The sequence below is a fragment of the Halichoerus grypus genome, chromosome 9 (assembly GCF_964656455.1).
Source record: "Halichoerus grypus chromosome 9, mHalGry1.hap1.1, whole genome shotgun sequence".
Classification (NCBI taxonomy): Eukaryota; Metazoa; Chordata; class Mammalia; order Carnivora; family Phocidae; genus Halichoerus; species Halichoerus grypus.
The window spans coordinates 111,084,574-111,213,350 of record NC_135720.1 but is presented as its reverse complement, the minus strand read 5'-3'; the positions used below and the strand labels follow the sequence as shown (position 1 = coordinate 111,213,350).

The following is a 128,777-nucleotide window of genomic DNA, read 5'->3' as shown; positions in this document are numbered from 1 at the left end:
ATGTTGTTGCCTATGTCAATAGCTCTTTTTTATTGCTTCTGTGGCATTCTATTATATAGGTATACCATAGTTTGTTTACCCATCCTCCTATTGAAGAACACTTCCGTTCTTTCCAGATTTTGACACTTATGAATAGAGCTACTCACTATATAAACATTTGTATTTGGTTTTTGTGTGAACATAAGATTCTTTATACAGGGGCGCCTGGCTGGCTCAGTCAGAAGAGCATGCAACTCTTGATCTTGGGGTTATGAGCTCAGGTCCCACGTTGGGTGTAGAGATTACTTAAACATAAAATCTTAAAATGAAAGATTCATTTATATGGGGTAAATAGATAAGTGTGACTGCTGGGTAATAAGATGTGTATATATATTAAGTTTATAAGACACTGCCAAATTGCCAAATAAAGTGTATCGAGATTGCTTGTGCCATTTTGTACACCCACCAGCAACATATAAGAGTTTCGATTGCTTTGTATTTCACCACACTTAGTATTATCAGATTTTTAAAAAATTGTAGCCATTCTAATATGTGTGTATCTAACTGTGGTTTTAATCTGCATTTCCCTAATGATGTTGAATATCTTTTTAGGTGCTTATTCGTCATCCACATATTTTATTTGGTAAGCTATCTGCTTAATCTTTTGCCCATTTGAAAAATGGGGTTGTTTGTTTGTTGAATATTGAGAGTTCTTTGTATATTCTGGATACAAGTCCATAGTGAGTTATATGATTTGCAAATCTTTTCTCCCAGACTATAGCTTCTCTTTTCATTTTCTTAATAGTCTTTTACAGAGCAGTTTTCAGTTTTGATGCAGTCCAATTTGTCAATGTTTTCTTTTATGGATCATCATGATTTGGTGCCATATCTATGAACTTGTTGCCTAAACCAACATTATGAAGATTTCCTCCTATTTTTTTTTTCTTAAAGTTTATAGCTTTAGAGTTTATGTTTAGATCAATGATCCATTTGGGTTTAATTTTTGTATAAAGTTGCAGTTTATTTCAAGATGATGATGATGATGATTTTGCATATGGATATTTAATTGGTGTTCTAACACCCTCTGTTGAAAAGACAACCTTCTCTCCATTGAGCTGCCTTTGTCAAAAAGCAATTGGCCATGTTTGTATGAGTCCATTTATGACCTTTATATTCTGTTCCATTGATTATGTGTCTATTTCTTTACCATCACTACACTGCCTTGATCACTGAAGCTTTATAGTAAGTCTTAAAATCATGGAGTATGAACTCTCCACGTTTCTTCTTCTTTTTTGAGATTGTTTTTGGCTATCCAAATTTCTTTGCTTTTCCACGTAAATTTTAAAATCAATGTCTCTCTCTCTCTCTCTCTCTCTATATATATATATATACACACACTCCTGCTGGAATTTTTATTGGAATTCCTCTAAATCAATAGATCATTTAAGAATAATTGACATCTTAATTATACAGAGTCATCCAGTCCATGAATGTAGCATTTCCCTTTACATAGGTTGTCTTTGATTTATTGCATCAGTACCTTATAGCTGTTGTTTTTTTTTAAAGACATACCTTGAACAAGTTTTATTAGAATATTTAATTTTCTTGAAGCTTTTGTAGATGGTGTTTTTAAAAATTTGATGTCCAATTGTTAATTGCTAGCACATAGGAATGCCAATTTATATCTGTTGACATTGAATTCTGCAAACTTAAAAAACTCACTTATTAATTCTAGGAACTTTTTTGTAGCTTCTTTGGGATTATCTTTTAGATATTGTGTTGTGTGTGAATAAGATCCTCTTCTTCCTTCCTTTCCAATCATATGTCTTTTTTCTCCTGCCTTATTACATTGGCTAGGACTTCCAGTATGATTTGAATATGTCTGGTGAGACAGTTTATCCTTGCCTTGTTTTTGACCTCAGATTAAAAAATTCAGATTTTTACTATTAATTAGGATAAATAATATATAATTACATATCACTACATTATATTATGATAATTAATATATGTATATATATCTTTTTTTAAAAAGATTTTATTTATTTATTTGACACATAGAGAGATAAGAGAACACTAGAAGGGGGGAGCGGCAGGCAGAGGAGAGGGAGAAGCAGGCTCCCTGCCGAACAGGGAGCCTATGAGAGACTCGATCCCAGGACCCTGGAATCATGGCCTGAGCCAAAGGCAGACGCTTAACCAACTGAGCCACCCAGGTGTCCCTATAATCCTTTTTAAATTAATTTTTTAAAAAGATTTTATTTATTTATTTGACAGAGAGAGACACAGCAAGAGAGGGAACACAAGCAGGGGGAGTGGGAGAGGGAGAAGCAGGCTTCCCGAGGAACAAGGAGCCCGATGCGGGGTTCCATCCCAGGACCCTGGGATCATGACCTGAGCCGAAGGCAGATGCTTAATGACTGAGCCACCCAGGCGCCCCTAAATTAATTTTTAATAATAAGTGAGTGCTGAATTTTGTTAAATATTTTTTGTATCAATTACTATCATGAGGTTTGATTTTTAAGTCTGTTAATATGATGGGTTACATTGACTGACTTCTAAATATTTAATTAGTGTTGCATTCCTGGGATAAACCCTACTTGGGCATGGTGTAGAATTTTTGTTATATACTTTGCTGGATTTGAGTTGCTAGTGTTTTGGTTAGGACGTTTGTTTCTAATTTTCATGAGGGATTTGATCTGCAATTTTCTTTTCTTCTATTGTCTTTAGCTCATTTTGGTATCAGGAAGTGTTCTTTCTTCTTTTATTTTCTGGAAGAGATTGTGTAGAACTGATGTAATTTCTTCTTTATATGCTTCGAAGAACTCAACAGTGAAGCCATCTGGACCTCAATTTTACTTTGAAGTTTTTTTTTTAAATAAAACTATGAAGTCAATTTCTTTAACAGATATAGAACTATTTAGGTATCTATTTCTTCTTGGATAAGTTTTGGTAGTTTGTAGTTTTTAAGGAATTGGTTGATATCAATTGGTCCATTTATATGTGTAGAGATGTTCTTACTATTTCCTTATGTTTCTAATGTCTGCAAGGTCTATAAAGATACTCCCTTTCTCATTTCTGGTAAAATAAATTTATACCTTTTTTTTCTTGGTCAGTATGGCAAAAATATTATTAATTTTACTGATCTTTTCAAAGAACCAGCTTTTAGGCTTAAGGGTTTTTTGTTGTTGTTCTTGCTCTTTTTTTTTTTTTTTTTGAGAGAGAGGGTGGGAGGGGCAGAGAAAATCTTAAGCAGGATCCCTGCTGAGCACAGAGCCTATGACACAGGGCTTGATATCATGACCCTGAAATCATGACCTGAGCCCAAATGAAGAGTAGGATGCTTAACTGACAGCCACCCAGGTGCCCCTCAAAGAAACAGCTTTTAATTTCTTTTTTTTTCTGTTTTGAATTCATTGATTTTTGCTTTTATTTTTATTATTTCCTTCTTCTGCTTACTTTGGGTTTATTTGCTCTTCCTTTTCTATTTTCTTGAAGTGGAAGCTTTGATTTTTGATTGCAGTTTTTCTTCTTTTCTGATATGTGCATTAAATGCATTATTTGCAATTTACCTGGATGCATGGTTTATCTGCATCCTGGAAGTTATTTTATGTTTTATTTTTATTTTGTTCAAAATATTCTTTAATTCCACTTGAGATTTCTTTTTGACCCATAGGTCATTTAGAATAATTAAAATAACTACCAAGTATTTGGAGATTTTTCAGTTGTCTTTCTGTTATCGATTTCTACTTTAATGTTACATAGAGAACTTACTTTTTATGACTTCAATTATTTTAACTTTATTCAGTTTTGTTTAATGATACAGAATATGGTCTATCTTGGTGTACATGTGTACTTGAAAGTGTATTCCGCTGTCATTGGATGAAGTATTCTCTAAGTGTTTGTTAGATCCAGTTGGTTGATGAAGTTGTTCAGTTTTTCTATATTTTTGCTGATTTTTGTCTCCTGTCCCACTGATTACTGAGAAATCAAGTCACCAACCATAATTGTGGAGTTGTTCATTTTTCCTTTCATTTCCATCTGTCTTCACTTTTATTTTGAAGCTCTGTTATATACATACATATTTAAGATTTTTATGTCTTCTTGATGAATTTACCCCTTTATCATTGTGCAATGTCTTTATTTATTTATTTATTTATTTACTTATTGAGACAGAGTGTGTGTGTGTGTGTGTGTGTGTGTGAGTGTGATGCGCGTGCAGGGGAGGGGCAGAGGGAAAGGGAAAGGCAGAGAATCTCAAGCACTTCACACTCAGCACAGAGCCTGATGTGGGCCTCAATCTCAGGACGCTGAGATAATGACCTGAGCCAAAATCAAGAGTTGGATCCTTAACCAACTGAGCCACCCAGGTGCCCCATGCAATGTCTCTCTTTATTCCCGATAATTTTCCTCACTCTGAAGTCCACTTTGACTGATATTATTATAGATCTTTCAGCTTTCTTTTGGTCAGTGTTTGCTTGGTATATCATTTCTCGATTCTTTTAATTTTAACTGACCCTTATATTTAGTGAATTTTTATAGATAGTGTATAAGTTGGTTCTTGATTCTTTTATCCTTTATGACAATCATTGTCTTCTAATTGATGTGTTTAGACCATTGAGACTAAATACAATTATTGATATATTTGGCTATAGGTCTGCCATTTTATTATTTATATCTGTTTGTTCTGTTTTCCATACCTCTGTCTCCCTTCTCTTGACTTTTTTGGATTATTTGAAATTTTAAAAGATTCCATTTTATGAGCGAAATAAGTCAATCGGAGAAAGACAATTATCATATGGTTTCATTCATATGTGGAATTTAAGAAACAAAACAGATGATCATAGGGGAAGAGAGGGAAAAATAAAATAAGATGAAATCAGAGAGGGAGACAAATCATAAGAGACTTTTAACTATAGGAAACAAACAGGGTTGCTGGAGGGGAGAGGGTGGAGGGATGGGGTAACTGGGTGACGGATATTAAGGAGGGCATGTGATGTACTTAGCACTTGGTGTTATGCAATGGATGAATAATTGAACTCTACATCTGAAACTAATGATACATTATGTTAACTAATTGAATTTAAACAAAATAAGTTATAAAAGTAAAAAAATTCCATTTTAATTGATATAGTGAGTTTTTGACTTTATCTCTGTGTATACTTTAAAAAATTCATATTATTTATTAAGTAAGAAATAAAAATACATCCTCTCAAGATACTTCTGACTTTGTTTTCTGATTAAGTGACAGTTATGAATATGGCAGGGACTATAAGACAGAGAACTCTGAATGTAATTTATTTACTGTTTTTCATTTGCCTATTCCCAAAATGGATTTGAGGCAACCTTTACTGGTGCTATACATTTCTTTGCGTGGATTCAATTTACTGTCTAGTGTCCTTTCCTTCAGCTTGAAGGATTCATTTCAGTATTTCTTGTAAGGCAAGTTTGATAATAACAAATTCTGCTTTTGTTTATCTGGGAATGTCTCAATTTCTTCTTTATGACCCCCCCCCAGTTTGTTTTTGTTGCTATTTTTTTTAAGTTTTGCTGGATATAGAATTCTTGGTTGACTGTCTTTTTCTTTAAGCATTTTGAATATGTCATCCTATTGCCCTTTGGCCTCCATGATTTCTGATGCGAAGTCAGCTGTTAATCTTATTGAGGCGCCCTTATGATCCCATTTAACCTTAGTTGCCTCCTAAAAGCCCTATCTCCAGATGCAGTCACATTGGGAGTTAGGGCTTCAACATATGAATTTTATGGAGGACACAATTCGGTCCATAATAAGCACCAACAGTGAAATTTTCATGTCAGTTATTGTACTTTTCAATGCTGGAATTTCTACTTTGTTCTTTTTAAAACATAATTTCTATCTCTTTATTGATGTTCTCTATTTGGTGAGACACTTCCCTCATACTTTCTTTTAATTCTTTGGACATCGTTTCCTTTAATTCTTTGAACATATTATAATAGATAATTTAAAGTCATTGTCTACTAGGTTCAACTTTTGGGCATTCACTGGTAGAGTTTCTACTGGCTACTTCTTCCTCCCCGCCTTGAATGAGTCATACTTTACCATTTCTTTGTGTGTTGAAAACTGAAGGTTTAAAATAATGTGATGCCACCCCCCCCAACTAGTTTGGTTTTGTTGCTATTTTTTAGTGATTTTCTTGAATTAATTCTGTAAAGTTTGCATTCATTGTCATGGATGGCCACTGAAGTCTCTGCCTGGTTAGTTTAATGATCAGCTAATGACTGGACAGATTTCTTTAAATGCCTTGAACAAATAAATCTCCGAGCCTTTGTCAAGGTTGGTGTGTGCATGTTGGGGTATGGCCTCAATGCTCTGACAGGCAGTTTACAACTAACTCTGCCTTTATCTTCACTCCCTGCTTGTGCAGAACCTCACAGTAGGTCAGAGGTGAGAGATTAGGGCCTTCTCAGGTCTTTCCTAGGCACATGAACAGCCCTGCATATTCCTGTAGCCTTCTAGATACCTAGGAATATCCTAGGGCTTTTTAGAGACCCCTTTGGGCAACTCATTCTCAGATATTTTATTTTCAGTTTTTGTTAGCTCCAACTGGTAATGCTGCCTCAGGTAATGCTTGTCACTGATTATTTTTGATAGTGCTTTGCAAATAGAACTGTTTGCACAAAGTAACCTCTGAGTCAGATAAAATAAAGACATGTTCTGAGAATGGAATTTTTCAGCAAGCCACCAGATAGTTAAAATAGAGATAATTCTCTGGGAGGTGGGGCTTTGGAGGAGCTCCAAACCTGTTTGGTCCTGTCAGTTGCTGCTAGATTGCTGGTTTTCATAGCTATCATAGTTGCGATGTGGTTGGTTTTCAAGTCTAGCACTTGATAGTGGTAGATGAGCCGGTGATAAGGGGATAGGATTGGGACAAGTTAAAATGCCACAAAGTTCATTGTTCTTACTGAAATCGTTTTTCCTGAGGAAACCCTCCTTTGACTGTTGCAAGTCTTTGGTTAATTTCCAAAGTTCTAAAAAAAATTGATTTTGACAAATTTGCCTGTGTTTTCTTTGCTTTCAGGAAGACTATTTTTAGAGGTCCTTACGATGCCATTCCAGAAGTTGGAATTCCTAAATCTTTTTTAAGGGGTTGCTCTAGGGATTACAATATGTGTACTTAACTTTTCACAGTCTATTTAGAATTAATATATTACAACCTTTGGTGGAATATAGCAACCTTGCCACCTTATAGGTTATTTTGCCCTCCCCCATTTATGTTATAATTGCCATACATAGAGTACATCCACATCCATTGGAAATCCATCAGACAATGTAATATTTTTTGCTTTCAACTCTCATGTGAATTTTAAAGAACTTAAAAGAAGAAAAACGTTTATGGTATTTACCTAAATATTTGCCATTTTATCATTCTTACTCCATTCCTGACATTTCTGATGTGAAATTCACAGTTGCTCTAATTGTTGTTTCTCTATATGTGAGACTGTTTTTCTCTGACTGTTTTCAAGATATTTTCTTAGCCTTTAGTTTTCAGCAGTTTGATTATGATGCATTTGGGAATAGATTTTTTTGAGTTTTTCTTGTTTGGAGAGTGAGCTTCTGGAATCTATAAATTTATGGTTTTTTCCCCAATCATTTGGAAGTTTTCAGCCATTATTTCTCCAAATATTTTTTCTGCACCAAATATATTTTTTAAAGATTTTATTTAATTAATTGAGAGAGAGAGAAGGAGTGTGCGCTCGCGCTCACGTGCACATGTGGAGGGGAGGGGCAGAGGGAGAGGGAGAAGTAGGCTCCCCACTGAGTAAGGAGCCTGTAGTGGGGTTTGGTCACAGGACCCAGGATCATGACCTGAGCCGAAGGTAGACACTTAACTGACTGAGCCACCCAGGTGCCCCTGTTTTTCTTTTTATATTGAGTGTTATATATTTTTGGGGTATAAGTCATTTGTCAGATATACGTATTGTGAATGTTTTTCTCTCAGTCTGTGGTTTGTCTATTCAATTTCTTAATGGTGTCTTCTGATGATGAGCAAAGCCTTTTATTTTGATGAAGTCTATTTTAACAATTTTTTCTTCTGATTAATGCTCTTTGGGTCTTTTGTGAAAAACTCTTTGTCTACTCCAAGTCTGCAAGGATATTCTCCTATGTTTTCTTTTTTTTAACTTCCTTTTTTCCCCTGTAGAGATATAATTGACATATAGTATCAGTTTAAGGTGTATAACATAATGACTTGATATATGTATATATTGTGAAATGATTACCACAAATACATTAATATCATCACCTCACACAGTTCTAATTTTTTCTTGTGATGAGAACTTTTAAGATTTACTCTGTTAGTGACTTTCAAATATACAATACATTATTGTTCACTATAGTTGCCTAATGTTTTCTATTACAAACTTTATCATTTTTGCTCTTATATTTAGGTCTGATCCATTTGATTTAATTTTGCATATGGTATAAGGTAGAAATCAACATTCATCTTTTCTCTATATATTTATCTAAGTGTTCCAGCACTATTCATTGATTTTACTCATATATATTAAAAACTAATTTTATCTTTAATTTTCCTATTTTTAAATGCATTGTTTAATGCTTTACTCTAAAATTACAAAAAAAATCACAAAATTTGTTAAATAATTATATTTCAATATAATTGATATCCTTAGTAATTCTATATATTGTATTTTATGCCCTTCAATTTATTATTTTGAGAATGGGTCCATAAGCTTTAAGATTACCAAAGGTGTCCAAAACACACATATGTTAAGAACCCCTGGTGAGGTAGAAAAACATTTAGCTTTAGAATCAAAGAGACCTAGGTTTAAATGCTCATTTGCTGCTTCCTAGCTCTGTGACCTTGGGCACATCACTTAACCTTAATTCATCTTCCATACTTCCGCAGATTCAATAAATATCTACTGAGCACCTACTACCAGCCACTGTATTAAATCTTGTGGATTTTATGGATTTAATACAGACAGACGGAGATAACCTTTCCTATACAAAGTTTACAACTGAGTGGGGGAGGCAAGTGAGTCAAGGGGTCATTACACAACACACTGAGATAAGTGCTTTGATAGCAGAAGGACAAAGCTATGGGAACTCGGGGGTGGGATTCCCAACCCAGACTTGTAGAGTCAGGAAAGATTTCCAGATAAGGATGCTGAACACATCTCAGGGATAAGTGGACATTAGCCAAGCAAAGGGGGAGAAGAGCTATCCAGGTAGGGGGGTGAACCCTTAAGAGACATGGGGATGGGGAGAAAGGACCAGTAACATAAGGCAGGACTGCAGACTGGGTCAGACTGACATTTTGTAGCCATCTTAAAGACATTAACTTCACCCTAAGAGAAATGGGAAGTCATTGATGAGTTTTAATCATTGATAGGTTGTGACAGAATCAGAATAAATTTTTTAAAATTCTACACTACAGGCATCACCACTGGAGACAGGAACAATGATTTGGAGATTATTGGAGAAATCCTGTCCAGAGAAGGTGAGTGCATGGGTTGTGGCAATGGGGTGGAGAAGAATGTATAGATTTGGGAGGCAATTAGGTGGTAAACTCGGTGAAGCCTCATATTGGAGGCTCTGGGAAATGAGGGAGATGGGGCCATCTCAGATTTCCAGTTGGACCAACAGGATGAATGGTGATGCCATTCACTGGAAAAAGAGCAGGCTTACAGGAAAACATAAAGTCAGATTTGAATTTATGGGTGTGAAGTGACTGACTGAGGATGTTCCGCAGACTTTTGGCCATATTGGCCAGAAAACTGGAAGAGGGGTTTGGGATGGGAAACCATCTGTTTCCATATGGTAAGATGCCATAGGCAGCATTCCTTCTCTCCTCCCGACCTTCGTTCAACATCTGTTGAAGATGTATTATACGCAGGATGTTGCGGATACAGCAGTGAACAAGAACACTAGGTTTCTGCGCTGAGCCAGTTCACCGCACCGTTTACCTCTCTCAACTTGCTCTTAATCTTTAAAAATGAAAATAATAATGAGAACAAGTGAAATGAGGTGATGTGACGACACCTGCTCTTTTAATTTTTATATTTGTTTCTCGTCCCTAGAGCGAGAAGAGAAGATAACTCTGTTACTTTTGCTTTGTATCCTTCCCCGTAGGCTCTTCCGCGCAGGCGCCCTGGACGGCCCTGGTGGGGGTGGGGCGGGCCCGAACCTGTGTCTTCTACCCCGGGGCCAGGACCCGGCCGCGCGGAGGGCGCGGGCTGCCCGTGACGTCATCAAGCTGCGCAGCCCGCAGGGCGGGACCCGAGCGCGACAGCGCGGCCGGCGGACCAGGCTGGCTGGTGGGGAAACGAAACTGAGGGAGGAGGCGGCGGCTCTGGCAGCGGCAGGGCCAGGCCTGGTGGCGGCGGCGGCGGCGGCAACGGCGGCCTGAGCCCCCCCTCTCCGCTCCCAGGCAGCTCACCCTCTCCCCTCAGCGTGAGTGCCGACGCGCGGCCTGGGGGGAGCGAGCGGGCGGGCGGGCGCGCGGGCTCAGCATCCCTCTCCCCTCCACCGCCGCCTTGGCCGCGCACCGGCGGTGGTGACCCTCGCCGCCCCTTCTCTCTCCCCCACTTCCTTCAATCCTCCCCTGCCCCCCACCTGCCCCTCCAGCTCCCGGCAGCCCGAGTTGCCGCCGACAAACGTCTCTGCGCACACATTCACACACTCACGTTGTTTCCAAATGAAAAGAGTGGCCGGGAGAGATAGGAGCTCATCTCCTCTCTCAGTGAATAAGGGTGGCAGTGCGAAACCGACACCCTGGGAGAGAAGGCTGGAGAGGGGATTTGAACCCCATTTTTGGGAGAGCAGCAGGTAGAACCAGGCCTTTTGCCTTCCACGTAGAAGTTCCCTGCCTGGGCACATTCTCCTGGCCTGTGTCGGTCACTTGAGCGGGGCACTGGTTAAGGTGTGCGGCCTTCCCTCTCGGGCCTCAGTTCTTTCCAGTGGAAAACGGGAGGGTTGGAGTAGGTGATTTGCAAGGCCCGCATCTAAGGTGGTTTGGGGAGGAGCATCAGTATCTCCTGCCTTTCACACAACAATTTACTCTCCTTTTTTTGCACCCACCCCAACGCAGTCCACATTGAGTTTCCCGTGCTTGCAGTCTCCCAGAGTCGCTAAGAATCAGATGGGCCTTTTTGCTTTTGTTATGGGCCTTTTGGGGGGCATTTAAGACGGTAGTTTAAAGTGAAACGTCGTTTTGCTTTCTCTTTGTTCAAGGCCCCCCGTTCTTCCCCAAGATAAATAACCCCTGCCTGTGGCTAGTAAGAGGCTGCCTCCTTAGTATAAGATTATGCATTGGGTTGACTGCTCATCCTTGAGCTGTAGAGAAGTGAAACATGTGATTCAGGGTTTTGTGAGGTTGAGGGGATCAGTGGTATCTTTGCATTTCATTGCTCTCTTGCTGCTGTGATCCATGTTAAAAGTCTGTTTTGTGCCCCTGCACCTCCCCTTCCTCAAGGAATTGCAGCCCAGCTGGTCACCCACCTGTTTGCTCCTATGTTTTGAGTTCTTTCTCTTTTCTGAGTCTCCTTATAGCCCATCAGTTGTGTGTAAACCACACTGTATTCACTACTACTCTTTAACTTGATCATTCCTTAAGGTTTCAGGATGTCATAATCACTTCATTCCATCTCATTTTTCCCCCCGCCATGCTTACCTCTCATGTACCTACCGATGGGCGTGGATGATGGTGACATGGTGCCTGATCGTCTCCATTCTTTTTTCATGGAGGTGTGTTGGTGTTAAAATTATTTTTACACCAGAGTCCTATGATGTGGCTACCTCCAGTTTGAATAATTTTCCCACCCTTCTGTTTTCTCAGTCCTAAGTCAACCAGTTCCATTCCTTACTCTCATCAAAAACTTTCCCAATTCTTTCATGTTTTTAAACATCTGAAATAAACCAGAACCAGTATTTGTATCATATTATGTAATCTCTTAATTGGTAAAATAATAATGGTGATGGGGCTATCATTCTGGGATTGTCCCTTCACCTTGGAAATATTGGTTGATACTCATTAGGTTTCATAATTAATGTCCAGTGTACGTTGTTGTCACACATGGCCAGTGTTGCATGATAAGTATAGAATAATAAGTACCCAAGGCTTTTTCCTCCTGCTGTGGCTTGTAGAGTTGATCCATGACTTTTGGTATCTGACGTCAAGGCTCTTAGGCCTCTGGTCTGTGAGCACCACACATTTTCCAGTAAAACTAACAGCTATTATTGAAGACTAGAGCTTGGCTAGCACCCTTCCTGGACCTCAATTTGAGGAAGAGGCTATTCAAGTGCCGACACTGGAAGCTGTTTGGAATTGCCAAATCCCATCCCACTGATGATTTATATTTTGGAATCCCTGCTCTGACAAGGGCAGCTGACTATCTGGATTTATGGTTGCAGTAACAATGAGGAGGAGAAATGATCCAGAATGCACTGCCCCTATCAAGAAACAGAAGAAAAGAGTTGCAGAGCTTGCCCTGAACCTCAGTTCTACGTCTGATGACGAACCTCCCTCTTCCGTCAATCACGCAGCAAAAGGTATGCTTGCCCATGTGATGTGAGGCCGCTGGCCATCTGGTTATTTGAATCCCTGGTGCCTGAATTGGGCAGAACACAGTCTGCTGCCCCTTCAGGGAAATCAGGCAACTTCTACAAACCTAATGAGAGATGTTGACTATAGGCTCTCTTCCTTTCTGCCCATTCTACTAGGAATGGACAACTTGTTTTAAATAAAGAATTGGAATTTTTACAGTAGTGCCTTAGTTCTGTGGCTGGTCTTTCAGTAGGTGGCACTCTTTTGCTGCCTTAAACCAGTTGGAAGTAGTGGTGAGCCCTGAGTGCCCTGTGCTCTTAATTGGTGTTAATGATCCTGGGGCTCTTTCACAGGGGATGGGCTCTTTGCTGCAGTGTTCTGGCCTAATTCCCCTCAGGTTTTTGCAACCTGTTTTCTCAATTCCCTCAACTGTTGTGATCAGAAACACCCAAATGAATTGGAGCATCCCTGTGTTCACTGTTGACATTAAGCTCAAAAGATTTCACTGATCTGGTTGAAACTAACATTTTGCTTTGCCTGTTTTTTAGGGTTATGGACATACACAGTGTCCATAGGTGCCTTTCTGTGAAAGAAATTGTAAGTGCCTAGGGGCTTGCTTCAAATACCAAACAATTAGAAGCAGCTTCATTTGCATTTACCTTGACGTGCCAGCTGTATTTATTTCCTAGGGCTGCTGGGGCAAAGTACCACAAACTGGGTGGCTTAAAACAACAGAAATTTATTCTCCATAGCTCTGGAGCCTACATGTCTGAAGTCCAGGTGTCAGCAGGGCCATGCTCCCTCTGAAGGCTCTTGGGAAGAATCCTTCCTTGCCTCTTCTAGCTTCTGGTGGTTGCTGGCAATCCTTGGTGTTCTTGGTTTATAACAGCATAACTCCAGTCTTTGCCTCTGTCTTCCCTCTGTGTGTCGTCTGTTGCAAATTTTCCTTTTCTTAAAAGGGCATCAGTCATTGAATCAGGGCTCACCCTAATCTAGTATTACATGATTTTAATTTGATTACATCTGCAAAAAGACCATATTTCCAAACATCATGTTCCCTGGTGCTGAGTGGACATAGCTTTTTGGAGGGACAGTATTCAACCCAGTACACCAGCATGCATTTTGGAGCCTTTGCTGGATCACTGGTCAATTAGAATGAAATTTGGCAACAGATGGGTGACTGAAAGGGTGCGAAGCATCCTTTGAGAGTGGTAGGAAATACAGTTTACAAGTGGTAGGCTAACTGAAGGGCAGTTACTCATCAGTTGTACTGAGAAGCTGGTTCAGAAAGAGAAGCTTGACAGGCAGTACAGCTGAAGCATTTGGTGCAGCTGTGGTCCCGGTTGAATGAGACTCTTACAACCTTGTGTGTGGAGATGTGAGTGCCTTTAAAGTTGTCACAGTGGATTCCAGGATAGCTGAGAAAGGCTGTATGTAATTGAGTTTCCTAAGTAGGAAGGCAAAAACATAGTGGCTGGTTCTAGGGACTGTTAAAGAAAGGGAGTTTTGCTTTTCAGCTGGGATTTGAGCAGCTTGGTGAAGGTAGAGTCTCCTTAGGTAGAGCTCTGGTTTATTGGGAGAGATGGCCTATAAGGGAAAAAGGGAGAGCATGTCTGGGAGAATAAATATACTCAGGTGCTGGAGGTATCTAGTTCTAAGTGGATCTCAGGGGGCATCTTCTTGGGATAAAGAGAGGGTAACTGACAGGTAGAGGGAGGCATATGGTTAAGGATCTTTTAAGGGAACCAGTCTGATTTAAATTTCAAGCTTTTAAAATTGACTGAATTGAGATTGTCCACCCCCCCCCCCCACATTTCCCTTAATTGTACCTAATAGCGTTAACCTTTTCTGGAGGTAGCACCATGTGAGTCAGTTAGGATTGACTATGCTGTTGTGTGTACAGAATGGAAATCTAAATGGCCAGTACCTTGCATGCATTTGGCAATATATGCCATTTGGTACTTTTCTTTTTTTTTAGAGGGAATGAAAGAAAGAGAGGGAGGGAGGGGCAGAGGGAGAGAGAGACTCTTTTTTTTAAAATTTTTTTTATTGTTATGTTAATCCCCATACATTACATCATTAGTTTTAGATGTAGTGTTCCTTGATTCATTGTTTGTGCATAACACCCAGTGCTCCATGCAGAAGTGCCCTCTTTAATACCCATCACCAGGCTAACCCATCCTCCTCCCCACCCCAGAACCCTCAGTTTGTTTTTCAGAGTCCATCGTCTCTCATGGTTCATCTACCCCTCCGATTTCCCCCCTTCATTCTTCCCCTCCTGCTATCCTCTTCTTTTTTTTTTCTTAACATATATTGCATTATTTGTTTCATAGGTACAGATCTGAGATTCAACAGTCTTGCACAATTCCCAGCGCTTACCAGAGCACATACCCTCCCCAGTATCTATCACCCAGTCACCCCATCCCTCCCACCCCACCCCCCACTCCAGCAACCCTCAGTTTGTTTCCTGAGATTAAGAATTCCTCATATCAGTGAGGTCATATGATACATGTCTTTCTCTGATTGACTTATTTCACTCAGCGTAATACCCTCCAGTTCTATCCACGTCATTGCAAATGGCAAGCTCTCATTCCTTTTGATGGCTGCATAATATTCCATTGTATATATATACCACATCTTCTTTATCCATTCATCTGTCGATGGACATCTTGGCTCTTTCCACAGTTTGGCTATTGTGGACATTGCTGCTATAAACATCGGGGTGCACGTACCCTTTCTGATCCCTACTTTTGTATCTTTGGGGTAAATACCCAGTAGTGCAATTGCTGGATCGTATGGTAGCTCTATTTTCAGCTTTTTGAGGAACCTCCATACTGTTTTCCAGAGTGGCTGCACCGGCTTGCATTCCCACCAACAGTGTAGGAGGGTTCCCCTTTCTCCGCATCCCCGCCAACATCTGTCATTTCCTGACTTGTTAATTTTAGCCATTCTGACTGGTGTGAGGTGGTATCTCATTGAGGTTTTGATTTGGATTTCCCTGATGCCAAGCGTTGTTGAGCACTTTTTCATGTGTCTGTTGGCCATTTGGATGTCGTCTTTGGAAAAATGTCTGTTCGTGTCTTCCGCCCATTTCTTGATTGGATTATTTGTTCTTTGGGTGTTGAGTTTGATAAGTTCTTTATAGATTTTGGATACTAGCCCTTTATCTGATATGTCGTTTGCAAATATCTTCTCCCATTCTGTCGGTTGTCTTTTGGTTTTGTTGACTGTTTCTTTTGCTGTGCAAAAGCTTTTTATCTTGATGAAGTCCCAGTAGTTCATTTTTGCCCTTGCTTCCCTTGCCTTTGGCGCTGTTTCTAGGAAGAAGTTGCTGCGGCTGAGGTCGAAGAGGTTGCTGCCTATGTTCTCCTTTAGGATTTTGATGGACTCCTGCCTCACATTTAGGTCTTTCAACCATTTTGAGTCTATTTTTGTGTGTGGTGTAAGGAAATGGTCCAGTTTCATTCTTCTGCATGTGGCTGTCCAGTTTTCCCAACACCATTTGTTGAAGAGACTGTCTTTTTTCCATTGGATATTCTTTCCTGCTTCGTCAAAGATGAGTTGACCATAGAATTGAGGGTCCATTTCTGGGCTCTCTATTCTGTTCCATTGATCTATGTGTCTGTTTTTGTGCCAGTACCATACTGTCTTGATGATGACAGCTTTGTAATAGAGCTGGAAGTCCGGAATTGTGATGCCGCCAGCTTTGCTTTTCTTTTTCAACATTCCTCTGGCTATTCGGGGTCTTTTCTGGTTCCATACAAATTTTAGGATTATTTGTTCCATTTCTTTGAAAAAAATGGATGGTATTTTGATGGGGATTGCATTGAATGTGTAGATTGCTCTGGGTAGCATTGACATCTTCACAATATTTGTTCTTCCAATCCATGAGCATGGAACGTTTTTCCATTTCTTTGTGTCTTCCTCAATTTCTTTCATGAGTATTTTATAGTTTTCTGAGTACAGATCCTTTGCCCCTTTGGTTAGATTTATTCCTAGGTATCTTATGGTTTTGGATGCAATTGTAAATGGGATTGACTCCTTAATTTGAGAGAGAGACTCTTAAGCAGGCTCCACGGAGAGCCCGACATGGGGCTCGATCTCATGACCCTGAGATCATGACCTGAGCTGAAATCAAGAGTTGGACACTAAACCCACTGAGCCACCCAGGCCCCCTGGTCCTTTTTCTTTTTCTGAAAATGAGGCAGGAGGCAATGGCAAATAAACACTGCTAGATTTCCCTGTTTTAGCTTATTTTAGCTTTTTTGTTGTCATAAAAACTGAGGGTTGGAGTCTGGTGTCTTCATCAGCAAGATTGCTCTCTGTGCCACTCCCCCTCATCCCATACTTGGCGTGGAATAAATGCTCAATAAATATTTACTGAATTGAATTGATAGAAGGCAATAGTAGGGGGCGCCTCAGTGGCTCAGTCGTTAAGCGTCTGCCTTCAGCTCAGGTCATGATCCCAGGGTCCTGGGATCGAGCCCCGCATCAGGCTCCCTGCTCAGCGGGAAGCTTGGCTCTCCCTCTCCCACTCCCCGCTTGTATTCCCTCTCTCGTTCGTTGTCTCTCTCTCTGTCAAATAAATAAAAAATCTTTACAAAAAAAAAAAAGGCAATAGTAGTATCTTTTCCAAGAAGCTTAAAATGCTTCACTTCTTTCATTTTGCCTATCCCTCCTCCATTCTACAGAAGATCATTTCATTAAGTACTTAGCATTTATATCATCTCTGTTCTGAATTGGCTTTTCTTTCTTTTTTTTCTTTTAAGATTTTATTTATTTGGGAGAGGAGCACACGAGCTGGCGAGCTGGTGGGGAGGGGTAGAGGGGCGGAGGGAGAGAGAAAAGCAGACTCCCCGCTGAGCAGGGAGCCCGACTCAGGGCTGGATCCCAGGACCCTGGGATCCTGACCTGAGCTGAAGGCAGACGCTTAACCGACTGAGCCACCCAGGTGCCCCCTGAATTGGCTTTTCTTAGGCATCCCCTGGATAGTGTGCCCTGGTAGTTTACTGTCTCACCAGAAGCTGTGTATCTGCTGAGATTTATATGCAGCTTTCCTAGTCCAGTCATTGCATTAAAGCAAATGTGTTTCCTTTTGCTTCAACCACTTCTACCTGGACATACTGTTGAACAGATGATTGAAAAATGCTCTTTAGGGTACACATAGAAAAACAAAAAAATAGTAGTTACTATTTCTGTCTTTCTGGGCCTTATTTGTGCTTTCTCTACTAGATCAGTGTGATGACTCATTAATAGATCTGTTTAATCAGTTTGTTTATTTTACTTTATTGACAAGTTAAGTGCATTGCCAGGTCAGAGATTGACATGTGACCAGAGTAAAGAAAAAAAGAGATGTTGTTGTAATGGCCGCTGTGGCATCATGTGTTCTTTTGAGTATTTTAAGAGTAGTTTGAAGGCGTTTTTAAGCCTAAATCAACTCTTGGAAATTTGCTGCTAAATAACAACCTTTTGAAGTAAAAAGGGGCAGATAGAGGTCATTTTGTTCTTTCTGGTTGTTTCTCTCAGGGAAACTGTAGTCTAGACTCCAAGACCATTTCCTTTTGTCCTTAGCTGTGTATCCAGTGTGGGCTCCTGGCCCTCCCACAGCATGTTGCTTTGGAAGTTGCCAGGCCCTTTTGCAGGCACCACACTAGTAGCGCCTTCCCCTCCACCAGGTTTAATTCTTCCCTAAATAGGCTATTCTCCCTGAAACACCATCGCTTTCCTGTCAGCCCAGATTCATGACCTTAATCAAAAACTTCCTTTATCGGTATCTGTTTAAATTGCTCTAACGAATTACCATTTGTCTGGCATGAAGGAGAAATTGAGTCTTTAAACAGGAATGAGTATATTCCACAGCAGTTGTTAAGCAGGATGTGTGGTATTTATTAAAATCCATAATTTATTCCTCTCTATCTGTGTGCTGCTCACCTTGGCCATTAGTGGTTGGAGCTGCCTCTCTGTATGTGCTGTCACTGTCATTTTTAATCTTGGCATGTTTGCCCTACTGTTCTGTTGCCATGTAAAAAATTTTGCCCTGCTGTTCTGTTGCTATGTGAAAAATTTTGAACTTTTCATCTTTAAAAATGACTTAAGAGTAATGATTTCTATCAGGTGGAGAAGAAATCTTAAATGAAAACTCTAAATAATGTTTATTATTTAGGTTTTAGAAGGGGAGCTCCTGGGGAGGTAAATGGGAATGCCACCCAGCTTTGGCAAGTTCTTAATGAAATGAATCATTTTAATAGACTGACCTTATTACTCCTGTTAATTTATATCTTCATTACAAAATTGTCTGCTCAGTGTTTGCTGAATTCTTATCAGTCTTGGGAGACGAAATCTCCCCTTTAGTTACTGCTGCAGCCATGACAGTTGTGTCCTTTCCATCTGAAAAGTGTGGCCCCAAAGGCCCAGGCGTGAAAATGGGCAGTGGCTGTGGCTGGCTGTGGGCATCAGGACTAGTCTAGGCAACTTTGTTTTAAATCATGTCAGGCTAAGAATTGGCTTCAAATACCACATGAAATAAAAGGGAAATGAGGCTTATCCAGCACACTTCTTGATCTCACAAAGAAATGCTTAGTAGGATGGTATTTTAGCTTCCGTTGACCTCACTCTCAGACCTCACTGGGTACACACATGTACACTGGGTAGCACCTAGGGAAGGGGAATGAAGTGGAACGATCTCTGTCCCAGAGCCTGGTGCTGATATTTTGCACCAGAGTCACCACTGATTTGCCTAATGAGCCCTCCACCCAAATTTGGTTCCCCCTGTCATTTTGGTCCAAGAATGGTATGAAGACAAAGAAAACAAAAGATTTCTCTTTGAGATCTGAGGGTGGTTTGTACCCTGCATGCCGAGGAATGATGTTCATACCATTGATGAGTGCCCACAGCTGGGTCCTCAAGCAAACTTGACAGCCTGGCAACTCCACCTAGAGCTGGACCAAGGGCACACTCTCCTTTGATAAGGATACCAGGTTTTCCTAACCTTTTCGTAGGTTGACTTATGAATCCCCAGAAAGCCGGTGAAAGGAATAATAACTGATCTAACATTGTAGCTTCTGGTTAGTCAGGACCCCAGATCCCTGGGTTACACAGAAAGAAACTTTAGGGCTGTGCTCAGGGAGCCACCCACATTCCTGGTACCTCCTCTTTCTGTACCAGTCAGTACAGATTGAAGGCATGGAAGCGACTGAGTGAAGAGAAGCTTCACCTTTGGAAGCACGGTTCTTTAGCATGTGGGCCCTCTCTTGTAGAGTGTGTCTCTTTCCCCTGCATGGGAGATAATAGATGAGAGACCCACGGTTAGACTTGAGCCACTCGAGAAGTCTTTCCCCTTAGATCTGCTGTCCTCTCAAGCTTGGTCTGGAAAGGAACCAAATTCTTCTCAAGGAATGGTACTTTATTTCTTTATAGCTTTATTTTTTTACTCTAATTTTCAAATGAATTTTATTTCAAATGAATCTTATTTCTCACACAGAAAATGCAGAAAAGTGCAAAACAGAAAATAAATATAACCTCACCTCACAGTTTCCATGGTTACTCTTATGTTAATGTTCTGGGTCTTTCCTTCTGAGTGGCACTCTCTGGCACTCTGTGACGTGTGCTGCGTTGGTCTGTGTAAGCAAGTCAGCTCCTTATTGAGGGAATTGGATAGCTTCCTAAGAGGAAGGGGTACAGTTGCCTGGGTGGCTCAGTCAGTTAAGCGTCTGTCTTCTGCTCAGGTCATGATCCCAGGGTCCTGGGATAGAGCCCCACATCGGGCTCCTTGCTCAGTGGGGAGTCTGCTTGTCTGCACCCCCCTCCCCCATGCTGCTCGTGCTCTCTGTCTCTCAAATAAATAAAGTCTAAAAAAAAAAAGAGGTAGGGGTAGATTTGGTGTCTCTCATATAGGGATATTCTCAACCAACATTTCTTGCTAACTGCTTAGGAGCCAGAATGTTGGTTTTAAGTTTATTCTAATTTTTTCAAACATGTCATAGGCCTTTTCTTTCTTCTGCAAAATGTTATATTTCTAAAAGAAAAAAACCGCATATTTATTTTAGCTATCTGATTTTTGTTTTTTAAAATTTTTATTATTTTAATTTTTTTTTTCATTGACCAATCTAAGTTATTTATTTAAGCCATCTCCTGCCATAAACACAAGATGGAAGATCAGTATACTGGTCATCATTTGACGCAAGTAAAGAAGGTGAGCTTGAGGTCCCATATACTTTTCTGGTCCTCGTGCAGAGTCATGGTCCAAACCAGTGCTGTGGTCCCCACTGGGTAGTGGTCCAGGTTCTCTCTATTCATTTTCATAGGTGGTTGGAAGTGGATTCATGTGAGACTTATGGAATACAGTGTGACTACCATCTCCCCAGGGAAAGGGCTTGGACCTGTTGCAGAGATGGGGGTAGGCGACAAACTCAGGGTTCTCTGTGCTCTCCGTGATGTGACTTCAGGATGACATTCATCATACTCACTCCCACACCAGGATGTGCTATGAAGTAGGAGAGGGCCTTCCACATCTGAGCTGAGCCCTCCTCATTGCCGTGGGTGCCACTCAACATGGACTGCCCCAGCTGTGCCCCAGACCGACCTAGCAGCCCAGAAACCCAGGACCCAGCTGCCACCACCATTTTCAACCTGGACCTTAGTTATCTGATTTTTAAACTCTTTGAGGGTAGGATTATTTCTTTAGGAGAGTGCCCCATTGTATATAGCATGGACCTTTTATAGAACATGTCCTGAGCCAAAGTGTTGTCTGATCAATTAATACCAGTGTTTTGTTCTCTTGACAGGTCTGATAGATATCCTATTTCAGCCTACTGGCCGGAGGGGTGGGGGAATGGGAGTTCTTTTTTTTTAAGATTTTATTTATTTATTCATGAGAGACAGAGAGAGAGAGAGAGAGAGAGAGAGAGAGAGAGGCAGAGGGAGAAGCAGACTTCCCGCGGAGCAGGGACCCTGATGCGGGACTCGATCCCAGGACTCTGGGATCATGACCTGAGCCGAAGGCAGACGCTTAACGACTGAGCCACCCAGGCGCCCGGGAATGGGAGTTCTTAAATAATAGTCCTAGGAAGGCCCAGTTCTCTATTAAGATATAGGCATTTCATACTCATGCTTAAACTCTTTGTTGTTGTTTAACCTTTTTTTAAAGTGTAAAGACTTAATTTTTTTTTTTTTAAATGGCGCCAGGTTATAAAGCAGCTTTATTTAAAACCGTCTTCGTCGGGGCGCCTGGGTGGCTCAGTCGTTAAGCGTCTGCCTTGGGCTCAGGTCATGGTCCCAGGGTCTTGGGATCGAGCCCCACATTGGGCTCCCCGCTCGGCGGGAAGCCTGCTTCTCCCTCTCCCACTCCCCCTGCTTGTGTTCCCTCTCTTGCTGTGTCTCTCTCTGTCAAATAAATAAATGAAATCTTAAAAAAAAAAAAAATCATCTTTGTCAAAGTTTTAACACTGGAACAAAGTTAAATGTACCTAAATGAGACTTGAAGCTATTTTTGGTAATAGTACAAATTTTGTCCTATGGGTATTACTATTTTCAAGTTTTCTCTTCTATATGAAACTGTTGAAAGGAAAATTTAAGTATGTTACAACTCATAGATTACTTTGTACTTGCCTCATTCTATAAACAAATGTATTAGTAATTAGTATATTGAGGCCATCAATCAAGACTTAAATTTTTTTAAAAATTCATTCTAGTGAATACTTAAGTTTTATTAAATGGGAAGACTCAATCCAGGTGTTGGAGATGGAAAGTTGAGTGGGACACAGTTCCCGCTCTCCAGGAGGGACCCTGGCCAGTGGGATGGCGTCTGTGATGGGTGCTGTGCTGGTGGTGCTGCTGCCCCTGGAGCACAGTGCGAGGGAGAGCTGGGCCTGGGGGGCTAGGGAAGAGCATTTGGTTTTTCTCAAATGTTAACCCTGAACAAGTTTGTGTTCTCATGGGGAAGTGGACGGATCAGTGCAGATAGACTTTAGAATTATGATGTCATTGCAAGTTCTGAATACTTGAATTGTGACCATCATGATCTCTGAAGAATTGTTTTACACGGCTGCCTTTCCTCAACACCTCCCACAAGCAGCCAGGCTTTGACTCATCAACGCAGATAGTTTAGTGTGTGTAGGGCAGGGTGGTGATGGAAAGAGAACAGTTACTCCTCTAAAATGTCACAGCTTGGGGCGCCTGGGTGGCTCAGTCGTTAAGCGTCTGCCTTCGGCTTAGGTCATGATCCCAGGGTCCTGGGATCGAGCCCTGCATCGGGCTCTCTGCTCGGTGGGAAGCCTGCTTCTCCCTCTCCCACTCCCCCTGCTTGTGTTCCCTCTCTCGCTGTTGCTTTCTCTGTGTCAAATAAATGAAATCTTAAAAAAAAAAAAAGTCACAGCTCATCTGTGAGCCAGCTCTTCTTTGGGGCAGTGCTATAAATCCTCTTACCTGTAAGTTTAAAGGACTGTGAAAACAAAGGAAACTAGGAGATTAAACAATCAGAAACTGTTAGTCCCATGATAGAATTGTTGAAAATAGGGGCGCCTGGGTGGCTCAGTCGTTAAGCGTCTGCCTTCGGCTCAGGTCGTGGTCCCAGGGTCCTGGGATCAAGCCCTGCATCGGGTTCCCTGCTCTGTGGGAAGCCTGCTTCTCCCTCTCCCACTCCCCCGGCTTGTGTTCCCTCTCTTGCTGTGTCTCTCTCTGTCAAATAAATAAAATCTTAAAAAAAAAAAAAAAAGAATTGTTGAAAATGGAGCTAGGTATCCATGTTTGGAAGTTGATGTTCAAATAATAAGCAGCAGAAATAACAATCGTATCTTCAATAAATACATTTTATATTTGACGGTGTACTTTCAAACACATTATTTCATTTTCATACAAACCCATGAGGTAGGTATTACCATCTCAGTTTTATAGGAGAAAAATTGAAAGGGTGGGACAGGACACCTGATATTTTGAGCTCCCATCGTGTGTCAGGTACCATTAGGAACTTTTAGTGACTTGCCCAAGATAACATAGTAAGAGGTAGAGAATACAGTTAACCCTGGGTCATTTTATGAAGTTGATGTATGGAATGCATATACTGAACACTAGTTGAATAAATGAAACTTGGACTTCTTGAGGATACTTGGTGCCCTAAACTCACCTGAGCATTTTCTTTTTTTTTCTTTTCCAGCATCTACCACGAGCCTAAGTGGGTCTGACAGTGAGACTGAGGGGAAGCAACATAGCTCTGACTCTTTTGACGATGCATTCAAAGCAGACTCCCTTGTGGAGGGAACTTCTTCTCGCTATTCCATGTATAATAGTGTCTCCCAGAAGCTTATGGTATGTCAGTGCTTGGGTTGGGTTTCTAAAGCTCCACCAGCAGAATAAGAGAAGGGAAATTGTATTGGTGTGAAAAGAAAAGCTATGGCATGAGTTTTTCCTCTGCTTTCCAGCTACTGAAATTTAGTAGAGTGTGTGGCCCCCTTAATAGAAATATCTGTCACATCTGAATCATCCATGGGAAGTGGCTGTGCAGGCCTACTTGTCCTGTCTTGTCCAGAGCTGGATCACCCTTTGGTCTCCTTAGTAATGAAAGCTTACCATGAGTACACGTGAACGTACTTCCCTGCACATGGACATGTGTGGTTGGGTAAAGATGCTTCATGATGTGAGTTTTTGCTCTAGTGAATGATCTCAAGAGAAATGACTAAAATCCTGCTCACTCCTGAGTGCCCAAAATAAATGAGAGTAGTACAATCTTTTATATGACTTTGAAAAGAAGATCCAGTTTTCCTTCCCAAATTCTATACCCCATTGATATACCAGAAGAAGGAAAGTGACTAGGAAGACCTGCTCACTTTCCTGATCAAACTTCAGTGTAAGTGCACAAAGGTTAGGGAAATCCAAGTTTGCTTTCTGGCTAGCTTTAATATTATAGGTATTTAACTCCTCCATTTTCTTTTGGATTCATTTAAGAATGAGAACTGCCACTTCTGAGGTCATAGGATTCTAGTTTGGGGGCCACAAATTTTGGGGAAGTGGACAATGGGGAGGTTTGTGACTTTTGTTTTTGTTTTTAAAGATTTATTTATTTATTTGAGAGAGAGAGTGGGAGGGCGGGGGCAAAGAAAGAGAGGGTACCCCTCAGTCAGCCTTTTTGACCTGGGGAGAGATTTGTGGCTACTATAGAAATTCTGTCCAACTCTTGAGTTGGTAATGCCCCTTCCAAAGGGAATATAGACCTTCAAGGGGGGATTACATTTTCTTAGGATTGGAGTTATTTTATCAGACAAGGATCCTTGGGGTTTGGGATTTGGGTCTCTGATTTTGGGGGTATATAACTGGGCCCAGTGACTCTAGAGTTTAGTATGAGCTTATGGACAGTTGTGACATTTAAAAAAATGTTCCCAGGGCGCCTGGGTGGCTCAATCAGTTAAGTGTCTGACTCTTGGTTTCAGCTCAGGTCATGATCTCAGGGTCGTGAGACTGAGCCCCGCATTGGGCTCTGTGCTGGGCGTGGAGCCTGCTTGGGATTCTCTCTTTCCCTCTCCCCCACCCCCCCGCCTCAAAAAAGAAAAAAAAGAAAGTTCCTGTCCAGTATCTTATGGTACTTATGGTACTTATGGTACTTATGGTCCATACCTCAATTTTACATGAAGTGAGTTTTCAGTTAATATCTTGATTAAGTGGGCTCCTGCAAGCCCTCATTGTCTTTACCTAATAAGGTTATTTGAGTGGCTGAGGATAAGGTAGAGTTGCTGCTTGAAGCAGTTCCATTGTAAATTATGTTCTCTTTATCAACTCAACTCTAGATCTACTTTTCACTTAATCAGACAAATTAATTGGAAGGGTAGTTGTGCAGATGTCCAATGAGATTCATTAAGTGCTCTTGGTGCTTTTAATTACAGCTATGAGGTGCCTTCTCATTTATCCAACTTCTGGTTGCCCTAGACTTTCACCTCCAGAGTAGATAGCCACTGGGCCCACAGTTAAACTGCAGTTACTTATTTATGCTTATTTTCTTCATTAGGCTAGATGGAAAACTTCCAGCCTTACTCCTCTGTTTCTCAGACTTTAGCATAATATCTGACACATGGCAGGGGCTGAGTAAATGTTTGTTTATATAAGTGCTCCATTATTATCTGTTTATTTATATAAATGCTCTATTTTGTCTCTTTTTCAGGCCAAGATGGGCTTCAGGGAAGGTGAAGGATTGGGTAAATACAGCCAGGGTCGGAAGGACATCGTTGAGGCCTCTAATCAGAAAGGTCGAAGAGGCTTGGGTCTGACACTGCAAGGCTTTGATCAAGAGCTGAATGTGGACTGGCGAGATGAGCCAGAGGTAACTGGTGAGGGGAGGAGGAGACAGGAAAGCCAACTTGTGTTTTCATATGCATGGTTTAAGTAGCCATGTTAACAAACTAGAAGTCTCCAGAGGCAGTGGGAATTAGAACTGAGTTTTTACATGGAAAGTACTGCAGATGTCTGGAATGGAAACAGGAGAAAGATACTGGGGGAGATATGCTAGGGTGTGGATTTGTTTTCTATTAAAGACCAGTGGGTAGAAGATGCTGGACGGCAGAGTTTGGCTCCAGAAAGGACTTTAATAAATAGATACACCTTTCCACTAGTGGCTAAGGTACCTCACAAGGTAATGAGTTCCCTCTGCTGAAAGGCTTCAAAGGGGTTGAATGAGGACCCGCTCTCCCATTGGGTGAATGACTGGATTAGGTGCCCTCTAATGTCCTGCACCTCTATAGGTTTATGGCACCCCAGCTCTATGTAGGTGTGTGTTTGTACTGCATAGCTTTCCTCTTTTGGGTTTAGTCTGCTTATCTGCTTGGATACCAGTTTGTTTTAACCCCAACTACCAAAAGAGACTCCTATCCTTTTTCATGGCACAGATGATGTTGAGATTTTATTTTTATTCATTTATATATGTCCTATCTTATTTCACAGAGGATTCAAAGTGGGTATAATGAAACAATTAAAAATAATGATGAAATATTGCCGTTATAGAGTTGAAACTAGAGAAAATAGAACACAAATGTCTCGTCTTCTACGTAGCTGGTGTAGTTGAGCTTCACATGTGCTCTGAACTCTGGAGAATTGATATTTTATTTGTCTCTCTGATGTTCCAGTTCAGGAAAGAACTCCCATGAATTGCACATGATAAAAGCCTAATAAGGCTTCAGAGTAAGATGCTGACAAGCCAGGAGCTAATGGCTTCTGGTGGTGGTCCTGCTGTGTTGCCTTGTAGTTGTGGGGAGTCGAGACCAGCAGAATAGCAGATGAGACAGTGCAGAATAGGGTAAATATTTGTGATTGGTTTTTACCTCAGAAATTCATGGTGCTTTTCGTGTCCTCATTTGTATGAAAACCAGTAAAGAATCCTGATCCTCATAGTGGGGCAGAATTAGAATTAACTTAGCTAAACTCAGAATCTCAAATTCACCCATAAAATCTCTACTTTTAATGGAGACAGGCTATTGAAATCCCTTTTTGAGGCAGGGCTCTCCTAATTATCATTTACCGTGAATCAGTTTTTCTCCTACAAAAGATGCCCTATTTCTTGGTTACGAGTTTGGCTTAACTATTAGTTGGTATCCACTTCTTTAAGGGAGATGAGTCTGGGTCGCCTCAGGTGACTGTCCAGTCCTGGAGTCACTGCAGAGGAAGTGCCTGGTGGCTTCTGCAGCGCAGGATTTTAGAGTGCAAGGTTTGACCCTTCAGACAGAGTCCACTTTGCAGTCCATTTTTGCTCTTGATGTTCACGCTTCTATGGGGAGATTGAGTCTGGCTTATTCTCTCCAAAGGGACATCCCAAGTGTACATGCGCTTTCTTCCCCATAGAGTTTATAACTTATAACCATTTATAAGTGGTTAAAGGTGATGGATTTGATTGAGGGTGGGGGGTGGGGGGAGCCATGATTCACTGCCAGATTCATGGACAAAAGGGCTTCCGTAAATTTTTAAACTTTTTCTCTGTTGTTGATGGTTGGCTTGCCCTCAAGACCTTGCATTGTGTTACCATTTTATGCCTTTCAGAGCATGTAATATTACCTTTGATCACATTGCTTCAATTTGCAATGGTGAATCTCTTCTCCACACTTGCTTGGGAGGCAGGGTGTAGAGCTGCCATGCAGGTTAGTCACCTGTTTAGGTTTTATAATCCATGTCTCTAGCTCAGTGAACATAGTCCTGGCTGCACCTTAGAATCATCTGGGGTCTTCTAAAAAATGTGATTATACCCAGTTTCTGCCTCAGACTGACAGAGTCATATACTCTGAGGGTGAGGCCTTGTTATCAGTACTTTTTAAAAGAACAGCAGAGGGATGCTTGGCTAGCTAAGTTGATGGAGCATGCAACTCTTGATCTCAGGGTTGTGAGTTTGAGCTCCATGTTGGGTGTAGAGATTACTTAACAATAAATAAAGTCTTTAAAAAAAAAAAAAGACTGCAGATATTTCTAATGTGTAATGTAATTCAAAAATTAAGAGAAAGCACCATTGAGATGCCAGTTTCTGCCCTGGGAATAAATAGGCAAGGAATCCTATTTGTGAATAACACTTTGAAAGGCATCAGGAGGTGAGACTCATTGCCATTGGGTCTTCCTGGTATAATTACCTTTTCATAGACTTATATCCTGTGTGTACTTCTGTGTGTCCCCAGTGCTATGATTGTAGGCCCCTGGGTCAAGGACCATGTCTTTTTAACTGCATTCTGAGTACTTAGCCCACAGTACGTATTTATGAAATAATATTGGAATAAATGAAAGAAACTTTGAAGTTTGGGAAGTTGCTGAAGATTCAAACTAAAACTGTATCTGGCCTTCCAAAGTTAACCTTCAGTGTCCTGGCTCAGTTCTCATGTCTGACCAGCACATTTGGCCTCAGCTTCCCAGGCCCTTCCATCTGTCTGAGTCCCTTTTGATTGTTTTGGGGAAGCCCTGGCAAGTTGGGGCATAGCCCTGAGGGGCCATCTTCCCTGACTGACTTGCCTCTTTTTTGTTTGTAGCCCAGTGCCTGTGAGCAGGTGTCATGGTTTCCAGAATGTACCACTGAAATTCCTGACACTCAGGAAATGAGCGATTGGATGGTTGTGGGAAAGGTAGGATTTCAGGAAAATGTACCCTGAATTCTTGGCACTTACCTCCTGACTTTTCTTCTTGAGTCCAGTGTGTATGTATGTATACTCATAGTTTAAGAAAAATGTGAATCTGACCATTCTGGCAAGAATAAAGTTTTGTCAAGGTGGTGTGTCAAGGGCTTTACAGATATGCCCCTGGGAGATGTGACAGGGTTTTTTTCTCCTAGTCATTTAACTTGCAAGGCAGCACAAAATGCATAACTTCTGTCTTCCTCATGGATGCTTTTTAGAGTAGATTATACATTTGTGTATATTCTCGTCACTGCTGGGCACTGTTCCAGGTAGATGAAAAGACACTGTCCCTGTCCTCTGAAAATAATGAGGGAGTTTTTACAGAGGGAATTTGTTTAATCTCCTTCTGGAAAACTAAGAATAAAGTACATAGCTACCAAATCAGTATGGTCTAGAGAGCAGTTCTCAAAGTGTAGGGCCCCCTGGGGATCTCCCAGGACCCTTTCAAGGGCTCTACAGGGTCAAAGTTATTTTCATAATGGTACTGGAAAGTTACTTGCTTTTTTTCACTCATTCTGTCACAAGTGTCCAGTGGAGTCTTCCAGAGGCTATATCACTACCAGTTGAATGCAAATGCAGAGAGGAGATTCTAGCCATCTTATATTAAGCCAGATAGTAAGAGATTTGTAAAAATGAAAAACAGTGCCACTCTTCTCATTAAAAGTCTTTTGGGGAAATATAGTTATTTTTCATAAAAATATGTTATTTATGTTAACATAATGCATTCTTTTACACTGAATAAATAAGAATGGTCTCAGTTTCTAATAATAAATGTTGATATGTATATATCCCCCACATAAACAAAAGCTCTTTGGGGTCCTCAGTCGTTTTGAAATATGTAAAACTTGAGAACTCCCAAGTTTGAACATCATTTGTTTAGAGATAGCCTCACTCAGCCATGAGGTTGGATTTGACACCCCTGTGAGGGTCTCTTGGGCCCTTGTTATCTCTGATGCTACCAGGTCAGTGCCTGGTGCCCTACAGTTGTAGCCCTCACAGATCAGGAGGCTTCCTGGTTGAAGGACCGGTTTCTGTCATTTAGGGCAGTTTCCATCCTTCTGCCTCCATGCTCTGGGGGCAGACAGCTTGAATGTTTCCTTCCTGTTTGCTTTTCTCAGCCTCAGCATTCATGAGTCTTGTATCCATATGGTGCTCTAGTCAGAGCACCCAGGGGGCTGCTTCATCTCACAGCCATCTGGAGCATAGCCAGAGGGATTTAGGATTTTCTCTTTCCCGCCCCTCAGGGATTGATGTTCTTGGCAGAGACTCAAGCCCCTTCTTGCTCTACTCACTTAGAACCCTCGTTTCTCTATTCATTCCCCCCAACTGCAATCATACGTGGTCATTATCGATTATTTTCTTCTTTCTGTAGAGAAAGATGGTTATTGAAGACGAGACAGAGTTTTGTGGGGAAGAGCTGCTTCACAGTGTGTTGCAGTGTAAGGTAAGGCCTGTGGCTAGAGCTGGGCTGGAAAACCTTGTGTGAGGGCATGTGCTGGGCTCTTCTAGTTCTTTTAAATTGGTTGGGGGTTGGGGGGGCTGAAGTTTAGCTAAGATTTTTCTCCGAAATGTGAGATGTGTGGCTTGCTACATTTCTCCAATGTATCCTTTTTCCTGGGGCCTTGTAGTGTTGTGCTGTCCCTGTGGTCAGTAGCCAGGAAAGGCTCCACTTAACCTCAGTGGGTCGGTTCATCACGGTCCTGAGGGGGCCTGGCTTAGTGAAAGGTTTGGAATCATTCTTTACTGCCAGATAGACCTGAATTCACATCCTTGTTTTGTAACTTTCTTGCTGTGTGACCTTGGGCCAGTTGCTTTAGCTGCTCTGAATTTGAGTTCCTCATCTGTAAAATGGGGAGAAAATACTTCCCGGGATTGTTGTGAGAATTAAATGGGATAGTCAGTGTGAAGCTCCTAACACACTGGGCAAATGTTAGTCTCTCCTTGATAGCTTTTGGTGTGAGTTTGTGTCAGGAAGTACATTGCCCAGGGCAGGATGAGCCAGGGAAACTCTGAGGAAGAAATGGGTTGGAGAAGAAGCCTCAGCCCAGCCTCACCAAATTAATTTTTTTTGCAGGCAGAGGGTTGGGAATATCCTTAAGGTGACTGGAACTCAGGTGAAGTGAGGCTTTTTTTTTTCTCAGGGAGAAAATTGGAGAAGGGAAAAGGGATCCCTACTGTGTGGGTAGGTGCCATCACAAAACACTGGTCTTGGTTTGCTTTGCCCTCTGAGTGAGCCTTAATATCAGTACTCTGGTCCCTTGGAAAGTTGCTGCTGGAGTGGAGAGAGATTTGCTCTGAGGATTTGTGATGCCAACAGGTGACTCTGTGCCTACCCACAGGTGCCATTTATTAACCACTTTGCAGGGACATGCTTACATTTTATTTATTTATTTATTTATTACCACTTCACAGGTGAGGTAGTTGAGGGTCAGAGAGATTGAGCAATTTGTCTAGGGTCACACAACTGGTCACTTCAGAGCTGGGATGCAGCAGTATTGTAGCTCTTCCAGGGCTAAGTTGGGCTCCTCAAGCTCTTAAGTCCCCTGTCCCATCCTGGAGGGTGATGCTCACCTCGAGGTTCTGATTCTCTTTGGGCAGAGTGTGTTTGATGTCCTGGATGGGGAGGAGATGCGGCGAGCTCGGACCCGGGCCAATCCCTACGAGATGATCCGAGGAGTCTTCTTCTTAAACAGGTTTGCTGACATTCCCCACCTCTGCCCTCCCCTGACATGCACTGTTCTACCTTTTCGTCTCAGCCTCAGCTTTCCATACATCTGGTGTATTGAATTGTGTTTTTCCATCTTTATTTCAGGGCAGCGATGAAGATGGCTAACATGGATTTTGTGTTTGATCGCATGTTTACAAATCCACGGGACTCTTGTGGGGTGAGAACAAGATTCTTTGTCTGAATTCATAGTGCTAAATGGGCTTACGCTTCAGTGGCCCAGAAATTGCCATTTGTGCAATGCTAGGAGGATATTCCTGCTCTATGAGAGAGACTTTGCTTTGAGCTTCTCAAATTAGGTCCCATGGTGCTTCCTGTGGTCCCAGGGATGCTCCAGTGAGCAGTTGTCTCTAGGGCTTCAGGCCCAGAATTGTAGCCCCCAACTCTGCAGATCCTGCTGCTCACCCCAGGTGGAGGAGGGTAGGGCTTGCAGCAGTGGAAAGGGACATTTCTGGGCAAAATCAGCAGTTGTGACATCTGTAGGCCTAGGGAGCAGGGAGGGGGAGGGTATGAGATAGAGCGTGGGCCCTCCTCCTGCATCCATTCAACTTGTATTTATCCAGCTCCTACCATGTGCCAGGCACCAGGAATATAATTTTGAATGAGATAGATGTGATCCCTTCCCCCGTGGCACTTAGGTTCTGGACGTTCTGGTGGATTCGGGAACTGGCAAGGGTGCAGGGTGGGGATGTTTGTAAAGCCTTTCTGTGGAGCCTTTCAGTTGCTGCCAGGGTGAGTATGTGGACATTACAGTGAACCTGTTTTCCAAATTCAAACTTGTGACATCATCTGATTGGGTGTTGTGGCTGGTATGAGAAGGGAGTGCTTGGGGAAATGTGATATGAGTATTGAATGAAATGTGGGCACCTGGGTCCTTTCACTGGTCTATTTAAAATCAGTATCCTGTCTGAAAATCTAGGCTGTGTTGTTCAGTGAGGGGTTGTGGGGCAGGAAGTACAGCACTCACATCGCAGGTGATGTCACTTAAGTTCATCCCTTCTTTGGGCCTCATCTGCCTCATCCCTGAAATGAGCCCTACTAACGTGTCAGAGGGTTGGGGGAGGACCAGAGGCCCTTAAGATCTGTTCCAGTTCTAAGATCTGTGATTTCAGATGTGGCCACTTCCCTTTCTGCCTTTCTGAACCAGCTTTGTGTGGGATCATAATTACTAGATTTTGGCCCTTCTCAAGAAGTGGTAGAGCAAAATGATTTTCTACTCTGCTACATCTCATTCCTCTGAACACAGACACACCATAATGATAGAGAAAGAAAAAAGGAAATTTCATTCTAGCATTCCCTTCAGGGTTTCAAAGCACTTTTACTCAGTCCCAGAAAGTTAGTTCTCTTTGACAGTGAAGGGTCAGGAGCCAGCTGTACCCAGACCTGTTTCTGCTTCACTCACTCTCCTTCCACTAGGCCCCCTGATTATCTACCCGCTGAAGGAACTTATTTTCCAAATTCTTTAATGTTTCAGTTCCACCTGCCTAACTGCTTCCCTCCATGCTGGCAAAACTGGCATTGGACCCCTCCAGCCTGTACTCATTTCTCTCTCCCAGGTCTCCCTCCCTGTTTTCCAGGACCAGCAGGCAGCACAAAAGGGCTCTTGGAATTAGCATCTTGAGAAAATTAGGTTGATACAATGTTGGTTTAATTTTCTGAGCTCCAAATGATTTCCTTTAAACCCCTGCCTGGCAGAGGAGCTCTGTCAAGCTGCTGGGAAGTCACAGGATCATTTTGGGCTCTTGAATGTAAACGCCTCCAGCAGCTGGGATCTGGTTATTGTCTTTTGCTGTCAGGAAAGTGAAGGAGGCACCAGGGTTGTACCATTCAGGTCAAGGGTGGAGATGTTAGTTACATAGGAAAAGGTAGCTGTGTTTGTAACGCTTCAGGCACCTTCTTGACCTGAACTGATTGTTAGTGGCCATGGAGAATTGCCCTTTCAGAGATATTTCTCTGCACTCCACTATAAAAAGTGATTTCTCTCCATCCCTAGTGTTTTCTTCTCTCTTTTCCCCTGAGGACCAGAGTGACAGCCAAGCCCAGCAGGCTTGGTGTGTTTTTTAGGTGAGCAGAGATGCTCTAGAGCAGTTACCAGCAGAGATGGGAGTGGCTGAAGGCCCAGACACACACCCGAGTTTGCTAGGGTCTCAGTGGTTCTTGGATCAGGCAAATTTTAGAATAAGAGCATGGAGAATTTGAAGCTTGGGTAGGTGTGGGGAGATTGGAGGTGGGTGGCAGAGGGGATTATGAGGATTTTCACTGGCATTCTGGTTTTTTGGGTTGTGGTGAAAGGAGAAAAGAGACTAGGTGGGGAAACAAATTGTAAACAAGAATTGGAAGAGACAAGGGAAAAAAGGGAGTTTAGATTCTTTGGGTATATGCTAGCATATAATAAACCGTAACATTATGTGCGGGCTTTGTGTGCCTGGGGATATTGCTGAGGTAAGTAAATGTTGTCTGTGAAGCCTTACAGGAGACAAAAACTGAATGTGGATCTTTGAGTTGCGATGGTATCTTAGAGGAAATTAGACAGCACTTAAAAAGTGCCCACTGAGCTTGGAGTACTGCATGAGGCGATGGAAAAGGACAAGAGTTTTGACTCCAAGGAAGTTGATCCAGTTGGATGTTGTATCATCTTATGTTTGTTTAGTATTTATAGTTTTTAAGCGTCTTTGACATATGGTACTTCAATCCCACAACAGCCTTGAGAACCTACATTAGTCCCAGTTTACAGTTGAGGGAGCTCAAGCTTACAGGTGTAAATTATATGCTGCCTTTAACTGCACAGCCGATAAGTGGCAGAGGTGAGAACTCTAGCTGTCCGTTCTATGAAAAGACCTTCTGGCCGTGACCTGTGAGGGCCACATGTCTAAAATCAAAGAATGAGATCATACTTACGCCCTCTTTTTGGAGGTGAGATTCTTTCATTGATTCATTTTCCTTCCTTCACCCAGTCTTCCTCTGGGCCAGTGTCTCGCTGGGAAAGCCTAGAGCCTGGGGCTAGGCATGGCCAGTGGTAAAGAACGTTATTTTTCCTCTTTTCCAGTGTGTGCAGGCCTTAAACTTGTGACCCTTGCCTCATTACCACTGTGCTGCCTAGAAAACGCTACATAATGTTCTCAGCAAATGCCATTAGGTCTTTTTTTGTGTGCAAATGAATATAATCCAAAAATGTGAATAATTGATGGCTCAGGAACAAAGAATACTGGGCTAGATTGGTGGAGAAGAAGAGAAAGAACTGATATATCTCAGCATGCCTGGGTGGGCTTGTCAGAGGATGATGAAGTTTATTTTTAGCTAAAGTCAGTTTCTCCAGAGAGTTCTTCACTGTTTTGGTAAAGCTGGATAGCTATCAGCAGAGGCAGGGCCCTTTTCACCCAGAAAGTGACTAGATTGTGAACATTAGTATTTTCCATTTCTTTCTTAAAACTATTTCCCCTGAAGCTTTCTGATCTTTATCTAGCAGTTACAGAACTCTGGACAAGTACTCAGCCATGACAAACCTATGGAGAGGGAAGGCCGAGCTGCCTAAGCTCCTTCTCGCTGGATATTCCTCAGGGTCCTCTGTAGTCACCTGTTCTAGAGCTCAACCTCTTGTCACCAGTGCAGATGGTATATCCCCTCTGCCTTGGAGCCAGGTTGGGACAAGTAGAATTCACCCTTTATGACCAGGTGTATAAAAGAGAAACTATGGGCCAGTGCTGGGTTCAGCGTAAATTTCAGATTAAGAGTTAAAAGGTACCGGAGTGACCAAACCTATAATCCAGTAAAAATTCAAATGATTATTGTAATTTAGTTATTTCTGAGGTGGGCGGGTACTCTGGGGTTGCCCGGAGGCTGCACACCAGGGTCTCCTTCTCCCTCTCCTTGTCAGCCTCTAGCCCTCCACTGCCGCCCCATGCACCTGGCTAAGGGAGGGGCAAAGGCAGGGGAAGGGAGTGCAAAAGAGGAGGAGACTCAGTGCACTGTGATATCTTGGATTGGATTCTAGAACAGAACAAAAACTAACGAAACCTGAATCAAGTTGAATTTAGTTCATAGCAGTGTACCAATGTTGGTTTCTTAGTTTTGACAAATGGCCATGTAAGATGTTAACAAAATTGGAATCTGGATGAGGAACATATGAGAACTCAGTCTTTGCGGGTTTTCTGTAAATCTAAAATTATTCCAAAATAAAAAGTTAATTGGAAAAAAATAGGGAGAGCCAAGAAGGAAGGGGAGAAGGGGAGCAAAAGGCTGCGGTTTGGAAAGGTAGGCCCTGTGCCTGGGAGGGAGGTGTTAGAGCCCCTCAGGCTTTGGACAGGAAGACCTGAGTCTGGCAGTCGGGCTGACTGGATTCCGATTTAGCTTTGCACACAGGCTGTGAACAGGTTGCTTTGTGTCTTGGTGTCTTTTTGTCCCTGTCTGTAAGTGGGGGATGCAGCATCTATTCTGCTCAGTGGGACTCTTGTAAGGCAGGATATGGTAAGGAAAAGACTCTGAGAAATAAAAATGCATACTCAGATTCCTAGTAAGATGCTTTTATTAGGAGTCTGAGCCGGGCCCTATGGTTGAAGGCAGCAGGGGTGTTTTGAGGTGGGGATGGGCAACTCCAGAGGGCGGGGACCACGGAGGATACATATCCTGGGTGTTGTGGCCCCGGCGGGAGCTCTGCACTGTGCTTGCTGAAAGGCTCATTTTACTCCCCCTGCATTCTCCTTCCTGTTCCCCATTGAGCCAGACTTTTTCCCTTCCTCCCTTGTCCTCCACTTGCCTTTGCAGAAACCACTGGTAAAGGACCGGGAAGCTGAGCTTCTGTACTTTGCTGACGTCTGCGCAGGCCCAGGCGGTTTCTCAGAGTACGTGCTGTGGAGGAAGAAGTGGCACGCGAAGGGCTTCGGAATGACTCTGAAGGGCCCTAATGACTTCAAACTGGAGGACTTCTACTCGGCCTCCAGTGAGCTCTTCGAACCCTACTATGGTAGGGACATAGAGGAGGAGGGTACTGGGGGCGATGAGAGACCATCCTCTGTGGGGACTCTAGGTCAGAGGCAGTTATCCACTGGGCATGTTTGCTTTACTGGGTCTCTCAGCCTGGGGTTTCCAGTCCATGTCGTGAAGGTCTTGGTTCCCTCTAGACTGTCCCTTTTTACCCCCACACTTGTAGGATGCAGGTTAAACACTGCACTAGGCAAAACTCTCATCAAAACCATATTAAATCCTCTTTTCTTCTCTTGTGGTGACAGGAGATAATGAAACTGCCTGGTCTCTGGCTGAGAATGGCAGTTATTAACAAATACAAACCCCATGCCCATCTCCGGCACCATGCACCGGGGGTGGGATGCACTGGGTAACAGCTCAGCAGCCCCACAGCAGTCCCCTCCACTCTTTCTTGATTGCTGTGATTTGGCAGCAAATCCCAAGTTCTTTCGTAACAGTTCTTATTTAAAAATTGATACTGGTTTCTAAATGTAGGTGCTTTGAACACAACTTCAGTCTTGAAGAGGAAGGCCCTCTGTTTCATTTGATGACTCTTAGCTGGACAACTCATTTTGAATTCTGCTTTATTACAACAGGGCCCTGTTTTTGCCTCTTGGTCCATCACTGCAAGGCAGCTTTGCAGGATAGATCCTGCAGTGAATTGCTCCTCACAGGGCCTTTTCTCCTGGTCCTCGAGGAAAACCTGTGTTCACAGCCCCCAGAGAGCTTGTGTCCCAGCTCCTGGGATGCACAGGGTGGATGAGCTAAATGTGACTCTTGTGTCCTGCCAGGTGAGGGTGGGATTGATGGAGATGGAGATATTACCCGCCCAGAGAACATCACTGCTTTTCGGAATTTCGTCCTGGATAACACAGATCGCAAGGGTGTCCACTTTCTGATGGCTGATGGGGTAGGTGATATTCTCTCCATAGGGTGATGCTTTAGGGATTTAGCATGTTAAAGGTTTGTTTTGTTTTATTTGGTCTTTTGCTGCCCCAGACTGTGGTGGTTCACTATTCAGATAGTAGGGATGTATGATGTATGTTTTTATTCTTTTTGCACATATTTTCAATGATTCCTTTGTCAATGTTGTAATGTTGTGGACATCTTTGCTTGGAGCAAGTGGATTCTTGGCTCACTTCCTCAGAGGCCTTGGTTGGCTGTAAGAGATGGTAGGGGAGAACCATGACCAAGATGGACCAGGCAAAACTGATTGGAAAGAACATTTCCATCATTTGTCACCTGGGTGCAGCTCCTGGTAGAGGCTGTCCTTACACCCCTCAGCCTCTGGATGGCTGACAGATGACTACATAACCAAAGGCAGCAGCTTGGGGGAACCCACAGGAGGCTTTGTCAGTGGTTGGGCTGAAGTGAATATTCAGGGAGCCTTGTTCTTTGGGCAGCTGCTTGAGGTACAGAGGGCATTCCACTGTAGCTTCTTCACCTAGAAATCTGGTGCTGCAGGTAGTCTTTTCTGTAGTAAGCCACCACTTACTCTAAGAGGAATGACAGAGAATGTGGCAGTTGCTCCAGGGTCACATGGCTAGAATTGAGAAGAGCCTCAGAGCTCCTTGGGTGGCCTCTCAAGCAGTAACCACGTGGAAAGGTGAAGGAACGGGCAGGATGCCAGCATAGGATCTGAAGATGCCCTGGCTCACCAAAGCATTGTGCACGGCAGGGAACAGCAGAGACACAGGCTTGGGGGATAAAGAGGGAGGGGCTGCTCCCGCTGAGCAGATGTGGGGGCCTGCTAGTGCTTGGGAGGCAGTTGGTGCCATGTGGCAGCCAGAGTGCAGACTTGAGGGTTGTCTTTCTGCTTAGGCGATGTAGACAGGTGACTTGGGCTTTTTTTTTTTTTTTTTGATTGACTCTACAAATAGACCTGCATTTTGAGAAACATCATAAATCTGGAGGGCATTGCTAAACAATTTTGGATTCTGAGTCGTTTAGCTATTACCTTTGTAGGACTGAGTGAGGGAGACCTGGTCTGGCTGGAGCCAGCTGAACAGAGGTCAGCCTCCTTTACTTTTTAAAAAAATTATTGTGATAAAAAACACAGTGTACCATCTCAGCCATTTTTAAGTGTACAGTTCAGTAGTGCTAAGTATGTTCACGTTTTTGTGAAACAGATTTCCCTGCTTTTTTCCTTTTTGTGAAATTGAAACTCTATAGCCAGTAAACAACAACTCTCCTCTCCTCCTTCCTCCAGCCGCTGGCCTCCTTTACTTCTGTGTGAGCTTGGCTCTCTGCTCCCTGCTGGCATCTCACAAGGAGGGAGACCACTCCAGGAATAGCAAGGCACATTCTTTGAACAAACACCCTGGCTAGAGACCCTGACAGCTGGAGGGAGAGGCTCCATGGTCTTGAGACAGGAAGGGGGTTTTGGTCAGCAGAGAAAGATTACTGTGAGTGTCAGAGTAGTGCTAAGTTTTCTCCTGTCACCATACTGGGGCCTGTTCAGTGATCAGCATAGTGGCTGAGTAAGCCCAAGCAGAGTAGTCACACCACTCCCTGGCTCTTGGACTGACCAGGGCATTCTGTTTCCTATCTTGTAGTTGGCCTGTGACCAGCCAGTATTTTGCCTCTGTCCTCCCTTACTCTTCCCCTGGATTCCCACACGGGTTTTACAATTTTTTGGACCATCTCCTTGGAAAAATAGACTTGGTTCTGTCCCCTGGGAGCGATGAAGCAGCAGAAAGGCACTGTTCTACTCACCACGCCTGGGTCCTAGTGCTAGCTTCACCCAGGAGGCTACATGCCACCATGCCAAAGTAATTTAAACGCTGAGCTGTGTGTTTATCAGTCAGATGGTGGAAGTCAGTGAAAACACTTGAAGACGTCTCAGTGAAGATGGGGTAGGGATGAATGAAGTCCTCATCGTGTCTCTTTCCCGCTCTGATTCGTATCCTCTCATTTCAGGGTTTCTCAGTGGAGGGGCAGGAGAACCTGCAGGAGATCCTCAGCAAGCAGCTTCTGCTCTGTCAGTTCCTCATGGCGCTGTCTGTTGTCCGAACAGGTGACACTTCCTCAGCTGTCTCCCCAGCCTAGGACTCATTAGAGGCCCTATTGGGCAAGAGCATGTACAGGGCTTGGGAGTAAAACAAACAAAAAAACTGCTTATATCAGGTGACTCAATGAGGCTAAATGAGGAATTGAGGGAAGTAAGTGCTGTAGAATCCCCAAAGTCCCCTCTAAAGCTGAGTCTCCCCATTAAATTGCCTCTTTCAGCGGGCCCCGGTGGTGGGTTCTTGGCTTTGTCACACTTACTCCCTGAGATTACCTTACTGCCTCCTGGGGTAGAACCCACTGACTGCTCTTGGTGTTTTTGCTCTAATCTAGGAGGCCACTTCATCTGTAAAACCTTTGACCTATTCACCCCGTTTAGTGTGGGGCTCGTCTACCTGCTCTACTGCTGCTTCGAACGAGTGTGTCTCTTTAAGCCGGTCACCAGCCGTCCTGCCAACTCAGAGAGGTGAGGCCTTCCTCTCCAGTTTAATCAGACTAGTCGACTGCATGCTAGAACAGCACATCCTGATGCACCTCTCTGGCATAACTACTCAAGCTACATTAAAACCCTGATTTTAAGGATACAGTTAGAGCCAGTAGAAGGCAGGATTCGGATCCTAATGGTTCTGTGGTGTGCCACTTCAGCCTCTGCCTCCTTCTCCACAAGCCTTATTCCTCACACTTAGGTGGGGGATCCTTGGCTTGGTCCAGGAAGGAGAAGATGACCAGAAGAAGGGGCACCTTGAGGGACATGGACTGGGCAAGGGCGAGGGGGCCGCCACCCAGAGGGCACTGTTGGCTTCCCAGTTGGGACACAGTACACAGTGCTCCTGCATAATGTGAGAGAAGATGTGGCCAGTCTGAATTGCTTAGGTGGCTTGTTAAAAACACAGGTTTCTGGGCCCCATTCCTGGAGAGTCTATTAATTAAGTCTGTAATTTAACAGACTCCCTAGTGATGGTAATGCAGCCAGCCTGGCACAGGGCGGTTGGGAACCACTGCTACAGAGGGTAGAAATACAGCCCAACATCAAAAGGAAAGAATTGAATTGAACTTTTGCAGCAGAGTCTGTGTGTGCTGTTCTTTGTGCATGGACTTAAGACTGTTTAGCTTTATGACTCAGCAAAGAGTTTGGGGAGGAGGAATGTGGGGGAGAAGCCCTTGCTCAGTGCACTGACAGGGTGTCTTCTGCCAGGTATGTGGTGTGCAAGGGCCTGAAGGTGGGCATAGATGATGTGCGGGATTACCTCTTCTCAGTCAATATTAAACTCAACCAGCTGCAGAACACTGATTCTGACGTCAACCTTGTGGTCCCCTTGGAGGTGATCAAGGGAGACCATGAATTTACTGACTACATGATACGATCCAACGAGAGGTAAGCAAACCGGGTGTTTTTTGCTGATGCCACTGGGGTATCAAGGAAGACCAGAGAACGAAGGACTGAATGACTAGCTCTTAGTATCACTTTGTCAATCCTAAAAAATTGGTAACTAGGATTGGTCTGCTTGTTCCAGGGCTCCTTGGACTTTGGGGACTTTGGGGACTCTCGTCCTACCCCCATGCCCTTCTCGAGGGTGGCCAGTGGGAACCTGGTTGGTACAGCCCTGCCCATGGGAGCCTGAGGATGATAGTGAAAACTAATAGATAGCAGCCTTGTCCTGTGTCCCTGGAGGCAGGAGTAACTGCTCTTTAATTGCTTCTGTGAAAGGCTGTCATGGTTGTTGCCTTGTGAAGCTCCCTGTCGGAGACAGGAGATGGCCAGGAAGCAAGGATGCAGCATGCTTTGGAAATTTCTGGTATTAAAGCTTTTTTTGCCAGTTCATGAATTCCCCAGACAGGTGATCTGAATGCTGTTTTGTTTTGTTTTGTTTTGTTTTGTTTTGTTTTAAACCTTCTTTGATCCCCTCCTTCCCCCTTGCTGTTACTGGTAATAATTTAAAAGTAGTGACAGTGGTTCCGTTTTCTAAGTGGGCAGGCCTGAGAGAAAAGTTTTCTGAGGTACGTTGGAGAGTTGTATAGTAGCAGTGAGTCAGTAGAAGTGCTTTCTCACAGGGCAAAACAGGCGTTGGAAAGGTCATTTCTAAGTCACAGTCCCGACTCCTAGAGAAGTTTGAAGGTATAGGCCCTGGAGAATCACAGAAGAGGAAGTCTTTACCCATTTATCCATCATCCTACAGTATTTTAACTTTGCACAGTACTGCCACATAAGTGCTCTCATCTTGATGGGAGATACCAAGGTGGAGCAGATACTGAGCTTCAGCATGCTGTCCCGAACCGGTCTAGAGTCAGCAAAACCATGGCTTTGTAACGTTTTTGGACTTCTTTTGCTGAACTGTGTTGCCATCTGCTATGAGCGTGTATGGATGCATGGCAGAGCTGGACTTCTCAGGGGAGCCTGGGTGGCTCAGTCAGTTAAGCGTCTGCCTTCGGCTCAGGTCCTGGGATCGGGCCCTACGTCGGGCTCCCTGCTCAGTGGGGAGTCTGCTTCTCTCTCTCCCCCTGCCCCTCCACCCCACTCATGTTCTCTCTCTCGCTCACTCTCTCTCAAATAAATAAATAATCTTAAAAAAAAAAACCAAAAAACAAAAAACTGGACTCTCAGTGTTCCCAATAGTGCAGTGTTTAAGCAATCCTATATCAAATCCATTTTCTTTCTTTGCTTAAAAAGATTGATATGTAATTCCATAATTGAAATGCAGATCTTATGTGTCACTTCAATCATTTTTGACAAATGCATGTATCCACGTAACCTACATTTCTATTAAGATTAAAAAAAAAAAACATTAACCTCAGAAAATTTCTTTGTGTCCATCCAGTCAATCCTGAAGTAACCACTTTTACTTTTATCATCCTGGATTAGTTTTACCTGTTCTAGAACTTTGTATAAGTGGAATCATACATAGACACTTTTGTGTCAGTTTTTTTTCTCCTTACCATAGTGTTTTTGAGATTCTTTCATGTGGTGTTTGTTCCTTTTTATTGCTGAGTAGTATTCCATTGTATGGACATACCAAATTTATTCTTCTGTTGATGGACACTTATGATATTTCTGGTTTAGGGCTGTTATGAGTAAAGCTGCTAAAACATTTTGTGCAGGGCTTTTGATGGACAAATGTTTTCATTTCTCTTAGATGAATGGCCAAGAACAGAAATTCTAGGTCATAAGTTAGATGTGTTATTTAACTTGTTAATAATGCCATACAGTTTTCTAAAGTGCTTGTACCAGTTTATACACCCTCCAGCAGAGTGTGAGAATTTTGATTGTTGTACATCTTTGCCAGCATTTGGTATTGCTAGTCTTTTTCATTTTAGCCATTCTGGTGGGGGTATAGTGTTCTACTATTGTGATTTTATTTATATATATATATATATATATTTTTTTTTTAAATTGAATATTGTATTAGTTTCATGTGTATAACATAGTGATTCAGTATTTATATACATATATGAAATGGTCACTACAATAAGTCTAGTTACCATCTGTCACCATACAAAGTTGTTACAGTATTATTAACTATATTCCTTATGCTGTACATTATATTCCCATGTCTTATTTATTTAACTGGAAGATTGTACCTCTTAATTCCCTTCACCTATTTTGTCCATCCCCCCACTCCTTCCCTTCTGGCAACCATCAGTTTGTTCTCTATATCTGTAAGTCTTTTTCTGTTTTGTTTTTATTTGTTCATTTGTTTTTTCGATTCCACATATAAGTGAAGTCACATGGTTTTTGTCCTTCTGTGTCTGATTTATTTCGCATAGCGTAATAGCCTCTAAGTCCATCCATATTGTTACAGATGGTAAGATTTCATTCCTTTTTCATGGTCAAGTAATATTCCATTGTATATATTCATCTTCTTTATCCATTCATCTATTGATGGACATTTAGCTTGCTTCCATATTTTGGCTATTATAAATAATAGTGTGATGAACCTAGGGGCACATAGGTCTTTTCAAATTGGTGTTTTGTTTTCTTTGAATAAATACCTAGAAGTAGAATTGCTGGACTGTTAGTAGTTCTATATTTTTAATTTTTTGAGAAAACTCTATACTGTTTTCCATAGTGGGTGCACCAATTTATATTCCTACCAACACTGCACAAGTATTCCCTTTTCTTCACATCCTCACTAGCACGTGTTACTACTTTTCTTTTTGATAATAGTCCTTCTGTGAGGTGGTATCTTTCGTGGTTTGATTTGCATTTCTGTGGTAACTAATGATGTTGAACCTCTTTTCATGTGTTTATTGGCTGTTTGTATGTTTCTTTTATGATGTGTCTCTTCAAGTCTTTAGATCATTTAAAAATTGATTTGTCTTTTTATTAAATTGTAGGAACTCTTTTATGTTGAATACAAGTCTGGTTTCAAATATGTGTGTTGTGAATATTTTGTCCTAATGTGTGACATACCTATTCATTTTCTTAATGGTATCTTTTGATAAGCAGAAGTTTAAAAATTTTTCATCATTTTTTATTGTGGTTAAATATACATAAAATAAAGTTTACCATTTTGACCCTTTTTAAAATGTATAGTTCAGTGGCATTAAATATAGTCATTCACATTGTTGTGGATTCATCATCACTGTATATTTCCAGAATGTTTTAATCATCCAAAACAGAAACTCTGTAGCCATTAAACAATAACTCCTCATTTCCCCCACCCCAAGCCCCTGGTAATCTCTATTATACTTTCTAGTTCTATGAATTTGCCTATTCTAGGTACCTCATATAAGTGGACTCATACAATATTTCTTCTTTTTTGTCTGGCTTATTTCACTTAGCATGTTTTCAAGATTCATCATGTTGTAGCATGTGTCAGAATTTCAGTCCTTTCAGGGCTAAATAATATATTCCATCTGTATATACCACATTTTGTTTATCCAGTCATCTGTTTTTGGACATTTGGATTGTCCCCACACTTTAGCTGTTGTGAATAATACTTCTCTGAATATTGGTGTGCAGGTAATTGAGCCCCTGCTTTCAGTTCTTTTCTGTATATACCAAAAAGTGGAATTGTTGGATCATGTAATAATTGTGCTTAAATGGTGCCACTACTGAAGAACTGCCATACTATTTTTTATAGCACCAGCCCCATTTCATATTCCCACCAGTAATGATCCAGGGTTCCAATTTCTCCACATCCTCATCAGCACCTGTTATTGTCTCTTTCTCTCTCTCTCTCTTTTTTGTTTTTTGGATAATAGCCATCCTAATGGGTGTGAAATGGTATCTCACTATAGTTTTGAATTGCATTTCCCTAATGACTAATGATATTGTACATATATTTTTTTAAAGATTTTATTTATTTATTTGGTAAGAGAGAGAGCACAAGTAGGCAGAGCTGGCAGGCAGAGGGAGAGGAGAAGCAGGCTCCCCGCTGAGCAGGGAGCCTGATGCGTGGGGCTCGATCACAGGACCCTGGGATCATGACCTGAGGCAAAGGCAGATGCTTAACTGACTGAGCCACCAGGCACCCCGTACATATTTTTATATTGGGCTGTTTGTGTATCTTCTTTGGAGGAATGCCTATTCTAGTCCTTTGCCTATTTTTAAATTGGTTTGTTTTTCATTGTTGAATTGTAAGAGTTCTTTATATATTCTGGATATTAATCCTCATCAGATACATGATTTGAAAGTATTTTCTCTCATTCTTTGCTCTTTTTTCCCCTATATTGATTATGTCCTTCAGTATACAGTTTTTTATTTGATTAGTTCAATTTATTTTTTCTTTTATTGCTCATGCTTTTGGTGTAATATTCAGTAAATCATTATTGAATCCAACATCATGAAGCTTTTTGCTATGTTTTCTTCTAAGAGTTTTATAGTTTTAGCTTTTATGTTTAGGTCTTTGATCCATTTTGAGTTAATTTTTGTAGATATAAGGTAAGGGTCCAACTTCATTCTTTTGCATGTAGCTATCCAGTTCCCCAACCCACTTGTTGAAATGACTGTTCTTTCCTCTTGGAATGGTCTTGGTACCCTTGTTGAAAATCATTTGATCATATATTTCTGGGCTCTTTATTCTGTTCCATTGGTCTCTATGTCTTTATGCCAGTACCACAGTTTTGATTACTCTAGCTTTGTAGTAAGTTTTGAAATGAGGAGGTGTGAGACCTTCAATTTGTTTTTCTTTTTCAAGATTGTTTTGGCTGTGGGGTCCCTTGAAATTCTGTAAGAATTTTAGGATGGGTTTTTCTGTTTTTGCAAAAATTGCCACTGGGATTTTGATAGGGATTGCATTGCATCTGTAGATTGCTTTGGGTAGTATTGTCATGTTAACAATATTGAGTCTTCCAGTCCATGATCAGAGGATGTCTTTCCATTCATTTATGTCTTTTTCCATTTTTGTCAGCAGCATTTTGTGGCTTTTAATGTACAAGTCTTACACTTCTTTGATTTAACTTATTCCTAAGTATTTTATTCTTTTTGACACTATTGTAAATGGAGTTGTTTTCTTAATCCTTTTCAGATTGTTCATTATTAGTGTATAGAAATGACTGGTTTTTGTGTGTTGATTTTTGTATCCTGCAAGTTAGTCAAATCTGCCTATTAGTTATGATAGTTTTTGGTGGAATCTTAGGGTTTTTTGCATAAAAAACTGTGAACTGAGATAATTTTACTTATTTTTCTTTCAGTTTGGATGCCTAGAATTTTTAAATTTTGATGACGAAATCTAATTTATCAGTTTTTTCTTTTGTTTGTGATTTGATTTTTTTTCCCTAAACAGTCTTGGCCTAAAGTCATGAAAATATTTTCCTGTTTTCATCTAGAAGTTTCATTCATTTAGGTCTGTAGTCCACCTGAAATTAATTTTTGCATGTGGTATTATGATGGTAGGGGTCGAAGTTCTTTTTTTTCCTTAAAGATACTCCGTTCTAGCACCATTTGTTAAAAATACCTTCCTTTTTCCATTTAATTGCTTTGGCACTCTTGTTGAAAATTATTTGACTATATATGTGTGATTGATTATATCTAGAGCACTCTGTTCTGTTCTATCAATGTTGTTTTTTTTTTTTTTTAATTTTTTATTTATTTGCGAGAGAGAGAATGAGAGACAGAGAGCATGAGAGGGAGGAGGGTCAGAGGGAGAAGCAGACTCCCTGCTGAGCAGGGAGCCTGATGTGGGACTCGATCCCAGGACTCCAGGATCATGACCTGAGCTGAAGGCAGTCGCTTAACCAGCTGAGCCACCCAGGCGCCCATGTTCTATCAATCTGTTTGTCTGTCCTTTGCCATATTCTCTTGATGACTGTACCTTGAAACAAGTTACCTTGAGGTCAGGTAGTGTATGTTCTCCAGCACTGATCTTCTTTTTCAAGACTGTTAGCTAGTCTAGGTTTTTTTTTTGGAAGTTCTATGTAATTTTAGAATCAGTTTGTCAGTTCCTACAAAAAGCCTGCTGGAGTTTTGATGGAGATTACATTGAATTTATGAATCAATTTGGTGAGAATTGTGACATCTTAACAAAATTGAACCTTCCCATCCATAAATAAAAAAATGGCCATTTATTTAGTTTCTTTAATGTCTCTCAGCAGAGTTTTATAGTTTTCAGTATAGAAGTCTTACACATCTTTTGCTAAATTTATCCCTAAGAATTTTGTGCATTTGGATGTAATGTAAGTAGTATGTTTAAAATTTCATTTTCTAGTTCATTGCTAGTATGTGGAAATACAATTGATTTTTCTATACTGACTGTGTATCCTGTGAGAATGTTTAATTTACTTATTGGTTCTATGAATTTGACTATTTCAGATACCTTACATAATTGGAATCATGCAGTATTTGTCTTTCTTTGTCTGGTTTATTTCACTTAGCATGATGTCCCCAGTGTTCATTCATGTTGTCTCATGTTGCTTAATTTCTTTTTTTTTAAAGTCAGGATAATATTCCATTGTATGTAAAGGAGTGCCTTGTTGGTTCAGTCGGTAGAGTATGTAACTCTTGATCTTGGAGTTGTGAGTTTGAGCCCTACATGTGGTGTGGAGTTTACTTAAGATAAAAAATTTGAAAAAATACTCCATCGTATGTATATTACCACATTTTCTTTATTCATCTGTCAGTGGACATTTAGTTTGTTTCTACATCTTGACTGTTTTTTTTTTTTTTTTTTTTTTTAAAGATTTTGTTTGTTTATTTATTTATTTGACAGAGAGAGAGAAACAGCATGAGAGGGGATAGGGTCAGAGGGAGAAGCAGGCTCCCCGCTGAGCCGGGAGCCCGATGTGGGACTCGATCCCAGGACTCCGGGATCATGACCTGAGCCGAAGGCAGTTGCTTAACCAACTGAGCCACCCAGGCGCCCTACATCTTGACTGTTGTGCATAGTGCTGCAGTGAACATGGGGATGTGATATCTTTTCAAGATCCTGATTTCAGTTTTTTTGGATAAATACCCACAAGTGGAATTGCTTGATCATATAGTAGCTCTGTTTTTTTTTTTTCTTTGTCTTATTGCACTAATTCCTCCAGTTTGATGTTGAATTGAAGTGATAAAAGCAGACAGCCTTGCCTTATTGTTGATTTTAAGTGTAAATTGTTTAATAAGTATGGTGTTGGTAGGTTTTTTTTTTTAGAGTCCTTTATCAGGTTGGCAGAGTTTTATTCTATTTTGAGTTTGTTTAGAGTTTTTATCATGAATGGATGTTTAATTCTGTCAAATACTTTTTCTGTATCTATAGAAATTATTATGTTATTTTTCTTTATTCCATTACAGTGAGTTACATTGAGTGATTTTCAAATGGTAAACAAATCTTGCGTTTTTGGATATGGTTTGATTATGTGTATCACTCTTATATATTGCTGTATTGATTTACTAATATTTTATTAAGTTGAGTCTGTGTTCATGAGGTATATTAGTCTCTAAATCTGTATTCTCTGTTATTCTTAATGAATTGAACTTTTATCATTATGAAATACTCTTCTTTATCTCTAGTAATACTCTTTGTCTTGAAATCTACCTTGTCTGGTATTAATATAGCCACATCAGCTTTCTTTTGCTTAGTATTTGTTTGGTTTGTCTTTTTATGTTACTTTATTTTCAACCTGTCTTTGTCTTTGTAAATAACGTATGCTTGGGTCTTACCTTCTTATCCAGTGTGACAGTCTCTGCCTTTTAATTAGAGTGTTTAGTACAGTTACATAGAATGTAATTATTGATATGTTTGGATTTAAATCCTCTATCTTGGTGGTTTGATTTCTGTTTATCCTGTCTTCTTTTTGTTTCTCTGTTCCTTCCTTTTTTGGGGGGAAAGTTTGTGTTTTTTTTTAATAGTCTTTTATATCTCCTTGGGTTTTTTCTTTTTTATACCTTTTGTGTTATGTTTTCGCTGTTTCGGAAGATTACAGTATGCATCTTTAATTTATCATGGTTTACCTTCAAAAAGTATTCTACTTCATGAACAATGTAAGAACCTTACCAGAGTAAATATGCATTTACTTGTATATGCATGTTCTTATTTCATATAAACCCTACTTTACCTTGCTGTTATTTTAATTTTAAACTATAAAGTCCGTATTGTCTTTTAAAGAGACTTAAAGGTACAGGCATGTCTCGGAGATACTGTGGGTTTGGTTCTAGACCACTGCCGTAAGGTGAGTATTGCAATACAGCAAGACAGATTAATTTTTTTGTTTCTCAGTGCATATAAATTTATGTTTACATTATACTGTAGTCTGTTAAGTGTGCAATAGCATGTACAAAAAGCAATATAGAAATCTTAATTTAAAAATACGTTATTGCTAAATATGATAAGCATTGTCTGCACTTTCAGCGAGTTGTAATCTTTTTGCTGGTACAGGGTCTTGCCTCAGTGCTGATAGCTGCTGACTGATCAGGGTGGTGGTTACTGAAGGTTGGGGTGGCTGTGGCAATTTCTTAAAATAAGACATTTGCCACATTGAATGACTCTTCTTTCGTGAACAGTTTCTCTGTGGCATGCAGTGTTGTTTGATAACATTTTACCAACAGAGCTTCTTCCAAAATTGGGAGTCAGTCCTCTCAAACCCTACCACTGCCTTATCAACTAAGTTTATGTAATATCCCAAATCCTTTGTTGTCATCTCAACAGTCTTCACAACCTCTTCACCGGGAGTAGATTCCTGCTCAAGAACTACTTTCTTTGCTTATCCATAAGAAGCAGCTCCTCATCTTTTAAAGTTTTATAGCAATTCAGTCTGATCTTCAGGCTCCAACGTTCGCTGATCGCACATCACCATAACAAATACAAAAATAATAATAAAAAGTTTGAAATATTGTGAGAATTACCAAAATGTGACATGGAGACATGACATGAGCAAATGCCGTTGGGAAAATGGCACCAGTAGGTCCGCTTGACACAGGGTTGCCACAGACCTGCCATTTGTAAAAAAAACATGCATTATCTGTGAAGTACAGTCATGTGAAGCGCAATAAAATGAGGCATGCCTGTATTTGTCCATTTAATTTTTTTTTTAAAGGTCCTGATATTGACTAACCTATTTACCTGTTCTGTTGTTCTTCATTCCTTCTTGCAGAGCCAGGTTTCCATTTGGAATCATTTCCCTCTTGCCCAAAGAATTTCTTTTAGCCTATTTTTGTTGGGCAAGTGTTGCTGGAATAATTCCTTCAGCTTTTGTCTTTTGAAAATGTATTTATTTCCCTTTCATCTTTGAAGGATATTTTCATTGGATATAGAATTTGAGGTTGACTATGTTTCTATTTCAGGACTTGAAAGATAACGTTCTATTGTTCTCTGCCTTCCTTGTTTCTGATGAGAAGTCAGTCATTATTCTTACTGTTTTTATGCATGTTGTGTGTCCTGTTTCCTGACTGCTTTAAGATTTTCCCTTTATCTTTGTTTTCAGCATGTTGACTGTGATGTGTTTATATATGGTTTTCTTTGTATTGATTCTGCTTGGGATTCTCTTGACATTGGATCTGTGGATTGATTTCATTTATCAGTTCGGGAAAATTCTTGGCTATTATCTTGTCAGTATTTTGTCTGAGTCTTTTTTCTGCTTCTGAGACTCTACTTATTTATGTTAAACTGTTTGCTATTGTCCTGTAGAGCTTCAGTGCTGGTGTGTTTTTTCACTTTTTTGTCTTGTGTTTCAGTCCCCAGGTTCACGGATTCTTTCCTCTACTGTTTTCAGTCTGCTGTTAAGCCCATCAAAGTGATTCTTCATCTCTAATATTATATATTTCTAGAATCTTTGTTTTTTAGAAGTGTGGTTTCTTCATCTCTGCTGAAATTCTCTATTTTGCGTGCACATTGTACATCTTTTCTGGTAGATCCTTTAACATGTTTTTCAGTTAGGGGTCCCGTCTGATAATTCTAACATTTGGACCATTTTCTGGATCTTGTGCTGTCGGATTGTTTTCCCTCTTGCTAGTTGCTCATATTTTCTTGCTTTATCACATGTCACGTACTTTTTTATTTAATGCCAGGCATTGTGTGTAAAAGAACATTGGGGATTAAAGTAGAAAGGGCAGCTATTAGTATAGGGTTTAGTCTGCAGTTGAACTGGGTCTGGATTTTGTTGTTGCTTTATTTAGAATTAGTTCACTACTGTTTTCAAATTTTTAAGGATGGGATCAGAACCTTCCTTTTAGCAGGACCTGGGAGCTGAGTGTCTGGAGGGTTTGACTCAATTCTGCTTTATTGTAAGCAGGCCCCATGTAACTGTACCTTGGGGTGTGGTCAAGGGAGTTCTCTTTCAGGGCTCCAGCCCTTCTCCCCCAAATATAGATAGCACTGCTCTGGCTGAACTCTTTTTTGATGTCTTTTGGCTGTCTTTTGTGGTAATCCTGAAATTAAATCTTTTTTTTTCCCCCCTCTCTAGCCACTGTAGTCTGCAGATCAAAGCTCTGGCCAAAATCCATGCGTTTGTTCAAGACACGTAAGTGTTGCCCACTCCCCAGAATTCATCTACTTCAAGGAAAGATCTTTTTATTTTGCTCTAAGCTCTTTGTTTATTTCATTTCAACAAACGTTTTAAAACATCTACTCTTTTATCTTCTACTCTGCTGTGGTCTGTGAAGCATGCCAGAAAAGTATATGGCATGAACCTTGCCTTCAAAGACGTTGTGTTTGTGTTTGGGCAGAGAAGAGTAACCCAGGAGAAGGATACAGGAAGAGTTAGTAGTAGTGCATCAGAGGATGTAGAGTGGCATAGTATGAATAGAATACATAATGTTGAGGGGACATGGAGTAAAGAGTGATCAAGAGAGGGGAGATAGGACTGGTCAAAGAAAACCAACCCTCTGGTAGGGGGTGAACATAAACTGAGTCAGCTTTCTGGGACATAGTGACATCCACTGGGATGGACTTAATGTGGCCTCTCTCAGCAGAGGAGGAGCCAGAACATGCTGATGGGTAATTGAGAGAAGGCTGTGTGGGGAATTCTGGCATCCAGGGTGATCAGGAGGGTAGTCTCCCTTCCCTTTGTGGTGGGAAGGGGAGGTCACCCCATTTTGTGTACCTCTGAGCTCCCATCTTTAAGGGGCAGAGCCGTGTGAGTGTTGTTAGCATCCTGAGCTGATGGCAGTGCGGCCTCAGTGTGTGCACACACGTTTACTCATGTGGGCTTCCTCTCTCTGGGGTTCTGAGGGGTTCACCTCTTGGAGGTTTTAATCACTGTTGGCTTCATTTTCTCAGGACCCTGAGTGAGCCTCGGCAGGCAGAGATCCGGAAAGAGTGCCTTCGACTTTGGGGGGTGAGCATCTCCCCAGCCCCTTGTTGCTCCAGGGCAGGGAGGCTGTAGAGAAGAATGGATTGACCAACCCTGTCACCTTAGGGTCTCCCCTCGTGTGAACACGTCTGCCTGTCCTTATGGTGTTCCAGAGCCGGCCGGCTCAGCATCATCAGGAGTTACCTTCTTGGCCCTTTCACTGTCCGTGTGGTCCCGCAATTGGGTCAGAAAGGGCAAGGGTGGTGGGTGCCCAGGCCTCATTTTGCTGCTGGGGCTCTGTACAGCAACACTGCCCACAGAGAGCCCCAGAGAGAGGGAAGTGGCCTTTGTGGTGTGCACCGCAGGGCCCGAAGTGGGGCAGTGGCTGGATTACCCACCTCCATCTCCTGCTCTCCAGCCCCCCGTGTCAGGTGCCATGGCCTGTTCCCCCGTCTGGACCTATCCCCTCGCCTGCATGTGCTCACAGACAGCCTTCGTGGAAAGTGCATTTGAAAATCAAAGCTCGTTGCTGTCTCCTTTCAGATCCCAGACCAGGCTCGAGTTGCTCCTTCTTCCTCAGACCCCAAATCTAAGTTCTTTGAGCTAATCCAGGTAAGTTTGGTATCTGGGGAAAATAAAAAGTTAGAGAGGCCTAACTTTAGATGTGGAAGGTATTGCTGAGATCCCCAGATGCCTGGCCTCCAGAGGGCTTGTGTAGGCACCTCCTGGGCTCTGAGGGACTAGGCTAAGGCCACCATAGGTGGGAGCCTTTGGTGTAGGGTGTTGAGTTCCCCAAAAGCCCATCGGGTTGCCTGAAGATTCTTGTCCTGAGATGTGATGTGCTCAGCATTCCCACTTGCCCGAAGGGTGGGGTTGGCTACCACTCCCTGGCAAGTTCAGGGTCGCATGAAATTTGCCTGCAGGGGAGACAGTGAAGTGTGGGATGATCTTAGGCAGGGGAGCTGGGCAGAGGGCCAAGAGGGGCTATCGGGAGCTCCACAGTGGGGCTGGCCTAACCCTAGAATCCCTGTTCTGTTTTTGGTGAGCTGGTCCCTGGAATTCTTCTGCCCTGTTTTTTTCTACCACCTGACTTCCAGCTTTTCTGTGCGCTTATTTAAATCTGGCTCAGATCATGGGCCATTGTGCTGGTTTTGTGGGGTCAAGGACTGGAGAATGTGGTTCAAGATGACCTCAAAAGAGTAGCACATGTACATTTTTCTAAATGGGGTGGAGAGGTCACTTAACTGCTCTCAGACCAACTCCTGATGAGTCCTCGCCTTCAGTTTTATTGAAGGGGTGGCTTTTATATTCAGGTGACATTTCCTTATGGCTCTGGTAAATTGATCTGTACTCAGGGACTCTGTGTTCTTTCCCTTCTCAGCCTGTCCTAATAGGTCCTAAAGGAACACTCCAAGCAGATGGAATTAGATCCCAGTTAGCACATGGTTAGGTAGAGCAGGGGTGCAGGGGGGCATGCTTCAGAGAGCCAGTGCCTCCTGTCCCTCGCTTCTCCCAGCCGCCCCCACCCCCATACAGGCACCTCTCCTGAGCACCTGTCCATTCCCCCAACCCAGCCGTGTTTTCTCTGACCCGGGGCTGCAGGGCACTGAGATTGACATCTTCAGTTATAAGCCCACACTGCTCACCTCCAAAACCCTGGAGAAGATCCGCCCAGTGCTCGACTACCGCTGCATGGTGTCTGGCAGCGAGCAGAAGTTCCTCATTGGCCTGGGGGTAAGTCTGCCGCTGGCTTCCCATCTAGTAGTTGGGGTGTAGAACCTTGGTCTAGGTCTGTGGGAGTCTGGACAGCTGCCTGCCACACTTGGTGCATGTTCTCTTGGCACCAAGGAGCTGGGGCTTTGACCCCAGGGAAGGTATTTCTTAAAGCTTCGCTTCCTTTCTTCCTCTGAGTTAGCCAAGTGTCATTCATCCATTCAGTTTTTAATTTATTCACACATTTGCTTACTCATCTCTGTGCACTGCTAAAGGGAACACTGCTTCTTTTCTTGTGATATTAAGCTTCCTAGGCTAGCAGGATGGTCAGCAGGCTAATGTGGCTTGAATCCATGCAGCCATTTCTTTGCAACACCATCCCTCGTCATCCTGTCTTGCTCTGGAGCCCTTGGAGTCTAAGATAAGGGAAAGCCTTGTCAATTTTTTTTTTCGTTTTCTTTGCGAGAGAGAGGGTGTGTGTGCCAGCGAAGGGGGAGGAGGGGGAGGGAGAGAGAGAATCCTAAGCAGGCTCCACACCCAGGACTGAGCCCAGCGATCTCACGGCCCTGAGATCATGACCTGAGCCGAAACTGAGAGTTGGATGCTTAACTGACTGAGCCCCCCAGGCGCCCCGAGCCTTGGCAATTCTTTATCTTAATTGGGTAAAGTCATCATTACTCTTTCTTTCCACTCTGCTTTGTATCTCTGTGTAACTTTATCTCTGCTCCCTCACTTACTTTGTGTTCTCTCACACTTGATCTTTTTCTCTTTTTACTTTCTGCCCCCACCCCCACCCCCACCAACTCACTGGACCCTTCTGTAAGCTCACCTCAGAGATACATACACCAAGCTTGATCTTTCCTGACGGCCACTCATCGTGGACTTAGGCCTTTTGAGTGGTGCCCTGGGCCTGCTCCCTCCCCCCAGGACCACCAGATCCCTGTTGCTGAAGCATAATTGGCTAATCTCTCCTGGACATTTTCTTCTGACATTTCCCAGCCCCATCAGCTTTTAGCTGCCAACTAAAAGCCCTTTTGAGAACTGAGGCTCTCACCGCTCGATCTCCATACCTGCCTGATGGGGCCCTTTCTCTCTGCCCATAGAAGTCTCAGATTTACACATGGGATGGCCGCCAGTCAGACCGCTGGGTCAAGCTGGACCTGAAGACAGAGCTACCCCGGGATACTCTGCTGTCTGTGGAGATCGTCCATGAGCTGAAAGGGGAGGTCAGAGGTGGTTCTGCTCACGTGTTCTGGCCCTGCCGGCTAAGCTTTATAGCTAAGCTCCCCCCTCAGTTAACTGGGTTATGTTGTATGTGGTGCTTCACAGGGCCCAGAGCTGGGGAAAGGCTTTGTAATGATTCCTCCTCCTCGAGTAGTTGCTCTAAACCATGATATGTTCAGGTAGGAAGGACCATAGTCCGCATGTGTGTAAGAGGGGATCTCGATCATCTCCGGGCAGCGAGGGCCCTAGTGGGCCTGCTGGGTCGTTTTTAGCTGCTGGTGATGTTTTTACCGGGATCCCTTGCGCATTGGCCATTACAGCCATACACGTGACTTTCAGAACGCTTAGTGGGGACAGTTGACAAGATTGGGAAGCTAGGCTCCGGCTGGAGCGCCATGGCGGCCGCCTCTCCCTGGGTTCCAGGGGGCTTGTCACCCAAAGCTTCAGATCTCTGCCTGCTCAGAAGTCTGGGCCAGTGTGGTGCTGAGGATGAGCTGGGGAGGTGGGGCAAGAGAGATATCCTGTGTTTGGAGTCCTTCCCTTCTCCGGCTATAGGTAGAATGGAGGCCAGCACGCCATGGTGGGCAGTGTGGGCCCCAGGCCAGTGCCTGGCAGGGTGGGCAGTGTACTTGTCCTTCTAGGGGAAGGCCCAGCGGAAGATTAGTGCCATCCACATCCTCGATGTCCTCGTGCTGAACGGCAGTGACGTGCGGGAGCAGCACTTTAACCAGCGGTTTGACCTGGGCCCTGGGTAGGGAGGGCGGGGTAGGCCAGGGCAACTCTGGCAGCAGCCTCTGGGGCTTGGCCCCTCACCTAGGCCTTCCTTGCCTAAGATAGGCTTAGTTTCCCTTTCCCACCCATTGGCTGGTTCCAGGGGCAGGGAGAGGAATTAATATCGGCACTGCAGAGTGTGCTAGGGCGTGGGCCTTGATGGCCATGGATACCAGCACATTCCATTGTGCCACAGCTGTTCAGATCAGAAGTGATGTTTGTGTTAAGGTTGAGCAAGACAATAACCTTATAGAGAGAGGAAGGGCCTCTAAAGAACATGCCTTAAGCATGGGTAGTCCCGTTTCTCTCAGTTCATCTGGATCCCTCTTGTTTGTGGATGGATGCCTGATCAGTTGTTGGGGGGGAGGGGACAAAAAGGAGGGACATCTGACACTGCTGTGTTGCTGCCATCACTCCTAAGGCGGTTCTGTGGGGTGTGCTGTGGTATCAGTGGTTGGGGTGTGCGGACACCTACACTAAAGACGATACTTGAGGTTGTAGTGGAGGGGACTGGACACACCTCGACGCACACTTCGGGAAAGCCTCCCAGGACAGAGCGAACAGGGTGTCAGAACCCAGAGAGAGGGCAGGCCTGCAAAGGATGGCCGTGGAGAAGGGAGGGGTGGGCTGCCTGCGGGTGCTGGGGTGCTGGGGGTGGGAGCTGCGCGCTTGCCAGTGCTCCTTCACGGCTACCGTGGAAAGGCCCTGGGGGCAGGGGTGCTAGTCGAGGCGCCTTTGCTTGCCTCTGAGAGCCTCTGTTTGAACTGTAGAATTCAGCTTGCTGAGAAATTTGTGAAAGCTGTTTCCAAGCCCAGTCGGCCTGACATGAATCCCATCAGGTGAGCACATGGTCTCCGCCTTCCAAACCCCCGTTCCCCATTGCTGCTCTGTGGCCAGCACCGGCTTCCCCGTCCTGTGGGGGATGGGAGAGCTCAGTAGAGGGGACCAGGCAAGGCTGGCTTTAGATAAGACTACCCTTGGTGAGTGTGAATTGTTGGGGAGGGGGGGTTGCTAGGATAGGGGTCTCCGCCCCAGTCTCTCTCCCCATCCTGCTTGTCCCAGTGGGCCAACCTCCAGAGGAGAGATTCATTCCTAGCGGTTAAGGTGTCCCCGTTTAAGATGCACGTGCTCCTGAGGGTGCTCACACACCTTGTGAATCGCACGCTTTCGCTCCAATGTCATTAGCATATCACCTGGCCTTTTCATTTTTTTTCAGGTAAGAAAAGGGTGCTAAGGGAATGGGAGTTTCTGAACGTGAAAAAGAGAAAGTTTGTTGCCATGTTAGGTAGTGTGAAAGTTCTAGGCCCCCGAGGGAGGAGAGGAGGATGAGGACAGTCAGGGAGCCGACAGATGGAGAACAGACTTTCCAGGCTGCGCCCAGGTCAGAGGTTGTTACCTTTGGGGCTTCATATGACTAGAGACTGAGGTGTCTGTTTACACTTTATGTAAAATCCCCTGTCTGCCAGGTCCTGAGGGCCACCTTCCAGGGACCCTCCCTGTGTTCCTGGTGGTCTGGTTGCTGGGGTCCCTGGGGACCTTACCCAGTAGCAGTTCCAAAGACGTATTCAAGGGCCCCCAGAGGTGGGGGAGCCCTGCGCCCTGGGTAGGGGTTCCCCTGCCCCCTATGGTAAAAGGCTTGTTAGAACTGCTTCGAAGTAACTCTGCTGCAGGAAGCCCTAAAATCCACGGCGACAGACCTGGGCATGAGCGTTGACCTTGGTGCTTCTGCTCATGGCGATGGGGGAGGTGACCTGGGGTGGGAATGCTGGCAGAGACAGCTTCGTCTGCCTGACCTTGCCCCCTCACCCTTCTTCCATAACCATGGTTGTGCTCCCCAGTTGCCCTGGGGCAGGCCCAGGTGGTGTTTGGTAGCTCTGAGCTCAGGGCATGTGTGTGAGGGACAGCGGTGAGCCAGGCTGGGTGCCCTCGGAGGTATAGGGGCCCGAAGCAGAGGACGGGCACCGCCTCCTGCCTCCCAGCTGCTGCCGGACAAGACCGTCCACCCCCGCCCCCAGCCCCCAGGAAGCCTTTGTCCTCTCTCTGTCCCTCTGCACACAGGGTGAAGGAGGTGTACAGGCTGGAGGAGATGGAGAAGATTTTTGTTAGGTGAGTGACTCTGCCTTAGCTCAGGATTTGGGAGGAGTCAGGGTGGGGGGTTTAGCAGTGTTTTTTTCAGCGATGGGTTGTGGGGAGGCCCTGGCAGGCTGCCTCTGAGCCACTGCTGCAGCCAAGAGCCCCCCGGCTGAGAGCTGATTCAGCAGCCTGGCAGGAGGGGAGCAGGGCGGGTGTGCAGCAGGCAGAAGCACGGGCTCATCGATGCTGTAAGAGTTCGACTGTCCCTGTGAGGGGCAAAGCAGCAAGCCACTCGAGATGCTGTAAATCCCAGCTCCCGGTGCTGACGGAGAGATTGAGCCTGGAGGGGCGCAGGGGGCAGAACTGCTTCCTCGTAGCCTTAGTGCTGTGCGGGGTGCTGCAGTCCGTCGGTCTCGTCCTGGGTTTGCGCCCACCGTGGCCGGAGCTGGGCCAGGTCTGCGGGGGCTCGTGTTAACTCTTTAGTGGCCACTGCAATGCCTTTGGTGGTGGACTGAAGGCCCAGTGGCACCTCTGGTCTCAGACTGTACCCTTGCTGGTGTCACCCTGAAACCCCCGACAGCAGCAGCAGAGCAGGGCCGTCTGTCACTTTCCTGCCTCCACTGCTTGGTGGAGAGTTCAGAGCCTGAGTCCTACATCCAGCTCGGCACAGGCTCCCTTGCCGTGTGGCCCCGAACAGCTCCCGTCTCTGCCTGTTTCTTCCATTGAGCGGAGATAAAACGCTGTGGGTGGTGAGATTTTGATATTAGCCAGCGACTAACGTGAGGGCGTGCTTGCCCTCTCGCTCGCTCTCTCACGTACGTACTCCCACTTCGTGTTTACTCCTCTCGGGGCAATCAGGTTGGAAATGAAGATCATCAAGGGCTCCAGTGGCACCCCGAAGCTCAGCTACACAGGGCGGGATGACCGGCACTTTGTGCCCACGGGCCTCTACATCGTCAGGACGGTGAATGGTAAGTGATGAGGGATGGTTCCCTGCCCTTTCCCGCAGCCGGGATGCCTGGCCCAGAGCCAAAAGCTGCCTGCTGAGGGGCAGAGCGGCCAGCCTGGCATTTCTTGGAGGTGTATTTTGGAGGGGCGGGGACTGCGTTTCCCCCTGGGGATTGGGTTGGGGCTGGGGAGAGAGGAGCCCAATTGGTCTGTGCACAGATGGTGTCCTCATGGCAGGAAAAGGGCCTTCTCAGGGGGGCAGCAGCAGTTCCAGAGTCAAGCTTGGCCATTTCTTCCTTGGTCCCGTTCCTTTTTCTTCAGTGCCCTCTGGTTAACAGAGCCCTTGCTTTGCCGGGCTCCCAGAGTTGTCACCCTGATGGCAGGTTGGCAGGACTGGGGTGGGGTTGCTGAGAAGTAATTATCTTAGTTGTCCTCCTTGAGCCTCTTTGGGCTGGTGATCGAGCCTGCATCCTCACAGGCTTTTTGGGAGAGGGGAATGGAAGAACAGGAGTGCAGGAAGACACACCCCTTTGTTGGTCTGCCCCTGTCCCCCATGAATGATGGATATCCTTTATGACCTTTCCCTCTTCTTTCTGTCAGAGCCGTGGACTATGGGATTCAGCAAAAGCTTCAAGAGGAAGTTCTTCTACAACAAGAAAACCAAGATCTCTACTTTTGACCTCCCTGCAGACTCCATTGCCCCATTTCAGTAAGTGGCCCTCCTCCGTGCCTTCCCCCTTTGCAGCATCAGGTGCTCCTGCCAGGATACCAGCCTTCTTGGGGCACACCCCAAGTCCTGAGAAAGATGGCTGCTCAAGCAGGGGCTCCCCTGAGCATGGGCCGGGCTCCTCCCAAGGGTGGGGATGCGGCCCCCTTCTGGATAGAGTCTCAGTGAGAGGCAAGGGATGCCAGGACCTGCTCTGATGGTTGGCGATCCTCAGTGGGCAGGGCCTCATCCAGGCAGGGCGTCTGCCCCTTGGAGCAGCCACTGCTTATGTGACTTTCCGGTACTGGCCTGATGGTGGGAACATAATGAGGGCCTGCAGCCCTGCCCCTTGGGACTCAAGGTCCTAGTCATTCCTCATGAGGACCCAGTGTCCATTTGCCAGATTGTTAGTCCTAGGTTTTGACAGTAGCCAGCAGCTCTGATGTGCCTATAATTTAGCCACTGACACTAGTTTCTGTCGCCACACTAATACTGTTTTACTCAAGCAGCACAGACAGATAAACCAGGAGTATCAGTAATTGTAGGAATTCAGTTGGACACAATTAGCAGCAGCAGCTCTTTGTTGGGAGAAGCTGGTTCCGGAAGTCAGGAAAGAGGAGCTGGGGCCTACTGGGTACCTTTCGGCCACCAGAGGGAAGACCCTCACCTGGAGTCAGATGTTCCCCCCCTCCAACACCCCCACACGACCCGACTCTGAAGAACCAACCCTCTAAATCACGGTCGCCGGGGCTGGGGTGGTGATCTCTTGGTCCTGCTCCACCTGGGTACAGCCCTCTGACCTCCTTTCTCTTCCTTCTCCCCAGCATCTGCTACTATGGCAGGCTCTTCTGGGAGTGGGGGGATGGCATCCGTGTGCATGACTCCCAGAAGCCCCAGGACCCAGACAAGCTGTCCAAGGAAGATGTCCTCTCGTTCATCCAGACACACAGCGCCTGAGGGCGTGGGGATGCCCACCCCTGCCGAATGACCTGTCGTTCTCTGAGTCAGGGCGCTCTGCCTGGGGCTCACAGTACTGGTTTTTTCCCCTTCAAGGAGAGGGACTGGGGAGCGCAGTCACTGCAGCCTGGCCATAAGGGGTGGGTGGTCTCTCCATTCTCCCTGAAGAACTCAGTCAGGGGCCTTCAGAGGACTCTCACGTTCCTTCTGGGACACCTTTTGAACTTCCCTCCCCGGAGACCTGCCTGCCAGGGCTCAGCCTGATGTTGCTCCTACAGCGGTTTGAGGTCAGGGCCCAGGGAGCGTGCGGCCAGTGGAGGACGTGTCAGAGAACAGCAGGGCCTTGGCTCTGCCCTTCTCTCTTGTATCCTGTAGACTCACTTTTCTGAGTTCCGTGCACTGGCCCGAGGGCGGCCATGCTCCTGCTCTGCCCAGCTTTTTATTGGGCCGACCCTAAGTGGGTGTAGGCCGGGGCAGCTGCTGTACAAATCAAGGTTTTGTTTCTTTGAACTTGCTCTGTTTTGATGTCAAGTTGGAGAAGATTTTTGTCTCCTGCCCTGACCCCTGTCCTGGTCTTCCCTGGAGTTCTTCTCAGCCGGACCTCTGACAGTCCCGCAGGCCGGGAAGGGAGGCATGTGGGCCACACGTCCCTGACACTGCATCATGACACAGGTAGTGTCTTGGCAGTGGGTGTGACTGCCTCCTGGGGTTGTAGAGCCTTCCTGGGCCCCATCCCCTTTTGATCTGAACCTTGGGCAGCTCTAGAGGAGGAAGCAGCCTTGAAGACCTGCCCTTTTCTATGCCCCAGAGCAGTGGCCCCCTGGCAACACAGGGTACCTCTGGGGTTGGGTCACAGCTGGGCCTTTGGCAATCATGGCTCCCCCATTTGCCACAGCTACCTTGCTAACCCCTCCCTTCGTTTTTCTTGCCCAATAGGAAGTACAGTCACTTTGTTTGTCCTTCTGTGGTCACTCCATTTCCTCTGTCTTGGCAGAGGGGGAAGAGGGGAAGCTGGGCAATAGCTTTGGGTGGGGGAGGGCAGCTGTGGTTGTTTTTAATGGGAAATACCTCTCAGAGATGCTCCTAGGGGCTCCCTAGAGCCCCATCCCAGTGCTGGGCTGGTTTCCATGGAGATAGGGCACTGAGACTCCCTGTGAGGTTGGAACTGTACCTGGGGGGAGGGTCTCCAGCCAGCATCCAGCCCCTCCCTCCCCCCAGGTTGGCGGCAGCACCGCTGAGAAAGCTGTATTTCCACCCAATTCTGGGTATATCAGTGTGTCTTGCAGAATCTTGGATCATTAAAGATAAACATATTTTTAATGCCTGTGTGGCTCTGTGCTGGGGCTATTGCTATTTGTCCTTGGTGCTGTGTGGCCTGGGATTGGCTTGGATGAAACCGCTTGGGCTGGAGAAGTGGGGGAAGCTGTGCTTAAGAAGAGGGGGAAAAGCAGGTTGGTTTACTCAGAACCTGTGCAAGTTCCTGGGCCCCGCAGGCCCTGCTGCTTGCTTCCGGAGAGGGGCCCTGGAAGAGTCCAGAAATTACGCAGCTCCTGTTGGAAGCAGGGACTGGAGAATGAATGAACCTACAGCCCAGCGGGGCAGGGAGGCACCTTCCCCCCTCCACATAAATCACACGGCTCACTCCATGGTGGCACTGTGACAATCCAGGATCAGTCTGTGTGACTAAAATAACAGAGGCGTCAGACCAATTAGTGTCACTAGACCGGAGGAAGAGAGGGAGGGAGAGGTGGTTTCACTGACCCGTGCTGGGTCTGCACAGGGGTGCTGGGGGCTGTGCTTGGGTGAGGTGTGCAGGTGCCAATAGCACCTCCCTCTCGGCTCAGGGCTGGAGCCTCTCCAGCAGCTCCCCAGCTCTGGTGCTGGTCTCCCGCAGCCTGCCTCCACTTGGCTCCTTCCTTCGCCCTGGCCCCGAGGGTCCTTCCTTGATGGCTCACAGCCTCAGCTTCCGGGGTAACTCCTTTCCTCGTTGCCACTTTAATTGGTATAGTCTCCATGCCCAGCCCTACTGTGCTCTGCCTTGCTCCAGCCTCCCACTCCTGACCGTCCTGGTCCCGGTGCTGGGAGCAGAGCTGGTGGGAGGGTACGTGTTTGCTGCTCTGGGCCCCCGCTCCGGTCGGCCCTGCCCCTACCGCTTCTCCCAGCGAGCCCTGCCTGATTTACTGGCCACTGTCACCGTAAGTCTGTCTGCTCATTACCGTGGTTCTTGCTGCCCACTCCCTCTGCCAGGCCTCACCAGCCCTGTTTGCCTCTTGAAGATGGGTTAACTCTGTGCTCCCGTGGGACCTCCACATGACCACAAGTCCCCAGTCACCCTCTGCGCGCAGGCAGTGGTACGGACTGGAGGGCAAGACAGCATGTTTGGGGGGCGGTGGACAGGTGGGGCCACGCCTAAGCCCTGGAAATGGCTCCCAGAATCGTTTTGGCTTTAAAAATGCTTTCTGTTCTCTAACTCTCCACTTAAGCTGGGACCTCACCTTCGCAGTGCCCTGTCCCCCATCCTGAGTTCTAAGCCAAGCATTTCCCCTTGAACATCTTCCTTGATTCCTGAGTGCCACCCCCACTGCCCTCCAGCTGCAGTCAGACCATGACATTTACTCAGCAGACGGGAGCAGCCTGGCTGTTCTTTATTGCCTTTCCCTTGGGCTGAGGGAGGAAGCAGCACACAGTCCTTCTGGAGACCCCGGCCCCACAGCAGGACCGGGAGGCGAGAGGGGCTGGGCTGACAGGAGGCCCTGCTCCAGTGTCTGGGTTGGGGAGAAATGCTCCTGTACCTTGGCTGTCTTGAGGCTTATGGCCTGGTTGGTGACCAGGGGGCCAAGGGGAAGCCTGTGCAGACTGGAGAAATCTCAGGCTCACATGGTCCAGTAGGTGTAGATGAGGGTCAGGAGAATGAAGATGGCCACAGAGAGCAGCATGTTTTTCCGGTTCTCCTGCCGAAGCAACTTTAGCTCCTTCTCTGGGAGAAAACAGGGTGGTGAACAGGTAGTTGGGGCCCATCTGCTACTCTCCTCTGCCTCGCCTCTCTGGCAAATGGGTGTACATGCTGTTGAGAGCAGAGGTGTTCCCGCCCAGCTTCTCTACTTCCTTATCCACAAAAATGACTGTCCTCCTTGATCTGCCCAGATTCTCACCACCTTTTGGCTACAGATCCTGGCCCAAAGGAATCCCATCACCCAATGCTGCTCAACCATTTTTCTTCAAACGCAGTGGAAGCTGAGGATGGAGTTTGTGAGGGGGTCATCAAAAAGGCCACACCTGATAGCCAAGCTAGGTGTTGGCATGGCATCACCAGGTGAGTCCTCTGGCCTGTCACTGCCGGTGGGGGTGGGCGTGGGGTGCTTCATGGTACTCATCCTTGCAGGGGGTCTCATCTGGCCAACTAGAAACTCAGGGCAGCTGGGACTTTTTAGGCCCGACACTGGAGTAGGTACAGGGTGGGGCCACGCCATCGGTGCTTCCGGTCTTGCCCCCTGCTGGACACCCAGCTAAGCAGGAACCAGCGACGCTAGAAGGCAGGGAGTGCCCACAAGGTGGTTGGGCTCACCTCTAGAGAAAGCCAGTCCTATTCTATGGCCACAGGGCATCCATTCATCCCCTGTGTGACATGCAGGTGGGCGGTACTGCTACCTCTCAGGTAAACTGAGGGCTGGTGCTGCGATTGTAAAAATTGCTAGCCTTGAGACAGAACAGATATCCCTTCCCTACTTGTGTGGACGGGCAGGTACCTGTAAATCAGCTCTAGGCAGGCCAGACTGAGACTGGGGCCCAGGTAGAGGTGTGTGTGCACACATGTGCTGTGCTTACAGTGTTGATTCAAACTCGTCCCTCTGGGACATTCCCCATCATGTGGACTGTTCTGGGGCTGATTCTTAGCAAGTCTGCTGTCTCAGCGGGAGAACAAAACCGAGAAGTCTGAGGAACCCCTGCAGACCATCTTCCTCTCAGGCTGGCTGGGGCAGGGTTGGGGTAGGGCTGGTAGTAGCCGCCCTCCGGCTCTGCCCCCAGCGCCCAGAAGGTGGCAGCATTGCTCCACCCACATAGCCCCTCCTTCACCTCTAGGGTTTTCCTGGAATGGAGTGTGAGGTGGGAGGGGAGAGGGGGGCGGGGGAGGACAGATCTCCCAAGTCTGGGTGGATGTGACAGTCTCTTCTGGACCTGACTACAACCGTTCCCCTTCATCCCACAGAGGAAGAACAGACTCATAGGCCTCTCCATCTCCCCTGGAACAAAGGAACAAACCTGCTCTTCCAGGCTTACAGTGGGTTCCTATAGTCTTGGCAGAGGAGTAGCGGGGGCAGAGGAGTTGGGGGGGGGGCAGAGGGGATGGGAGTGGGTTGTGGGGTGGGGGGGCGGCTCCCTCCCAAAGAACCCTCTTGATCCCCATGACCTGGTGGGCTCCCTGGGCTGTCTGTCCCCTCCTGACCCTGGGACTGGAGGATGGGGCTGGTAAAGGAAGGGAACTTTCTTACCGTAGTTGGAGGCTTTGCTCATCAGGTGGTTTTTCTCCTTCTCCAGAGACTTCCTGTGAGGGGAGGAGGAGTATTATGGCTCAAGCCCTTTTCCGTCCTGAGGGGCAGCTGACACACGGGGGCAGGATGGACGAAGGGAACAAGGGATCTCCCGTGGCAAGGGGCAGGGTGATGGAAGCTCAGGGCCAGGGCCCCAGGATAAATATGAGGGGCTGGGGGAAGGCGGGAGTCCCGGGCAGACACATTACCTGGCCTCTGGGCTCAGCTCCGCCCCATAGAGCCTGGAGTTTACAGCCTCCAGGTCTCTGCGACACTGCGACAGCTTCTCCTCCAGCCCATCGATCTGAAACACACGGCACAGCCGGCAGATAAAGATGGGTGACAGAGCCTTAAAACTTCCAAAACAGTTGGGATCCTGGGATGGGGAGGAAGGAGCCTCTAGGAGTCTTCTTGGACAGCGCCCTGCCTCCCCTGGCCCTGGCCCCCCAGCCGCTTTGTTTTGCACAGTGGAAACAGCTCGCTCGGCGGCCCCGCCCCTCTGGACCAAGCCTGGGTTGGGGGCAGACAGGAGCAGTCCCTCAGGCAGCCCTGTCTCCCCAGCACACGCCCCAGCTGCGCCGGCTACACAGGCCTAGCCTAGGATGCAGTGAGGGGCTGCCTTTCCTCAGCGCTCCACACACGTGGGGGATGGGGGGATTAGACGTCTAGGGGACAAAAAGCAGAGGTATTTTTTGCATTGACACACTTCTTAAGGTAGTCTTAAGTTGCTAAGAAGATATGTATTTTCCCATGAGAATCAATAAAAATCACTGAGTGTAAAAAAAAAAAAAAAACCACAGCTCAAAAGCTTGTTTCTTTCTGACTTGGTTCTTGTGCAAAAACATTATCAAGGCAGCTGTAACTTGTAGGGCAAAATAGCTAAGCTCCTCAAAGGCTGGCTGCCAAAGGTATCAGTTTTCCCATTTGTTTTGATTATAGTTTCAGAGCTGTGTTCTTGGGCAAACAATGAGTTGTGAGAAAATATTTTGTAAAATACTGGACTGGATCGTCCAAACCTGGTTCCTGGTATCATACATGTGGCTTTGAAAGTTCCTCTGTCTCCAGGTGTCTGTCTCATCGGCCACCTCTCTGGGCCTGGGTCTGTTCCAGTATCTCTGCCCTGCTGGCAGAAGCCCAGATTTCGGTGGGTGGGAAGGTTCAGAGGGCCTTGTGTCCCTCATGGCAGCTGAGTGAATAGTGCTTCAGGTCCTGGGGATGCTTGATTCTCCATCTGACTTCACTTACTCTCACCACATCCCTGGGAGGAATAGCAAATATGACCTCTACTTCACAAATGGGAGCCTGGGATCCCCAAAGGGAATGACTTTTCTGAGACAGACTGGAGTACCTCTCTCCTCATTGGCCTCAGCCAGTTCTTTATCCAGTCCCTTCCAGAAAGGCCCCTGCGGAGACGGTAATCAATGATTTCAAGTGCGGATCCCAGAGTCCCAGGCGGCTGTTCTGGGGCCCGTGTCAGGAGAGATGCACTTGAAGCCTTCTGCCCCTCTCCCTGGCCAGCACCTCCCCAGCCACTTCTGGGTCAGCCACTGTGCCTTGTCCCATGCCTGCCCCAAATGACACACCATCTAGTCCCTTCCCTACAGCCTCAGCTGGCTGCCAACTCCAGGTGCAGAAGCAGGGCCCTGTGGGAGGGAGCAACTGAGGAGCCCTGAGTTGACTGCCTGGTTAATTGTACCGTTTCTCTGCTAACTGGCACCAAAGATAGGACTGTGCTGGGGAACAGCCTCAGCAAGGAGCTGGGGCCTGTGCCTGGGGATAGTAACAGCCTGATGTGATGGTCAGTGGGGTGGGATGAGAAGAGCAGGTGCTTCAGGCCACCATATGGCCCACTTGTCACAGCAGCACGCTCAGCCCAGCCCCTGCGGACTGTGCCACCCCATGGTGTAGAAACCACAGGCAGGGCACCAAATTCCACACTAGGTCCCAAAGCTTAATTCTTGAAGTGCTACCTCCTCCACAAGGCCTTCTCTGCTGCCCTCGGCTGGAGAGGTACTACATCCTCCCCTTGGCAGATGAACCAGGCCTTCTCTCATAAGGCTGACAGCACACTAGGTCATCCCAGCTAGGAGCGTCCTACCTCACCTTCCTAGACTCTGGGACCCCTAGGGCCTATGGTGTAAACTTGTAGCCCAGGGATCGAGTGTCACCCAGATTGGCCCATTCCACTTGTGTATGTGACTGCCTGGCTCCTAAGGATGCCTGACTTCGTAGCTCCTATCCTAGAATGGTGGCCATCAGTCTTTCCTTTGTGGTCACCGCAAGGCCTGGCCTGCTGCATCTGTGTGTGTAGCCATGGAGGAATGACTCAGGTTGGACATGGATGGGGCTGAGGAGCTAGGGACAGATCTAGACCTCACGTGTGAAGCAACTCGAGCCTGAAACCCTCCCTTAGTGCCCAAAGCTCGAAGAAGCTAGAAGGAGAAACAACTATACTTGCACACAGATTATGTGCTTTGTGGATAACCCAGTGCAACTCGAGCCTGAAACCCTCCCTTAGTGCCCAAAGCTCGAAGAAGCTAGAAGGAGAAACAACTATACTTGCACACAGATTATGTGCTTTGTGGATAACCCAGTGCAAATCTTTAGTCCTAGGTTAGATTTCTTCCTGCAGCCCCTTGGGCCAAGTCCTAGTTCGTATGTCATTCTGGGGAGAAGCAGCTTGGGGATTTCCATCCCTAAACACCTCTGGAACGCTACCAGGTGCCCAGACAAGTGGTAATTGGCCCAGAACAAGGCTGGGAACTCATGCTAAGCAAAATCTTTAAATTGAGGTTGGCAAACCACAAGTGGCCAAGCCAATCTGCCTTCGTGCTCTGGGCAGGGCCTGCGGAGCTGGCAGTCGGAGGCCTTTATCTGAACAAGCCCAATTTATCTGCAGTTCCACTGAATATCCCCACTTTCATTTACCACTTTTTAATGAGGCTTAAACGGACGAACACAAATCAAGGTTTTAGGGACTCAAGTTCTAACCTCCCTCTATGAATATTTATGTCCTGCTGACAGCTCTCTCTGATTCCCTTCTAAATAGCAAGTTCCCCTTTTTGTAACCCAGCTGCTTGATGTGGGCTGAGTGAGGGGAGGCTGAGACTGTCAAGAAGCTCTTCAATAGGCCACAAACTCGTCCTCAGAAGGTGACCCCGCTGGCAGTCAAACACCCTGCAGCAGAAGCTGGCTCTCGAGCAGCTATAATAATGGGTGCAAAGATTCAGAGTGACCTGGCTGCGGCACGGAGGGAAGGTCAGGATGCATCTTTTAGTTGTGACTGGGGTCAGGAGTGGTGCCTACAGAGTGGGGCTGACTCAAGATGGGCCAGAAATGGGGGAGAGGACCCAGAAAGTGGGCCTTAAAGGCAGTCCCTCCGTGGGTTTTCAGTCAACTCTCGATGGCATGCATGTGGATTATGCACTTTGCAGATTCCTCAGTGCAAATCTATAGTCCTTGGGTAGCTTTCTCTCAGCCGCCACGCTAAAGGCAATAGAGGACAATATAGCCAGGACAGGAGAGAGGGCACAGGGTTAGGACCAGAATAAGACGACAAATGTCAGAAAGATTCTAAAAACATAGGTTCAGAGCTGGGCAAGCAGTTCGGAGCCCAGTGCCCAGACGCCTGAAATTGTGGGTCCTGAGAAGTGTGGTAGTGAGAGGATGGGCTGTAATCGGGTGCCTCAGCTTGCTGCTCACTTGCCCTCTAAAGGACTTCCTTAATTCTATGCCTCATTTTATTCATGTGTAAAATGAAGTTAATGTTTCATATTTCAAAAAGTTGTGAGGATGCTATGAGGCAGTATGTGTAAGGTGCTTAGAACAGTGCTGAACACACACATAGTAATTATGAGTTAACTAAGTGTGTGCTGTCATTATTAGCAAAGGATGGTTTTCACTGGTTCTTTGGGGAACAGAAAGAAAAGTGAGTTAATGTGAGGTTAGAGTAAGAGAAGGAGACAGAAGTGGGGGTGTGTGATGGAGAGGAATCGCCACTCATCACTGGCTGGCAGCAGCGGCAAGGGGAGACCATCTAGCTGGGATATGGCCATCCTGAGTCTATGGAGGGCTTCAGCAGTGGGGTTGGGGGGGTAGGGGGCCCGCAGGGTAGCCTATCAGAACAGCACTGCCTCTGAAGTTAGCTGGCTCAGAACACAGCATGCTGGGAACCTCATGTTCCTGCCTGGGGATGAAGCTGGGCTGGGCTCGGCTCCGGAGCCAGCACCAACTTGCTGAGGCTGGGCCTGGTGGCACCCGACGATGAGGTCCGGAGCAGTGTCTAAGGGCAGACAGACTCAGTGCAGTCTGCGTGTGAATGGGCATCTGAGGAGACACGGAATGGCAGGCGGGGCCTGGCAGATGGAGACCATGTTTACCCACACCGTGGCTCTGCAGGGCGCAGGAATGTGAAGCCCCAGGACTAAGGCAGAAAGGCCCCACCAAAGAGACTAGACCAACTCTAGCAGGAAGAGAAGGTTACACTCTGGAGGCCACAGAGGCTCCCAGGACTCCTGCCCAACAGGCTGGATACAGGGTCAACAGGCAGAAGAGTGTGGCTGGCCCAAGAGTGGCTCAGGTGCGGAGACTTTCCTGGAGCCATCGGGGGCAGCACTGCCGGCTGGGACCATCCGCGGCAAAGCGCTAACAGCCGGGGTGGGGACCGAGCCGAGGCACTCATTCAGGCACAGTGTGGGAGCGAGAGTGGCGACCCCCAATGTAAAGTTACAGTATAACATAGCCGCGCATTACATGTGTATTCAGGAGACCAAGTGTCCCGTTTTTATACAGGGACAAAGGACACCGCGTCTCTTGGAGACGATGGTGAGCAGGTGAAGCATGGCTGCAAAGGGACACAAGAAGTCAGAAAGGTGGTGGTGTGAGCTCTCTACCAGTTAGCAAACTGTGCCTTCTGGCACTTCACACACAGTTGAGGGCTTGGTAGGTGTGAAAACGCACGTGCCGTGGTTCAGGGGACCGAGAGGTAGGTGGTGAGTGTGCAGGGTGTCCTGGTAGGACAGCTGGTTCTTCACCCCGAGCCCAGACCATGGGGACTGCTGGTCTGAGCCCAGAAAGGAAGACGCGGAGTGGGAGGGAAAAAGTATATAAGGCAGAGAGTGGGAAGGAGCTGAAGGTCCCAGAGGAGGCCCTGGATCGGGGATCCAGGAAGTCTGCATTCGATCAGGACAGGCCCACGAGTGATTCTACCGCAGACAGGATGAGACCCGCTGCCTTTCTGCCCCACGCACGGACTGGGCAATCAGAGCCTGGAGCCTGGTGGGCGGCTTCGAGAGTGGGCAGAAGAGCAGGCTCAGTGAGAAATTTAGGACCAAGGATTCTCCACGGGGTGGGGGTGGGGGGGGAGGCATTTCCTGCATAAGAATGTGAGGTTCTGAAGTCAGCCCAGCAGGCAGCAGGCAGTCGAGGTCCACAGAGGCCCCACTCCAGCCAAGTGGGGCCGCCGATCCTGTGGGCAGGTGCCAGGGGAAGCGAGGGCTTCTCCATTTCCAGTCACCAGGGGCAGAGACTTCCTGCAGCCCTCCTCAAGTGCCCTTCGGATGCGGCTCCGAGTGCCGCGTGCTTCCCGTGCTGTACCTGCCGGTCAGGAGCCCTGAGCTAGCTAAGCAAAATCCCCTCTGCCACCTGACTTGGGGAATAACACCTTATTCTCAGAGCTTTAGGGAAGTCTCCCTGGGGTCCCATAACGCCATAAAACCACTGTGTTAAGAGAAACTGTAAAATTCGTCTGAAATCCCCGTGAGGCATCTTTTCAGGAGTGTGGAGCCTCCTGGAATCGAAACCCCGAGTGAGGCCTCTTTGGCGATGGTGAACCCGAGTGCCAGCTCACGCACGGATAACTGCCCAGCACACTGGTCAGGTCAGGCCCCATGGGGGTTTGGGGGCCCGCTCCAGGTCTGGCCGCTGCCGGGCCCTCGTGCACAGCTCATATCCTGCTGACAGGCACGAGCCACGCTCCCTGCTGCAGGTGCTCCTACTGAGGGTGGCTGAATGGTGCTCCCGTGAGCATCTTGACAGCCTGGGAGGTGGCTCCCACCCACCCCAAGCCACTGTCTAGGGCCAGGCTTTCTTCTGGGAAAGTGCAGAAAGCACCCTCAGGACTTAGAGCTCTGGGTTACGCAGGCCACTCTGCTTTCTGGTTTAGGAAGTTATTTCTGGTTTTCCCAGCCTTGCTCTCAAGAGCTTCTGGCCAGTGACTGCCAGAAGTTGCTGGAACAGGTTAACTCAGGAGTCAGGCAGTGGTCATGGGGCATATCCTACAGCTGCCTGGCCAGGTACTTGCTAATAAAGAGCATGGTGTGGGGCTAGCTAGATGGCACAGCACAAGTCAAAGCAACTTCCAGAAGCCAAAAGTCCACGCAAAACTAAACCACACTACCAGCAGCAGCCAGCACTTCTATAGCGTGCACTGTATGCCAGGCACTGTTCTCAGCACCTCACTCACAGAATGCTCACAATAACCCTGTGAGGGGGCAGGAGGAGCATCAGTCAGCGGTCCCCCCATCTGCTGGGAACACGCTCCAAGACCCCAGTGGATGTCTGAAACCACAGACAGTACTGAACCCTATATATATATATATATATATATATATATATATATATATATATATATAAAATGTTTTTTCCTATACACATACCTATGATAGTTTATGTATTAGATACAGTAAGAGATTAACAATAGCTAATAATAAAACAATTATGACAAAAGGCCATATATAAAAGTTATATGAATGCAGTCTCTCAAAATATCTTACTGTACTGTATTGTATTTGTACCCTTCCTGTGCTGATACGAGGTGAAAAATGCCTACGTGATGAGGTGATATGAGGTGAAGGACGTAGGCACTGTGACACAGCGTTAGGCTGCCATCCACCTCTGACAATATGTCAGAAGGGGGATCATCTGCTTCCAGGCTGAGCTGACTGCGGGTAACTGAAACCTCGGAAGGTAAAACCATGGATAAGGGGGAACTCCTGTATTCACCTTTTGCAGATGAGGAAGCTCGGGCCATGGAGATGAAGTCATTTGTCCGGGGTCACAGTGGGTACATGGGGGGGGCTGGGCAGTCCGAGTCTGTGCTGTTAGCTGCCACCCCACATACTGGCCCTAAGCCACTCAGCTCCTGGGAGTAACCACCACTCCTCGTACCCCAGGCCAGGCGTGTTGTGGCAGCTTCGTGTAGGCTACCGATGTCTGCGTCAACTCTGCAAAGAAGGGACGGTTTCCATTTTAGAGAGAAGCAAACTCCCAGTGCAGATTTTAAGCAAGGTCATGTAACTGGGAAGTGGCAGAATTGAGGGTCTGAGTCTGAGGTTTTCCTGCGTCAGAGCTTATGTTCTTTCCAACACTTCAAGCTCTTTCTCCAAAATCCCTCATGAAAACAGTCATGACCAAGAAGGGTTCTGCAGAACAAAGCCATTCCACATCTCAGTCGAAGCCAATCTAAGCTTGCTGATCTGCTTTCAACAGATTCTCTACTCTGAATAATCTGTACAAGGGCTCTGCCTGCTCTCTGTCCAGGTAACAGATACTCTCTGTGAGGGAAGAACCCGACGGAAATCTGCTTGGAGACAGTGAAACAGGAGCAGAGCGCCTGTCCTCATGTTGAAGGCAATTACCGCCCCCCTCAACTTCCGGCTTCTCGAACATCCCTGGCACCCTCCCCCAGATTGCCTAAACTGCCACAGCACCCTCCAAAATTCACACAAAACAGACCGTTTTGAGAAGGAGAAAGGTGAGCTAGGTAGGCTGGAGAAGCCCTTCTTTCCCCAGTGGGTAGCAAGGCCTTTCTTTTCACGTGCCAACTCAGCTGTTTTATCTCCAGCCCCAGCAGCCTGGGAACTGGATTTCTGGAAATTTTCACATGTCAGGGAGGCCCCAGGACATTATGGGTCAAGAGGCCAGAACACCTGCCCAGATGGTCTGTGGCAAGAGCACTGGGGCTTTCCATCTGAGGCCATCAGGCCACATAGCCAAGTCACATGAGGGCCATGGGCCTTGATTTGCCAAGTGACCAGCCTCAAACCCCAAAGGGCCGATTGCCCTGACGCTGCTGAAGGGATGTTTTGCTGTGGAGGAGGCTCAGGGCTCTGTGGGGACAGAAGACAAAAACCTCCATCCATGTCTCCACCAATCATCAGAAGTTTGTCTTCCAGGCTGAGCAGATGAAGACCGTAAACCTTCCCAGTTTTTAATCAAGGAACAATTTTTAGGAAAAGCAGAGAGCCAAAGGGCTTGTCATTTCTCTGGAGACTCACCGCCCCCTCCTCCACCGCCCGAGGTCAGGCACATGAGGGGCCCTGCTGAAACGCTTGCAATGCAAGCTCTGGGACCTTGTGAGACCTTCTGGCGTGCTGAGCAGCTCTACAAGGAGAGCCATGTCAGTCCTTGCCTGAAGCCTTCAGCTGTCCCTGGGCCAGAACGTTGTTTGGGATTTGTTTTCTCCTCTTTCCCCCAATATAAATTTTTTTGATAAATTAGCAAAAGCTTCTTCATCACTGAAAGGCTCAAAGCACTATTCAAGAACTGGCATCCACCCCATGCCTTATGAATTCATTAATTAAGATGCTGGCAAACAGCCACTCCACACATGCTGACATCCAGCCGTGTTAGGTAATGAGGTTTTAGTCTCCTGACCCCCGTCAAGTGGAATGGAGCCAGACACAGGCTGCCGAGAGAAATTACCTGCCCGATGGCAACCTGTCGCTTGCGCGTGGCAGCAGGTGAGGCTCATTTAATGGTCAGCAGCCCTTGCGGTGTCTGCATGCCATGAGCCCTCCTCCCAGTCCCTGGACGGGTGGCTCCCCCGCAAGGTGGTGTCCAACTGTCTGCCCCACGGTGGCCTCCTAACCTCTGACCAGTGAACCACTCAACAGGGCCCAGACGGCAGGGGCGAGGGTTCAAGTGCTTCCTCCAGCCACTCAAGCCAATTCAGTAAATATTTATTGATGGTCCACTAAGCTGCTTCTGCCCCTTGTCTTAGAAAATTGCTAGATGCCCCCCAGCCTTGTGCACAGCCTGTTCCAGAACTGTGACTCTCTTCACCTTTGCGTTGGAGGAGGTAACGAAGAGGACGAAGAGGACGTGACCACCGGTTAACCTGAGCGCGGGACTAGGGCAATCGGAGGCTCCTCATCCCTCCGCTGACCTTGGAATGTACGTTCTGCCCACTGTTCCCACAGTGGGAGCTGTTCCAAGGACACAGCCTTGAGAGACCATGTGTTATGGAGACCATCTGGACAGTATACGTGACTGAACCCAGTTAAGGCCTCTACACAAACTTTGAAGATTTGGCGGGCGGATGCGGAGGTCTATTCCTCTTACTCATTGCCCAAGACGAGCCTCACCTGTAAGTTCCCTTGCTTATTAAACCTGCCTCTGGAGTCACTTGCCTCTTTCTTGGGTCTCTCTCTGTCCTCCATGGAAGGGGGCCAGTTTGCAAACCAACAACTTGGTGCTTCTGCCTCCCTATGCAGAGAGCTTACAGCGGTGGCTTATACTGAACAAATAATTACAACATCAAGGTTCTTTCCTCTTGTGCTCATCCTGCCTAGGTAATTTTCTCCCCTCAATTTACCACCTCTTTTTCTGGTTAGGATTCTGGTGAATTTAAATGACTCCCATTCACTTTATTCCCTATAGCAGATACTATTATTTGGCCAACACAACACTGATTCCTAACCCCTCTTCCTTTGCCCACCTTCACTACAGAGGTTAGAAAAGCTCAAGAGATGCTTTCCCATACTCATTGCAGCCAGAGATGGTCATGATCCAGTTCTGGCCAATGAGATGTTCCAGAAGTCAGCTGGAAGACTCCTGGGACAGCTTATGCTTTTCTGATAAAAGGGACAGTGTTGTGGGGCTCCTGGGTGGCTCAGTCAGTTAAGCGTCTGCCTTCAGCTCAGGTCATAATTCCAGGGTCCTGGAATTGAGCCCCACATCGGGCTCTCTGCTCAGCAACCAGTCTGCTTCTCCCTCTCCCTCTGTGAGCTCTCTTTCTCAAATAAATAAAAAATCTAAAAAAAAAAAAGGAGGGGGACAGTGTTGTAATCCCTTTATCCTTCTTCCTGACTTAAAGTTGGATATGATGACTGGAGCTGTGGCAGCTATCTTGTGAATATGAGGAAACAGCTAAGAGAATGCAGAAATACCAGCCTTGAATTAGCTGAGCTTTTGAACCAATGCCAGTGGCCATTTACCTCCAAATTTGTTATGGGGAAGAAGGTATATTCCTATTTACTTAGGTCAGCTTTCTGTACCTTGTAAAGTTTCCAAACTGACAGATTTTTGTACTAGGGACCAGATCTAACCCAGTTATCCCTCTTAAGAGGTCAGCTAAGACACCACACACCTGTTAAGACCCACTGGCTGTTGAAGCATCTGAAAACACCAAGCTGAATGGTCTAGCTGTGAAAGAAAAGTACAATGACCAAGTAACAGCTCATTACTATCAGAGGTTACAAAAACAGAAACAGGGTTTACATCAGCCAAAATCCTATCAGTTAAGACCGAAATGCAGCCTTTCCCTCCTTCCACACATTAAAATCAGCAAAGCTGGTGATTTCTCATCTGAATGCTCTCTCATTATTCAGAATTAACTCTCAGAAGCTAAACTCGTAGCCAGTCTTTTCCAACTCTGAGATCTTACAGGGTGGCAAATGAGTTGGAATAAAAAGACCTTGAGAGGAGACATGAGTGGAGGCTGCTAGGGGGTGCCTTGGTTGTCCTGGGAGGTGACTGCCCGGGACAGCTGGCCCAAGCCAGCCCTTGGGGTGAGTGCTGCCTGCTTGGTAATTGCTTCATTACAACAAGTGGAGACTGTTTGCAGGTGCTGAGATCACTCACTTGTGGGGGTTTTATTGCACTCGTCAGATTAACAAACATTTTGATTAAATCACCACTTCATTGGCTCTGAGCACATGACTTTTAATAAGAGGACAATATCCACTGCTACTGAGCATCAGTGCACATTCAATACTCAAATCTGCTGGGGGCAACGGAGGAACAGGTGGGGAGACAGCCAGATGCCAAGCTTTTTCTAAGGTGCAGTTATAGATCTCGAATCTTAGAATATCTAAGCAAAAAGTAACCTTAGAGACCAAGATCACAAATGTAAATATCTACATTGGTATTGATAGGATAAAAAAAAAGGGTGAATGTGACTGGTAAATGCACTAGGAGAGCATCTGTCCACCAAATTTAAAACATTTTAGAAACCTGTGTCAGCCAAACAAAAGACCTCTGTGATCTGTATTTGGATGATGGTCAATGAACTTATAACCCCTGATGAAATTCAAGGTCTTCATGTTACAGAAAAGGAAACTAAGTCCGAACAAGGGGGCTGGACTTAGCCATGATGGAAGACTGCAAAAGAACTGTAAAGGCTACTAATAAGGGCACTGTTTGTTGCTTATCTCCACCTTGAGCCAGGCGTGTGCTACGTATTTCACACATATGGTCTCCTTAAAACCACACTTGAGTCTGGGAAAGCATCTCTTGAGCTTTTCTAACCTCTGTAGTGGAAGTGGGCAAAGGAAGAGGGGTTGGAGACCCACTGGCTGGTATTTTACACATACGGTATCCTCAAAACCACACTTGAGGTTACAAATCAAAACCACAATGAGATACCACCTCACCTGTTAGAATGGCTAAAATTAACAACTCTGGAAACAACAGGTACTGGCGAGGATGCAGAGAAGGGGGAGCCCTCTTACACTGTTGGTGGGAATGCAAACTGGTGCAGCCACTCTGGAAAACAGTATAGAGGTTCCTCAAAAAATTAAAAATAGAACTACCCTATGACCCAGCAATTGCATTACTAGGTATTTACCCAAAGGATACAAACATAGTGATTCGAAGGGGCACCTGCACCCCAATGTTTATAGCAGCAATGTCCACAATAGCCAAACTATGGAAAGAGCCCAGGTGTCCATCAACAGATGAATGCATAAAGATGTGGTGTGTGTACATATACACACACAATGGAATATTACTCAGCCATCAAAAGAATGAAATTTGGCATTTGCAATGACGTGGATGGAACTAGAGGATATTATGCTAAGCGAAGTCAGTCAGAGAAAGACAAATACCCTATGATTTCACTCATGTGGAATTTAAGAAATAGATGAACATAGGGGAAGGGAAGGAAAAATAAGATAAAAACAGGGAGGCAAACCATAAGAGATGCTGAACTATAGGAAACAAACTGAGGGTTGCTGGAGGGGATGGGGTAACTGGGTGATGGGCATTAAGGAGGGCACTTGACATAATGAGCACTGGGTGTTATATCCAGCCAATGAATCACTAAATTCTACCCCTGACACTAATAATACAGTATATGTTAACTAAATTGAATTTAAATAAAGAATTAAAAAAAGCCACCACACTTGAGGTAAATTGCAATCTGCAGTAGAGACTGCAGGCTGTCCACTAAACATGCTAGGCCCTTCTTCCACAGGGATTGAGCTGTAGCTGGGCACGTGGCCTCCTAGCCAATGAATGCATTTCCCAGCAGCCCCTTGCAGTTGGGTGAGGTCTAGAGTCTTATCTCGCATCTTTGCCAACGGCAAGTGGGCACTCTGGGCCTATGACTTTTTTTTTTTTAAGATTTATTTGAAAAGAGAGAGAGCGCATGCAAGCGAGCATGTGAGTGGGGGGAGGGCAGAGGGAGAGAGAGAATCTCAAGCAGACTCTCCACTGATCCCACAACCCAAAATATCACGACCTGAGCTGAAATCATGAGTCAGATACTTAACCAACTGAGCCACCCAGGTGCCCCTGGGCCAACGACTCTTAAGACAGTGATGCTTGGGGCGCCTGGGTGGCTCAGTCGTTAAGTGTCTGCCTTCGGCTCAGGTCATGATCCCAGAGTCCTGGGATCGAGCCCCGCATCGGGCTCCCTGCTCAGGGGGAAGCCTGCTTCTCCCTCTCCCACTCCCCTCCTTGTGTTCCCTCTCTCGCTGTGTCTCTCTCTGTTAAATAAATAAAATCTTTAAAAAAAAAAAAAAAAAAAGACAGTGATGCTTATGCTTCCTTCACTCTCTTTCCCTGCCAGGGGACACGTCAATGGGATGTGACTTAGTTTCATTCATGAGGTGACATTAAGGCACTAAGGGATGGCAGCGTCACAAGATGAGGGGAATATGGCAGAACCACTCTAGACCAGGAATTGGCAAACTACGGCCTAGGGGTCAAATACAGTCCACTGCCTTTTTTTTTGTAAATAAAGTTTTATTGGAACACAGCTACACCCATTAATTCACATACTGTCTATGGCTGCTTTCATGCTAAGATAGCCTATCTAAGCATAGTTGATGCTCCTTATTTATGGCAGTTATGTTCTGTAAAGTTGCTGCCAACAATGAATTAGCAAATACTGAAGCAGGTCAGATTCCTATGAGCCTCTGGTCACAACAATTTTATCAAGTGATCAATACAAAACCTTGTTTTTTGTGTGTTTCTGTTCAGAGACCTTATTTAATATATATTACTGATTCATGAAGAGTGAACTCACAGCCAACAGCACTATAACTCAACTCCGAACAAAGCCTATCTGACATATATCTCTGTAAGGCAAACACAGCCTTCTTGCACTTTAGGAAAACTAGACAGCACTTTAGCACTACACCTGAGGGCCATTTTAAGCAACAAAATCACCAACAAAAAGCACACAGACACAAAAAACATGGCACTAAATAGACCACAAAAAGGACACCTGTTTATAGTATAAGCTGAAATAAGATGGCAGAGCGTTATTTTGTTCGACCTTAGCTGCGCCTCAGGTGACTCAAATTTTTCACAGGTTTGTTTGTGAATTACTGCAAAAGCATTGCAAGTACTGATTTGGGGGTTACAAATACATTTTAGCAGGAAGGCAAATTCACAAATACAGAATCCGTGAATAATTAGGATTAACTGTAGTTACAACAGAGACCATATGGCCCACAAAGCCTAGACATGTACTATCAGGCCATTTAAAGACAACATCTGTCAATCCCTGCTCTACCCTATTAGAAAAAAATAAACTTTCTGAAGCCACTGAATTTTAGGGTTTCTCTGTTACAGCAGCTTATTTTGTCCTGATCAGGTTATAAAGTCTATGCTTTTCCCACTACACAGTGCCACCTCATTCTACCACTCAAATTCTCTTTTAGAGGGAGGTTCATATTTCCACCAACCTTTTTTTTTTTGTACCAGGTAGGCCAATATTTCTCAGGGGTGGTACTAAAACCTCTTGCAACAGCATGGGTGAGTGTAGCTGGTTAAAAATGCAGATTCCTGGGGGTGCTTGGCTCTGGCTCAGTCGGTAGAGCACGGGACTCTCAATCTCAGGTTTGTGGGTTCAAGCCCCACGTTGGGCATGGAATCTACTTAAAAAAATGCAGATTACTCGTTGAAAACGTACATCCGAAGTCTTAACTGAATTACTCGGGGTGGGAGACAGTTCAACTCTCCATTTTTAACAAGCTCTACAAATTATTCTTAATGCATCCTGAAGTTTGAGAACTACTGAACTGGCAGTAAGCTCACGAAGACCATCACCCTGTAGCTCTCTGTTAACTACCGGGACAGTAATCGAGGGAACTGTAACACAGAAGAAAGAAGATGCAGTAGAGGGCAAATCACCTGCGCTGCATCTCAGCTCCTCCACTGCTTCAGCCTGGGCTCTGCCTGAAACCTCAGTTTCCCCATCGGTTTAAAACTCTCACGGGCTTGTAGGGGGGGCTGACTGAGAATGCAAATAAAGTACCACGTAGCAGTTGCTCAATATGCCTCAATTTTCTTTCCCTTCCACATGCAGTACATTATTTTTAAGCTCTTTGGGAAGGAACTTCATCATTCCAGAATTCTCTACAAACTCCCACAGATTCCCGAAGTAATTTTCTGGCTACGAGCTTCAGTACCCCAGAGGAAAAATTTCCCATCTCAGGGGATGTTTAAGCCATTTAGTAATATGCTAAGCAATATGGGCTCTCTCACTTTTGGGGGGCCCTCAGCCACAGGTATCTACCCTTCTGGGGTGCCCATACCTCGAGGGCCCGCCCCTTTTGCGTCCTCTTCAATCACACGTCTCCCCTCGGGGCCTCCTTATTTCCGCGTCCCGTCCTCTTCGGGGCTTCCTCTTCACCTCCACGGCTCCTCCCCTGTGGAGGTCCCCTCACCTCTGTCCCCACCTCTGGTGCCCCCTCGGGCTCTCCAAACTCCATTTCCCCCGTCCCGCCCTCACCTTCGGGTACCCCCATCGGACGCTCTCACGCCCCTCGCGTCCCTCTCCCAAACCCGCGTCGCCCTCACTTCCTCCCCTCAGCCCCTCCTCCAACCTGTCGCCAGGCCGACCCACTGTACCCCGCCGCGGGGAGAAGGCAGCTAACGACGCGGCCCACCCCCCACTTATCCCCTCACCTCTAGAGCGACGCCCAGATTCTCCCGCTTCTTTTTGGTCATGTTACTTGCCGGGATCCCCCACTCATTATTGGACGCACCCACTGGCGGCAGCACTCATGCGCCAACCTCGTACTTCCCTCTCATTGGCCGCAGAGGCGGCGGGAGGTGGGGCCACTGGAGGTCACCACCTCGTTGAGGGGCGTGACCGGCTTGGCGCGGCCATGTTTATGAGGGGCAACCTCCAGTTTGAGGTCTCTGGCGAGGTGGGGGGAGGAGGATTAGATTGGTCCGGGAGGAACAATGGCCCACCGTCCAGAGTTGGGGCTGCTCCTTTCTTTCCTAGTTCAGAACCATTTTACATCACAGAGACATTTTTTTTTCACCCCATCTTATCCTTCTGTACCCTTCATCCTTTTAGTGACCGCCCTACTTATTTTAAGGCCATCCCCTATGCGCCGTTCAAATTCTGTCCGATATTTAAGGCCCATCCTGAAGCATTGTTTCTCCAGGAAGCCCCACCTTGAGCCTCTTGGCTCTGTGGGCTTTGATAATGACCTGTGGGTATTCCTTTTTTTTGGTCATGTGTTCTTACTCATTTGTATTGTTTTATTGTAAGAACCACCTACAGGGGCTCCTGGTTGGCTCAGTAGGTGGAGCGTGTGACTCTTGATCTTGGAATTGTGAGTTCAAGTCCCACCTTGGGTGTAGACATTGCTTTAAAAAAAACAACAAAGAACAAAAAACCTGCCTACAAACATCACGGAAAACTTATAAATGAAAAGTAACACTCGTTCTCCTACCACTCTTAACACAGTTCCTATCTTTGTTCCTGTGTATTCCCTTCTAGGCTTGGTCTCAGATATAGTATTCTACCTCTTGTAATCCTATTGTACAGTACACTGTAGACCTATGTCCTTACAGGTTTTTTTGTTTTGTTTCGTTTTTAAGATTTTATTTATTTATTTGACAGAGAGTGAGAGAGCACGAGCAGGGGGAGAAGCAGGCTTCCGGCTGAGCAAGGAGCCCAACGTAGGCCTCGATCCCAGGACCCTGAGATCATGACCTGAGCCGAAGACTGACGCTTAACCGAATTAGCCACCCAGGCACCCCCTTTAGAGATGTTTTAATTGTGACCCTATGATACAAAGTACTATGGGTATTTTGGCCCAATTATCCATATAAGCGAAACTAGTTTCCTGATAAACACCTTTACCACCTGTGATGTACTCTGATATTTTCTATTCTAGTCTATTTCATTTAAAAAAAGAGTCGGTGGCAGGAGACCTATTAAGTTTATTTCATGACCCATTAATGGATACTGAATTGCAATTTAAAAACCAGCCATAGGGGCGCCTGGGTGGCTCAGTTGGTTAAGCGTCTGCCTTCAGCTCAGATCATGATCCCAGGGTCCTGGGATCAAGCCCCGCATCGGGCTCCCTGCTCGGCGGGAAGCCTGCTTCTTCCTCTCCCACTCCCCCTGCTTGTGTTCCCTCTCTCCCTGTCTCTCTCTCTCTGTCAAATAAATAAATAAAATCTTAAAAAAAAAAAAAAGAAATATGTTATTGGAGTTCTTTATTAGAAAAGTAACAAAATAATACATTTTTTAAAAGATTTTATTTAGGGGCTCCTGGGTGGCTCACTCATTAAGCATCTGCCTTCGGCTCAGGTCATGATCCCAGGGCCCTGGGATCAAGCCCCGCATCGGGCTCCCTGCTCAGTGGGGAGCCTGCTTCTCCCTCTGCCGCTCCCCCTGCTTGTGTGCATGCTCTCTTTCTCTGTCAAATAAATAAATAAATAAAATCTTGAAAAAAAACAGTCATAGACAATTTCTCATGTCTTTCAAATCATCCTTTGTAAAAGATAGCTGTATATACTGCCAAGTGAGTCATACCATTCTTGTATTAGACATTATTCTATGGGACATTACTTCCAAAAAATGCCAAAGCAAACATCTTTGTGTACATAGATCTTTAAGGTAAATTCACACAAGTGTAATTATTGGGTCAAAGTGTATGATACCAAAATCAAACACCTTATTTCTGACCTCTCTATTGGAGCTTGTGTTTCTGTGTGTGAATGATAACCCTGACTCAAGGTCTGGGGGGTGGGGGTGGGAAGGTTTTCAGATCTGTGTTCTCTTCTTGATAGAGTCATTGAGTAATGGAGCTGGAGGGGACCTGAGATATCATCTCGCCTGGCCTAACTGAGGCCCACAGAGGGAATGTGTGGTAGATTCTGTCTGAACAGGAAGCAGGCTGTTGAGCAGTTGTTTAGAGCAGTTCTCAGCTTAACACCCAGCACAGGAAAAACGTGCTCAAGAACATTGTCCATCAACCGTCAATCAACAGCATTTATTGTCAGAACACTCTTCACAGCATTGGTTCCAATCCCAGAAAAACCAGACTTTGTGCTTCCCAATTATCACAGGCACAGGCCCAGGGGAGGTGAGAAGAGAGGGGAAAAACACTGTGTTCTTTTAGAAGTGGCTTCTTATGCATTTGTTTGGCACCCAGAAAAAGCCATGGAGATCTAAGTGGGCTTCGGTCCCTTGTCTCCCCCCAGCATTCCCCTGTGAAATATTGGGCAAGCTGTCATCTTTCTCTGGAAGAGCCTCAGATTTTCCACACCAGACCTTGTCCTGTGGTTCTGGTAAGGGGACAAATACTTGAAATTGGGCTGGAATAAGAGCATATGTGGGTTGTAGCGTAAGGGGAGTGAGGGAGACCGACCTGGACTCCAGTCCCCAGCTCTGCCACTTAGCAGTGGTGTGACTGGGGACATGACACTTATGTTTTCTGAACTATAATTTCCCATGCCTGGAAAGCGAAACGAGCTCATGAGGCCAGGCTTGTAGGGTCATCGTGAGAATTACGAAGTGGTCGGTGCTGTGCTTTGTGAATGATCAGCAGGGACCCAGCAGGACTGATGCATCTGCTGTCAGCTTTCTTTCTTTCTTTTTTTTTTTTTTTTTAAAGATTTTATTTATTTATTTGAGAGAGAGAGAATGAGAGAGAGAGAGAGAGAGCACATGAGAGGGGGGAGGGTCAGAGGGAGAAGCAGACTCCCTGCTGAGCAGGGAGCCCCATGCGGAACTCGATCCTGAGACTCCAGGATCATGACCTGACCAAAGGCAGTTGCTTAACCAACTGAGCCACCCAGGCGCCCCTGCTGTCAGCTTTCTAGTATAGGGTTTTGTTTAGCAACTGTTGCCATTTGTATTTTTTGGTTATTATTTTGATATTGGTTTCCATCAGCTTTGACACTGTTGTAAAATACCTGTTGCTAGGAGTTTGGGGCAAATACTTGGGTGGTTTCCTGCTATCAAGTGGGTTCACAGCAAAAGGCAGCCCCCAACATACACAACATACACAAATGTCTCTCTGTGATGTTCTCTCCACCTCTCTACTCGTCCTTCCTGTGGAAGGACCCATCAATCATGGGTTTCATGTGCCCAGACATCACAGACAGTGATCTGATCACAGTGTGATCCCATGGTGCTGGGGAGGGTGAAAAGCCCCAGGTGACCCACTGAGGTCCTTTCGTCCCCCTGGTACATGCAAAAACCAACTTTGATTCCCATGGGGGCTGTCTGGCGAGCCTACTGCCGGCTTGGCCTGGCTTTGTGCTGGAAACTGCCCACATGCAGATCGATTACTGTGGGCCGGCTGTCTGTCTGTCTTTGTTCTCCAGTGGGCTGTGGTTCTGAACTGTCTATTTGTGAGTTTTAGAGCTAAGTGTTTAAGGGAAATAGGGCACTGCATTGGCAGACAGGAGAACGGGTTCATTCCTGGCTAGGCCGGGTTCTCACTGCATGACCTGGGACAGATAAAGCCTCCTCTTTGGTTTTCAATTTCCTCATCTGTGAAATGGGCACAGGGACCAGGAGGGTGAACTAAACAGCTTAGACACCCTAAGATTCTGTTTTAATGACCTTGTTATATGTGAAGCGTCTAGACATAAGGCGCCCTCCTTGGCTGTAAGGTAGACATATAAAATAAGAACCAATCATTACCCTCAAGCTATCTTCAATCTAGTTAGAGAGACAGACTGACAACATGAAATAAATGAACACCAGACATCATATAATTAAACGCCAGCTGTCTGGTACGTACTGTTGATGCATTAGGAGCTCAGAAAAAAAGGGAATGCCGTGGGCTTTGTGGAGGCTATGGGTCCCAGAGGATAAATGAGATTACGTTAGGTGAAGATGGGGAAGAGGGCACCCCAGGTGGGACCCCAAGGGGCTTCCTATGCCTACAGGGTCGCCCTTTCACCTTTGCACAAAATCACTGTGTAGGCTAGCCACAGCCCTGGCTTATTTGTCATGGAGACCCTTGGGTCGATTTTTCTACCCCTTGTTCCATCCTGGGCTTGTCCTGACCTGGACCTGGACCCCAGCCCTCCCCTTCCCACCACTGCCTCGAGGGCACCTTCTCAGTGCAGGAGTAGGGGAGAGTGGAATCGTTCACTGTCAGAAGCATTTCAGGCAGGAAATGAAGAATTTCGTAGGTGGTTAAAAATACAGTGGAGGCTGATTTATGTTTGCATTTTGTTCCAGGACAGCAGATTATAGCCCAAGTTCTGAGGCAAAGGCAGCGGTGTCTTTACGGCCTGCTTGGATCAGTTTTATGTCTTGGTGATTTTTATGTTTCAGTGAAGCCAAGATGCTCGAACTTTTTTGTCCTGTACTTCACTGGGGAACTCATGTACCACTCTGTGCACCCAATCTCATTTTACCAGAAAAAGAAAACCAAAAGAGATGAAAGGGATGTTTTCGCTTGCTATTTAATTGGTATCAGGTTTTTAGCTAAATGAAATCAAATCATAAATGATGAATCCACATGAGACCCTGAAGTAGATGTCAAGTGACATCGTGAAAACGAAAGGACAGAGATCTAAATAATGTTGAATATGCATATCCATGATATATTAATATCAGTAATATCCTCTTGATCAGATATTAGTGCCAAGATAAGCTGTGTGAGCTTTCCCAGCATGCTGTTATGTTTTCACCTTAATGGCTGCTGTACCTTTTGTAACTGATCCTGCTTCCCACGTTTTTGTTCATGAGAAAGCTCAGATCTGAACTTGTTCAGGGATTTGGAGCATAAGTTTCCATGTACCAGCATTTTCCCTGGCTTTATTCTTCTACCCTTGTTTCCCTTTGCTCTATCACTTTATCTATTTTTATCCCACTGTATTGTGTGCATCTTGGTAAACTACCTCAAATCCTTTTTTGGAACACAAAGGAGCATAAATAAATCAATAAATACATCCTGTGTCTGTAAATATGGCACTTTGTTCTTTCTAAGGCAATTTTCACATCCATTAGCTCTGTGGTCCTCACACACCCCTGTAAGGGAAGTTGGGCAGATGCTCCATCGGCCCCATTTTGCAGGCAAGGAAGCTGAGGTACATCCATGACTAAAGTGGCTTGCAGAAAAGGACAGACCCACTCCCCGATCTATCTAGAAGACCACCTGAATACCTTTGAAGAAAAACACAAGAATATGAAACTAACAGCCCACCAGGTGACTTTTATTACTACATGTGGGTTGAGAAGGAGGAAGCCAAGTGTGGAGTCACCAGCTGGAGAGGACACAAACTGGGGTGACCACTGGCTTCAGAGCTCTGCCCTCCCCCCACCCCCGCACATCTGTGCGGCCATCTCCACTGCCCCTCACTCCCACTGCTCACACGGGTGGCATGTGACCCAAGCTGCGCAGCCAATCATAGAATCACATACTCTTGGCTGTTGTGATTGGCTCAGGGGAGAGGACACATGACCCGAACTGGGCCAATGGAGTGCTTCAGTGAGATTCTTAATCTCTAGCTGGGAAACGAAATCGTATCTCAGCTCTGGGTGTAGAGCTGTTGAGATGTGATCCTGGGAGTGCTGGCGGCTGTACTCTCTCCCAGGAGAAGAAGCTCCTGTGAAGTGTAAGAGAAGGCAGGCAGCGTGCACAAAGCAGTAACTATGAGAGACGGTGACAAAAAGTGCCTCGCAGATGCTCGGAGCTCAGCTTCCAGGTTCCTCACCCTCACCACCTCCCAGGATGGCGGCCAATAAATCTCCTTTTTGGAGGGAGCTAGTTTGAGCTGAGTTTCTTTCATTTTCAGCCTAGAGATTTCTTAATTCATATATTTTCTAGATTTTTTTTTTTTTTTCTCCTGAGGGAAGAAACTCTGAAGTTCTGTTTCTCTGGAGTCCAAGTTTTGATTTCCTAGGTCCCATGTCAGGAAACTCAATGTTAAGCTTGACCAAGGGGGCTTAGGCTCTGGTAATAATAATTAGCACCACATTGTCATGCATCTGTTTATAGCTGGGCCACTGACAAAGGCCATGGAGCTTAGTGGTTCAGAATGGCTCTGAATCTGGCTCTGTTGCTCATCAACAGTGTGAACTTGGGCAAGTTACTTAACCTCTGACCCTCAGTTTCCTCATTTATAAAAAATGGGGATAATAATAGTAGGTATCTCTTAAAATTCTTATGGGGATTATACAAAATCCTCCATTTTAGCACAGCATAAATGTAGTTCAATTATTTTGGATAATTTTACATGCAATATCCCTCAAGCTCACTCATAGGAGTGAGGCAGAACAAATATTCTCATATCTGTGTGGCTGATGAAGACTGTGATGTTCAGAGTGGTTAAGTGACCCACTCAAGTCATATAATAACTGGAAGAGTCTGGACTCCAGACATTGGAGTCAAATCCAGGGTTAAAAAAAAAAAAAATCCAGGATCATCTCTTTAAGACCATGTTTACCAAAGGACACTGTGCTGGCTATTGTCAGGAAGCCAATTTAACTTATAAAGGGCACTAACGCTCCAGGGGCAGAGTCCATTAGAGAAACCAAATTCTGTCCAGAAGGCTGCTTGGTGAGGACAGAGGATTGACACTGGAAAGATGCCCAGAGAAAGGACTGCTTAAATTGGCTTCCCTGGACACCTCCAACCACTGTCTGTCTACCCACCTCTCCCTCTTCTTCCTCATTGTCAGCTGTCATAACCCCCACAGCTCACATATAAGCGTTCTAGAAGACAGACTATCAGAATCAGAAGGTAATATAGAGATGGCTTGATCCCATTCATTCATTCAACAAACATTTGTTAAACATCTACTATGTGCCAGGCATAGCAAATATAATGGTAAACAAGACACAAATGAGAAAACTGAGTCCCAGGAGGGAAGATGCCTTCACTAAGGTCTCCAGTGAATTTGCAACTTTATTAGACACTTTCCAGAGATAACCGCCTAGCTCACAATGATCCCCCTTGCCTGAGGTTTAGGTGATCTTACCTTCCTCACCACAGTTGATTGGACCTGAGGAAAACACCTGACTGAAGCTGGACCAATCAGATTTCATCACCCAAGAATTTGACCCTGGAATGAGATGCTGGTCCTAAACCCAGAGAGAAAGGCACAGAATGGTTTTATCAATGCACCAGTTCTTGGATCAACACTTGGGTCTCCCACCAGCACCACCCATCCTTTGTAATACAGCTTTTCGTTTCATTTTGGGAATTTTGAAGTAATTTTTTTTTCTTCTTGTAACAAAAATAACCTAAACTAAGACTGTGGCCAAGAGTGGATTAAAACCCAAGTCTCCTGGCTCCCAGATCTGTGTTCTTTCCATCACTCTGACTGGCAGCAGAGATGCATTTTCAAGGATCGCTCAGAACTCTGACCTTTGAATATGACCTTAGATATATTAAACACAACCATGCCATCCAAAGGGGTTCTCAGTGTTTCAGGGAAGGGATCTCTGGGAGGTGCCAAGTTCCATGATCTCTAAAGCAGTTGCCTTGGGGGTATGTGTGGTTTCCAGAACAGCAGCAGAGGTTGGTGATTAAAAGTTCAGGCTCTGAAGCCAGACTGCCTGAGTTCAAACCAGGCGAGGTCCTCCACTCACCAGCTGTGTACCTCAGGCAAGTTGCTTTTCTCAGTTTCCTCCTCTGATATTACCCCCATGGGGTTGTTGTAAGCCTCCATATATGTATAAAGTGTTTAGAATAGTGTGCAACAATAGCAAATTCTAGCTATTTACCATTACCTGCTTTTTTTAGATCGCATTTACCCACAAAACATTGGGTTTAGCTGTCACTCACTTCTGTAGCTGCTGCTAGTCTCCTGAAATCCACCTTGGTCTGATTACATTTTCAGCATAAAAACCAGCAGCATTCAAAGTCCAAATCAGATACCCACATGAAAAGCAATCAGTCTCTGACATTTTACATACTTGTACCTGTGATGAGTCCGTTGTCTCAACTTGTACACTCAGGAGCTGACGAGCTTGATTAAAATTTCTCATCAAACATTCATTCAAAATTATTTACTAAGTGCCTACTAAGTGCTGATCTCTATACTGGGGTTGGGGGACAGGGGCTCTGTCTGGTGATAAACTAAAAGATAAATATAATGCTGTGTTACCAGTACTGTGAGGGAGGCAAGCATAAGGACCTAGGGATGTGTTGAGAATGCAGACCTAGTTCAGACTAGGGAGTTAGGGAAGGAGGCTCAGAGGAAGGGAAAGATGAGTGAGAGACAGACAATGCAATTTCACACCCATCAGATCAGCAGACATCTGACAAAACCAAGTGCTGACAAGAACGTGGAGCCACGGAAACTCTGATACATTGCTGGTGGGGTGCAAATTAGTACAAAATTTTGGAAAACAAATCAGCGCTAACCAGAAAAGTTGAAGATACACTGGTGCACGAGGTGACATATTACAAGCATGTGCCTTGTTGCAATAGCCAAGAACTGGAAACAACTTAAGTGTCCATTATATTAGTCAGCTACTGCTGCAATAATGCTGTGTAACAAATAATCCTTAAAAAAATCTCAGTGACTTACAGCAACAAACATTTACTTCTTGCTCATAGGATTTTAGGTTAGCTGGGATGATTCTGCTCAGATTCACATCTGCTCCATGTCTCTCTCATTTGGGGACTCAGGCTGACGAGAAAACAGCTTGCTGGGAACTTCTTCTCCCAGCAAATGGCAAGACTGCAAGAGGCCAAGCTAAACCACACAAGTACATTTAGAAGCTCTGTTTGCATCACATTCTCTAGTAACATAATGCTAATGTAATACGTCACTGGTGCACCAGTTGGCATATTACAAGCATGTAATTCTGTCTTGGATTAGTGGATGGTGTTGCCATTTGCTGGGACAGGAAAGCCAGGCGGGGTGGCTGATTTAGGAAGAACAATGATGAGTTCAATGGAGTGGTAATCCTGAGGGCTGGGCTCCAGGGTACAAGCGAAGGGATCACAGATGGGGTGGGAGGGCAGGTGGGTTGTTGAGGGAACCTGAAGGTCTTTGTTTTCTTTGTGCTCCAGAAGGGGTGCAGCGGGGCCTGCGATGGGCATGGTAGACACTACCCATCACCTGCCCCACAGCATTCCTCCTCCCTTGCTAAAAGAGCCCCAATTTTCTCCACCAGTCAATGTGCCCAGGTCCCAGATGAATCATGATTGGTACAAATCAATTATGACCATCTATTCCCTTCTGCCAGTGATTGGCTGAGGACTAGACATGTGACCCCATTCTGGCCAATCAAACAAAAAGTCTGCTGGGTCTTCTGGGAAATGTCTTCTCCATGATAAGAGACATATGCAAGAAGAAAGTCTTCCTGTTTTCTCACTATACACATACATTTTTCTCTGCCGGAGCCTTTCATTTCTACTTGGGAAGCTGTTGGGAGGAGGTGTGAGGCTTGGAACTGCAGCAGCCATCTTGTCACCGTGAGGAGACACATTGAGGGTGCCAGAATGAAATAACAGGAAGAAGCTGGGGCCTTGATGACATCTGTGAACTGTTAAACTAGTTTTGGGACTCACTACCTTCAGACACTTGTCCAGTACATAATATATATCCTTATGATCTGAGCGACTGACTATTGGGTTTTCAAATACAGCCTAATTGCCAAAAGCACCCTAACTGATACAGGGGATTTGAAATTTTGAAATAACTCAAGTGTGGCTTGAAAGAGGAAAACCAAACATTAAGGCCTGGTTGAGGGTGAGGGTCTTACAATAGTCTCCAAGGCCCTCCACAACCGGATCCCCCCACTAACTCTGACATCACCTCCTATTACTCTCCCTTGCTCACTCTACCTCATCTACACTGGCCTTTTGCTCAGATAAGCCAGGCACATTCCCACCTCAGTGTCTGTGTACCTGCTGTTCACACTGCTTGGAATACTCTCCCTCCAAGTGCCCACATGTCTTCCTCTCTCACTCCCTTCAGGTCTTTACTCAGAAGTCACTTTCCTGATGAGATATTCTCTGGCTATTTCTTTAAATTGACCTCCCTCCCATGTCCCCTTATTCTCCTTCCTTTTCCTCCATAGCACCTCCTATATATTTTGCTTATTTATTTTACTTGTTGTCTCTCTACCTTAGGACATGGCTCCATTTCATTCACTGATGTCTCCCCCAGGGCCTAAAATAGTGAACATAAGTAGTAGATGCTCAATAAATATTTGTTGAATGAATAAATGTGTGAGTGAATGAATGAATGAATGAGTGAATGCATCTGTAGGAACTCCAGGACTAACAAGAAGGAATCACTTTCTCTGGCAGACACCAGCAGTCTGGAGAGTGAAAGTGGACGGCTGGACTAATTTAGGGATGGGGCTTTGCTCAGAGGAAGTAGCAGAGAGACAGCAAGAGGAACGAAGCTTTGGAGGGGCTTCCCCTGGGTAGGGTCTCTACCTCTGTGGTTATCAAGATGCATGGTGTGGTGGGGCACCTGGGTGGCTCAGTTGGTTAAGCATCTGCCCAGGGTCCTGGGATCAAGCCCTGCATCAGGCTCCCTGCTCAGTGGGGAGTCTGCTTCTCCCTCTCCATCTGCCTCTCCCCCAGCTCATGCTCTCTCTCTCTCAAATAAATAAATAAAATTTTTTTAAAAAATGTCCGACTCTTAGTTTCTGCTTAGGTAGTGACCTCAGGGTTGTGAGATTGAGCCCAGTGTTGGTGTAGGGGTCCGTGCTCAGCTGGGAGTCTGCTTGAAGATACTCTCCCTTCTCAAATAAATAAATAAATCTTTACCAAAAAAATAAAAAAGACACTGGTGTGGTGTTTGAGAGCATGGACTACCCCAGGACCTGTATGTGGCCCTTCCCACCAGCTCCCCCCAGAACACAGAGCTCCCGGTTCCGCCTCCCTCCTGGGTGCTGTTCCTGCCCCAAGCTCCTCCTCCTACCTGGGAGGCCCCTCTCACCTGGAATACTGACTCTAGCACTGCTTAGGCACACCCCCTGCCCCCTCTGGCCCAATTTCCCCCTTCCCAGAATTGCCATACACCGAACTTGTGTCCCCCCCACTCCCAGAGTTCCCACGCTTTATGTCTGTGAATGTCTGATCTCCAGCCCAGCTGCCGGCCCCCCCATCCTCTCCCGAGTTCCAGGGCAGCCCACAAAGTGGGGTGGGGGGCAGGGCATGAAGACACTCAGTAAACCCGTATGGGGCTGGGGAAAGGTCCTGTTATTTCAACAAGACATATTTAGAGATGAGTATTCCTTTTGGGTATTCCATAAAATGGCACTTGCCCACCATCCTCCGTTTCTTCTGGTGAGGAACATATGCTTGCACACGTGTTGTCGCATTTACTCCTCCAAGAACCCCGGGAAGAGGGTGCTATGATTGCCACTTTCCAGATGAGGACACTGTGGCCCAGAGAAATGCAGGAACCTGCCCGGAGCCACACAGAAAGAAGCGAGCTGAGCCGAGTGGGGTCTGAGGAGGTCCAAGCTTTCCCAGGGATGAGGGAGAGAGAACTCCCTTCCCTCTTCTCCGCCAGCTGCCTCCCCCCTTCTCCTCCCTCCCCTCTCCTTCCCAGCCATACCCACCAGAACCCTGGCTCCAGGGGAAGCAAGAACCAGTTCTGCGTGTTTGCAGTGAACAAAGAGCTCTTCCTAAATGGCTTGCTGGAGGCAGCAGCATTTTTATCTGTGGCCTCCCCTCTCCCTCTCCTCCTCTCTTTGAGGCTGTGAGGAATCAGATAGATTCTGTCCATCCATGCGGGATGCCGGCTCAGGCCTGGAGTTAGCCAGATCACTGCTTAGCTGTCTCCATCTGCCTGCCAGGAAGGCTCAGACTTCTTCCTCCAACTTTCCGCTCACTCCTCCAACCTCTGCTTGGGGTGAGAGTCCCTCCTGCTCCCTACGTGGACAGCTGTGCGGAGCTGGGCTGTGGTCACGCTGGGCACCTGGGGGACCAGGGGCAGTGGGGGAAGGGGGAGGGTAGCAGCAAAGCCTTTCGGGAACAGACGTCATTTCTGGTGCTGGGCAGGAAATCTTCCCTTTGTCCCTCCAGATCCGAGCCCCACCTTTCCACACCCCGCTGTCTGGCCGCAAAAGCTGTTGTCTCTGGACACATCCAAGGGCTCCCCTGACCTCTGGCTTCCTACTGGGTTTGGAGGAAGACAGGGAGGTTATGACCCCAGTTCCCTCCTGGCGAGGTTACCATGGGCTGTCCCCGTTACCCTGTACCCACAGTTACCCATGTCAGGCAGACTCCTCCACACTGCTCCTCTCTCCGGGGCTCTCCACTTTCGCCAGCCCTAAGCTACTACAGTACCCCTTGTGGGTTTCCCTACCCTGCTTACACCTTTGTAAGCAAACTAGCAAACTCCCCTCACCAACAAGAAATGGGGACTGAGAGGCAGCTGGGTGAACCGGAGGGTGCTTCCGGGGCAAGTCTCCCAGATGAAGGAACCCTTGGTGAGCCACAAGTGGGAGTTTGGTCCACTCCATCTCCAAAGCGGACTGAACATCTGCTACTTCTGAGCTGGGAGGGGGCAGCAAACACTGGAAACGGCCACCTTCACCTCTCTTCTGGGAAGAGGAAGACTGCCCTGATGGGTCCAGATTTCTGGGCAAACAGACTACGCAGTGAACTGTGATCTCCAAATGTTTTGAGCACATACTCCTGGGGGGAAAACGTTTTTGAGGATGTGCCTGTGTATCAGCCAGGGTCCCAGCGGGAAAGAGATGTCATATTCAAATCAGCGTAATCCAAGAAAGTGTATATACAAAGGAACCACAAGGGACAGTGCGGTAAGCAGAGTAAAGGCCACCCTTCCGTCCACAGGGGAGGGGAGGGAATGATTGTCAAAATTTGGAGGGAGAGAGCCAACCTGTGAGGAGCTGCCCAGGGAGGGACACAGCCATCTGAGGTGGCCCCGCAGGGAGGGAGGCCTGAGAACAAATTCCCTCACTGGCCTGTCCCCCTGCCAGCCCTCGAATTCGCCAAATCTTACCTGAAACCCCAGGGCAGGGTGGGGGAGGGCCAAGGGAGCCTAGGCGACAAGCGGGAGAGATATTCAGCTCATATCCCCAGCAAATGTAAGTTTATCTATTAATTCCAAACATGCACGGCTGTGCTAATGTATTACATGCATTATAAAGTACACACACAAAGTCAAATTGAAAAGGATGAGATAAAATAGAAGTGGCACCCCAGTAGATTCATGCCTCCTTGGGGTGTGGGCTCCCTGCTTCGATGAAGACTGTGTTAAAGGCTATTGTCCCTCTAGGAACATTCTGGGGTGATGGAAATATTATCCTGACCTGCGCAGTGATTATACAAGTGTACACATACGTAAAAACTGACCACGCTGTAAGCTTAAGATCAGTGCATTCAACTCTACAAAAATCTCTCTCACACACACACATACACGCACACATGCACACCCATCGGAGCCCATGGGTTCCCACTTGTCTCCCATGGTTCATCCAAAAGGCTGGAGCAGCCTGTTTTTCCAGGCCTACTTGTCCCCCTTTCTTCTCTTCTTTCTTTTTCTCCCTTTGCCCAAACTGCCGAAGTGGGCCCAGTGCACCTTCGTCAGGAGGAGGCCCAGCCGTCTTGTTCTCTCAGAGTAACAGGTCACGCTTACAGAGCTCTTACTAGGCCTTGGAAGCTGCTCTAGGCACTTCATATACATGCACGCATCTAATTCCCACAACAACCTATGAACATTGGTACTATTTTTACCTTCATTTTACAAATGAGGAGACTGAGGCACTGAGAGGGGAAATGACTCACCCAAGGCCATACACCTAGGAAGAGGCGGAGCTAGGATTTGGCCCCTGGGTCTGTGCTCCACAGCTACGTAGCATCTGTTGGCTTCGCTGGGGCCGGCAAGGAAGCTCTCTTGGGCCTGATCTCTTTCTCCACTTGCATTTCCTCCAAACCTTGCTCTCTTCCTCTCAGGTGGTGATTGGTATGGGACTAGTCTGGGCCTGGGCGTGCCAATTAATGAGGAGCACGTCGGGGTAAGTGGCCTGGGAGGTAGGAGGCAGGCCCTGGGCCTGGGCCCTCTGTCCTTCCCCCTGACCTGGAAGAGAGAGAAGTTTATGTTTGCCCCACACCCTCACCCTCTGGGCAGGCTGGCCTCCTCTTCTCCCTGACTGGCTGATCCTGGCCTCTGCCCTTTGCCGGCCTCCACCCCACCCTCTGCAACACATTCTGCCCCCCCCCCCCCGCCCTGTTGAAATCCCACCCACCCTCTGGAGAGTACCCTGCCCACCCCAGCCCACCTTTTGAATCTGGAAGCCAGGCATCTTCTTACTGCAAGCTCAGGCAGGGTAGGAACCATGTCTGTCTCGCTCACTGTCACCACCGGGGGGCTTGGGACGGAGTGGGCACCCTATGACTGAGTCAGCAGAGGAATACTGGCATGTTTGTGAGTCTTGACGTGGTTCTGTGAGCCAATGGCAGATCATCGGGGGTCTGTCAGCACGTGCGTTGCATGATCAGAATTCTCCCAGCGGGGAGAAGAACCATGAGAGACGATGGACTCTGAAAAACAAACTGAGGGTTCTAGAGGGGAGGGGGGTGGGAGGATGGGTTAGCCTGGTGATGGGTATTGAGGAGGGCACGTTCTGCATGGAGCACTGGGTGTTATGCACAAACAATGAATCATGGAACACTATATCTAAAACTAATGATGTAATGAATGGGGATTAACATAACAATAAAAAAATTAAAAAAAAAAAAAAGAATTCTCCCAGCGTCCTGAGGTGTTTGGGGCTGGCATCTTCCCTCCCTTCTGAAGAGTGTTTGCTGAGAGCTGTAGCAGCTTGACAAGACCCGTCCCCAATGGCTGCAGAAGAAGTGCTGGGCCCGGGCTGTTTGGCAGCACGAGCCATAGGCAACCAGGCAGGGCAGCTCTTACAAGGCCCGTTTTGCTGACTGTGGGCACCATCAGTGCTCACCCGGTGGGGGAGAGCCCGCTCACACGGGCCTCCTCGCACAGCCTCACGTCAGAAAGCCTCGGGCAGACTGAACTCTGTCACTTCACAAGACAGGTCATTTCCCTCCCCAGCTTCCAAGCCTTTACCAGAGCTGTTTTCTTGTCCCTTAACTCTATTGGTATTGAAGTCTGGGTGGCCTGACAGCCCTGGCAGACAGCCCAGAGGCCAGCGCCCCAGGCAGACACTCTCTCTGCCTTATTATTCAGCTTCAGTGGCCTTGCGGCGATTGGGTGGCATTTGTGAGCACAAAAGAGAAGACACGAGCATTCTGGAGGCCCTTTCAGAAAAGGGCGCCGCAGGCCTCCTGGCTGGAGTTCTCTGGAGGTCCGGTGGAGTCTATTTTCAGCTGTGCAGGCATGTCTGTTTGCATCCTGACCCTGGCCCCTCGCACTTGCGGGGGGCGGGGGGGGGGGGGATGGGGGCCTCTGCTGCCTGGGGAGGGAGCTGGCCCGGAGACTGCTGCCAGAGCCAGACTTATGGTCTTCCCCAGGCACTTGCACACTTTCTCGCAAATGGGGTGATGGGGTGGCGTCCACAGGGGTCAGCCCCCTGCCACAGGCGCCCGCATCCACCTGGCTTCCCTCTGGCTGCCGGGCCCCCCTCCTCCTGCCTGCGCAGGCCCCTGGAGGAAGTGAGCAGAAGCCCCTCTGCTGCCACGATGGCGCGGAGCTGGAGTCAGCAATAAAGGGCCAACTCCCTTAATTGGTGCCGTCTGTGATTCAGGGCTCCTTTGTCACCCACATCATCCTCCGTGGGACCCAGATCAAAGCTGCCGCCAGCCGTGCAGGGAGCCTCCCTCTCGGCGGGAGACCGCGGACCGGAGCAAGTGAGGATGAAGGTGAACTCAGGATGGAAAGGGGCTTTCCTCCCTAACAGCCTCTGTCCGGCTCTGCTCCTGGCCGGCTGCGCCCCCAACCTTGTTTCTAGTCCTGGGAGCCGGGGGGGGGGGGGGGGGGGGGGCTTTGAAATTTCCACCCAGAAATGGTGCCCTGGTTCCCGGCATGCCCTGTGGCCGTCTGTTGTTGATTTGAAATCTGTTCGCCCGGGAGTCCCAGTTCGGCTCGGCAGACAGCAGTATTTGCTTATTAATTTGTTTATTGATTTACTGGGCTGTACTTGGGGCTTCTCCCGGGAAGAACTCCAGACGTGTGGGCCAGCCGTCAGCCTCAAGTTGGGGCTTAAAATGCCACAAGGTCTGGAGCAGGCCGGCCGGGAGCCCGGGCAGACCCTTGGGGCATCGAGGGGCCGAGGGACCGGGAGACCGGGGGACCGAGGCCAGTGGGTGAGGGGTGCTGGCTGGCCGCCCGCAGCGCCGGGGACCGAGGCGCGCTGCGCTCTGAGTGAGCGGCGCCCCCCGCACTGGCGTGACGCCGCACCCCTGCTCTGGGCCTCTGCCCGCCGAGAGGTTTATTACAAATCCGTGGCCAGAGCGGGGAGGGGAAGCGCGCATCTCCCTCAATTCCGGAGGGGCCCTTCCCCAGCTCAGCGCGGATTTAAGAGGCCCCCTTCCCTGAGGCGGGCGATGGAGGAGGACCAGTCCAAGGTCATTGGTGCCCCAAGGCACCCAGATTCCTGTTTTAGGACAGGTTTTCCAAACGTGCCAGGACTGAGTAAGGCAAAGGGTGTTTCTAGCAATGATTCTCTCAGCTCTTGCATAATAATACTACTTTTTTAAAAAAAAAAACCTCTGAGGACGGCTGTGGCTTTGTCGCCTTTTCAAGGCATATGTTGACTACAGATTGTGGTAGCAGGATGGGAGGGGGAGGGGACGGTGGGGAGGGAGGAGGCAGCAGCAGCTGAACGGAATTCTGTCACGGATACAAAGATCTCTGACGGAGAACTCGTAAGAGCCAGACGACTGCGAGTGGGCTTGGGGGTCACACAGACCAGCCCCATCATTTATGAGCTGGGCGACCTCAGGCAAGTTACTTACCATCTCTGTGCCTCATCTTGTCTGTAAAATGAGGGTGAGGGTAGGAAATTCATAGAGTTGATGTGAGGGGATAAATGAGAACACGTAAGAAAAGCATTAACACGGGGCGCCTGGGTGGCTCAGTTGGTTGGGCGACTGCCTTCGGCTCAGGTCATGATCCTGGAGTCCCTGGATCAAGTCCCGCATCGGGCTCCCTGCTCAGCAGGGAGTCTGCTTCTCCCTCTGACCCTCCCCCCTCTCATGTACTCGCTCTCTCTCATTCTCTCTCTCTCAAATAAATAAATAAAATCTTTAAAAAAAAAAAAGAAGAAAAGCATTAACACGTAGATGGTCATTACCTCCCTATTGTACAAATGAGATTACATACTCGATGTTTCCTTTTGGAAATCTCCCCGCTAAAATGAAAGGAGGACCCTGTCTGAATAAATCCGGGTCCCCCTTTTCAGATGTGCCTTTCTCTCTGGCTGCTCTGGACTTTGCTGGGCCTCCCTGGAGCCCCTTCTCTCCCTTTCCCTTCAGGACCAAGACCAAAATCTCCCGGCATGGCCGTACTTGGGGCAGGCGCCGATATGAGCCGCAGAGGATGCCAGGTGTGGATGGGGCAGGGGTGTGCGGGGCAGGTGGAGGGAAAGGGCTGAGAGTACCAACCCCTGTGAAGGCCACAGCTCTGAGAGAATGTGTAGGGTCTTGGGGGAGCACGTGGGCTGAGGAGTCCCACAGCCCAGACTCCAACCTGAACCCTGCCATTCACTGCTGTACGGTCCGGAGCAAGGGGTTTAAATCTTCCTGCGCCTGGTTTCTGCATCTGCAAAGTAGATTCTAAGAGTGCTTGCCTCACCGGGTTGTAGTGAGGTTGAGGACGTTTATACATATCACACATTTGAAACACTAGCCACCTGGTACAGAGCTTTCCAGTCTTACTCCAACCAGGGTTGAAAACACTCACGACTCACCTTCCATGATTCCTACCCCTATGCACACTGTGCTCGAACCACACCAGACTATCCCTGTCCCTCAGTCATGGCCTCTTTGCCTTTGCACTTGCTGTTCCTTAGCCAGGAATGTCCTTCCTCCCAGCCTTGGCCTGACATAGACCCTCTCATCAGAGTCTGGCTCCACTCACTCTGGAAAAGCTTCCTTGGTGTCTTGGGACAAAATTCACCTCCCCTCCTGGAGTTCTCCCCATTCCCCCACCTCCCACCATCTTGAAACCTCCTCCGCATTCTTTGAAATCCTTTCCCCCCACATCCTCCTCCCAGCTGGGTTGTGGTCCCCCATCCTCTATGTACTTCCTACAGTAAGCACGCTGTGCATGTCCCTTACCACCTCACTCAGCAGAGTTGGTCTGTTTCCTTGTGTGCCTCCCCTAGTTGACTGTGAGCTTCCAGTGATTGGGGAGGTATCATTAGGACTGAGATGGGCTGCAGGTAATAGTAAACCCCCAAATATTGGTTTATACAATTTAGGGGTTTTAGTTCTTTCTCTCTTGAAAGTCTGGCATCCAAGGCTGATATGATGGCTCTGCTCCATTTTGTCCTCCGAGATCCAGGCTCCTACCATCTTGTTGCTCTGCGACAGATGGCTTTCATGACCAATGTCCCCTCACAGTCTAACATGGCTGCTCCAATTCCAGTCATTATGTTCACTTTCCAGTGAACAGGGGGAAGAGTGAGTGCCACCTGTCTATTAAGGAGACTTCCAGAAGCTCTCATTTGACACTTCCCTTTAAATATTATTGGTCAGAATTGAGTATGTATAGCTGCAAGGAAGGCTGGGAAATGTAGTTTTTATTCTGTTTGGCCCTATGACCTGCCAAAAGTTCTAGGAGTAGGGAAGAAGGGGAGAAAGGAAAGGAGTTAACTAGCAGTCTCTGCCATAGGGCCCTGGCTTCCTTCATCCCTGTGCGATACCCCTGCCACTCCATAGCACATTGCCTGGCAGAGAGTGAAGGCTCAGTGTTTGTGGAAAGACACTCGTATACACAGTCACAGAATGTGTGTTTGCTTCCCCCGAGAGTGGGCGTGTGGCAGCCTCTGATTGATCTGTGTGTCTCCCCTCCCCACCAACATTTATTCCTTCATTCATACATAATTTGTTGATGTCTCCCATGTGCTAAGTGGTATTCTAGGTGCAGGGATAAAGCAGGAAATCAAAGAGATGGAAGTCTGCACCCTTTTGAGTTTCCATCCCAGTGGCTTCTACAGTGATATGAAGCACTGGGCTAAGTGCTTTCTGAAGATTAACTCACTGTTGGGGGGCGGGTGCCATATTGTTCATCTCTATTTTACAGATGAGGAAACTGAAGCACAGAAAGGTCAAGTACCTTGTCAAGGTCATGCAGCTTGGAAGAGACAGAGCTGGGAGTTAAACCCAGGTAGGCTGGCTCCAGAGCCTGTTCTCTTAGCATCTGCTGGCTATCGCTTCTCAACATTTTTTACACTGTGGTACTCTCATTGCACATACTGTGCTGTGTCCTGCTTTCCGCACTTAACTGTGCCATAGATATTTTCCCATAATTTTTGTAATCACCATTTGTGGTGACCACCTGGGGGAAGGCAGGCAGAACAACTATGGTCTATGTGTAGGGGGAAGGGGGGATCTTGTGGTCCCTGTGTGGGGCCAAGACGGATCTGTGTGCATCTGATTGGGAGGGGCCAGTGACTAGTAGGACTAGGGCCCTACCGGCTTGGGGGACCTCTGCTCTCTATCCCTCTTTGACCCTCCAACTGGGGTCTGTCTTCTCAGCCCTTCTCCACTTGACCTTGCTTCTCAGGGAGGCCGCTGGGCCTTTAGCCTTCCCTACCTCCCTTGACTTGTCCTATGACTGACTTCCAGGCCTCCAAGTTGTCTTCCCCCTTCAGCCAGTGGAGGCCTGAGGGCTCCCCTGGCCCCTGCCTATGGACTCTATAGAGCACATCTGTCTTCCCAAACCCTTCCTTAGCTCAAGTGGCGGGGGGGGGGGGGCGGATAAGAACTCTGGGGGGCACCTAGGTGGCTCATTCAGTTAAGCATCTGACTCTTGATTTCAGCTCAGGTCATGATCTCAGGGTTGTGAGATCAAGCTCCACGAAGGGCTCCACGCTGGGTGTGGAGTCTGCTTAAGATGATCTCTCTTTCTCTCTCTTTCTCTCTCCTTTTGCCCCTTCCCCCTTCTCCCTCTCAGAAAAAAAAAAGAGAGAGAGAGAGAGAGAGAGAACACTGGCATATGGCAAGTGGAAGTGGTACCAAAGGTAAGATGCTGGGCCCCACATCTCTCCCAACTCCCCCTTCCTCACCTCCTTCTCAGTTACCCTCCACTGTGCTTCAGGGAGTAGGGCCAAAGAGAAGAGAGCAAACCCTTTCTGAACACCTGTTCCCCTTTGAGAATATTACAGGGGAGGACCCCGGGGCTCAAGGACACCTGGTCCCTGGCCCTGTGTTTCTGGCTTGTTGGTGGCAGGGTGGAAATTGAAACTATGCCACTTGCTTGGTGGGCAGGGCGGGAGGGGGCAAAAAGCGGCTACCTATTTTGCAGATGGCACATGAAGGCCCAGAAATTTAGTTAAGCCGTGCCTAGGCCACAGGTTGCGCGTGAGTCAAGGACGGAATATGGGTCAAAGGGACTCCCGGTCCAGGGTGGACCCCTCTGAATCCATCTTTGGCCCCACAGGTTTGGTTTCTAAGACCCCAGAGATCTCAAAACACTCACTGAAGCCTGTAGAAGGCCTCGTAATCAGCAAGTGCTGTGGCCAGTTTGGGTCTTGGCTGGAATTGTGTGAAGTGTTGTGGGGGGTACAAAAAGAAACTAAGATGTGATTCTTATTTGGAGGCAATGGTGGGGTGAGGGTTCCAATCGTATTGGGGAGATGAGCACTTGGAAATAGGAAACATGCTAAAGGCACAGATATTTCAATATGCGGTAGTGTCCTTGGGTGCCTTGAGAGCTAGCACGGACCGAAGCAGAGAAGAAAGCTGTTTGGGAGAGGGGGATCTGTACTGGACTGTAGGAAGTAGTAAGAATTGAACTCATAGACAAAGGATGGAGAGATGGCAGGAGGGTGGGGGTACCAGCTGTAGTAAAGGCACAGAAGCTGGACTGAGGCCGCCCACGTCAGGTACAGCATGAAGCCTGCTGTGAGGGGGGTGGCCTTGTTGGAGCGAAGTGAGTGACAACACTAGACAGGGGCCAGACAGGGGAGGGATTTGAAAGAACAGCAGAGGTATTTGGACTTCATTCTGGAATCCAGGGAAGACAGCTCTTCAGCATGGGTGCTTCTGATCTCCCGCCTTCATCCATGGCAGACCCTGCCAATCAATCGCTATACTCTCCCTGCTGAGCCCCGCTGGGCCTTGGATCTCTATCCCTGCCTATGGTTTGCGACTGAGAAGAAGCTTAGTTGCTCTGGGTAACTGGGAGCTGCTGCAGGCTCTTGAGCAAGAGAATGAGTGTCAGAATGGGTTTTGCATTCTTGGACCCTGTGTGGGACTGCTTGCCATGATCCCAATCAACCTTGAGTCATAACTGGGGTGGGGTCAAGGCCTCTGAAGATCACAGGGCAGTGGGGCCTCTGCCTTCACCCCTATAAACCCCTCTGGTCCAGGCTTGCCCCCTGAGGAGAGGGCCCAGCTTTTCTCATTATGGAAACTGAGCAGAGAGAGAGAAGCAGTCACACCACTCAGGCGAGATTGAATTCTTAACGAAGCCCTGGTTGGCTGCCCCCCAGCTGAGGGAGAGAGGAGCCCAGGCCGGGGCTGGGTGGGTGCCACCACTGGCCCAGATTCTAATTTAGTGAGTTTAAATGCACCTTTAAAATGCATAGAGGTCCGAACAAAACTCATCTGTCATGGTTTTCAGGGTGAGAGGGATCCATCCATCCACCATAGCTATATATATATATGGGTGTGTGTGTGTGTGTGTGGTGTGTATTTCTTTCCCAAAAGTAAGTATTGATTCTCAGTGACTGTAAACAGGCCATAAGAATGCTCTCATGCATCTCACCCTCTGATTTCAACCATGCAGATATGACTCTGAGATGACATTCCTCCTGTGGTTCTGGTTTGTTTGTCATTGCTGGTGTGTGTGTGTGTGTGTGTGTGTGTGTGTAGGGGTTGGTAAGAAGCACAAGGACTACAAAGGTGGGGATAAAAAGGGAGCCATTATGCCTGCCCCGAGCTGCTGTGGACATTGAGTGCAGGTGTTTGTCTGTCGTGAGGCTTGGAAGCCGGTGGGTGGGAGGGGACCTCCGACACACCTGGAGTGGGGAGCTGGAGGTCCCCTGCTTTGTAGACCCCTAAACCCCCACTGCATCTGCAGGCTGCAACTTCATCCTTGGCTGGGGAGGCTTGTTGATAACCTAGCTCCCTGGTGAGTGCCAGGTCCGTGAGCAGCTGAGAGATATGTTTATTTCCTTTTAATGTTGTTCAGGGTTCAATTTACCCAGTGCCACGCTAGTAAATAAATAAGAAAACCAAACCTTTGACAGGGGGAAATATGGAGTTTTCCTCCTACATTCCTGAGTGATATCTCAAAACTTTTGTGACTCATGAGGGCCTGCAGTATTTGGCTAAAGGAAAAAAAAAGAAGGAAAAGTAAACCATCTTGCTTCTTATATATTTGTCAACAGCTTTATAGCAAGTGGAGAATATTCTATATAATGTGGCCCCATGCACCATACGTGCCGACACCAGTTTCCCTGAGGTCCGTGGCTGTGTCTGAAGCCAAGGAAGTGTAACCTGCATAATTGTATCTCTGTAAAGGGGGCCGTTTGCTACTGCCCAGAACCCATTACCCACCAAATCTCCTGACACTAATCTCCCAGGCCTCCAAGATCTGGGCGTTGGGGGTGGGGAGTTATTGCACAAAAATCGTTCAAATGCTCTGGCTCGGAACACAGCGGCAGTTAAGGAAAAAAAAAAAAAAAAGGCAAATGAGGGAGAAGCTGTTACAGGCGAATGAGGCAGTAGGAGGCGAGACCAGCGAGGTGAGAACGACAACTCTACATTCTGTTATGTGTTTACCTGGAAGGCTTTGAGACCCTATGTGCCAGGTATTGGGCAAGGCACAAAGAAAGGAGGGCACAATAACACTAATAACGCAATCATGACACTGGTAATAATAAAGGGGCCATTTATGAGCAGGTGCTAGGTGCTAGGCACTGTGGGAAGCATATTATCTCAGCGTTGAGTAGCAGAGCTCCTTGTTCTCAGAGAGTTTATAATCTGGTGGAGGAGAGGGGAATGGGATCAGCTGCCCACTGAAAATCCAAGGATGTTTCTGGTCTGGGAGGATAGTTGGGAAATCCCTGAATTGGAGAATTCTTGTAAATTTTGAAATTTGGGCTCTGGTTGATGTTGGAAACCTCAGCCCCATCTCTTTGAGGGACTTAGGGCCAAGATAACCAGGAACCATGGTAATTTAGGTTTTCATGGGAGAGCTGGCTAAATTTAGGTTGAAGGGCATGGGCAGAGGGTTGAGGAGGGGAGGGGACTTGGGAAAAATGGCAGGGAGAGAACGGTACACTCAGGGCACAGAGAAAGGCAGGGGGCAGGAAGAGGGGAATGGGGTGAGGAGATGTCTGACCACTAGGATGTGAAATGAATAAAGTCTATGACTTGGACTCCCCCAGCCCTAGGCACAGTTTTGAGAAGGAGTGAGATGAGGGCTGTCGGCTGTCTGAATGGAAACTGTGTTCAGTGGTGACTGAGGTCTTCTGCATCCTGAAAGGAATCAATGAAAGCGACTGAGAGTGCAATTGCTCCTTCAGTTGCAGGACAGAGTTCGAAGATGTGCCTCCCAGGGAGGGAGGGGGGGGGGGTTGTGAGTGGAATTCAAGGGGAAGCTGATGGAGGGAGATGGTGGCGAAATCACCATTCTCACCTGTTCTCAGCAGGCTCCCCCGCTGTCTCACGCCTGGGTGGTAGAGAAACACTGAAGGGAGATGCCGGGAACTGTCCAAGACCACAAGTGCTGAAGTGGATTCCCAGAACTAGGTCTTTTTGGTTCACAGAAACTGAGAGGCTCCTACCCAGTGGTTCTCAAAGTGCACTCCCTGGACCAGCAGCATGAGCATCACCTGGAAACTAGCTAGAAATGCAAATTCCCAGGCCCCACTCCAGATTCGATGAATCAGAATCTGTGTGGGGAGAGTGTGTGCAACAGCAATCTATTTTTAGCAATCCCTCCAGGGTATTCTGAAGCCACTCAATTTGGAGAATAACTGCTCTAACCAATAGCTTTTTCTGTTCCCAATCTGAGGCCCCTTTCCTCCACAGTCAAATCCTGTACACAGCTCTACCATGGCACTTGCCACCCTGCCTTTAAGGCCTCTCTATGTCTGTTTCTTTATCAGTGCTGAGCTTTAGGAGGGGAAGCTAATGTCCTACTTAATGCGGAACTGCCAGTTCCTGGCACAGACTGGCACACAGTAGGTGCATGGTAAATCTTGTTAATGAATGGATGGAAGGATGAATGAATGAATTCTAGAGAGGTAGTTAAGGTGACCTTTTTTTTAAAGATCTTTTTTTATTTGAGAGAGAGCACACAAGTAGGAGGAGGGGCAGAGGGAGAGGGACAAGCAGACTGAGTGGGGAGCCCAACCTGGGGCTCTATCCCAGGACCCTGAGATCATGACCTGAGCCAGAAGTCAGCTGCTTAACCCACTGAGCCACCCAGGCACCAGGCGACTTTTTAAAAACAAATGAGATCGGGTCACTTTCTTGCCTAAAACTTTTCAATGGCTCCCAATGCATTTAGAATGAAATCCAGCTCCTTACCATGACCTATGAGACCCTTTAGTCTGGACCTGGTGGCCTTGTGACTCTGATTTATCCTTCTGTCCCCCTCAGCCACTGCTTTCAGTCTTCCAAATACCCTAAGTTCATTCCCATCTCAGGGCCTTTGCATGACTGTGCCCTCTATCTGGAGTGCTCATCACCCTGATGGCAATGCAAAGGGCTTTCTCTCATTTCTCAGAGGTTGGCTCACATGACACCTCAGAGAGGTCTTCCTTGACTACCCATCTAAAGCATCACTTCCTTCCCCATTCCATTACCATCTTGGTTGTTGATTGGTTGGTGTTTCCTCTTCATGGCACTAGTACAGATTTGTATTGGGAGAAATTCTCCTCCATCATTTCCATGTGTCCCTTCCAATGTCCCTTCATATAAAGGAAAATTATCATTCATATAGACAATCGACATTGCCTCAATTAAAAAGAAACTTTCCTATATTTATTTAGATTTTAAGTAAAGTCATTGTGAATACTTAACAAACTCAGCTTCGAGATGAGTTCCCTTCTCATCATCTTGCTGCCTCTAAGTCCCTTTGGGATGGAACTTCTGGAACAGCCATGGACCTAGCCACTTTAATCCCACCAGTGGGAGTTATACACTTAGGGCAAGATGGGTCCTGTAATCTGGGGTGTTCTGTTGAGCAGGAAACAAAAATGGGCCACCCAAAGATGACATAAAGATTATGGCTGAAGACTTCAGTGCATTCAGAGAAATGAGGGAAGGATGGGTGCTTTGGGACCGGGGTGCAAGTTTTGTTATGGTTAATCAGAGAAGGCTTCCTGCCTAACTGGACACTTGTGTTGCACTGGGAAGATTTTAGAGGGATGAAGATGACTAAGATAACCATAATAATAGTAATTTTCTTTAGTGCTTGACTCCATGCCAAGCACTGTTCTAAAAACTCATATTCAGGGCACCTGGGTGGTTCTGTCAGTTAAGCATCCAGCTCTTGATTTCAGCTCAGGTCTTGATCTCAGGATTGTGAGTTCAAGCCCTGTGTTGGACTCCATGCTGGGCATGGAAACTTCTTTAAAAAAAAAAAAGTGAAAACTCATCTTCATTTAATCCTTATAAGAATTCTTATAAGGTGGGTGCTCTTTTCCCCCATTTTACAGGTGTGGAAACTGAGGTACAGAGAGGTGAAATAACCTCATTATAACCTCTCCAAAGGTACCCAGATAGTTGAGGCAGAAAATCTAGTTGGAGTCTTAATCATCATGATCTACTGCCTCTCTTATAATGATGCCAGCAACGCTTCGTTTCTGTACAGTTTCCCAAGCCGTCCCCAGACTGTAGCTGGTGCTGAGAGCCCATGTGGTAGCCAGGGCAGGTGCTTCATCTCCATTTTCCAGGTGAGGGTGCTGAAGTTGGTGAGGTTAATTAAGCAAACCACCCGAGGATCCACAAAAAAGAAGAGACCAGAAGTGGGACTCACATCCCTGCCACCAAGCCTGCCTGCAAGAAAGACTTGGGGTTGTTCCTACCAGCCTTCGTCCATAACGCTGGCCCCTAGCAAGCAGAGGGCATTTGGGAGATGACATTGAAAGCCAGCAGGCAGGCAGTGTTCCTGCTCCTTTCCCCAGCCCACCCTCTCCCAGCCGTAAGATATATATAGCGCCAATGGAGAAATGAATCGTGTGTTTGTCTGCAGCCCCTTCTGCAGATCCATCACGGAGCAGCGCTCAGTGCAGATTTTGCAAACAGCTTGAGATTACTGAATTAATTAGAATAAAATTAATCAAAACACCCACCACAAAGGAACCTGAGCGTGTGGAGTGTGACTTGGGTGAAGGAGGAGGTGCCGCAGAGAGATGGCACGGCAGCCTGCACTGGCTAGGCGCCCAGAGCCCACTGGGGCAGGCCAAAAGCCACTGGGGTGGGGCTCTGATCCCCGCCGCCACTTCCACGTGCTCCCCAGCCCCCGTTTCTGCACGCCAGTTCTAGAAAAGGAGAGGACGCTGCTCCTTCTGTCCAGGCTATACATTTTGTTGGGGCTGAAGCTTGGGTCCTGTGAGAGGGTTCGAGGTGGTAAATGGGAAGGAGATGGGAAAGCAGGGATAATGCAACAGAGCAGAGGTCAGAAGAGCTGGAGTCTCCGGGCATCATGATTCCAGTTGCCCAGAATGCATAGTTTTGACTTTACTCGCCTGGGTTCAAAGCTTAGTTCCACCACTTCCTAGTTGTGTGACCTCAAGCACTTACTGGCTGTGTAATTTCTCTGAGCCTCAGTTACCTCCTTTGTCAAATGGGGATTATAATAGTACCTCCCTTATGGGGTCTGGTATACAGTAAGTGCTATATAAGTGTGAGCTGTTATTATTCTATCTAACCAGTCAAGAGGTCCTGTCCATCTTCCTTCAATTTGGCTTCATATTTCCTTTTTCTTCCTGCTGCCACTATCTCAGTCAGGTCTTCATCACTTCATTCATTCATTCATTCATTCATTCATTCATTCATTCCATAAGCCTTTATGGAGCTCTCACTATGTACCTAACATTGGACAAGAGCCTGGGGATGCAAAGATAAGACCCAGCCACTGCTTTTGGGGGTTCCTCATCTAACAAAGGGGTGTGGATGCAGACTCTTAGGGGTCAGAAAATGCTTCACAGAGAACTTTCAGCTATAGTTCTCTAAGTGTATAAGGGAGGAAAGGCATTCCGAGCAGGGGGAACAGCATGTGCAAAGCATTGCCACCAGAGTTAGTGGGCTAAAACACACATTTGATGAAGTCATGTCTTGGTTCAAGAATCTCTAATCAGCCCTGTTAGCTCACTGCTGTCCACGTCATCAGTGGCATGCCCTCTGCTCGGGTTTCAGGCTTCTCCCCAAATCTGTCTCCACTCACTTATCCCTGTGTTCTCCAATTCCTGGTGCTCCCCTTCAGCTGGGGGATGTAAAATGATAAGATTATTGTGGAACTTAAATGATTATGTGTATGCAGCAGGTGCTTAATAAATAAGCCCCGCATCCACACACACTAAGCTGCTGAGTCTGGCTCTCTTTATTCAAGTGTGTGCAGGAGGCAGCTCCACGGAGCATTCAGAGCACCGAGCTCTAACCTGGAGATCAGCAGAGCAATTTCTAGTCTTGGCTTTGCCTCTAACTGGATTGGCCGTACTCCCGTCCCTGCCCCCAAATGAATCCTCCCTTTTATTTCCTCATCTGCTGAATGAAAGGTCCCAGAGTTTCTTAATAGGGGTGCTATGGGCATTTTGTGGGGAACAATTCTTTGTGAGATCCTCCCACGCGGGGCAGGACAGTTTAGATCCCAGTAGTGCCCCCAGGCATCGAGGCAACCAGAAACCACCTTTTACCACCACACTTTCAACCCCTCCCTTCCTGCCACAGGGCAGAGATCCCCTTTTGAAAAGCATTTTCATGGTGTTTTCCAGCCCTGGCCTTCTATCTGCCTCTAGCTCCTCAAATATACATCTAATGCCTTGAGGGGACTCTGCGTGTGTACCCCCACAGTGCCTAGAGGAGTTCAGGGCACATGATAAGGCAGCAAATAGGGAGTCTGTGAGTGGCTGCGGAACAGGTTCTGGAACCACACTGAGAAATTTCAAATCTGGTCTGCCACTTACTGGCTGTGTGATGCTGGGAAAGCTTAACCTCTCTGAGCCCCAACACTTGGTTCATCTGTAAAGTGAACGATGATGGTAAGAGGAAGTGGCTCATGGTGTTATCGGGAGTGTTAAATACGATAATGAATGTAAAGCACTTAGCACAGAGCCTGGCATGCAATTAAATGCTCAATAAAAGGTTTATTGGGTCATCTTAGGCAAAGTTGAATCTCTGTCAATTTTCTCATCAAGCAAGGATAATAATGCCACCCTCCCAGGGCTGTAGTGAGATCAAAGTCAGCAATGCACATGAATGCCTGACACAGCTGGCCCTCAGCAGGGCACATGGCTGGCGGGAGCGTAAACGATTCGCCACATTTGGAGGTCAGTTTGGCAGCATCTTTCAAAATTACAAATGCACTTATCCCTTGTCCCAGCAATTCCATCTCGAGCTAATTTTCCTATGTATTCCCAAGTGTGCAAAATAACATATGTACAAGGTCTGTGTTAGCTAAGGATCGGAAATGGATGGCCATATCCATCCATTGGGGATTGGTTAAATCAATTATGGGACATAAATACACTGGGATACTAACAGCTGTAAAAGGGAACGAAGTAGTTCTTTATGTACTCATATAGAAAGATCTCCAAGCTATATTGTTCTGGAGAAAAAAGAACGATGTCCTATAATGCCTACATTTGTGTGCTTGTCTATCCGTAGAATATCTCCAAGAGGATTCACGGTAAATCAGCAACAGTAGCTGTTGTCTTCAGGGAGGGAAAGTGAAGTGCAAAGAAGGGAGGAAGTCTTTTTGAATTTGGAACCATGTGCATATAAAAGCTATTGATAAGTATAAAACCTGACTTAAAACATCAGGGACTGTAATGAGCCCAAGTGTGAAATGAGGGCTTCTGCTGGGGGACGGCTGTGAAGCTCCGTTCTTCCCTTTTCGGGCATACGGCCCATTGCTCTTGCCTCCGGCACACACTTCTGAGGCCAAGAGGGAGGCTCAGCTGGGGGCCAGGAAACAGGGTGCTCGCTCTGGACAGGCACCCTGGGAGGCCACTTCCTTTCCCCCAAGGGTTTCCACATATTTGCACTTAAACTGGGGCTGCGGTACCAAGCGCCTGATGGCTCTGCCCAGGACTGCGCCACCCAAGGACTCTGTGGGTGTCCGTGTGATTGGAAAAAGAGTCCTTGGGTGGTGTCTCAGTGGCTGCCAGGAAGGAAATTTCACAGATGGCCCTGGCCCTGGGCCCCTTTTCCTGCCGGGAGCAAATGAGCAGCCACCGTAGTTCTGAAGGAATGAGGTGTCTGTCCCTGGAGCAGGATTCGGAGGCAGGCAGGTGGAAATGCAGAGGCGATGGAGTCAGACACACTTGGGTTCAAATCCCAGCTGGGCCACTTACTTACTCATGTGATTTGGGGCAGGGCGTTTAACTTTCGTGGGCCTCGGTTTCCATATCTGTAACACAGAAGGATCACACGCACTTCACAGAGTTGTTGCAATGCGTGAAGGTAATGTCTATAAAGTACCTTAGCGCAGAGTAATAACTGAGGGAAGGATTTGTGTGCAAGTAGCTTATCTGGAGGGTGATCTCGGGAAGCACTGGGAGGGAGGCAGAGGAAGGAGGAAAGCTGGTAAAGGGTGCGTGGAAGAGCAGGTCCCACCCTGGGTCCTGCGTTCAGTCCTGCTGGGCCTCTGGGGAACCGTGTGGAATAAGCCTCAGAGTTGCCCCAGTGAGGGACAAGGCTGCTGGGGTATTTATATGCCGGCTCCCTAGGGAGCCTGCCTAGAGCTCAGGGCAAGCAGTCTGGGGGTCAGTGGGGGGGCGGGGATCAAAGAAAGCTGTCAAGCGGAGAAACGAATGTCCTTGGAGTTGGAGCAAGTCCAAGGGCTACGCATGGGACGAGTGAGTGCGGAGGGCATATAGTAGGGGCACTGATATCTGTCACAAGTGCTTTAGTATGTGCTTGGCACTGCTTTAAGGACTTTACAAGTATTAACACACTTAACCCTTACTACAACCCAATGAGATAGATGAGGATACTGAGGCACGGAAAGGTTAGGTAACTTGCCCAAGTTCACCCACTGCAAAGGGGGAAGCCAGGATTTGAGCTGAGGAAGTTTGGTTTATTAGGCCTATAGGGACTTTAGAGACCACCTAGGTCAACCCCTTTATTTTATGGATGAGGAAACCGAAGACCAGAGAGGGGAAGCAATGTGTCCAAAGTCACATAGCTAGCTAGAGATAGAACCAGCACTTGATTTCGGAGCTCCCGTTTCCTCTCTGATATCCCCTTGCTTAACCTTACCCTTTGCTCGTCTGGCTTGTCAGTCTCAAGTAGGGCCTGAGGCAGGGGGCGGGGTGTGTGTGGAAGGTGGGGTTCTGCAGAACTCTGGGCGCTGCAACACAGAAGCCAGGGTGCCATTAATCGGCTGGGAAGGCGACCATGGCAAAATCAGATTATGATCTTTAAGATGCGTGCTTTGAATCTCAAAATCAGCAAAGGAATCAGGACCCAGAGGAGGTGTGTGTTGCCTGTCCCTGCTTTCTAACCCCGGGCTGGCATCAAAAAGGAAAAGATGAGCTGGGCTCACTAGGGTGTGAAATTTCCTTTTTGTCTCCTGAGGTGGGGAGGGAGAGATGAGAAATTGCAATGCACCCCGTGTGTAATTAAAGGCCCTGGAATTTCTTGAGGATTATGTTGCTCAGAGACACATGGGGGCTCTGGGTGGTGTAGCTGGACCCTGGCTGATGTGCCTCTGGAGGTAAGGAGGGGTTATGTGTGCGTGTGTGCGCACACACGTGTGTGTGTGCTTGAACTGAGGGGAAATCACGACTGACAGGACGTAAATTCACGCTTACAGCTTCGTACTTCTCAGAAAAGCCAGAGCAGGTGTTGGCTGTCCTGGCCTGCAGATAACCTAGACTCTTCACCTTTGGGTTGTCAAGGGGTGTCCTTGCCAAACTCTCCTGGGTTGCTGCACAAGGGTGTCCATGTCCCAGTTTGCCTAGGACGGGCTCAATTTTAACACTGAAAGGCCTACATTCTGAGAACCCTCTCAGTTCTGGACAAGTCAAGATGGTTGTACACCCTAGGCTGACCCTTCAGTTCCCATCCTTGTTAAGGCGGACCAGGAGAAGCCAGCTGGGTCAGAAGACCGGGTCTATGGGGGCTGGATGAAAGCAAGGCCATGGGCAAGTGTCCAAATCTGTCACCACCCTGGCTAGGTGTCCAAATCTGTCTCCAACTCTTGTCTTTGGTTCCCCCTGCCTTTATCGGGCTGCTCCCTCCAATCAGGTCACACTCCTGTCGGAGGCCCTTCCTGCTCTGGGAAAGGAATCCCTGACTCCCTCGTAGGCCCGTTGAGCCTGACTGGCAGGGCCCCGGGCCTGGGAAGGAGCCTGGTGTGGGAACAGGAGTGGACAGGGACCGAGGCCCGGCTGTGAGCGCAGCACAACCTGGGATCGTCCCTTTCCCTCTCTGGGCCCAGTTTCAAATGTGAAGGGATAGGGGTGGGAAGGGATTCTTTCTTTCTTTCTTTCTTTCTTTCTTTTTTTTTTTTTAGCAAGATTTATGTTTAAATTATGAAAGCAATGCAATTGTTTGTTGAAAAAAATTGAACAGTACAAAAATTTAAAAGTAAGAGGTTAAAGTCCCTTTCTCCTCATCCCATGGGACAACCACTGTTAACAGTCTTTTTTATCTTCTCAGACATTTCTATGCATATGCAAGCATGTGAGTATATATAGCCTTTATTTAAAATGTAACACAAATGAGATCGTTCTCTACATGCTATTCTGCAACTTGCTTTTTTTTTGTTTAACAATATAGCCTGGACATCTTCACACACACACACACACACACACACACAGGTCTCCTTCATTTTTTAAAAAATATATTTTAATTGAAGTGTAATACAGTGTTAGATTAGTTTCAGGGGTACAATGTATTGATTCTTGCCGGCTGTAGAATGTTCTGCTGTAAGGGTACACCACGGCTTGTTTAACGAGAACTGTTGTTTGGAAGGGCCCTACCAGCTCCCAAGCTCACTGCCCAGGCAAAAGAGAGAAAAGGGGCGGGGGTGGAAGGGGGGTGGACATCAGCAGATTGTCAGCCCAGGAAAGCTTGGTGTATGTCACATCTCTTCACCCAGAGATGGAAATGATTTGGAGAGCGGTAGGGAGGGAAGAGAACTCCTGAGTCCAGACAATTAGGCGTGGGGTGGGGGGCTTTTGAAGAGACACAAAACAGCCCCTCTGGCACCTAAGCGGAGCAGGGCCACATACACAGGCTCTCTGCTAATGCAATGTGACAGGGCTGCAGGGCCTGATAAGTTTTTCCATTTCTTTGTCTTTCCTGAGAGAAGCTCATGATTATCACCTTCTAGGTCACCAGAAGCGGAGCGCAGAGGGACAGCGCGGCTCGGGCGCTTCCAGCTGGCTCCCATTAAGAAGTTAGAAGGGAGCCTGCAAATACATTTCCTATTATCATCTTTCCACCCCACAATGACTTTCCCTGGCGGGGCTCGGGGACGCGAGGCGGGCAGCAGACCCCTCAGGAGGACCTGGGCAGGAATATTAATGCCCGACGACTTCCTAGCTGGGGGAGGAGGAGTGGCCGCGGCCAAGCCGGGTCCTAGGACAGTCTGGAAGCCGGTTGCTGGGCAGCCCGTGGGAGGGATGGATCAGCCGGCTGGCTGCAGGGGCCGCCCACGTCCTAATGAAAACATCTCCGGGCTCCTGGCAGGGTGCCCCGGACACACCGCCCCGGCTTCTCTCTGCCACCTGGAAGAGGACTAGCGCAGCGCGCGGGCGACCAACGTGTCCGGATGTGCGCGCACGGCGACAGCGCTTTCCTCCCGGCCCCGCATCGGTCTCGCTGCGTCTAGATAGACAATACCATCTCTCTGCCCACACCCCATTTGCTGGGAGACAGCCTGGGCTTCTGAATTTTTTATGGCCTCACTTAGCTTGGAGGAAATCCAGAGGTCAAAGCCGGCGCAGACGCTCCAGTCACCTTGCCCGTCCGCGCGCGCAGCCTTTCCGAAACGGGCTCACCCGTGGGGCCCTAAATTACGGCGATTACACTGCAATTCGCGGCGCGATATTACTTTGATACACTACCTGCTGCAGCCGGGACCGCGAGGCGTGCATTATTTACCAGGGAGGCTGCTCGCCCCAGAGCAACCAGCGATCTGCGGGGTCCCTCCTGGCCCTGCGGTCCCAGCCCCGCCCGCAGGGTGCGGGGTCTTGGCGGGGTGGGGACTGGAGCAGCCACCCTCTCGCGGAGTGACCCTTTCCTGACTGCAGTATACAGACCAGGAGAGGAACGAGTGACAGAAGTGGCAGCTTGCGATGAGGTTGGGGTGGGTGGGTGGGGAGAAGTGCTGAGCCCCCGGCTCCTCCCGCTCTTAAGGGCACGTCGGGTCCCCTTTAGCCAGCCTATAGGAGCTTTTGTCGCTCGCGCCTCGGGAACCGCCCGGGGGGCGCGCCCAGGGCGCACAGCTGGCTCCCGGACCCCGGCCAAAGGCTAGCAGCCCATTAACCCCTCGGGCAGGCTCGGCGGCTCGGCCCCTCTTGGCGGGTGGCAGAGATGGAGGGAGATCGAGCTACCCCCTTTCTCTAGGTCGGTGGTAGCTGAGTCCGCCGCAGCGGAAGCCTGGTCCCCATCCTCGCTGCGGGCTGGGGACCGGAGTTGGGCAGCTGGCCTCTCTCCGGCTCCCCCATTATGACTTGGCATCAGCATCTAGATTGCAGGTTACTTCTGCTTTTATCCAAAGCGGTCCTTAAGGGAGATGGATTTCTGATTGAAATCCAGTCAATTGGCGCTGAGGCTCGAAGGGCGCAGCATGAGCACACTTCTGGGGAAATTGCCCTGGGTCTGAAAGGAGGCGTGGGGGAGGGATCAGGAGCTCCCGGCCCTGCTCAGGCCCTGCTCTGGAGCCCGGGAACAAGCTTCCTTTGGCCAGTATCCCTAGGAGTCACCTACGACAGAGAATTTGCTCCTTTCTTCCAGTGCTCTGGGATTGATGGAGCTAGAAACCTCCAGCGGGGACCCCGCCAGAGGTCCCTGCATCCAGTCTCAGGCATGCAGGCACTGTGTGATTAATGAGCTCCAAGAGGGGGCCCAAGTCAGTGAGATGCTGGTGTCTGTCTGGGGGGGCGGTGAAGGAGGATGTTCTGCAGTGGGTCATGGTGGTTGGTTGGTTGGTTCAGATGTGGACTAGTGTTGAACATCCTAGCTCCTGTTCTCCAGGATTTAGCAACAAGTGGGGAGAGGTCATTGATCTCTGCAGGACACACCTGGCTGGGGACAGCCCTGCCTTTGGTGCCTGGTGGAGAGGGCTCTCCCCAACCCTCAGCCATGTGCCTCGTTATCTGCCTCCCCTCCTGGATAGTGCCCCCGCCTCCACCTCAGGCTTCCCTCCCCATCAGGGAGTAGCTGCGGAGCCCTGGGAAGGCATCCTTGACCCCCACATCTCTCCCTGTCATCCTGAAAGTCCTTGATGTCCAGGTTCTGGACCCTATTTAAGCCTTCCCCTCTAGCAGAGCCTGACTTAATATGTCAATTCTCCTGGGAGGAGCAACCCTCTGAGCCTTCACTATCTTCCAGTGGAGAGGTTTATCGGCCCATCCGCAGCTGGAGGATCTAGGTGTGGAGGGTCTCCTGGAAGGAAGCAAAAGGCACAGGAATTTTCTGTGCTTCCCCATCGCCATGGCTGGGGGAGGAAACAAGGAGACTGAGTGTAACACATTCTTTGGTATCCCAGAAATGGCAGGAGCACCTTCCGCCTGCTCTTCCTGGGTCAGCAAAGAATATATATATCATCTCTCTGTCCTCTTTGGGACTTGCCTGAGATGAACATATTTTTCAAAAGGAATCCCAGCCGCTGCAAGAGCAGATGGCTCTGTGGGGGCAGCCAAGAGTGGGGGACAGAGCACCAGCTTGCAAGGAAGGAGCCCCAGGGCTGCGCCCTGCCCCTGCCTCTGGTGAGCAGTAGGCAAGTCACTCCCTGGCTCTGGCCCAGGTTCCCTGGTGAGGAACGAGCAGGTGCCCTGCGCTGGGCAAGCAGAGGCCTCGCTCCCCTGTGATAGTGAGCATGGAGTACTATCCCGGCCAGCAAGGAAGGTTTATTTTCCTGTTTGTCTGGTCAGCTGCAGACAGCGGGGCCATCTTCCAGGCCTGCAGCAGCCACCGCTGTGCTCATGCTTCTGTGCTGTAGCTGTTTGCCTGACTAACTGATTTAGTGGCCTCCTTGGCTGGGGCCGGGTCCGTGGGTCCTCCTGCCCATTTGCCTCTGGCCCATCCCTGGGGTTATTAGGAGGAGCAGCCCTAGGTGTGGGGCGTGGACGAGACCAGAACATGCACCATCACTGGCTGACCCTCGGGTTTGGAAAGGATCTTAAAGGCGCTTGGTTCAGCTGCCACCTGGTGCTTCGGACCCCTCAGAAGCTCCGCCTTTCGTAGGGGGAGGCTCACTACCTCTTCCCCATCCAACTCTCTTAGAAAGTTCATCCTTGGGGTGCCTGGGTGGCTCAGTTGGTTAAGCATCTGACTTCGGCTCAGGTCATGATCCCAGAGTCCTGGGATCGAGCCCCGCATCGGGCTCCCTGCTCGGGGGAAAGCCTGCTTCTCCCTCTCCCACTCCCCCTGCTTGTGTTCCCTCTCTCGCTGTATCTCTCTCTGTCAAATAAATAAATAAAATCTTAAAAAAAAAAAAAAAAGAAAGAAAGAAAGTTCGTCCTTTTCTGGAACCAAAGTCCAATCCCCTGTATCATCTCCCCTTAATTCTAACCTTGTTGGGGGCAGCACTTAGAAGGAGTGAATTCTGCAGGATTCACAGGACAGCCCTTCCAGGATGACAAGGCAGCCATCTTGTCCAACCCCATCCTGTCCTCTCCAGGCCCAACCTGCCCAGCAGGGCCCAGCACACGGCTGCAGTCCTCACCCCCCTGCTTCCGAGTCCCCTCACGATCTTAGCCCTGACAAGAATTGATTGAGCTTCCAGTCTGATGGCAGAGGCCCTGGTCTTCAGGGAGCTCCCAGTCTGGGAGATAGTCATCCTAGGACCAAAACATGAATAATGAAATTACACAGGCATTTGGGACTGTTGAATTTCCAACTGGCATGGCTAGCTGGTCTGGAAACCTCCTCAGAGGTGAGTGGGTTTAGCTGTCTTCCAGGGAGAGGAATTTTCCAGGTCTCTCTGAAAAAGCTGTCCTGCCCTTTCTCTGGGATCAGCCGGTGCTCTGAGGGGGGGCTGGGGCCTGCTCCACGGTGCCCCCACCCTCCACCGAGAGGGAGAAAGAGAGCCATGGGAGAGAATGTGCTTCAATTCTTCCACCCCTCACCCAGCCAACCTGGGGGTGGGGGGTAGGGGACCCACTGGGTTTGGTACCACAAAAATCTGGGGTCCAGTGGCCATGTGACCTTGGGGAAGCCACCTGGGCATCTCAGACCCCAGAGCTTCCATTATTTCTTCCGACTCCTAGAAGATGTTCCCGGAGGGGCCGGTCTACACTGGCAGGGAGTGGCCCCTCCACATCTAGTCCCCTTCCACCCGCCCCCAGCTCTTAATTTATTATTAACTCTGGAACTGACTTTGAAATTATGGAAGGCCACGTTGTTTCTTTCCTCAGCGTCTCTTGTGGTCCCCGAGGGGAGGCGAGCTGAGAGCGTCAGATACACAAATATGCTGTGAAAACCCGGTGGATTTGTGGTTCTAGTAAGGGAAGGAAATTAGCTGTAATAAGCTGCTGTCGCCTCACACGGAAGCCTCCAACGCAGACCCGTGGAGGGGCTCCTGGGCCCCCTGCCTCGGCTCTGCCCGCTTCCCAGCCACCTGGCTGGAGACCTCTGTCTTCACGTTCCCTGCAGGCCAGTGACCTCCTCCCCACCTTGTCCTGTGACATCACTGAGGGGGATTATCAATATCCCTGGGCCAGTGAGGAGGAGGAGAAGGAGAAGACCATGGGCACACAGAGAAGCTGTCCCTGCCTCTCCCTGAGCCATTAGCTTGAATGGTGGTAGGAGAAGCAGGTGGGAGTCAATTTTCATTCTCCTAGAATTACTGGAAGGGAGAGGTTATTTGGGAGTCTCTGAGAGATGAGAGAGATTCATTGGCCCCCAAATAAAAGGAGCAGTAGGTGTCTGGCCTTTCCTTTTTCCTCTCCTGAGGAGAACCAAGGTCTAAAACCTTTAAGTGACTACCCCACAGAGGCAGCTGTATGCTAAGGCAGAAAATAGCCCCAGGCTATGGCCGGGACAAGGGAAGGAGCTGTGCTGGCCCTTGGCGGGCTAACAAGTTGGCCTACCATGATCTGGCCTCCCCCTTCCTCTTTGGCTTCTAGTTCAAAAAACAGAATCACATAGCAGGTGTTATATAAACGTTCATTGAATTGAGTAGGTTAGGTTCTCCAGCTCACTTGCTGTGTGACCTCTGGCAAATCACTTAACCTCTCTGGGCTTTGGGTTTCTTATCTATAAAACAAGAACGGAGGTGAGATGAGTGTGCCATTCCTGGGATGCAGGAGTGGTAGTTAATAGTGTTTTATAACTGTGACCCAAACTCACTTTCTGCCATGTCCACCAGCCAACGGGATGCGCTATCTGTTGCGGCCTAGCTCACTGATAATGCTATTATAAGGAAAGTTTTACACCCAGTGTGATAATCATGATTTTTCACTACCAGCCATTATCTTTGTGATTTAAAACCTTGGCAATAAAATGATTTTTACCAATATTGCTGTATCTTTTTACTTCTTGAAAATTTAAGATTTTTTTTCCCTTGGAGAGATAGCAGGATTCAATGGTGAAGAGCATGAGTTCAGGAGCCTGACTAGCTGGATATGAATCCTGGCTCTGCAACTTACCAGCTGTGTGACCTTGAGCGTGTTCCTTAACATCTCTGTACCTCGGTTTTCTCATCTATAAAGTGGGGAAAATGATATGTCTTAAGGTTGTGACCTGAAGGGCTTAGAACCCTGCCTAAAGCAGAGTAAATGCATATTTGGTTGGGTATTTTTACTGTAGTAAGAGAATGCCCTTAAATGCTTCTCAGGAAAGGCGGGCTTTTTGTTTTTATCATACTGGGTCCTGAATCTTTGCTAGAGTGATCAATTAGAAATGTATGATTTCTGGGGCACCTGGGTGGCTCAGTCAGTTGGGCATCTGCCTTCGACTCAGGTCATGATCTTGGGGTCCTGGGATGGAGCCCCATGTCAGGCTCCCTCCTCAGCGGGGAGTCTGCTTCTCTCTCTTCTTTTGCCCCTCTTCTCCTCCCCCTCCATGCTCTCTCTCTCAAATAAATAAATAATATCTTTTTTATAAAAAGAAAAATATATAATTTCTGAAATCCTGAGATGCACCCAACAGGATGATCTTTAAGGTATGTTTCCAGCTAGAGTGTTGGGGGCTGGGAGGAGTGGATGTGTTCTTGGTTAATTGAATATTCTGGTTAACTGAGAGTAGCCCCTTCCTTTCAGTTTCATTCCCTTTGTAGTTGAAAATTTATTTGAAATGCACAAACTCCTTTCCATGCTTTAGTCAGCAGGGTAATTAAGATTCCTTTCTGCGGAGGCCACAGGGTATCATTGGAAAGAGCCCTGGCCAAGCTGTCCTGGTCCACACCTGGCTTCTGCATCTATAAAATGGGGGTTGTGATCCCCAAGGAGATATCAGGTGGGATGGGGGCTCTAAGAGAACTTTCTAAACTGTAAAGCCCTGGGCATCAAAGGGGTGCATCCTCCTCCTCTGGGAGCTTCTGCTGAGGACCCATTTCCAGGACAAGAAGTTATCTTATCCCAGGCCCCTTGGAGTGGAGGCCCAGGTGATGGCCCAAGGCTGCTGGGTCCAGGACTTCCTCCCAAGGAATAGGATGTGCTCTCGTGGGTTGTTTTCCGATCTTGCTTTATCCAAAAAGTCAAAACACCAGTCCAGCTAATGGACAGTCCCATGAACTGAGACTTCAGAGGCCGACTGTGTGGGTAGAAAACATGCAGTCCACGTGTGTGGAGTCCAGGCGGAGCCCGAGCTTGACCAATGGTTTCCAGAGTTCGTGCTCAGGCCCAGTCACGGCTGCAGGCTCAGCGCATGCACCACATGTTCATTCCCTGGACGAGAGCTTGTGGAGAACCAGTGAGACGCCGTTCTAGGCGCTGGGAAGACAGCCACAGATAAGCCTGACAAGGTTCGTGCCCTCGTGCAGCCCATACCGAGGTGGAGAGACACGACGTAAACAGAAAGCTAAATCAGAAGGGGGGTTTAGGTTGTGGTGAGCATCTCGAGGAAAATAAAGCCGTGGGGGCGAGGCCACTTCCTTGGGCATGGTCAGGACAGGACAGGCTCTGCTGAATGGGCAACTCTATGAAACAGAGATTGTCCTACATCCTTTCTCTTGAATACAAATACTACTACCACGCATAAAATAGTGACAGTAGTTAATAATGAGCCCTGCTCTGGGAAGGGCTTTGCATGTGTTGCAAGAGTCAACTCATCTAGTCCTCACAATGGCCCCATGAGAAGGGTATCATTATTACCCCCACTTCATGGAGGAGCAAGCTGAGGCACAGAGAGGTTAAGTGACTTACCCGACATCACACAGCTACTAATGAGTGAAACTGGGATTGGAGGGTCCCGGTGGATTTACAAATATTGTTGCTTTTGGGGACTCCAGTGTAAGTATTTGTAACTGTTGCTTGAATAGTTATGCTCCATTAAGTATTCTTCATTCAATTTGACCCATTTTCAAAATGCATTTGGTAATTTGTAGTTTTATTTCATCTTAGTGAAGAAGGCTTCCCCTGGGAATCGGTTCAGGGGGGCTTGTAGCTCCTAGGGTGGTAGCGAATTCACAAAACCCTGGGATAGGAAAGCTGCAAAGGTCGAGGAGACCATCTGGCCCGGGGCTCTTATTGTACAGATTGAGAAGGTGAGGCCAGAGAGGGGCACGAGTCAACCAGACACACACACACTGCACACCACACACACCACACATTTTGCGTCCACCTCCCCACAGCCTCCTGCACATTTTGAGGAGCATGTCAGATTCTATTAAGAGTAACCAAGCGCAGTGTTCAAACACGGTTTCAGCCTATTTATCCAGGGACACCACGGCTTTGGAGGCAGCAAACATCCCCATTTGTTACTATTTGCAAAGATGGTGTACACCAAACATGGGCTTTCTGTAAACAAATTAAAAAGTAATAAAGTGGCCCCATCTGCATACTAGAACACCATGCTTCCATTTTAATGAAGCTCGCTATTGCAAAGCCATTTTGATGGCTTGTCAAGCATGCTGAAGCCCATGGCTGAACACGGAAAGGTGCTGTCATTCCTTCCTGCAGTCCTTTCTCCCTCCAGTGTGTACGGGGCACCTGCCGTGTGCGGATGGGGCAACTGAGGAGCTGGGCTCGGCCCCCGGACCGTCCGCTATGCTAGGGAGACCTGACGTGTGCATATGATACTGTTAACTGTCCAAGTCAGATGTCACCAAACGGTCCACGTGAGCCACCTGAACAGTAATAAGAGCAATACTATTTAATCAGTGTTTACCATATGGCAAGGGGTTGGGTATCTTCTGTCTGTTTCTCTGAACCCACTCTCTGCCCTCTTCCTCCCCGCACTGTGGCCCGGGAGGCTGACCTCTGTGGATTGCTTCCCCTGGGCTCCACGCTACCCCCTGCTTGGTGTTGTCCAATAGGAGGCCCCACTAGGAGATGGAGGAGGAAGGGGAGAAGGGTGGAGGTAGGTGTTTCGGGATGCGGTGGCCGCTTCCTCTCGGCTCGTCTCCCACAGCATAGCTTTGTCTCTGGCTCCCCATGACCCCTTTCTCCCGTCTTCCTCCAGGCCTAGGGGTGCTAAAAGCTTCCCAGGGGTGCCAGCCCTGGGGTTCTGCTTTCCTCAACCCTGCCCACATCTTTGCAGGCAACCCCTCCGATAGACTCTCCTCAGTGTTTGAATGAACCATCTGCTTCCCGCCAGGCCCCAGATTAACACAAACAGCCTGAGCTAAGCCTTTGCAGATACGCTCTCCATCCTCCTCAGAACAACTCTGCGAGGTAGCTGGCTGTTATTAGCCCCATTTACAGGTGAGGAGACTGAGGTTCAGCTTGCCCAAGGCTGAGGAGATGGCAGAATTTGAATCTAGTCTGTCAGTCAACAGAGATAAGCTCTTAATCACGGTCTCACCTCCAGGAAGGGGATCAGCCCACCCAGCATGAAATCATTTATTAGCAAACTTTTATTGAGCATCTGCTGGGTGCCAAGCATGCTGTTGGGCACTGGGATTTAGTGATAATCAAGGGCTCCCTCTTCCTCTGGAGGACACAGCAGCCTGGTCTCTTGATCCCATGGTTCTCAACCTTGTAGCATGGCTGTAGCATGTTAGCATCACCTGGGGAATTAAACAGAATCAATGCCCTGTGGCCCCACACCCAGGCAATGAGATCAGAATCCCTGGGGTGGAGCCCGGGTATTAATGTTTTAGGAAACTCCCTTGGCTCCCCCTGCCAAGGTTGAGCCCCCGAGTGGAGGGCCACACTTGAATGTAACAGGGGGTCAAGGAAGGTTGAGAGAGTCTGTGCCTGGGCCGTTTGGGATGCGGGCTGGCCTGGGAGGATTTGGAGAGGTGGAGGCTGGTAAAGGTGAGCCAACTAGGCTGGGGGAATAACTGGCCAGCCTGTTTGCGATTATTCATTCAACAAACACTAGAGGGGCAGCCACTCAACCTTAAGCAATCTGTGTGGTTCATGTGTAGACACAAGAGCTTCCCTCTGGGGCTCCGGAAAGGGCTGGGCACTGGGGAGCCGTCCGCATTCCTCCCTTTCCCTGAAGCCAGACACAAGTCTGTGGAAGCTGCTGGCTGTGGCTGGGGCAGGGTCAGGGAAGGGGGTGCACCCTGGCCACGACCTCCATCAGCCCCCACCGCTGAAACATGGACTCTATGGCTCTCACTGGTCTTTCCACTTCCTGCCAGGACCTTTAATTCTCTATCTCACTGCCCACCTACCTAGATAGGATGAAAGGAATTTTTTTTTTTAAAGAATTATTTATTTACTTGAGAGAGAGAGCAAGCACGAGCAGGCGGGGAGGGGCAGAGGGAGAGGGAGAATCTCAATCAGACTCCTCTCTGAGCGCGGAGCCTGATGTGGGGCTTGATTCCACGACCCTGAGATCATGATCTGAGCCGAAACCAAGAGTTGGATGCCCAACTGACTGAGCCACCCAGGTGCCCCAGGATGAAAGGAATTTTGAAGTAAAGGGAACATCCATCATTCCCTCCCTACAGCACCCATGAGTCTTGTTCCAGGAGCTACATGAGGTGGTTATCTATGAAGGAGACACAGCCCTGCCCTCAGGGAGCCCCAGTCTGAGGGGAGACACAGTCCTGCCCTCAGGGAGCCCCAGTCTGAGGGGAGACACAGCCCTGTCCTCAAGGAGCCCCAGTGTGAGGGGGAGACACAGCCCTGCCCTCAGGAACCCCAGTCTGAGGGGAGACACAGCCCTGCCCTCAGGGAGCCCCAGTGTGAGGGGGAGACACGGCCCTGCCCTCAGGGAGCCCCAGTCTGAGGGGAGACACGGCCCTGCCCTCAGGGAGCCCCAGTCTGAGGGGGGACACGGCCCTGCCCTCAGGGAGCCCCAGTCTGAGGGGGAGACACAGCCCTGCCCTCAGGGAGCCCCAGTCTGAGGGGGAGACACAGCCCTGCCCTCAGGGAGCCCCAGTCTGAGGGGAGACACAGCCCTGCCTCAGGGAGCCCCAGTCTGAGGGGAGACACAGTCCTGCCTCAGGGAGCCCCAGTCTGAGGGGGAGACATAGCCCTGTCCTCAAGGAGCCCCAGTCTGAGGGGGGACACAGCCCTGCCCTCAGGGAGCCCCAGTCTGAGGGGAGACACAGCCCTGCCTCAGGGAGCCCCAGTCTGAGGGGAGACACGGCCCTGCCCTCAGGGAGCCCCAGTCTGAGGGGAGACACAGCCCTGCCCTCAGGGAGCCCCAGTCTGAGGGGGAGATACAGCCCTGCCCTCAGGGAGCCCCAATCTGAGGGGAGACACAGTCCTGCCTCAGGGAGCCCCAGTCTGAGGGGGAGACATAGCCCTGTCCTCAAGGAGCCCCAGTCTGAGGGGGGACACAGCCCTGCCCTCAGGGAGCCCCAGTCTGAGGGGAGACACAGCCCTGCCTCAGGGAGCCCCAGTCTGAGGGGAGACACGGCCCTGCCCTCAGGGAGCCCCAGTCTGAGGGGGAGACACAGCCCTGCCCTCAGGGAGCCCCAGTCTGAGAAAGAGACATAGTCCTGCCTCAGGGAGCCCCAGTCTGAGGGGAGACACAGTTCTGCCTCAGGGAGCCCCTAAACAAGGGCACAGAACAGTGACTGTTTCTTCAGAGAGCTGGATATCTGAATGGCGGAGATACCACACGTGAGGGAGCTTCTCCCCAATGTAGAGTTGGAACAAGTTGCCTTCTTGTCGGGGCCCTTGCTGGGCTACTCCTGAAGACAACAGAGCCTCCTGGTTCCTGTCAACACTCTGCTTTCCCCTATAGTGGTGACCACACTGACCTGTTGGAGTCCCGGGCCAACCAGGGGGCAGAGATCCTAAAGGACTGCCTGGTGGCCTGAGGCCAGCCCGCTGATGGGGGGATGACCACCAACAGATGTTCTCTCTGTTTCTCCCTCAGGAGTGGTTCAGAAAGCGAAGAAAGTGAAGAATGAAGGCGGGAAAGGCGTGAGCCAGGCTGGATAGCTTAAACCCAGACTTCTAGTCCCTTCCCTAAAGACCCCCGGACTTCTGCCACTGCTCCTTGGGGACAACCTCCGCTCCCCACCCCCATCCCCCGTGTGGCCCTTCTCCAATTATCCGACCTGTTACATATCAAATGCCCCTCCACTCCCCAGGGAGACCTTGAGGCATGTCTGCCTCATTATCATGTCTAGGCCCCCCAGTGCCCACGGTGAGGCCAGATGGACCAGCAGCTGATAATGACAGTTGAGCATTCACCATGTGCCTGTGACTGTTGGAAATCTTTATCTGTATTATTATTTAATCCTTACAACAGCACTGGGAGGCGGCTGCTAGTAGTGTCTCCAGCTTATAGATGAGGAAACGGAGGCCCAGAGAGCAGAAACAACTTGTCCAAGGTGGCAGAGCTGGTAAGCGCTCTCGGCTGGATGCAGGGGGTGAGGCTGCGGGGTCCCTGCTCCCGCCGCCTCCGCCTCGCTCACCCTTCTGCCTCTCAGTCAAGTGCGAAGATTAATGAGGTGTGGATGTGAGACCATGGCTTTGATAGATGGAGTCAAAAGAAGGAGGCCTCACCTCCGTGGCCCGTTGTCTACCCGTCCCTGGGAAGAAAGGAATTGAGGCTGGAACTTCTCCCGATTCTGCTCTCCTCTCCTTCTCCTGCTGAGAGTCTGAGGGTTCGGGGCCTGCGGCCCTTCTGGCTCGGCATAAATGGGGAACAGGGCGGGTTATAAATGAACCGCCCTCTGAGACCAGCAGGCCCATCCAGCTCTGCACAGATGGCAGCCCATTGTGGGGGCAGGAAACTCTATTAGCAGCTCAGGCTGGGCTGCATCTGGAGCCAGGGTCGGCCTCCTTTCTGCTCCCCTCTTGGGGAGGAAGGTGAGTCATGCTGGCTTCAAGGTGGTCCAGGGTGGGCCCGGAGGAGTGGATTAGCCCTCAGGCAGCTTCTGAGTGGTATACCCAACTCCTGCGGCGGGAGTGGGGGGGTGTGGGGGGGTCCACCCAGGGCTGGGTCTGTGGGAGGCTAAACCACCACCCACCCAGGGACCCCTGGAGCTCGGATGTGTGCATTAGCTCCCCTACTCCTCACAGCAGCTCTGTGTGGCAGGGATGGTTGTTATCTCAGGTTTTGTTGTTGTTGTTGTTGTTGTTTTATAGGTACAAAGAGACCAAATCACTTGCCCAAGGTCACACAGTCCCTGCTCACTGCAGAGCCAGTGTCCTTGACTCCTAGGCACTTGTCCTGCTGCCTTGCTGAGCCAGTCCGCACAGCTGTGCCTATGTGCCTCTGCCTCAGTTTCTTCTCTGAGCCTCCAGCCACCAGTGGAAACAGAACCCTGCCTGGAAGGCCTGCCTCTGAGTATGGGGTCCTGACCTTTTTTGCCTAGCTCTGGCCCCTGCCCATGGTCTTGCTCCCCCAAGGGATTGGTTTTGGCTTCCTCAGATGCCTCCACCTGGGCCTGAGACAGAGCCTGGCACTGTGGTTCAGAGCTTGGGCCCTGGAGTTCCGCTGTGTGGTTCCAAGCAAGTTACCTAGCCTCTCTGAGCCTTAGTTTCCTCACCTGCCAACTGGGGATGATAATTGCCCGTGGGGTAGCCCAGGGATCTGAATTTTTAAATCAGCTTCCCAGGCGGATGCGACGTCCACTAATATGTGAAGCCTCTTTGGGGGTAAAGGAAGGGTCGGGTCATAGACTTGTTTGGATGAATGTCAGTCAAGGGAGATCAGATCGACTAGCCCTAAGGTTCTCTGACCTCTCACCCCTCCACACAGAACTTCTGCTGAGGAAAACTCCAGAAGCCCCCCTCCCCTCACTCTAGTGCTGCCTGTGAGTTATACCTTCCATGTTCACCCAAATTCCTCTCATATGACAAGGGGCCCCCAGGCATCCCCAGCAACACCGGGCCTCCCTGCTGAGGAAGCAGGCATGGTGGCTCCCTGTGGCACGGCTTTGCAGGGATCTGTCCCCTGTCCGGCGCCAGCTGTGTGACTTTGGGGCAGGTGGCTGGTTAATTGCAATGTCATTATACTTAAAATGGGGGCAACAGAAACTAGGTCATAAGGTTGTTATGAGGACATGAGAAGTCCAGAGCCCAGGGTCTAGTTGGGGAGACAGACTTATCATCAAATTATAATATAATATGGTAAGGGCCAACTGGTCTTAATAATAATTTAAAAAATACATTTATTGAGTTACACTTAACACAGTGTCAAACTCTGGGTTAAGCACTTTACAAGCCTCATTTAATCACCACACCGGCCCCATGAAGTGGTTCCTGTTATTATGCCCATTTCACAGTTGATGGCACTGAAGCCCAGAGAGGTGAAGTGACTTGCCCAAGGTCACACAGCCAGTAAGTGGCAGAGCTGGGATCTGAACCCCGGCAGCCCTAGCACCAGGAAAGACAGAGGAAGGTGGGAATAGTTCTGCCTGGACAGGCAGGGATGGAAGAGAGCAGAGGTCAGGAAGCCTGTTCTGGCTTCCTGGTAGAGTATGGACATGTCTCCAGAAAAACAAGGATGGGGAGCAGAGGCTCTGCTGAGTCTGATTCATCTCCCCACCTGTGAGCAGATGTTGGTGGAGGGTTGCAGCCCCAGGGCCCAGTGAGGTGGGCTCTGTCTTCTGTCATCAGGACTGGAGTCCCAGCTCTGAGTATCCCTCTTTGCTGAAGGTAATAAACCCGCCTCCTTATCCCCACTTGCTAAGAGGTCCTTTCGTTACTCCTCGGTTCTCCTATCACCATTGTGCCAATAAGTTGCATCTTTATGACCAACAGCAGACACATTGAGCTGGTTAGGGATGCTCCCTCGTCTGCTGTTTGCCCAGCATCTAAGAGGAGACCTGGGCCCAATTCCCACTCCTCTGTTGCAGAGCTGAGTGGCTTCTTTCTTTTTTAATAGTTCCACTCTAAGACTTAAGTCCCCTAATCTCTTTTCCAATCTTTGGTTACAACACTTTATTAATTCTATAGCCATATGGTGTGTAATAGGTCTCCTAGTTCCTGGGAGGCTTGGCTGTGATGACAGTTTCCTAGAAGGTACTGACTAGATTGGGCCTGGGGGGCGGGGGGCTGATATTCACTGAGTGTTGCTGAGAGATGCTTACTGAGCTCACTGACATATGCAGTGGACATTGAACCCTTCCCAGTGACAAGCCCAAGAGAGGTGCATGACCTTGGGCAACTTACTTGACCTCTGTGGGCCTCAGTTGTCTCATCTACAAACTGGGGATAATAATAGGACGCATCTCCCAGCATTGTTTTCAGGAACAAATGAGTCTGTCCAGGTAAAGCAACTTAGAATAAACAGGGTCTCCACACAGCAAGCCCTAGAGAGGATGAGTTGCTTTGGTGGTGGTAGTAAGGATGGCGACGGGCGAGGCTCGGGGACTGACGTTACTTGCTCAGGTGATACAGCAAGGATTTGGATCCAGGCCAACATCCCAGCAAGACTGAGGCCTGATATGGAGCAGAATTTGCCCAAACTGGCCAAACAGAATTCTCCTGATTCATTGTTCTATGCTCTTTGCACAAAACTGAGCCTCAGCCAGGGCAGGGGGTTGTTTTGGGGGGCTCCTCTGGCCCTGCCCTTTAAGAGGGCGGCAGAAGGAGGGAGAAGAAGGGGCACGCCCTGACCTCCACTCTCGCTTTCCACCAGACAAGCACCCCCCATCCCAGTCTCTCCAGGGGTCCTGCATTCTAGTGGCTGGAAAGGATCAAAACAGCAAGTTAAAAGCGAAAACCCACAGCATTTTCTTCACAATTCCCTCTGCTCCTGTGGAAGGAGGCACGCGTGTTCACGGACCTTTCAAGTTGTCGGGAACAGAAAACGGGACCTTTTCATGGCTCTTCCTCTGTGTTTGAGGCACTCGGTGCAAAGTGCTATTATTAGCATTGCCTTTGCTATCTGCCAAACAGGCTTCCCCGGAAAAAATAATTAAATGCGTTATTTGGTGTAAAATAAAAGCACATACCCACATTTGCAGCCTCAGACACCATCCCATATTTATTTTTGCAATTTTTACAGTTAAGCCTCGTGGCTACATCACATCTAAATAAGGCAATTAGCTCTGGGGGAGGACGGGCTGGAGGGCAGAGGGCAGGGCCTGGAGAGGTTTTAACAGTCGGATGAGGTGGTTTGTTCATGGGTCTTGAGGCTAGAAATGGGGGTCCACTGGAGAGCGGGAAGGACCGGGGTG

The 128,777-nt window shown here is 47.6% G+C and overlaps 2 protein-coding genes, 1 long non-coding RNA gene, 1 other non-coding gene and 1 pseudogene across 9 annotated transcripts; 2 read left to right on the top strand and 3 right to left on the bottom strand.

The window, feature by feature from the left end:
• Positions 1 to 10,236: 10,236 nt before the first annotated feature.
• CMTR1 (cap methyltransferase 1) lies at positions 10,237 to 61,689 on the top strand. Of its 4 annotated transcripts, none has more exons than XM_078055387.1 (24): positions 10,237 to 10,429; positions 12,389 to 12,526; positions 23,671 to 23,822; positions 25,666 to 25,824; positions 28,499 to 28,591; positions 30,015 to 30,086; positions 31,241 to 31,335; positions 31,455 to 31,527; positions 36,129 to 36,303; positions 37,118 to 37,236; positions 39,246 to 39,342; positions 39,666 to 39,798; positions 40,528 to 40,707; positions 51,150 to 51,206; positions 51,965 to 52,022; positions 52,521 to 52,589; positions 53,514 to 53,711; positions 54,794 to 54,916; positions 55,556 to 55,647; positions 56,456 to 56,524; positions 57,744 to 57,791; positions 58,617 to 58,729; positions 59,307 to 59,415; positions 60,237 to 61,689. In XM_078055387.1, the coding sequence occupies exons 2-24, from the start codon at positions 12,394 to 12,396 to the stop codon at positions 60,367 to 60,369; spliced, it is 2,550 nt and encodes an 849-aa protein (XP_077911513.1). In that variant the 5' UTR covers positions 10,237 to 10,429; positions 12,389 to 12,393; the 3' UTR covers positions 60,370 to 61,689. The 4 variants fall into 4 exon arrangements, with proteins under 4 accessions (XP_077911513.1, XP_077911512.1, XP_035930249.1 ...); XM_078055386.1 differs by having other exon boundaries at positions 10,238 to 10,429; positions 36,129 to 36,327; XM_036074356.2 differs by having other exon boundaries at positions 10,239 to 10,429; positions 36,129 to 36,327; positions 53,580 to 53,711.
• LOC118524266 (cytochrome c oxidase subunit 6A1, mitochondrial pseudogene) lies at positions 20,790 to 21,210 on the bottom strand (annotated as a pseudogene).
• LOC144379087 (uncharacterized) lies at positions 35,872 to 39,251 on the bottom strand. The gene is made up of 2 exons (XR_013441271.1): positions 39,042 to 39,251; positions 35,872 to 37,486 (listed from the first exon to the last, which is right to left on the bottom strand). It is a non-coding gene; the product is annotated as an uncharacterized LOC144379087 (long non-coding RNA).
• On the bottom strand, positions 58,615 to 80,442 carry CCDC167 (coiled-coil domain containing 167). 3 transcript variants are annotated; one of them, XM_036074358.2, is made up of 5 exons: positions 80,319 to 80,442; positions 71,901 to 72,121; positions 65,108 to 65,274; positions 64,860 to 64,912; positions 62,981 to 63,346 (listed from the first exon to the last, which is right to left on the bottom strand). In XM_036074358.2, the coding sequence occupies exons 2-5, from the start codon at positions 71,940 to 71,942 to the stop codon at positions 63,243 to 63,245; spliced, it is 366 nt and encodes a 121-aa protein (XP_035930251.1). In that variant the 5' UTR covers positions 71,943 to 72,121; positions 80,319 to 80,442; the 3' UTR covers positions 62,981 to 63,242. The 3 variants fall into 3 exon arrangements, with proteins under 3 accessions (XP_077911517.1, XP_077911516.1, XP_035930251.1); XM_078055391.1 differs by lacking the exon at positions 71,901 to 72,121 and having other exon boundaries at positions 58,615 to 63,341; positions 65,108 to 65,202; positions 80,319 to 80,441; XM_078055390.1 differs by lacking the exon at positions 71,901 to 72,121 and having other exon boundaries at positions 58,615 to 63,341; positions 80,319 to 80,425.
• Positions 79,202 to 79,276, top strand: TRNAE-CUC (transfer RNA glutamic acid (anticodon CUC)). Its single transcript has one exon. It is a non-coding gene; the product is annotated as a tRNA-Glu (tRNA).
• Positions 80,443 to 128,777: the final 48,335 nt, after the last annotated feature.

What these genes read in the sequence shown, in the direction of transcription:
- CCDC167 (XM_078055390.1), bottom strand. Translation starts at nt 80,360, where the DNA reads ATGACCAAAAAGAAGCGGGAGAATCTGGGCGTCGCTCTAGAG. An exon ending in GAGCTGAGCCCAGAGGCCAG is followed by an intron (nt 64,913 to 65,107) that starts GTAATGTGTCTG and finishes CTCCCCTCACAG; the next exon opens with GAAGTCTCTGGAGAAGGAGA. An exon ending in GAGCAAAGCCTCCAACTACG is followed by an intron (nt 63,342 to 64,859) that starts GTAAGAAAGTTC and finishes CTCCCAGAGAAG; the next exon opens with GAGCTAAAGTTGCTTCGGCA.
- CMTR1 (XM_078055386.1), top strand. Translation starts at nt 12,394, where the DNA reads ATGAGGAGGAGAAATGATCCAGAATGCACTGCCCCTATCAAGAAACAG. An exon ending in CGTCAATCACGCAGCAAAAG is followed by an intron (nt 12,527 to 23,670) that starts GTATGCTTGCCC and finishes TTTCTTTTCCAG; the next exon opens with CATCTACCACGAGCCTAAGT. An exon ending in GTGTCTCCCAGAAGCTTATG is followed by an intron (nt 23,823 to 25,665) that starts GTATGTCAGTGC and finishes TCTCTTTTTCAG; the next exon opens with GCCAAGATGGGCTTCAGGGA.